General features: G+C 46.7%; 3 protein-coding genes, 1 non-coding gene and 2 pseudogenes across 7 annotated transcripts; 3 read left to right on the top strand and 3 right to left on the bottom strand.

The window, feature by feature from the left end:
- Positions 1-3573: 3573 nt before the first annotated feature.
- Ube2d1 (ubiquitin-conjugating enzyme E2D 1) lies at positions 3574-36542 on the bottom strand. Of its 2 annotated transcripts, none has more exons than NM_001108530.1 (7): positions 36422-36542; positions 11642-11705; positions 11523-11554; positions 9050-9127; positions 7812-7917; positions 5128-5221; positions 3574-4438 (listed from the first exon to the last, which is right to left on the bottom strand). In NM_001108530.1, the coding sequence occupies exons 1-7, from the start codon at positions 36443-36445 to the stop codon at positions 4393-4395; spliced, it is 444 nt and encodes a 147-aa protein (NP_001102000.1). In that variant the 5' UTR covers positions 36446-36542; the 3' UTR covers positions 3574-4392. The 2 variants fall into 2 exon arrangements, with proteins under 2 accessions (NP_001102000.1, XP_017457176.2); XM_017601687.3 differs by lacking the exon at positions 36422-36542 and adding an exon at positions 35015-35121 and having other exon boundaries at positions 3576-4438.
- Trnas-aga15 (transfer RNA serine (anticodon AGA) 15) lies at positions 12435-12515 on the top strand. Its single transcript has one exon. It is a non-coding gene; the product is annotated as a tRNA-Ser (tRNA).
- A 31249-nt stretch (positions 36543-67791) lies between the features above and the next one.
- Positions 67792-68022, top strand: Micos10-ps1 (mitochondrial contact site and cristae organizing system subunit 10, pseudogene 1; annotated as a pseudogene).
- A 9135-nt stretch (positions 68023-77157) lies between these two features.
- On the bottom strand, positions 77158-90539 carry Cisd1 (CDGSH iron sulfur domain 1). Its single transcript, NM_001106385.2, has 3 exons — positions 90423-90539; positions 82163-82368; positions 77158-77568 (listed from the first exon to the last, which is right to left on the bottom strand). The coding sequence occupies exons 1-3, from the start codon at positions 90451-90453 to the stop codon at positions 77479-77481; spliced, it is 327 nt and encodes a 108-aa protein (NP_001099855.1). The 5' UTR covers positions 90454-90539; the 3' UTR covers positions 77158-77478.
- Rpl39-ps14 (ribosomal protein L39, pseudogene 14) lies at positions 91608-91962 on the bottom strand (annotated as a pseudogene).
- Positions 94175-128850, top strand: Ipmk (inositol polyphosphate multikinase). 3 transcript variants are annotated; one of them, XM_006256345.5, is made up of 6 exons: positions 94175-94492; positions 109854-109939; positions 112747-112843; positions 116851-117026; positions 120176-120257; positions 124148-128850. In XM_006256345.5, exons 1-6 carry the CDS (start codon positions 94354-94356, stop codon positions 124759-124761), a joined length of 1194 nt encoding a protein of 397 aa, XP_006256407.1. In that variant the 5' UTR covers positions 94175-94353; the 3' UTR covers positions 124762-128850. The 3 variants fall into 3 exon arrangements, with proteins under 3 accessions (XP_006256407.1, NP_599244.1, XP_006256408.1); NM_134417.2 differs by having other exon boundaries at positions 94244-94492; positions 116854-117026; XM_006256346.5 differs by lacking the exon at positions 94175-94492 and adding an exon at positions 99519-108791.
- Positions 128851-140000: the final 11150 nt, after the last annotated feature.

Below are 140000 nucleotides of genomic sequence, written 5' to 3'. Positions count from 1 at the left end.
AGCTGCAGGCACCTTGGTGTGAAGGGACGAAGGGTTGGGGATTTAGCTCAGCGGTAGAGCGCTTGCCTAGCGAGCGCAAGGCCCTGGGTTCAGTCCCCAGCTCTGAAAAAAAGAAAAAAGAAAAAAAAAAAAAAGAAACGAGCAAGGTCTTGCGTGCCTCGGCAAAATGAGTGGTCATCTGCAGATAGCATTTTAATAAATAAAACCAGATGCATTTCTTCCAGCTGCCTCATGGGTAAAGTTCAGTTGAGGAACCAGAAAAGGACGATAAAGGACCCGGGTTGCTCAGCCACCGGCAACCTGCCAAGTACGCAAGAGGTCCTAGGCGCAATGCCCAGGGCTGGTCCTAAAAGTGTAGCAGAGGAACAGGACTGTGACCGTACAGGAGATCAAATTTTCAAGCATCATCAGCTGGACTAGAAAGCTGAACTCAGTCCAAACTGAAGATCAGTAAACAGACACATAAAACACTTCCCAGGCAAAGTCTCCTTTAATCTGAGAAGAAGATTAATCTTATCTTTCTATCTTAAAAACACAAGGGGTTGGGGATTTAGCTCAGTGGTAGAGCGCTTGCCTAGCAAGTGCAAGGCCCTGGGTTCGGTCCCCAGCTCCGAAAAAAAAGAAAAGAAAAGAAAAGAAAAGAAAATCACAACAAACAAAATCCCAAGCAAAGCAGAACTAGGGATCGGAGTATAGCCCCATATAAAGGCGTTTGTCCACCATGTTGAAATTCTGTATTGTGACGAAATAAATATAATAAATATAAATGCTCGGTTGGTAGGATGTTTGCCTGTATCCACAAAACCATGGGTTATACCACACACACCACATACACACCCGTGATCCAGGTACTTAGAAGGTAAGTAGAGGCAAGAGGACCCAAGTTCAAGACCATTCCTTGAACCAGAATGAGCTCTCGTGTTCTGTCTGTGCACTCAAGTCACTTTGGGTCTTTTGACGTTGATAAGCTTAGGTCCAGCCTAGTGGCAGGATTGCAAAGAGGTCACGAAGCAAACCAGCTTACCCAAGCATGTGAGTGAGGCTGGTCTTGCAGGAACCACAGGATGATGAGACAGCTGGGGACAGAGAGGAGGTAACACCACTTCCTGTATGGGGCACTTACAGGTCCTTTACAGGCCCCCAACCACTAGGAAGCATTATGGCTTCAAACACAGAGACCCTAGCCCTAAGATTCTATTGGATTCATAGTATGAAATCCACGTTTAACTTATGAAAAATTAAATAAATTAATTAAATTTATGAAGAAGTGGAATAAGGCTTTGTAATATTTCATATTTATTTATTTTGGGGTTTGGGGGAGTCCAGAGGACGACTTGTGGGAGTGGGCTCTTCCTTTCTCCCATGTGGGTTTGAGGGATGTAACTCAAATGACCAGGCTTCACGGAGAGCATCTTTATTCACTGGGCTATTACCCTGGCCCCTGAAAAAGCAGTTGGAAAATTGAACCCATGTTCTGTGTTAGTCTTGAGCAAGAATGACAGACCCCTGTGGTGAGTAAGCGTCCCTGAAAAGTAAGATTATTTTAGTTAGTAAAAACTTTGTGGGGCTGGAGAGATGGCTCAGCGGTTAAGAGCACCGACTGCTCTTCCAGAGGTCGTGAGTTCAATTCCCAGCAACCACATGGTGGCTCACAACCATCTGTAAAGAGATCTGATGCCCTCTTCTGGTGTGTCTCATACCTACAGTGTACTCACATACATAAAATAAATTTAAAAAAATATATTTTAAACAACAAACCTTTGTGCTCACCCCTGAGGAGTGTGGATGTAAGCGAGGACAAACAGGAGTTAAAGCAAGTTTCAAGCCTTAATAAGAAAAAGCAGAGATGCTCAGTGACTGAAATGCAGGCTGCTCTGACGGAGGATTAGAGTACAGGTCCCAGCACCCACATTGGGCAGCTCACAGCTATTTAGAATTCTAGTTCCGGATCTGATGCCCTCTTCTGGCTTCCTTGAGCACCAGTATGTACGTACACACACACACACACACACACACACACACACACACACACACACACTTAAAAAAACTTAAAAAAAAAACAACACAGGGACACTCCCCAAAATAAATACCATACAAATGAAAAAAAAAGTTTTTATTTGTTTTGGGGACATGATCTATTATTACACTAGAGCCCTGATTGGCCTAGAACTTACTAGGTAGACCAGGTTGGGCTTGAACTCGCAGAGATCCTCCTGTCTCTGCCTCCTGGGTACCAAGATTAAAGGTATATTCCACCATACTCAGCACAAGAGAAAAATTTCAAATAAAAGATAAGAAAGCAAATTTCTTTCTATCAAAATACACTAAATACTATCTAGATATGAGAAATCCCAACCTCAGGAAACATGTAGCTGACATTGAATGGATGGACGGTCAGGTGTGCTTTGTTCATGAGATGGCTACTTCGAGACGTTAATATCTCTATTTCTCTACAAAGCCTGTGTTCCCTTACACGTCCATTTCGCAATCCCCTTAATTGTTTTACAATCACTCTCGAGGATATATTTCCTAGGAGGAGAGCCTCTGCTTCAGTAATAACAAATCTTGACAAAATAACAATGGCGGCTGAATCTTTTGCTGTCCCAAGTGCGTCCATCGGATTCGTAGTCATTTACATAGCTAGTGCCCTAATCGAGACTCCTGCTGCTGACTGACACTCAATGTGCCGGTGAACCATTAACAAAATGTGTGTTCACAGAACTCAAACATTAGCACTTTCTTTCTTTAAAAACCTAGAAATATAACTTGCTTGTTTAAATTCTTTTTAAAAAAAAATGGTTGAAAACACATAGTAAAGACAGATGCTTTTCAAATTGTGATGGCATTAAAATCCTATCTTAGAGATTCTAGACTTCAAAACACCGAGCGATGTCACAGCAGCCATACGGAGAGTCACTCTCACAAGCCAAGCTGGCGGTTCTTCAGCTCCATCAAGACTGTTCTTTAGGGTAGGGAATATAAGCCCACGTTCCTTTCAGGGCATTTACAATAACCATCTTAGGTGCGGATAAACCCCAGCTTCTGAATTCTCATCCACAACGAGGGAACTGAGGTAAACCACCTCCCAGCACACAGTCTGATAAAGAGGGTGCTGACCTACTGCGATGAAGTTTGTATGAAAGACAACTAGTGCTTAGGAGAAAGGCCAAGGTCAGAGGTGAGGTGGTCAGGGGCTCAAGGTGCTTGCTGCCAAGGCTGACGTGACCTCAGAGAACCAGCTGGTGGAAGGAGCCTACTGGCTACTATGAGTTGTCCTCTGATCTTCACCCCCAAGTAAATAAATAAAAACATTTCTTTTAAATGAAAAAAAAAAAAAAAAACAGGAGTTGGGGATTTGGCTCTGTGGTAGAGCCCTGGGTTCGGTCCCCAGCTCCGAAAAAAAAAAAAATGCAAAAAAACCAAAACAACAACAACAACAACAAAAAAAAAAAACCAAAAAACAAAAACAAAAACCCCCACATCTTCCAGATAGCTTTCATGCAAAGTTATATAGGTTTCGATCCTTAAGGAGGGTTCAAGCAGTTTTGGTTTTTGCATTAAGTCGTCAAGACGAGTAGTAGAAAAAGCATTTTATTTATATGGAAAAGGCTACAGTCAGATCTGTAAAAGGTGTCAATATAATATTGCCTATACAGAAAAAAAAAAAAAAGGTCAACTGTGAAGAGCAACAACAAAAAAAAAAAGTCACACACCTTCTCTACCTAACAGTGCAATTAATTCACATTGCAATAAAGTTAAGTCAAGTACGATAAAACCCAAACAAGTGTTTCTCCACTCTACTCGCTATACTGCGAAATACAGTGTGCAGATCAGTTCCGGCTTCAAGAAATACGCATTCAACCCACAGAATATCCTAAGACGAGGGGGAGGGGGAACAGTTAATTCATCATCAGCTGTTGGGGGCTTCAATACTGTTCACGGGTGGGGGTGGGGGGAGTCAGGAGTTGACATAGAATATATTTAGTCTATACAGTAAAAAAATACAAATTATAAAGTGAGCTAACGAAGAATGGAATCTGAATTCAGATTTATAAAAGTGACGACATCTCGGACAGCTCGGACAGCGTCTCTCACGGGAAAACATCTCGTTTCGGAGAACGGGAAGCAGCTGGCTGCTTTTTAGTCACGTTGTCGCAGACCTTGCCGGAGACGCAGGGGTCCAAGTGTCTTGGAAACGGAAATAAATGTCCTCCTCGGTGAGCACAGAATGCTAAATGCTCTCAGCAGAGTTTCGAGGGTATTTTTTTTTTTTTGGAAGTTTGTTTTGTCTTGCTTCATAAACACACTTAAAATGAGTAAAAACCAAAGGGCTCATGGAACAAAGACATAGATTTTACAGTACTCTTGGCATAAGGGAAAGTGTTTTAACCTTTACATTGCGTATTTCTGCGTCCATTCTCTCGCGTGCCTGTTGTATCTGTAGGCATATAAAGAAAAGGGGGAGAGAGAGAGAGAGATTAAAGACACAGACATTTAATCTGCAGAAGCCTCTGCCTGTTCAGAATTGTGTCTGCTGCCTCCTCGTGGGGACCATCGTGTACACGCCGGTCATTTGGTTTGGGGGTGGGGGTGGGTAACACAAATGCATGCAAACATAAAAGCAAAAACAGGTGACTTGTAAATTCCTAGATTCTTGAGCAATCTACATAAAAATATATCTAAGTTATATAAAAAGACATTAAAAAAAACAATTTCAACTAGAATATATTTGAATTTGGAGGGTGGGGCATGTCCAAGAACTCATGCACCAGGAGGATGCAGTAGCTTGAAGGTAAGATCAGCATGGGTGGGCAGAGAAATGACTTCCTTTCCGAGAAGTAAAAACAATGGCCAGCGGTTTCCAGTGATAAATGCCTTCCACGTTTAATTTAGCAGCTAGAAATGACGAGATCCCAGCACAGACACCAAACACGCACTGTTAAACCTAAACACTAACCAAGAAACAGATTTGGTCAGTTGTTTTTTTAAGACAGAGTTTTAAAAAAGAAAAGGTCTACTGGGGGGAAAAACCCTACACAGAACTAAATACACTTCGAATATTACACACAGGTGGCAAACTCTATTGAAATGCACACACACAGGAAGTGCACAGCAGCAAATACTTACTTTTCTTTGTCTGATTTATAGATCTGTGCAATATCTGGTACTAAGGGATCATCTGGATTAGGGTCACAGAGCAGGGAGCATATTGATAACAAGACTGGAGAGAGAGAGAGAATATTCTATTAGGTGAGGCCTCTCCTGCACTGTAAATGAACACAGATTCACATGACTGCACTGGGTATAAAGACAAATGAAAGAGGAACACACTGAGGCAGGAGTGTGGCTCTGGGACAGGTGGCCTGACAAGCCCCAGGCCCTAGCAAATCAAACCAAACCTAACCAAACCAAACCAAATCAAACCAAAACAAAAAACAAAACAAAATAAAACAAAAACCCAAAAACCAAAAAACAGACAAACAAAAAAAACCAAAACAAACAAAATAAAAACAAAAACAACCAAAAAAAGCCAAACAGCATCGCAAAAATAAAAAACCCACCTGGGGGTTACATCCTATATTAACTTCAGTCGATAGCCATTTTTTTAAATTTATTTCTTTTTATTTCATGTGCATTGGTGTTTCACCTGTCAGATCATCCCGAGTGATCCTATTCTGAAGCCATTTGCATCCTCAGAGGAAAGTTTTCAGAAGCTAACAATACTCGTTCTTTTTTAAAATTAATCTCATTAATTTATTTTATGTACGCGAGTACACTGCTGCTGTCCTCAGACACACCGGAAGAGGGCATCAAATCCCACTATAGACGGTTGTGAGAGACCATGTAGTTGCTTGGAATTGAACTCAGGACCTCTGGAAGAGCGGTCAGTGCTCTTAACCGCTGAGCCATCTCTCCAGTCCCCTAATTATTTTTTATAGAAAGCCTCAGCATCGGCCACTAGGCACAGAGCACCGTGCAGTCGGCCATTTCTTTAAGTGATAAGGACAGGGTCGTTTTGTGACACCATTCCAAGAAAAACTGTAACAATCTGAATGACTATAGACAGAATCTTTCCTTTGCTCACTCTTGGGGGAGTTCATTGTTGGAGATTTTTCTGAAAGGATGCTCTGCCACCATTTTAGGTCAGAAAAATGTCCGGTTATAAGTGTTCTAACTGAAGGCTTCCGGCTTTACTTAAGACTTGAAACAGTTACGGCTGTGAACCTTGCTTCTGGTAAAAAAGTATCCCTTCTAAGAACAAGCTATAGAGCTGAGGTGAAGTGTAGCTCAGCTGATATAGAGAGCTCGCCTAGCATGCATGGGGCCCTGAGTTCTATTTCTAGTATCTAATAAAGCCAGGCACGGAGGCTCATGCCTGTAGTCTGGGCATAGAGACAGAGAACCAGGGTTCCCATGCTTCATGAAACCTGCAAGGTAAAAGCTCCCTCAAATGCTACAGAAAATGGAAGACGTGGTGGTTACCTCAGGGTCGATGTGTGTAACCCGAGCAGCTCCTCCCAGCTCCTCCCAGCTCCCAGGCTCTGTTCTATTAGAGGGAAAAGACTAAAAAAAATTGCTGACACGGTCTCCGATATTGGCTGGTGGGACAAATTGGTGTCTTAAGGATCTGTGAGCGCATCTGACAGTTCGGCAGGCAAAGAACGAGGTGAGGCCACCTCTGAAGGACAAGCACCAGCGTGGACCAGCATGAGTCAGGTGCCAATCACGGTGATGCTAATGGTTATTCAAGCCACAGATGTGCACTATCTGCATGGCATCGCTTTGCAGTACCAAATATACCTTTCCTTTTTGACTTTTTTTTTTAAATATTTTTTTACTTTTGGTTTTTTCTAGACAGGGTTTCTCTGTGTAGCCTTGACTGTCCTGGAACTCACTCTGTAGACCAGGTCGGCCTTGAACTCCCAGATCCACCTACCTCTGCCTCCTGAATGCTGGGATTTAAAGTCATGCATCACCCCAACTGGCTTAACTGTTTATTTCATTGGCCACTCCTAGAGTTGTACTTCTTTCTTTTCTTTCTTTTTTTAACATTTATTTATTTATTATGTATACATCATACAGCTTTCTGCCTGCATGTATGCACCTGCAGGCCAGAAGAGGGCACCAGACCTGATTATAGATGGTTGTGAGCTACCATGTGGTTGCTGGGATTTGAACTCAGGACCTCTGGAAGAGCAGTCGGTGCTCTTAACCACTGAGCCATCTCCCCAGCCCCAAGTTGTACCTTTTATTGCTAATAGACACTTTAATGAATGGGACAAGTCCCTAAATCTGTTTGCCCCACACCCCACCTTGAGACAGTCAAAATTTTTTCACTCTTGCTTTTCTTGTAAAGACAGAAACACAACTATCAACAGGCTTCCTAGAAAACTCCTTCCTCTAGCAATTTTTAAAGATTTGTTTTCCATTTTTAATTATGTGTAGTAGGCCAGAAGATTGGGTCTCCCGCTGCTGGAGTTACAGGTGGTTGCTACCCGACTCTGGTGCTGGGAACGCTAACTTGGGTCCTTTGAAAGAGCAGTGTACACCGTAGTCACCGATCCTTCTCGCCAGCCCTTAGTTCAGTATTTTAAATCTCTGGTTTCATTTAGATTTGCCCATCCACTCATTTCCCTCTGCCCCCGCCTGAAATCCAATGTTTACTAAAAACCAGGGTGACTGAAGAGTTACTAGAAAAAGCACAATCAAAACAGGAGAAAGGACGGCAGGTTGAGGTGTTTGTTTGTTTCAGCTCTGGTCCCTAGACAATCCACGCCATGCCTATTTTTAAATCTGAGAAACAAAATTACCTTTCGATACGGTCAAAGCAGGCGACCACTGGGACCTCAGGATGTCAAGACAAATACTCCCGTTACTGTTTATATTTGGGTGGTAGATTTTTGTTGTGAAAGCAATCTAAGGATAAAACGGAACAAAAGGTATGTTGGTTGCCACAAATAGAAACAAACAGAACCGATCCGCCCAAGGGTAAAATGCACTCGGCTTTACACAGCTTTGGAACCGACGAGTAGACAGACGTGCAGCTCTACCCCTGGGAATTTGAAGGGGACCAACTTAGTTTAACCTCCTTTTCTCCTCCAGGTGCTGGGAAGTGTCTGGGGTATAATGAGGAAGTCTGCACTGGCTGGGGTGACAGGCTGAGTGACGCCTGGACCAATTACTCTGGCTTTCATTGCACTTCAGAATACTCCTCTTAACCTGACTGCCAGTGATACCCAGAAGGCCACATGGATCTATAGACAGGACACGGAGTCTGTCAGGGCGGAAGTGGACTTATCGCTTGTCCTTCGTGACCCACAGGGAAGAGTCTCGGCAGGAGCTGCTGTCATGTGACGTCACCCGTATTATTTTAAGTTGGGTGTTTTTAAAGCGCTTTAATTATTATTCAATTGTTTCCCTGGCTCCTTTCCCATCCTTCACACCTCCATCACTCGACTCTTCTTTGGATTTTAGTCCTCAGAAGATGTGTTTTCACCCCTTCTGCCTTTCAGTGTCCCCACTGTAGTCCCCATTGTGAGACGATGAGATGGCGCTCAATATACGTTCACTGAAAGAAAGCCGGGTCTGCTTTAGAAAGGTAACACTGTGGATGGGAAAGCCTGCTTTTTTGACTGTAAAAATATCCCAAACACTAATACTTCGTAAGGAGGAAAAGCCCAGGAGCCTAGCAGGCATAGGAAAACAGTTGACTAAGAAAGAGTACTCTAGGGCCATGGTTAAGAGTATAGGCCAATCCTCCAGAGGACCCGGGTTCAATTCCCTGCACCCACAGAGCAGCTCATAACTGTTCTATAACTCCAGTTCCAGGGGATCTGACACCCTCGTACAGATATGTGAGCAAAACGCCAATGCACAGAAAATAAATTAGAAAGGAGGAGGAAGAGGAAGCAGAAGAGGCAGGGGAGGAGGACTTTAAACCTGGATGTCGCATAAACGGGCATACACTCGGTCTGTAGCATCCCAAGACCAGCTCTAGACACATAGTGAAAATCCCTGATCCGGGGCAGATGAGTTATGGGATAAATACCTTTGGTGGTTTAAAGGGATAGTCTGTCGGAAAGTGGACAGTGAGGAAGAAGACTCCACCTTGATAGGCGCTGTCGGGCTGAAATTACACAGAGAAAGCACATCAGAGTCTGGCTAAGGCACATACTCAACCCTCTGAACCATCCCCAGGGCGTTAACCGTGCCAAGGACCCTCAGAATTAGCGTGTATAAAAACAAAACAAAACAAAACAAAACAAAACAAAACAAAACAAAACAAAACAAAACAAAACGATCCTTGCAGCATGGGCTGAAGGAATTTACATGGAGAGCAGACTCCTTCCCAGGTATGAAGTTACCCAGGGTTCCCACCGAGTTTAAAGAGGCGCAGACGCGCATGCGCACAGCAGTGTGATTTAACCAGACAGATTTGTGGGTACCAGTGTACGCATGAGGACTTCTGGGAGGAAGGAGGACTCTCTTCAGCAGTCATCGCTGTTTTTAGAAGGTAACAACTAAACGTTTACCTTTTTTTAATTTCCAAATATTAGATTATAATGTCCACGCAGGTATAACCAAAAGGAAAAAAGTTTAGTAAGAGGGTTAACTGTACAATTTACCTCAATATTCATTTGCTAGGACTTTATATTGCAGAAGATATACAAACTCCAAAATCAAGCTGGATGAATTCAGTATTTGTGATATGTCAAATTAACAATCAACTTTAGCGGGGTTGGGGATTTAGCTCAGTGGTAGAGCGTTTGCCTAGCAACCCTGGGTTCGGTCCCCAGCTCCAAAAAAAAGAAAAGAAAAAAAAAAATCAACTTTAGCAAGGCCCAGTCAGCTGCTTAATGGTGTGTGTGTGTGTGTGTGTGTGTGTGTGTTATATGTGTGCATGTGTATATATGTGTAAATGTATATATGTGTACATGTGTGTGTGTTTGTGTGTATACATGTATGTGTATATATGTGTCTATGTTGTATGTACACGAAATATACATAAACGAAAGAGAAAGATTAAGGGTAAAAAACAAAAATAGTAGCAAAATATATTCCAAAACCTATTTTTTAAATTTATGTATATGAGTACATATATACATATATTTTATGTTATGACTATACACAACAGAAGAGGGCATCAGATCCCATTATGAATGGTTGTGAGCCACCATGTGGTTGCTGGGAATTGAACTCAGGACCTCTGGAAGAGCAGCCAGTGAGTGTTCTTAACCTCTGGGCTATCTCTCCAATCCCCCTCAAATTGTACTTTAATTCCTTCATATTTACTGGAATGCATCATGGGTAATAAAGACAGGTCTGTCGTTCTCTCAGTGCTTGAAGTTCTGCATGAAGATTACAGGGTTATATTGTCTAATTAGCCTTAGTACGTTGCTTAATTCTAGTTCATTAAACGCTAAAAAAAATGTAAACAGATCACAAAGACAAGCAAGGTCCCCACAGACAGTTGGGTGACTATAGAGGATGGTGGAGCGTGTCTAGGCTGTTGCAGTAAGAGGGACACACAAAACAACATTACAGCTGCTTGCTACACATGATTCGCCTGAGAAACACCGTGGAGGCCACAGCTCTGACTGGGAGGCGCACCTCTGGATGATGGGGCTTTGAAGGTTCATGTGGATAATGAATACAAAGCTGGAAGAACTATGTTCTTACTGACGACTGTTAGGTAAATACGCCGCTCTCTCTCTCCTCTTAACTTAATAGACTAATTTAGTCATTTAGGATAATTCCCCAGGGACGACTCTTTGAAATTCAGCATCTTTTTTTCCCTGGTTTGGATTACAGGGCAAATGATTTAAAAGCAATGGCTGAGTCATAAAGCATCCCAGAGGACGTTTGTAAGGCCATTCAGGAAGAACATTGCTAGCGTCTTCTCACCGAGCGCCTGCTCTTTCACTGTCGGTATTTTGTTCGTAGAAAGGGAAAGCCCGTTTCATTTGCCAGTGCTGCTTCTCGGGTGGGGAGAGAAATACAGATAACCAGTGATAAGACAGTCGTCTGCCGTTTAAGGCCAAGCAGCAAACTCAAGAGGTGACCGAGACACCACCCAGCAGGACTCCTCCACTTCAAGTCAAGAGTCGTAAGGAGACCTACTGCAAACTGATGCTTGCCAGATGTAGCAATTCCACTCCTGGGTCACACTTATTTCAAACCTCTGAAAACCGTGGGTGTGTGAGGAAGACCCCACCTCTTTTAAAAACAACTGATGCTGTGTTAAGAATTAATAAGGCCAACACACAGACTGCTTGCACAGAGAGCTATGGAAACCTTGCTATGGAACGAGGAGGTTTTAGCACAGGTAACCCAGGAGGCATTGGCCAGCCGTGCTTTAGAAAAATCACTTCAAACCCTCGATCATGTTTTGCTTCCTGGGTGATTTCAGAGGACGAGAATATTCATCCTGAGTCAGGGACATCTCCTTACGGGTCAAAAGCCAAGAGTGCAGAAGAGGCACGGGGGGGGGGGGTCAATCCACACGAGTGAGTTGTACTTACGGGCCCCATGATGGTTGCTTGCCAATGGAACACTGCAATACAGAGGAACAGGAGTCACTTACAGTTACTCAGAGCCATCCCTTCAACGGTAGCAAAACCGAGCAATCGAATAAACTTACAGTCATCTCCCACGGGTCCCGCGGAGCAGTGGGCAGGTGGATCACGCTGTAAATCACTTAATTCCTGAGGGAGAGCAGAAACACTTGCAGTTAATCCTTCCCTTTCTGGGGAAGCAGGCCCTAAGAACCCAGAAAGACACAGACTAGCAGCTTCTCTTTAAATTATTTTAGGCTGATTCTATTCATCATGGACCCTGCCATTATGGGGAGAAGAAGGAAGTTGTGTTAAACTCCTTGATGAGAGAGCCCCGGCCTTTGAAAGGACGAAGCAGAACAAGAGTGTTTTCCTTTAAGATCCCTACTACACCCTTATGCAAGTTCACATATGTCTTTGCTAGGCAGATGATACCAACAAGCAGGTCCCGGCTGGCACAGTAACGCATGCATGAACTCCCCAGGTTTCGTTTCCAGACCCAAACAAACAAGGCCCGTCTTCCAGGAAGCAACAGTCCAGTGAGGGAAAGTGAGAGCTTGGAAACATGGGTACTTAAGGAATGACTTGAAGGAGCCTAGGATCTGTGCAAAGAGAGGAGGTGGGTTGGGAGAGAGAGATGGCTCAGTCCGCAAAGTGCTTGCGGCACAACCAGGAGGACTCAAGTTCAATACCCAGCGCCCGTGTACAAATTTGCATGCAGCGAGGCAAGCCTGTACTCCCAGCACTGGTGAGAGAGAGGGACAGGAGGATCCTCAGGATTTAATGGCCAGCCAGCCTGGTTGAACTGGTTAAGTTCCAGGCTCAGTGACAGACCCTACCTCAAGAATAACATGGAAAGCAATTGAGAAATACACTGGATTCGGGGTTGGGGATTTAGCTCAGTGGTAGAGCGCTTGCCTAGAAAGCGCAAGGCCCTGGGTTCGGTCCCCAGCTCCGAAAAAAAAAGAAAAAAAAAAGAAAAAAAAAAAAGAAATACACTGGACACCAATCGACATCTGGTGCACACACACACACACACACACACACACACACACACACACACGTATTGGAATTCGCAAACACACGTGTACCTACACAACATATCAACACAGAGGAGGAAAGCAGTTAGGCCGTGTTCTGAAACCTACAGTATTGATTTATGGCTTTTTCTCTAACCTCAAGGCATTGAAGGAAAGGTCAACGGTAGATCCCTCTTCCAGGTTTCCCAGCATTGTCTGGGAAACCCCAAATATAGGTGGCTCCATAGCTTTGGGGAAGTCACTTAACCATCCTAGCCTTGGTTAAGAAAGAACTGATCTTTCTTAAATAAGAAAGAGAAGATTTCAGTATTAAGTAATGCGCACTGGAGAGAAGGCTCAGGAGCACAACTCCTGCAAAAGACCCAAGTTCAAGGAGCTGTAGAGATGACGGCTCAGTGGTTAAGAGCACTGACTGCTCTTCCAGAGGTCCTGAGTTCAAATCCCAGCAACCACATGGTGGCTCACAACCATCTGTAATGGGATCTGATGCCCTCCTCTGGTGTATATGAAAAACAGCTACAGTGTACTCATATACATAAAATAAATGAATCTTTAAAAAAAAAAAAAAAGACCCAAGTTCACTTAGCAGCACTCACACAACAGCTCAGGAACGCCTGTTAACTCTAGCTCCAGGAGTTCCAATGACCTCTTCTGGACTCCACAAGCAACCACACTCATGTGTGCAGGCCCACACGTACACACTCATGCACGTAATTAAAGGTGAACCTTAAAAAAAAAGTATCAAAGACCATATGTGGCCAGGGATGTAGCTCAGGGGGCAATTTGCCTAGTGTGTGAAAGCCCTGGGCTCCATCCTCACCGCCACACAAAGAAAAGATTACACCTGAAGAACCCGGTTTAGTTTGGAGGAACAAAAGTCATCTATCCCTGATGCAGACAGTACAGCCGAGCCATAGGAAATAAAGGGAAGTTAGCGCTGATGGGGAAGGGTGAGGGATGAGCCTGGGAAGGTAGATCAAAGCCAGACAGCAATGCCAGACAGGAAACAGAATACACACTCCACGGAGCACGGAGCACGGAGCACAGAGCACGGAACACAGAGCACAGAGCACAGAGCACAGAGCACAGAGCACAGAGCACAGAGCACAGAGCACAGAGCACAGAGCACGGAGCACAGAGCGTTATGCAGAGTGCACTGAAGTTGGGTGGGCAGGAAAAAGGAAGGATCTGGTCAGAGTTGGGGGATGGAGAGGAACCTGACAAAAGCATACTGAATGAGACTCTCAAAGAACAATCACTCTGATTTAAAGGGCCCTGCAAGGTCAAAGATGAGGCAGAAGGACACCACCAGAAAGACAAGTAGGGGTGTAAACTTGGAGTGGCACAGTTCTAAGACACGCGGATCTGACCCGGGACACTCTAGGGGCTTCCCTACCTCAGGAGCTATAAGAACAAAGTAAGGAGAGGCCAGCAAACATGAGGTGGCTGAAAGGCTTTGATGTCCGTCATCCTTAGAGGTGGGTGTCTGCACATCCTATGTGACCTGCAAACTCGGGCAACTTCTCACCTCCTAGTTTTACAGACGTGCAAAGATTTGTTTACTGAGGTAGGGGCCTCCGGAAGACAAAATGGCCGCATTGATCTGATCCCTGTGACGGTTGCAACAACAACACCACGTCTTGTGGAAAGAGACGCAAACAAACCGCACATTTCATCAACTCCAAAACGCCCCCAACTGTGAATCATTCGTCTTTGTGCATTCGATAATCAAAGAAAGACGATGCCGGTTAATTTACCAACCACGTGTCTAGACTTCGGGAGCACTAAAACCAGAAAGAGGGGGGGCTCAGAGCTGTGGTGAAAAACGGCCCTGCTCCCATCAATTTGGTGTTCTGAGAAAGGCAAGAATGTGACCTAAGGCATGGCCGCGAGCCTGGTACAAGCCCAGGATCTTCCTTCCAAGCCACGTCCCTTCAACACCTCTCGTGACTTTGATTTTGCTCCTTCCCTTCCCCACCCCCAACCCCGAATAAACGAGACTGGACTGACTCCGCTCCTGTGTTGCCTCATGTGCAGTTGAGCAACAGGAGACACCAGTCTTCCCAGTTGCCCCTGTGTCTAAAAGCAAGGCTTTGACATCCAAGCCTGGGCACCACCCCTCACCTGATGACTATGGGGATGACGTGTGCCCTCCAGGTCTCAATTTTCTTTTGGACAACGTGACATTACTATTCCATCTACAGTTTCCATGACAACCGCGGGACAGGATACAGGTCAAGTGTGCAGCAGGGTCTCCCCAGCCCACGGCAGCCGTCGCGATAAATGTTGAGACAAGATGGAAGCATTTCTTGCCAATTGTCTTGGAGCGGGAGACAACCGCTTCAACAGTGTGAAAGAGTGGGAGAGGAGCTGTTCTCGGTTACAGTCCAATCGCGGGGCTGCCTTCCACGGTTTCCTCTAATTTGGTATTTGGGAACCGCTTCTAAAACTACTTGTGGAGTTTTCTAAACATTAATGTATCCAAACTTTTTTTTTTAAAGACAAAATATCAGTATATAACCCTATAAGTCTAGCCCATTGCCTACTCTTTATGTAGACCAGACTGGCTTTGAACTCAGAGATCAGCCCACCAGGATTAAAAGGCATGAACCAACACGCCCAGCTCTAAACATTAAGGTAAACATTACTTAACTGGTCGATCAGAAAAGGGCAGGCTCTAACTGTGGCTTAAAAACTATTAATGATCTGCATTACACGCATTTGCCAAGAATAAATCAGGTGTACATGCAAATGCACGCTAATTACTCTTGTTTATTAACGAGACAAGCCAAAACCACACGTCAGCTGCAATAGCTTTGAACCACATTCAAATCTCAAATGTCAAGCCGTTCTTCAAATCTCCTCAGAGTATTACACTTACAAGAAATGTCTTCTTCTCGTTATCTTATTTTATTTTTTTTATTTTTCTGTAAAGTCCTGATTCCACTTCCTCTCTGGAAGCGGGAGGGTAATGGATGAGAACATAAATCAACAAACTTAAGAAGTAAACTCTGCAAAGGCCAGGTTCTTAAGGTATCTGCGGGAAGCTCGCCCACGGGAAGGGTGAACGAGCCGGTGGAACGTCAAACGGCCTGAACTACGTTCCTGCTAGGCTGTCAGGGAATCTGCAACCACAGCCACGGTGTACAGTTCAGGCAAAATGAGCAACAGACAAAAACCGGTGCAATTCACACGTTCCACCCGCGCCTGCAAAAATACAGAGCTTAAGTGCAAACAGAGAAACGAGGGGACTTAAGAACTTCTGAGACAACCTCACCAGGTGAAAAGATGTGCCTATGCGGCCTGTGAAAATTGCATCCAAGCACATTGGCATCCACGTTGGCCCTTACGTCAGCTCAGTAGTCGATGTGGTTTTAGGGGACATGAGGAGTCAAGGGTCACTCAGCGATATGCCCCTTCCAGACTTCCTTACAACCTGCGTGGCACTTGCTCGGCAGTAAATGACATCACTACACATCGACTTCTTTCGTATCGCATATCTGACGGCTAAAAGAAATAATTCAGTGAGATAACCTAAGTTTAATCACCTCGATGACTCAGCTACTCAATCGCTGTACACTAATCATTTAACAGGATCCAAAGCTTCTGTTATAATAATCTGGGTATCTTGCCCTAGTCCTTAGCCTCTTTTCCTCTCTCTTAAATGCAGCAAAGATATTCCTATGTGGTGTGTGTATTGACGGGGGATTTTCACCTAAGCTTCTCATCAGAGAACTACGTCAAACTCATTTCACTTGCGTTTATCAACTAGGGCACAGCTTTACATTAATATGAAAGTAGAATATCAACTTCTATACGTACAGGACGATGGTTTACACTTCCTTGTTTCTCATTATCGTACTTGAACAGCTTGCAGCCCTAGTCACCGAGTGATCAGGGTTAACTTAATTGTATCATTCGTATGTATCTGGTGTTCTTACTTTCATAACTATTTTAGTAGGTCAATGGAAAAATATCTAAATTTGACATACAAACTTCACTTCTGCTCTAAAAGGAATGGTCATGGATACCCCAAGAGTGTGATGGAAAATGTTATGTTTGGAGTGTTTAAAAAAAAAAAAAAAAAAACGAAGCAACTTAGTGACGGTGACAAGATGGCTCAGAAGGGGAAGGCTCTTGGATTGAAACCAAGCCTGATGCTCTAAGTTCGATCCCTGAGAACTCAGTGGCGGAAAGAGAACTGATTCACGCACGCTGTCCGAGGACCCCTGCCCCCATCACACACAGAATAATGACGGTGAGTTAAATAAGCTTTAAAACAACAACCATAACACGCTAAGGTCTCGCTGTCTCTCCACTTGTTCTAATCTTCCCTTCTCTAAGAGTTGACACTGAATGATACAATCTGCTCCAGAGCACACGGTCCTCACGTGAGCTGACGGCTCTGTAAATTCTACCTTGGATTGCAGACACACCACAGAAAGTCTGGTGTCTGGTGGACTGCTTGGGCTTTAGGCAGACCTCTTCCTAGCTGGGTTTAGCCAAAAGAGCTCGGGATACTCTCTTTGCAACTCATGATGGCATCCACACGTGTGCATGAAAGAAAAGCAGTGTCCTGGGAGGACAATAAAACACGCAATGGGTGGAACACCCGCCAGACCATGACCTGAACCGAGCCATTGTCAACGGATGAGAATACTGCCATTCACCGCTAACTGCACGAGGTTCAGTGTGGGAGGGAGGGATGTTGAAAGACAACTTTGGGGAGGGCAGTTTGGTATGACTATGACATTGGAAAATGCATTTGGTTCTTGGCCCAGTAACTTATCTCATAGAAATCACCGTGCAGATACACAGAGACATACACACACAGACACACACAGACACACACACACACAGATATACACACACACAGACACACACACAGATATACACACACAGACACACACACACAGATATACAGATACACACACAGATATACACACACACAGACACACAGACACAGACAGACAGACATACACACAGACACACACAGATATACACAGACACACACACATACGGACACACACACAGATATACAGAAACACAGACACACACAGATATACACACACACACACAGACACATACACACAGATATACAGACACACACACAGATATACAGACACACACACAGATATACAGAGACACACACAGATATACAGAGACACACACACATATACACAGACACACACACAGATATACAGAGACACACACACATATACACAGACACACACACAGAGACACATACAGACACACAGACACAGACACACACACAGACACACACACACACACACACACACACACACACACACACGATATCTGGCATAGCATCTTGTCTAAGTACAAAATACTGACGGGGGTTGGGGATTTAGCTCAGTGGTAGAGCGCTTGCCTAGGAAGCGCAAGGCCCTGGGTTCGGTCCCCAGCTCCGAAAAAAAAAGAACCCAAAAAAAAAAAAAAAAAAAAACTGACAGGAACCATCGATCCACCAATAAGGGGATGGCTTAAAACCAGACACCGTGAAATCCTGACAGTCATAGAAAAGAACAACACAGATCCCACAAGCTGAGGATGTTAAGCAAAGGTTACACAGCATTCAAGGACAGTGTGCTATTTACTAGAGTCTCTGCTATTACAGTGTTTACTACAGTCTCTGCTATTACAGCATTTACTACAGTCTCTGCTATTACAGTATTTACAGTCTCTGCTATTACAGCATTTACTACAGTCTCTGCTATTACAGTATTTACAGTCTCTGCTATTACAGTATTTACTACAGTCTCTGCTCCCACAGTCTCCAGATTTGTAACACACACACACACACACACACACACACACACACACACACACGGAACTCTGAACAGTGCATATCCCTAGCGTATTCTGCTACTTCTACTGTGACTTCCTCTTTGAGAGAGGGTGTCACTAAATGGCCCATGCTGGCCTGGAACCCATATAGCCCCAGTTGGCCATGAACTTAAATCCTCCTGCCTCAGCTTCTTGTACGAAAAGAGATGGAACGGAACTTCTTTTCTTTCCCTTTTCCTTTTTAAAAAAATCTCTATATTATACAAGTGTTTTCTCTTTTCATTAACATCTTCTGAGGTGACCAGGAAAAATGGAGTGACTGTCATGGACTATAGGGTAGAGACACAAAAGACCAGGTAAGCAAATTCAGGGTGAGAGCCCAGACAGCTCAATCCTAGGACAAAGAAAGGGCCAAGTGGGTGAGCAGAGGAAGCTGAGTGTCCTTCCTAAGCTATGTTCTTGTGAAAGTAAGGGCACTGTGGTTTACATAACGCTGTAGGCATCACGGGAAGAATGATGTGTACCAACTGCCTATCTTGTGTTGAAATCTTTCTGGAATAAAAGTATTTCAAATTAATTAATGGATATTGTGGGTAGTGAACCCAGATCTGTGTAACCTGGGCAACCACAGAGCTAAACAGTTGAAGGCCATTATTTTTAAAGGTTTATTTTATATGTGTGTGTGTATGTATGTATATGTGTGTATGTGTGTATGTATGTGTGTATGTGTGTGTATGTGTGTATGTATGTGTATGTATGTGTGTGTATGTATGTGTGTATGTATGTGTACGTATGTGTGTGTATATATGTGTGTATGTATGTATGTTATGTATGTGTATGTGTGTATGTGTGTGTATGTATGTATGTATGTATGTATGTATGTATGTATGTATGTGTATGTCTCTGTGTCTGTAAGAAGGAACTTGGGCACCTGAGTGCAGGTGTCCACAGAAAACAGTATGAGATCCTCCAGAAATGGAGTCCCAGAGCGTTGTAAGCTGCTCTATGCGTGCTAGGAACCAAGCTCGCCCTCTGCAAGAGCAGGAAGTCCTCTTAACCTCTGAGCCATCCCCGAAGCCTCAAAGACCATTTTAGAAGTCAAAGTTTCCGAGTCAAATCCGCTGACCTTTGCTAGTAGCTGTGAAACCCTAAGAAAGAAATATCCCTCTGAGTCCCAAGTGCACACACAGTCTGTAATGGGGAGACATCCCTGGGGACCTTGAACTCTACTGAGTTCAAGGAAAGCGACCGCTTAGGGTTAGGCACCTGTAATAGATTCTTAATAAAGCTGATTGCCCCTCCCTTTCCTCCTTTGTTTTTTCTTTTCACTTATACTACAAGAGAGGTCTCACTCGGTAAACAAATTGGCCTCAAATTCGCCACTCCCCTGCCTCCACCTCCACAGCGCCAGGATTATAAGTGTGTGTACCTTGTCCAGTTTGGAATGTTTTTATTTTCATCTTTTTAAAAAAGATTATGTGTGTGTGTATATATATATATATATATACATATACATATATATGTATATATACATACACACACACACACACACACACATATATATATATATTGTAGCTGTCTTCAGATCCCATTACAGATAGTTGTGAGCCACCATGTGGTTGCTGGGAATTGAACTCAGGACCTCTGGAAGAGCAGTCAGTGCTCTTAACCTCTGAGCCATCTCTCTAGCTCCCTTAGTCTCATTTTGAAATCAAGACCTTCACCCCCTCTTCCTGCGTTCCTCTACAACACCTAGCAGGGCGCTTCCCACACATAGATGTTTTTTTAAGTATTATTCGAGTCACGTTTCCTTCAAATCTCAGAAGAAATGGAGGATGAATAGATTTGGCAAACAAATAAAAATCTCTCACTTCCCTGACAGGTATGTGGGTTGCTTGAAGTAAGAGTGTAGCAGTTAGTTGAGAACCGTACAGGTCCCTTAACTTGGGAGTGTCCTTTGTTGTAGTGCGTCACTAAACATCATAGCATCTGAAAATGAATGCCAAGAGACTATCAACCGATGGCATGTCACCTGGCAAAGATTTCTAGTCCATGGTATGTAAGATGCATGCTAGAAAAGTCTCCAAGCTCAGCGAGAACAGCCGTCAGAACGCTCTCGGTTTTATTTCTAGTTTAGAAAGCCTCAAGACCCCATCCCCTCCTGCTTATTTGGAATGCTGTGGACCTGCTTTCAAGCCACTACCTCTGGTAACTCTTCCCAGTGGGGTAGGGGTCTGTGTTGAGCTAACCTCATCTCAGAGTAGATGGGGACCCTGATCACTGGCACTGTTCCGGGTCAGGGTCTGTGGTGTGGATGGAGATCTTACAAGAATGTAGTCCCTGCCGGGTTTCACCACCTCAGCTAATTATAAAAGCTCAAAGAGTCTTTACGCACACACTCTGTCCTAACGCACACAATTCGGATTTTGTCATTTTGTCTCAGAATCCAACTTAAAGACCAAATGGTGGTCAAACCCTCTCAGGTCACCAAGAAGGTTTGTTTGATGGTAATTACCCAAGGCACAGAGTTCAAAGTGCACGTCCACATTTGTAGGGAAAAAAAGGGTGTCTTCACAAGACGTGGTCTGGAAGGATAGGGAGGAGGTCCTGAATTCTTAAGATGTGTGAATAGCCAAGCTGTCGAGGAAACCTACTTAGAGCTAAACTAGTCTCAGGGTGACCTTAGGGGTGTGACCCTCAAAGTTCAGGGCATCTTTCTGGGACAGGAAAGGGGTAATATAACTTAATCGATGAAACCGCCTTTCTATTCAACGCTAACACTGAGGAGATGGCTCGGCCCTATAAAGCGCTGTACATCTGGCAGTCACATCAAAGCTGGGACAGCAGTACCCGCTGGCAATTCCAGTGCTGGGAAGGCAGAGAGACAAAAGACCCATGGGGCTCACTGGCCAGCCAGTCTAGCCGAAGCAGCAAGCTACAGATTCAGTGAGAGACCTCACGTCTCCAACAAGAAAGGAGTGCACCAGCACGGTGGTACGAGCTTTTAATCTCAGCACCGGGAGGCAGAGGCAGGTGGACCTCTGTGAGTTCGAGATGATCAACACTGTGAGTTCCAAAGACCTGTATCAAAGAAAGGAAGAATAGGCAGGCAGACAGACAGACAGACAGACAGACAGACAGACAGACAAGTAGAGAGACCAGGCTGTCAGCCTGTGGCCCCCAAGTGTGCTCATCTACATATAAACACACGCATGCACACACCCACAACACAGGCCAAGGTTCACCAAGGATATGCAAATTAGAATCAAATGCTACCCTGGCTTACTCACTGGGATAGCTGAGAAGACAAAGAAGCAAGGACCTACACTGGGAAACGTGAAGCAAGTGGGATCCTTAGTCTGTGTGCACAGAAAACTGATAGGAAAGCAACCTCTAAGCCCAGATATAGTTAGGGGGCCAGAAAGCAGCCTTACTGTGGAATACACACCTGGCACACATATGTTCATCTTAGGGACCTCATTGGCAATAGCCCCCAACCGAGGAGAACCAGAATGTCCACCAACATCTGTGGAGCTTGCTGGGTATTGAGGCAGTGTCAGTGAAGAAATCTGAGCTTCACGAAACAGTCCAGATAAAGGCCTTATACGGTACACAGGAGACACCAGGCGAAAGGGGACGCAGCATAGGTTTCCCTTTAAGGGCAGTGCCTGAGGGCAGGCAGAGCTAGGGAGAGATGCCTCTGGGACTCCTGTGATAGACTTCCTGGGAGTTAGGTTCACAACTGTCTCCGTTTTGTAAAAAATCCTTCACTGTTCTGTATGCTGAGCCCATGTATTTTGTAGTTCGCCTGAAGTTTACGCTGTTACGTTAAAAATTATTTGTGTGTGTGTGTGTGCATGTGTGCGTGTGTGCCTGCATGAGAGAGAGAGAGAGAGAGAGAGATATGGAGATGGAGATGGAGATGGAGGAAGGGAGGGGGTGGGGAGGGGAGGAGGAGGGGAGAGAGGGGGAGGGTTGGGGAGGGGGAAGAGGATGGAGAGGTTCCAGGTGATTATGAGTCCTGGGAACTCAACTTGGGTCCTCTGCAAGAACAGCAAGTGTTCTTAAACCCTCTACCATCTCGGCAGCCCAACACTGTGACTTTTCAAATGAGGCTTTCCTTAATGAATAACACAATATTAAAAATAAAGATGTGTAGAGTTCCCGTCAAGTGAAGGACGGGAAGGGCGGCTGTTAAATGACGACATCGGTTACCCAGCAAGGCAAGCTCACTGGGTGACCATTCAAGTGCCTTGTAGACACGCAGCTTGGTTTCACTGCAGAACTCCGCAGGTGGATTAAACTGTTGAGGAGATGGGTCTCCTCACATCTGAGTCAACACTTAAAAGAAGCTGACCCTCTATCTGAATACAGATCAAGCAATGAATAAACACCATCAACATGAAGGGGAACACTCCCGAGAGGAAAGGGGTCTCTGCTGAAGAAGCAATTTCCTGAGTTCGTGTGATGGACGTGCGGGGGGGCGGGGGGGGGGCGCATCTAAATTTCAGAGTGCACGCTACTGATAGGTTACAGGCCAATGTCCTTAAAGCTTAACCAGAACCAGAACCAAAACAACAACAACAACAAAAAAAAAAAAAAAAAAAAAAAACACAAGACAAAGCAAACAAAAAACACCAAACAACTAACCAACGACAACAACAAAAACCTTGCAAGGCTGAAAAGAAATGTGTACTTAAGGGATTTCTAGAGACTTCTGCGGCTAAGCATGTCTATTCCAGAGCCGACTTCTATAATCAGCGAGATACAAAGAGAAGCATCGGGAGGCCTCAACTGAATTTTAATGGGCACAGATGGCGTGTTTATAACACACCCCCACAATATGCTAAGTGTTCTCCACAAAAACCAACCAGGACGCAGCCAGCCCCTGCCTCTAGGGACTCAACGTCTAAAAGTAGACGGGACCCGCCTAATTCAAAGAAAGCAAACAAACACAGGGAAGGAAAGTGGGGACTGGAGAGAAGGAACCCTGTGTCCATCTCCTGGCTCCTGCATCGGCGTCAACAGATGAGAGGAAGAGCAAGCCAGAGCGGCCTTACTTACTCTAAGATTTAATAAGACGCAGGGCAGTAAATATTTGTGCGGAACTGATGCTTGGCACGCTGAAAAAACGCTGTTGTGGTTGTCTAGCTTAACAGGCAGAAGGTCCGACCCTGCCCAGGAGACAATATACACCGTGGTGACAGCATCCAGCACAGGGCTACACACAGGGACTGGTTTATGGCCTCAGGTTTAAATTATCCAGGGCCAAGTGCAGGAGAGCATTACTTCAAAACCCCTGGCTTCACCGGCAATGAATAGGGTGAAACACTTCTCAACAGAGACCACGTCAGTCCAAAGTGTCTCCCGACACAGGTCCTCTCTATGCACATCTTGATTTTACGCCTCATGGTTTCTTCCCAGGACGATTTCAAAATGCTGGCATTTGATTAGTTATGTTATAGGAGCCAAGCTCGCGTCAACAAGCTGGTCCTGGTTGATTCTCACATCAGGGCTGTCTGTCAGAGGTTGCTTTTAGCGGGGTGTTGGTGACTGTGGGCCAAGTATGTTTGGGACTCAGGTCCACGTGGAAGCCATAGGTTAACTTCAAGTCGTCCATCTTGTTTTTCAACTTTTAACCATCAGTGTACATGCCTATGCGTGTGCTGTATGCACATGCGTGTGTCACACTACTATGCACGCAGTGATATAAGAGGCCACTCGTCTTCCGAGTGTACACAATTACGTGTGTGGTGTCTCTCCTGGGTGAGCATATATATATATGAGTACACCAATATGCACACGTGGGTGTAAGAGGTCAACTCTTGGGGCCGATTCTCTTCCTCACCGAGGCAAGTCTCGACTGTGGTTTCTGCTTACACCATGTTGGCAAACCTGGGAGCCTGGGGGTGATTCTGCCAACTCTCTGATCTTGCCAGAGGAGTGTTAGGAGTACAGATGTGTGCTACCACATCTGGCTTGTCTCCATCCATCTAACCCAGGTCATCAGACTTGTATAGCAAGTGCTTTACCCACTAAGCCATCTCAGAGGTCCTGCTTGGTGTGTGTGTGTGTGTGTTGTGTGTGTGTGTGTGGTGTGCGTGCGTGTGTGTGTGTGTGTGTGTGTGTGTTTTAAGACAGCATCTCTCACAGGCCTAGAACCTGCAAAGTAGTTTAGGCAAGCTGGCCAGTGAGCCCACTGACTCCACCTGCCTCAGCACTGGGAATGCACACATACTCAGGCTCTTATATGGACACTCTGGTTCCCACTCTTATGTACGGCAGGTATCCCCCGACTAAGTCATTGCCGCAGCCCCCAAGGCTGCTTTCCAAAGGGATAATACAGACAAAATCCACAAGGGCAGAAGGAGAGTAAAGAAAGCCATGACCCGCAGGACCAGAGTCCTATTCGGAATAAAATTTGGAGGTAAGGATAGGGGAGTGTTTTCTACCCAATGTGTCATTTCAGAATCCACTTTTGTAGACCTTCCAGCGGTCGCAATGGCCGTGTTCCCCAACTGCTATTTTGTATCTAATTCCAAGCACTCCTGTTATTTTGTTTTAAGTCTTCACTGAGTGTGCCTGGATGTCTGTGCCTGAGCACATTCGTGTGTGTGTGTGTGTGTGTGTGTGTGTGTGTGTGTGTGTGTGTGTGTGTGTAGGCGTCTGTATACCCTGGAGAGCATGTTGTGCAGGTCGGAGAACAACCTCATGCCGGTCCTCACCTGCCACCTTGTTTGAAACAGGGTCTCTGTGGACACCAGGCTGGCTGACTTGCAAGCTCTCAGAGGTTCTCCTGTCCCCACCTCAGCACAGGAGTGCTAGGATTACAGGACTACACATGCACGCTACCACACCTGGCTTTATGTGGCTCTACCCACTGAACCATCTCCCAGCCTTCTAGAATCCTTTGAAATAGAAGGGCCTGAGTTACTTTCATGTACACATACAATTGCACATACAGTTCCAGCCGAGGAATTACATAAAATATACTTTAGACACATCCAAAGCATGTAAAATATACTTTAAACAAATCCAAGCTACATGCTAATCTGCTTTAGGAAGTCTTGAAGCTAAGTTGCATGTATTCATGACAGTGACCTAAACTCTAGCTTTGGTCATCTGACTCCTTCCTGACTACCTCAGTGTCCCATACCCTCTCACTAATAAGTACACCAAAGTGTTCTTCTGATTCTCCCTGGTCCTTATCCCTCCCCAGAAGGTTCTAGAAGGCAACTGCATGCAAGCCAGTGGAGGCCCACAGGGTCAAGGTTTCTGCTGCAGTCACAGCAGAGACCTATCAGCGTAAGGAGTTGGACAGATCTCACTAAAGCATCCAGGTGCACCCTGGACGTCAGGGAGAGGAGCCTGAAGAGACTTGCAGCCCGGCAATCTTGAAGACTTAACATGAAGGGCTAAGCAAGGGGCAGGGACGGTTGGGTCAAAGCAACTCCAGAGAACCCCTCATTATTCCCACCCTCTCACTTCCATGCCCCCCTGCCATGGACCCAGTTAAAAACACTTGAGTGTAAGAAGCTCTTTGGATTTTTCCACCTAACACGGTGCCGACAGCAACATGTCCACAAGGCCACCAACCACATCAGGCCTTTGCGATAGGTTGCAAAGTAAGGTTTACCGCTGGAGTGGTGGTATACACTGCTGGATGTTCTCAGAAGTTGGAACGCCAGGAATCATGAGTTTCAAGCTGGCCTGGGCTACGCAGTGACTTTAAGGCAAATTGAGAGTGCACAGTTAGGGCCAGATTAGAAAGAAAGAAAGAAAGAGAGAGAGAGAGAGAGAGAGAGAGAGAGAGAGAGAGAGGAGAGGGGGGAGGGGGAAGAGAGGGGGGAGGGGGAAGAGAGAGGGGAGGGAAGAGGAGGGGTGGGAGGGGAGGGGAGGGGAAAGAGAGAGGGAGGAAGGGAGGGAGGGAGGGAGGGAGGGAGGGAGGGAGGGAGGGAAGGGGATGGGAGGGGAGAAGAGGGAAGGGAGAAAGAAAGACATCTTTGTCCTACTCAAGGTGACTTTCAATTTTCCAAAATACTATTTTGCCTAAACTGTATTGTTCAACATGGCTTCCTCTTTCCTCTTTAATCACCTCTCCTCTCACCTTACACACACATTCATATTTTCTCTCTCTCTCTCTCTCTCTCTCTCTCTCTCTCTCTCTCCCCCCCCCCCCATTAATTTTACCAATCTCACCTTTTATCTTCAAGCCTTCCCTTAAACATTATTTAATCGGTTGGCAGTTTTCTCTCACCCTCAGTGGGTCCCTACTCTATTCCCAGGATCCCTCGCTTGCCTTTGTTCAAGACATTCATCAGAATAACACTGTGCGGAGAATGACATTGCATCCTGTCCAACCAGCTCCAGATTAGCATGGCTTCACCAGGCAGCCTCTGCTCTGTGAGTAGACAATTCTCTGCATGGCCTCCATTCACCGAGTCCCACACCCTACTCCACCTGTGCTTCCCAAAGGCACGGTTATCAGCTCCAAGTTAATCAAGTCTTGTGTCTTGAATTCTACAGCTTTCTATACAAATAGGGAGTCCCTATGTCTTTCACCCTCCTCCAGATCTACCTCTAAGTCCATCTTTTCCACTAAAGCACTACGGACAGCATAGACACATTATTCTTTCCTTGTGGTTGGTATTTCCTTACATCTGGTTACTTATAGTTACAGCTGTCATCCTACCTTTATTAGTAGTTGGACCCACTTTCCCATGAATCTCCTCACTCATTTAGTATCCCTTGAATCAGAAAGTATTCTATAAAATGTATCTCTTGGGATCCCTAAAAGTCTACCGATGAGGCAATTACATAAGGCAGCTCTCTCTAATTACCTGGCGGTGGGGGGGGGGGGGGACCCTTAAAGGGCCAAGACACCTGTCAAAGAGATAGAAGCTAAACGGAATTAGAAAATCGCATTACAGTACCAGCCCGCCATAGAAACACTTATTTGTATCACAAATAATTGATCTCTTATCAGAGGACCCACTAACGATCTATTACACATTACAATGCCAACACTGAAATTTTCTTATATCTCAAACACATCAGAATTTATCTCACATGGCTACAGAACACACAGCTCTTTTTTTTTTTTTAACCTTGTGACAAGTTCAGATATTTACCGAATAAAACAAAACAGAAATGACAGATCTCATTATGAAAGGGAGGCTCTGGATACCGATCACTGGTAGAGCCCTCTGCATAGCACATGGGTTCGATCCCCCCACCATAGTGGGGAAGAGAATTAAAGGTTGTTATTACACATGCACATGTACAAACACACCTATGTATAATGGACACAATGTACAAATATACAGAAGAGACCGTTGAGATGCTTGAATTCCCTTAGTAGCTTGACCTGGCCAAGGTCAAATGATAAACTTAGGACCAAGGTCTAGACTGTCTGATCTCTAGTACAGCACTCTTCTCACACGGATCCACTCACCCCAGGATCGTGACAGCTGGTGTGCTCTGCTCCCCTGTGCTAAAGCAAGCCAGGCTATGTGCTCAAGAGATCAGCACACAAGAATAAACAAATGAAAAGGAATTCTCATTCTCATTCTCTCTCTCTCTCTCTCTCTCTCTCTCTCTCTCTCTCTCTCTCTAGCTTGGGAGCTCATGAAAGGTTTGAAATGACACTACTTCATAAGCTTTGAGAAGTAATTGTGTTCAAAGACACTGTGAGAGCCAAGGAAAACATGACAGGGCATGACTGCACACTTCCTAAAACGCAGGGCAGACTCTAGACATAAGGAATAGGCTCCCACTTAGTCTTATTTGCTTGTTTTAAATGGTTGATGTCTTAAATGAGTTTAATTTTATCATTTTGTATGCAGGGGTGTTTTGCTTGACTGAATGGCAACGTGTCTGGAGCCTGTGGAGGCGGGAAGAGGGTGTCAGGTTCCCTGGAACTGGAGTCACAGACGGTTGTGAGGCAGTATGTGGGTATGGGAATCAAACCTGTACCTCGGGAAGAGCATCCAGTGCCTTAACCACTGAGCCATCTCTCCCTATACTGCCTTTTGAGCACTACATTATCAAAACTTACCATTTAGTTTATTTTAACCAAGAGACATGGTGTTTCAGGAAAAAAAAAATCGAAAAAGAGAGAAAATCTATTTTTAAAACATGCATAAAGCAGGAACTTGTTATTAAATATTACCTTTCACTGCTCTGTTCTTTTTTTTTTTTTTTTTTTTTTTTGGAGCTGGGGACCGAACCCAGGGCCTTGCGCTTCCTAGGTAAGCGCTCTACCACTGAGCTAAATCCCCAGCCGCTCTGTTCTTTTTTTAAAATCTTCATTTGATTTTTATCTCTCTGTGTATGTGCACATGTGTGTGGTTTCCTGCAGAGACCAGAAGAGGGCATTGGATCCCCTAGAGCTCCACAGGGTGTGGATGCTGGGAACCAAAGTTCTCTGGAATAATGGCAAACACACTCTGAGCCATCTCTCTCCAGCCCTCAGAGTCCCCCCACCCCTCCTCAAAAAATTATTTCATACTATTTTTTATACACATGAGTACTCTGTCACTGTCTTCAGACACACCAGAAGAGGGCATCAGATCCCATTACAGATGGTTGTGAGCCACCATGTGGTTGCTATGATTTGAACTCAGATCCTCTGGAAGAGCAGTCAGTGCTCTTAACCACTGAGCCATCTCTCCAGCCCCAGAGTTTCCTCCTGAATAACTGGCAAAGAGCAGGTCTTTAATAATGTTTATATTTGAAAAAATCCATCTTAAACTGGGCATAGTATTGCACACCAATGGATCCCAACAGTCAGGAAGCTAAGGTAGAAAGAACATGGGTCTGAGGCTGGCTATACAGAATTTGTCTCAAAGTAACAATCATTAAAATAATCAAGGTGCTATTCTTGAACACTATAGTGGGACCTCACTGACTGTATACTTTGTTGCTACTTGAGGCAGAAAACAATGAGTGTCTGAGTGTTGACACTTTGTATTAACTGGAAATGTGTCTAAGCCCAGAACATTTTATCTTTTATGTGTGGATGACAGGCGGGCCCTGTTTTATGAAGTAAGAGTTGGAATTTAAGTAGATTTTTAACAGAGATTTCAGCCTAGGTGGTAAGGGAGAGATAGTACATATACCCAAGGGCAGGGCTTCCTGGAAGAGTTGCCTCGTTTGGTCACATTAGTTAGTGATTTTCAAAACGTTTAGCTCTATGCATAAGAAAACAGAACAGTCTTTACATCATGACTTGGTCCTCACATATACATAATTCTCTGCAGTACCACCTAGCTAGCTATATATTCCCAAACTCTATGGTACCAGTGGAAAGTAGCCCCCTGAGCATGAATGTACACGAAGGCATGCACGCGCATGGGGGGTGAGGGTATCTGAACAAGTTTAAAGTTTAAGGATGGATGTGGATGTGGCCCTGTCCACTCCTTTGAAGAGGATACTTTAAACCTGAGAGCCTTCTTCCCATGAACCAATATGGCATCCCTTAAGATATGCAGCATACACAGGTCAGAAAGAGTGATTGGCAAAAATACCCAGGAAGAGGCAAGGCAGTGGGAACTGAGCTTCTAGACGGTAACTGCTTCCTTTCCACCCACAGGAGAAGTGCCTGTGGAAGGCCCTTGTGCTATCTGTGTGAAGCTAAACCAGGAAGTAAACTAAATGGGTATGACCTCAGCTTCTGGAGGGGGTGGGGGGTGGAGGTGGGGGGTCACATAGACAGTCTGCATTCCCACACCTATGTTCTCAGTTGGGTGGCCCTCAAATTCCAAATCCAGGCCTATTGGGCAACACAGTGCCACTCCGGGACTTTGATGGGTGAGAGAATGGTCGAGTCACTTAATGCCTGTTTTCAATAAAATACCATTTTTTCCCAATATTTAGAAGGGGGGTGGGGACCAACATATTGCTAAGCAACCATTAGCTTCCTTGTATCACTTTTGATTAACAACACTGGAGCTGAAGGGGCAGGGATGCTCCTGGGTTCCTGAGGGCGATCTACATCCATCCTTTGGTGTTTATATATCTGACTCCTGTGAACAGACATCAGCAGTCTCATCTAAGTCTATTTATCTCCTCAGAACACTTCCTCTAGGATAAGTTATCTCATCTTCCTGCACCTTTGTTATCATAAAGGGAAAAAAATGTACAGATGGGGGCAAAAGACTGAGTTTAATTTCAGGGGTTTATGGAAAGCAAAATCCGGGCGGGAGAGATGGCTCAGCGGTTAAGAGCACTGACTGCTCTTCCAGAGGTCCTGAGTCCAATTCCCGGCAACCACATGGTGGCTCCCAACCATCTGTAATGGGATCCCACGCCACTTCTGATGTGTCTAAAGACAGCTACTGTGTACTCATATATATAATTAATAAATAAATTTTTAAAAAAAAGGAAAGCAAAATCCTCATCATGGATTCTTTTTTTAAAAGATTTATTTATTTATGTTATGTATATGAGTACACCTTCACCATCTTCAGACACACCCAGAGAGGGCATCTGATCCCATTACAGATGGTTGTGAGCCACCATGTGGTTGCTGGAATTTGAACTCAGGACCTCTGGAAGAGAAGTCAGTGCTCTTAACACCACTGAGCCATCTCTCCAGCCCCTCATCATGGATTCTTCCTCGAGAAAGAATACTGCTTCCTCTCCTCTTGAGGCAAACTGATCATCTACAAACACTAAAGATCCTGGGCTCGGTGTGTTTTCTTTGGGGCTATCTCTCTCCTTCTGTACTCTTGCATTTCATCTTCTAACATGAATTACTACTGAAAGCCACCACGGCCACTTAAACGATAGGACCAATTCACAATTATGGCAAGTGAAAACTCCACAATAAAATGATACCATCAAGCTATCTAAAGAACTCCAAAGGGGGGGCTGGGGATTTGGCTCAGTGGTAGAGCGCTTACCTAGGAAGTGCAAGGCCCTGGGTTCGGTCCCCAGCTCCGAAAAAAAGAACCAAAAAAAAAAAAAAAAAAAGAACTCCAAAGGGGGCTGGAGAGATGGCTCTCAGTGGTTAAGGGCCCTGACTGCTCTTCCAGAGGTCCTGAGTTCAAATCCCAGCAACCACATAGTGGCTCACAACCATCTGTAATAAGACCTGATGCCCTTTTCTGGTGTGTCTGACAGCTACACTGCACTCATATATAATACATAAATAAATCTTTAAAAAAATAAAAAAAGAACTCCAAGCAGTTGTTTCTCTAAATCCCTCCGGAGGAGTCAACATTTCCAGGGGTATGGGGAGATGAATGAAGCTGTTATTCTCCAGTGTTTAGTGACGAGGGTCATCTCTGAGGGGCAGGGTTTGAGCATCACTCAGAGCTGAGCCGGGGTGGCGATTAAACAAGCAGAGTCCTTTTTTTTTTTTCTTTTTTTTTCTTTTTTTTTCTTTTTTTTCCGGAGCTGGGGACCGAACCCAGGGCCTTGCGCTTCCTAGGCAAGCGCTCTACCACTGAGCTAAATCCCCAACCCCCAAGCAGAGTCCTAATTACAGGGTTGACCATCATCTCACTGAGCGCTGTCTCCATAAATTCCTGACTTAAATCTTTCTTACGTGTTTGTCTTTGAGATAGGGTCTCACAGTCCAGGATGGCCTCCAGCTCAGTATGAAACTGAGGACGGGGATTGGGGATTTAGCTCAGTGGTAGAGCACTTGCCTAGCAAGCCGAAGGCCCTGGGTTCGGTCCTCTGCTCCGGAAAAGAAAAAAAAGAAAGAAAGAAAGAAACTGAGGCCAACCTTGAACTGATCCTTCCCAACCCTGTCTCTCCTGAGTGCTGGGATAGCAGGAGGGAGCCACCATGCCAGGGATGTGTGTGCCGTGTGAGCACTTTACCAATTGAGTTAAACTCCCAGCCCCTTGACTCCATGTCTTTCAGTTAAAAACGAAAACAAAACAAACAAAAAAAAACCTCAACAACGTGATGGTGGGAGAAGCCCGTGCTTACATCATCTCTGGGCAGACTGTCCCATTTGGAATCCTAACCATTTCCATACTCCACATATGTGAGCCTGGGAACCCCAGTTAACACCTCTGTGCCTTTGTTTTACCATCTGCAGAATGGGGATAAGATTGTTTCTAGCCCCACAGCCTCATGAAGGAGCAAACAACTTGCCAAGGGTAAGCTTTTGTCATGGTGTTAGGCAGATGGACCTCTGCACATGGTGGTGGCTGTCATCCTTTGGGATGTGTATGGGTAAGAAAACTGAAGTCTGTCACAGAGCCAGGAACAAAAGCTGGATCCTCTGTTGCCCTTGATGACACAAGCGCAGAGGGTCTGGCTACCTTAGATACCATGTTTACTAGGCCAGCACAGGCACTATGATTCAGAATCATAGAAATCAAAACCAGGGCAGCTCGAAGCAGTTACAGAAATTGCATTTTAATTTACGTTCGTGCACACGATTTAGATTTAATTATTTAAAAGCCAAATGTTCGATTCTTTGGAACCAAGAGGCAACTTATTTATTCTTGTGGTGCTGGCAGTTGAACCCAGAGCCTTGAAAGCAGTAGGTGTGTGTGTGTTTTAGTGCCGAGCCACACTCCCAGTCCCAAATGTTTCATTTGGGGACAGAACACTACACAGGGAAGGATAATTATCTGTGTCACGATATGTGTGAAAGAAAAGCCTTTTGTTTCACTCTTCAGAAGACAGACAAAAAGAGAAAAAAAAAAAGGCAAGTTCTAGCACATACCATGTAGCATGATTATTACCTAAAATTCCTTCTGGAAAATAAACACAAAGGGAGAGAGACCATGACGTTGACGACGTTGACGACGTTGACGATGGCTACACTAGGGTTCTTTCTCCCTTAGGTCTCAAAGTGTTCAGTAGTATATTGTAACATTTATCATTTAAAAAGTGGTATTTTTTTTTCTTCAAAGCAAAGTGTACCGAGGACTGAAAAAACGGTGTTCACAGAAGAAACACCTAGAAAACAACTAACAATAGACACCCAACCAAAAGCTGCTCTCTTTTGTTGAATCCGTCGCAGGCTTCTTCCTTCAGATTTTGCTCAAACTTTATCCCTTCAGTGATTTAGACGACTGTAATAACATCTTTCTCCTGCATCTAAAAATAGGCCACGGGTGTGTAAATTTATGAGCTGAAATGCAGAACTGGCACAGGATGTCTAAATTAGAGCATTAAATCCTTTAGTCTACTCCAGCATGGGGATATATTTGAAGCGCCTCTGTCCGCACGCTTTGTAGAAAAACACAGTTTCAATTCAACAGCTTTGTTCTTTTCATAGGTGGAGAAATGAGAAGCTGCGAACATTATTCTCAAACGTGCCAAATCCTGTCTCAAGAGATTAAGCCTGAGCAAAACTCGTCTCAACTCCAGCCCCTGCTTCTGTCTTTGGACGAAGAGAACACAGGAGAACATCAGGGCTTTTGACCTTTCCATGTTAACCCCACCTCAGCTTCCAGGTCCAGCATCTTTCCACTGGCAGCCCTGGGCTCTACAGTGACTTTGCTCCCTGCCCTGGGGACTGTCTCTCTCCCTGTATTCTTTGCTACCCCACCGCCAAGCTGGGATTCCATGAACGTCAAGGGCTGATACTTTTAGGTAAAGAAATGGTGAAGTTATCACGTCATTGCTTTAAAAGATATTGAAGAAGAAAAAGAAGAAGAAGAAGAAGAAGAAGAAGAAGAAGAAGAAGAAGAAGAAGAAGAAGAAGAAGAAGAAGAAGAAGAAAAAGAAAAAGAAGAGGAGGAGGAAGAGGAGGAGGAGGGCGGTTAGAGGCTTGGGAGATGGCTCAGCAGTGAAGAACTACTCCTTCAGATGACCCAAGTTCAATTCCCAGCACCCACGTCAGACAGCTCACAACCACCTATGGCTCTGGCATCAGAATACCTGATGCTGTCTCTTACCTCTTCTAGCCTCTGTGGCCACCCCCACACATGTGGCATGTACTCACACATACACACACTAAAAACAAAAATTTTTTTAAGGCCAAAGGTTCGCATTGAACTCCATTTGTTGGACTGAACAAGATTCAAATGAGAATGGGAACACAGGATACCAGAGGGCATTGATGCAGCTCATGGGTGGCCTATTTGACCTGGACTTAGTTCTAAGCAAGATGACAGGCGAGAATGGCAGAGGACGGTAGAATCCGTTGGGGGCGAACGCGGTGGCTGGCATGTATGACTGATGATTCGTGGCAGTCAATGCGGGGAACATAGAATCATGTGACCTCCCATGTCTTCTCCACAATACCAGTTTGTCACAGATTTGCCATCAGTTGTATTTAAGGTTATCGTCATACTAGACAATTCTGTTTAACACCCAAAATCTTAAAAAAAAAAAAGAAAGAAAAAAGAAAAAAGAAAAAAGAAAAAGAAAAAGAAAAAAAAGAAAGGAAAAAAGGAAAAAGAAAGAAGGTGTGGACGTTTTCCATACTAAGTCAAATACATAAGTCAAGCTTAGCATGACCAATAAGACATACCAAGACTACACATCCAGTAATACATTCTTTCTCTGAATGGATATATTCTATAGATAATACCTATGACATCTAAGAGCTATTGTGTGTGCGCATGAGAGAGAGAGAGAGAGAGAGAGAGAGAGAGAGAGAGAGAGAGAACAAAGCCACATAGAATGCCTCACCATCACGAAAAGAAGCAAAGTTTGAAAACTTCCAAAGGGGAAACCAACAGAACATCGGCGATCAGAAGTCAGCAAGGCAATGACGGCTGCGGCTTCAAATTTAGGCTTGTTTATACGGTTAAAAATAAAGTGCAGCCACGTTATCTTCCAACGAGAAAACGTCATTATTTAATAAACGCTGATCTTACATTTTATACCAAGTTGACCTTCAGCGGTACAAAGAACAGCGACGATCTACACAGCTGATGTTCGAACCAAAAAAAGAACCCCAAAATCTGGCTGCGTGTAAAAGTTGCTGTCCTCTGTACCGAAAGATGCCTGCCGACTACCACTCTAACTCTAACTCAGAACATTTGCAGTCAAGTGTAGCTGGAAAGGTTGATAAAAACGTTTGGGGAGCCATCCATTTCTTGTGAAATCAATTACCAAACACATTATCCACTGCTTCCATTTGCTTCCAAAGCGTTCCCAAACACCCGGTTCCCAGCAGCAAGGGCTGCCGGCTGTAAAATGTTAAAAGACACTTGAGTCAGGGGACAGGCCAACAAGAGAAATGGGTGCGGTAAAGAATACAAAGAGAGGGTTGGGACAGATGCTAGGTGTTGACCCTTCGATTGTCTTCCTCATTCTCTAGTCATGCATCAAAGCATCCAAACAGTTTAATTTGTGGTCCTTAGTGTTGTGTCTTCAACTCTACATCTAAGTTTATCATGAGGATGTTTTAAAAAAAAAAAAAAAAAAAGCAACAAACAAAACCAACAACCAGCTTGGCTTGCCTCGCCTTGAATCACAGCCAGGAGGTCATCTTGCTGTGTATCAGCAACTATGTACTCGGTGCAGCTATGTGACCTGAAGTGGCAGCTGCGTGCAGAACCACCAAAATAGCAGGGGCAAGAGCTTTCTGCTGGCTCCTCCGCCCCAATCCCGCTTCCCCAACCCTTTCCTCCCACTGAGCACCATCCGACTGCAAAGCCCAGAAAGACCCAGCCCCACTCTCTGAGAATAAAGGCCGTAGGCCCACCACACCTTCCCTGTCCTCCCGGGGAGCCCGGGGTGCGAACACAGGAAGGAGGGCTCCGGGGACCTGGTAAGGACGCACGGCGTGATAGGGCACGCAGGCCGCCCGCTGCAGAGCAAGCCCCTGCCCAGCGGGGATGCACACACCCCGGGGCAATCTGGCCACCGCACCGGCACCCGCACCCGGGGTTCTAGGCTCAGCCTGGAAAGGACACGACCGGATCGGGTTGCCCCGGGTTCCAAGCACCCGGACCCTGCGCATGCACGCCTCACCTGTGCGGGCCGATCCGCACCCCGGCCTCCCTAGTGCCCGCGCCCCTCCCACGCCGTGCACCCCGAGCTCCTGGGGACCTCTCGGGGACACCCAGGCCGGTCCTAGCAGCCACTCACTTTCTGGATCCGCTTCAGCGCCATGGGGCAGGCGGCGGGGGCTGCGGCAGGTCCGCGTGTCCCGGGCTGCCGCCTCGCGGGGCTGCTCCGTGTGCGCCCGGGCGCGGTGCGCGAGTGTGCGGGCGGCGGCGCCGGGCTCTTTTGTTTCCGCCTTCGCTTGCTGGGAAGGAGCCTGCGCCCTCCCCGCCGCGCCCCGCCCGCCTGGCACACTGGGAAGTGTAGTTCCAGGCTCGGCCTCTGCCGCCCGCGCGGACGTCGTCTGGTCACCCGTGGGTGACAGCTGCGACCAGGCTGCTGCTTACTCCCTGCAGCCGCTCTGCAGAATAAGGGCCAGAATCTGCAAAAACCGGGACAGCAGGTGAGCTGTCGGCTCTTAGGAGCTGCTGTGAATCACGGGTCGCTCCTCCTCGCACAGACCCTGCAGCAGATCTTAACTTCCTTTTTAGATATTTCTGTTTCTTCTCCGCTCGCCCCCGGGAGCGTGAGGAGTCTTCGTCAATTGCACCCCACCTTATTTTTTTGAGGCAGGGTTTTCCCTTTATGTCTTTTTGTCTTCATCTCCCAAAAATGGAATTGCAGACAGCTTCCCACACAACCGACCCTTACGAGGTCTCCGGCATCCGAACTCGGGTCCTCAGGCTTGTGCAGCAAGCATTTTGCCCACTGAGGCGTCCTTCAGTCCCTTCTCAATTCCTGTGATCTCAGATTTTGCTTGTCCTTTCAACCATGTCTTCTTGGCTTGGCACCTGCAGGATGAGTTTTCGCTTTGCTCAGTCTCAGATTTCCGACGGCTTTGGTCAGTCTTAGGTTTCTGATGACTAAAGTCAATCCATTCCTTATCCGAAATGGTTTTGAGTCCCGTTTTGCTTCTCAAAACACTCACTGCCCCGGCTTCTACAGTGTCCCTGCAGCTAAATCAGCCACATCTGGGAAGTTCTCTTCTCCTGCTTTGCAGTGGTCCACAGAAGAACGACGCCACGCCCTCTGCACAAACTAGAGATGAGTTGCAGCCCAGAAAGGTCTGAGGGACTGTGCTTTGCAGAGGTCCACTCAAGCAGTCCTGCTCTGTCTGCACATCGGTCCACTTTCCTGTTCCCAGGTCCCCATCAGCTGTGGCAGGGGCCCTTTGCAGTCTTGCCTCTACTTAGCAGCGTTCTTCCGGGCGCTGTTTTTCTTACTCAGAACCAAGCCACTACCCCCACCCCCTGTGTGTGTGTGTGTGTGTGTGTGTGTGTGTGTGTGTGTGTGTGTGTGTTTGTGAAATTATTTCCCAGGAGCTGTACACCTTGTTTTTTGAGACAGGGTCACGCACAGGGACCTGAGCCTCACCCATTGGGCTGGCCTGGCGAGGAATCTGCTGTCTTTACCTGCTCGGCGTTGATTTTACACACAAGCCTCATCATCCGTACATTTGTTCATGGGCACTGGGGATGGAACTAGGGTCCTCATGCTTGCTGATCAGCACTTTATAGGCCGTGTCTTCCCACCCATTGTTGTTGTCGTTATTGTTTTATCTCCCCTCAAAAGAAGAGTGGCGTTAACATGCAATTCATCTTTTTAGCCAGGGACCAAACCATAGATCGGCCCTTCTTGTAGCAGATCATGGAATGCCGGGTCTTATACACACTAGAATAAGAATACGGTGAACCTGGGGTTGGGGATTTAGCTCAGTGGTAGAGCGCTTGCCTAGCAAGCACAAGGCCCTGGGTTCGGTCCTCAGCTCCGGAAAAAAAAAAAACCACGGTGAACCATTTTTCATTGATCATACCCCTAGACCCAACTCAGGAGTGTTAGGAAACACTTCTGATCAAAGAGACTTCTGGAAAATACTAGCTAAGCCCTGCCTTCTACAAAGACCTATACAGAGACTAGCCGGACACTTGGGCACCCATCCTTGTGCTCCGGAACAGGAACACTACCTTTCTGCTCTTCCACATACTGTCTTTGTAAGTGGAGTCAGAGATGTGAGGTCTGGTCTCGGGCTCCTGTTGCTTTTGGTGTTGAGTTCCCAGGCTGATGGCTTTTGGATGTCATGTCGGAGGCGAGGCCATGATCACCTGCTACCGTCAAGGGAAAGCATCACTTCCCAGGAACTCATTGCCAGACAATTCTCCTTCCTGGGAGATGATTCGGTGGTTGGTACTAACCCACCCCAAAAAACACACCCTCCAGTATCTCTGTGGGTAGGAAACTTTTGTTTGAAAGTCACTGAGGGCTCAAGACATTGACATCAAGTTTTCTCTCTTCCTGGAGGTCCTATGGACTGCTCGAAGAGTCATGGATTAAGTCATCTTCTTCCCCAAAGATATGCAAAATGCCCATCACAGTTCATCACCGATTCCTTTCCAACCCTAGCTCATCTGCTGTCATTGTGCATTCTTTTTTTTTTTTTTTTTTTTTTGGTTCTTTTTTTCGGAGCTGGGGACCGAACTCAGGGCCTTGCGCTTCCTAGGTAAGCGCTCTACCACTGAGCTAAATCCCCAGCCCCGTGCATTCTTCATGGCATAGAAGGACGCCTAGTCATTTACCGGATGAACTCTACATATGCTTCTAGACAAAACTCAACAAAACACACCCCAGGAGAGTGTCCCTTATCTGTTCACCAAGGTGGGGAATAGAAAAGTAAAGAGAGAGAAAAGGAAGAGAAGAAAGGAGAGGGAAGGGTAAGGGTATTAGTCAGGCTTCCCTAAAGGAATAAATCTGGTAGAGTGGATGCACATTAAAAGGGCATTCTCTGGGCACGCCTTTAATCCCAGCACTCAGGAGGACGAGGCAGGTGGATTTCTGAGTTCAGGCCAGCCTGGTCCACAGAGTGAGTTCTAGAACAGTCAGGGTTACACAGAGAAACCCTGTATTGGAAAAAAAAAAGTGCAGGGGGAGGGCGTGAACTTGTTAGATTGGTGTATAGGATATGGTCCACGAAGTCCATTGATGGCTGTCCCACACTGGAGAGTCCAAGAGTCTGGTGGCTGCTTAGTCCACGAGGCTGGATGTCTCTGCAGTACCGAGCTGGTGCTGGAAGCCTGGAGGATTCCTAGAGAGCTGCTAATCATCAGTGTGTCTTGGAAGCCCAAAAGGAGTTGGTTGTAATCTTGGTGAAGGAACAGGATAGAGTGGTTGCCAGCAAGAATGAGGGCAAACATTGGGGTTGGGGATTTAGCTCAGTGGTAGAGCGCTTGCCTAGGAAGCGCAAGGCCCTGGGTTCGGTCCCCAGCTCCGGAAAAAAAAAGAACCAAAAAAAAAAAAAAAAAAAAAGAATGAGGGCAAACAGAGAAAAACCTTATCCTTTTGTCAACTACTATCTGGGCTGCCACCAGCAGGTGGAGTTTGCATTTAGGGTGGGTCTTCCTGTTTCAAAAATCTGGTAAGAAAATCGCTCACTCGAGTGCCCAGCAGCTCGTATTTAATTGACTGTCCAGTCAACTTAACAACCAAGATTAACAAGATAGAAGGAAGGGGAGAGCAGGACAGGGAAGAAGGAGAGGGGAGAGAAGAGCTGATTACAGGGAAGTGATTCACACCCAACACACTTTCTGTCCCTCTGTGGATACAGGGACAGGGTGTGTGACATCCTTCCACAGAAATCAGGACAGGTCATATGCTGAGGATGCTTAATAAACCAGGACTGAGTGAAGAGAAGACACATCACCATGCTTAGACCCGGGTCCTGCTGAGAATACCTGTGGTGTCACCTTAAGCTAGTAAGTTTTAAATCGTAGTGTGCAGATCTGAATGCGTCATAGAATAGCCAGAGAGCCTTTAGAAAGGGCCAACGTCCAGGGATCCGGGAAGACTCTCAGAAGCAGAAGTTCCTTCAAACCAGTGACCCTTGACCTTTAGCATGTTTGGTACTGTGGACCACAGTTTTTTACATCCTTGCTCTGTGTTTCTAACAAACTCCCGGTGATGTTGATGCTGCCGGGTCTGGGTCACATGCTGACACTCACTACAATCGATCTTTACATTTCCAAGCATGTTCTGTGGGACAAGCAGCCTCTGCATGGTTGTGGTAGTGTGTAAATCCACTCTAAAGTCTGCCGTGGGCGCGCTCGCGATTTGCTACCGCCCCAATGTGGATTCTGGAGTGAAAGACACTCTCTCTCTCTCTCTCTCTCTCTCTCTCTCTCTCTCTCTCTCTCTCTCTCTCTCACACACACACACACACACACACACACACACACACACACACACACACAGACTTATTTTTTTTTTTGGTTCTTTTTTTCGGAGCTGGGGACCGAACCCAGGGCCTTGTGCTTCCTAGGTAAGCGCTCTACCACTGAGCTAAATCCCCAGCCCCGACTTATTTTTAATATGCCCTAAGCAGCTCAACGGCCAGGCTACTCCAAAACTTCCACATTGCTAACGCCTCCCCTTTGATACTCCGGAATTATTACTTACTAAAATCTATATTCCATCTCTACTACCTCAGTCCCAGTCAGGGAGAGCCCCTTGGGGCTCTCTTCCCTGGCTCTTATATTGTCACTCTGTCTTCTGCAGCTCTCCTGTCTGATCCTCCTGCTTCTCTGGCATGGCAGTACTAAAGCCTTCTTCTCTGGGTTCCCTTGCCCAGGGAACTCTAAAGTCCCGCCTCTGTCTCCCTGCCCAGCCATTGGTTGGCAGCAACTTTTATTTACCAATCAGAGCCAACTGGGGGCGGGGACTCACAGTGTCTTTCATACAGACATGCAAATTCCCATATAGTTTAGCGACCCAATTAGCATAATATAAGCAATAAACCATCCGCAACACTGTGTCCCTAGAGGACTTCTTTGGAAGGGACAAGCGTCTTGAACATTACTGCAGACATGCGTCTGACCGCGCAGTTGAGTAGGATCCTAGTTACCTTTCTCATTGATAAATGCAGTGGTAAATGCATAAGGAAGGGAAGGCTGATTGTGGCTCACAGTTTGTGCAAGGTTATTTTGGATGGGTGTCATGGACGCAGGAGAGGGCGACTGGCTTAATTGCATCCACAGTCAAGAAGCAGAGAGAGCTTGGCTTCCTCCTTGTTATTCCGTCCAAGCCCCAGCCCATACGATGCACCTCCACACTCTGAATGGATCTTCCCTCCTTGGCTAAAGCTTTCAAGAAGCAACCTCATAGATACACCTCAGTGGTGTGCTCCCGTGATGATTCCATATATAGTTGACAATGATTCGGAAGTGATGGCTCGGTGGGTAGAGTCTTTGCCGTGTAAGCGCGAGGCCCTGGGTGCAATTCACAGCTCCAAATAAGCCAGGCATGGTTCAGCATAATTCCGGGGATGGCTCAGTGGGTTTAAGTCTACTGATTAGAGTCCGGTGCTGGGAAGTAGAGACAGCCATATCAGGAGTTCAAGGTCACCTCATCCTTGGATACATAGTGAACTCAAAGTTATAACTGTTTCCAAAACAACAACAACAAAACCCAACAACAACAAAGGCTTTAACTTAAGGACAGCATCCAAGGACATCTTACTGCTTGAGCCATGGCCTATGAAGAGTCATTATTTGAGAATTTGTCAGAAATGTAGGCTCTTAGGACCTAGATCTGACCTTCCAAGTCATGCTAAGCACACAGAGTCTGTCCAACACCAACTGCCCCCTCCCCCAATTACCCACACACACACATACACACAAACAGAAGGAGAGAGGAGAGAGAGAGAGAGAGAGAGAGAGAGAGAGAGAGAGAGAGAGAGAGAGAGAGACTAGTTTAATGAACTATCCTTTTTTGAAGGTATTGAGTATTGGCAAGGTAGAAGAGACTGTCTCACACACACACACACATACACACACACATATATCGATGATAAGAGTTTGAAATGGTGGAGTTCCTCTAAATGCTAAACACGGGAGTTACCAAAGATTAGTCAAGATGGCCAACCACATAAAGACTCGTCCATGAGTATTCAGTCTGACTTTTTTTTTATAACGAAAATGTATGAACAGGGTTGGAGAGATGGTTCAGCGGTTAAGTGCACTGTCTGCTCTTCCAGAGGTCCTGAGTTCAATTCCCAGCAACCACAGGGGGGCTCACAACCATCTGTAATAGGATCCGATGCACTCTTCTGGTGTATTTGAAGACAGCGACAGTGTACTCACATACATAAAATAAATAAATCTTAACTTAAAAAAAGAAAATGTATAAACAAAAAAAATCCATTCACTGCCAAATAGAAACAAGATCTTTGGCCGGCTGTCGTGGTGAATATTAGTCTGCTATAACATGGAATAAATGTCCCAATGTGCCAGTGAGGAGTCCAGTCGCAGAAAAATTACATGCTGTGTGATCCTGTTTATGTGAAGTGTCCAAATGGGCCGAAAAGTAGATTAGAGGTTGTCAAGGTTCTGGGGGAAGGGCTGGACGTGCTTAGAAGGGATTGGGGATGGGACTTGTCTGGAGATAATGAAATCATTCTAAAATTAGATTATGGCTATTGTTACAGCACTCTAAATATGCTTAAAATCGGGGAATTGCATGCTTGAGCTCCGGGATGCGTAATTACATCCTACCAGAACTGATACAAGGAAGGATGTTCTAGGCACCATGCTCAGACTTGAATCTTTACGTGTCATTATGGCCATTCTGTTTCCTAGACTCTTCCAGGGCCAGCCCTACCTCAAAGAATATGCTTTCGTATTTTCATCTAAGCAGGAAAAGAACTAAGAGTCCACAATCCCCTATTTCAACAAGCATCTGTAGAGCAAGACGATCCCTGACTGGGAACTCTGTAGTCATATTTGAACAACCCCAGTTGAACCTGAGAGTCTGAGGGACGGGGGAGGGGCACCGGCACTTGCAGGGCTGGAGGCCAGCCCAGGCATAGGGAGCCCCCAGCAGCTCAGCTAAGCATGGTCCAATGGCCTCGGTTCCCTGGGGCCTGACTTAGGCAGCCCCAGAACAGAGTGAATGCCGGGTCTTTATGTGAGTGCTTTTCTGTGTCTTTGCCCCCCTAGTGCCGGGGCCACCCCAGCTCCCACTCAGGTTCTAATGCTTGTTAGACTGAGCCATCTCTCCATCCCTGGATGCGGGATCTTGATGGAGAAATGTCATGGTTCAGAAACTGAATGGAGGAGATTAAACCATAGAGAGAAACCTTCGGGGAGGATTGCTGATTGTGTGGAAGAGATAACCAAAAAGGACCCTGAAACCAGGTAGGGGGTACCCGCCACCATATATCTACTTAATGGAGCCAGTGGCAGGTGGGCAATTTTCAAGGACCTTGAAGGAAATGGCGTGCTGACTGAATCAGACATCCTAGAGACTGTAGTGATCAGGAGGATGTCAGCCTGTAATCCAGACTGTACAGCCAGGGCTAGGGCAGGCAAGCGGAGAGAGGCTGAGCTGCCCAGACTGAAACCAACGTGACTCTCTCTCTGAAACAGAAGTCACCTGCTTTGTGGTTTTATATATATATATATATATATATATATAAAGTCTCTTCCTTTACAAATGCCTGAACGGCTTCGCGTGTCCTCCCAGAGGCTGTGCTACCCAACAGTTGCCGCCGCCTCCCCCCACCCCCACCCCCCACACCCCCGCCCCATGGGTTGTTGGGAGCTCTCAATTGTCCTGAGACAGCTCTTAGCTTCTAGGCCACCCAGGCCTTCTTATACAACACAGCCTTTTCCTGCTTGTGGTTTAGAGGTCCCACAGCAGTAAAACCAGAATCCCCAGGAGGCGGGGCTTTAGCCGGAGAGCTGGGAATGGCTGGCAACAGGTGTTTGGCTCCCACACATACAAGCGTCACTCACTCATCGTTCTTAGGCGCCCAGCAGCTGTCTGGGGTGTTGGCTCTCAATCCCACACTGTCAGCTGCAGGCCAGAAGACTTTGGGGTTACATCCTTGGGTAGGGGCCCTCTGCTGTCTATAGGCCCAGTGTTGACTGAGGCCCTGTTTGAACAGCAGAAAGCATCTACCGGAGCGAACTGGAACCTTCTCAGGGGCAACGAGCTTCCTCCTGACGTGCTTCTGCTCTGTGTTCCTTACAGTCTCTCAAGGCTGCTCCCGATTGTGGCCACTTCTTTCCTTTCTAATGTTAAGAAACAATAACAAACCAAACAAACACCCCTCGCAAATAAATAGTATTGAGCACTGAATAGCCAGCAAATGCATGCTTACATATTTTTGTCGTCTTTTGTTTCTTTTTTGTTTTTATATATTTATGGGTATTTTTTAAACTGATGAAGTCTAAAAGGGAACAATCTATCTGTTCTCTTAACTGTAATTCATTGTAAGAAAGTTGCCATGAGCCAGGTGTGGTGGTGCACACCTGTGAGCTGAACCTGACAGAGGCAAAGGCAAGAGAACCAGGAGTTCCAGGCTGCCCTCTACTGCATAGGAAGGGTAACCTCGGCTAGGTGAGTCCCTGTCTCAAAAATGAACAAAGAGAGGAAGGGAGGGGGAGGAGAAGGGAGAGGAGAAGGAAGAGGGAAAGGGGGATCCGTTCTAAGTAGCCCTTCTCAAACAGAGCCAGGGTCTCACCCATCTTAGGCACAGCATCCAGCAGACAGGCTCCTGGCCGTCCACTCTGAAGCAGGGAGTACGTTCAGACAGAGCTGTGGGGCTCTGGTGTCTGGGGCTCTTCACGGAGAGCTAAGTGCGTGGGTTCGGCCAAAGGGAGAGAGAACTCGGGTAGGGAGGGAGGACTGCTTCGGTTGCCTCCGCTGCTGGTCCTGCTCCACCTCCGTTTCTGACGCTACCGCTACCGGTTCAGTTGCTCAGGCTGAGCCAGCAGGAGACTGACTAAAGGGCGGGCGGGCGAGGGGTGCAGGGGAGCTTCTGGCGGCGATTTCAGGAGAGCAGATCTCTTCCCCAAGCGGCAGTGTTACAGGTCTTATGACAGAAACCCTCAGACAATGGAATGCTTCCTGCACACCTTTAATTCTGAACACGACTCAAATACAGTTTTTGGACGGGTCAGTGTCTGACAGCAGACACTTCCTATTAGTTTGGCCTGAGAGCTTGGGAAGACCTCATCTACATATTCGGGGGTCTGGTCCTGTTTCTATGACTGATCTGTCTTGAGCCTAAGTGTGGTCACCGTCCTCACATGTGGAGGAGGGGCTTGGGACATTGCTCCATGTGACTGGTCTGTCTCAAACCTCTCTACAGGGGTTTGTGGGGGGCTGCAGCTAGTGAGGCCTTGATCTAGGAGGCTAGGGATGCACCTGCCGTTCCTATTTGGGTTTCCGGGGATTCGACCTGTCTCAACCGGGAATCAGGGTACCTTTCACAGCTCACCACCCCACACAGAGCCAGGATGTGAAGACCTGAACTTCCAACTGGGTGGTAAAGATGGAGAAATCCTGAGGTACAGCTCTCTTGCTCTCAACTGCCATCAGAACCGTTGGAGGCACTGGGGTTAGCATTCCCTATTGTCTGGTAGTGAGAGGCAGTAACTTAGCTCACCCAGCAGTGTGGAGAGTCTGACACTTTTGCAAAAGACATTGTCAGGAAGCTTGGATTTGCAGCAGGAGGGGAGTTGGGGGTAGGGGAGAGTGGGGGTTTAGAGAGGATGGCTTCTGGGTTCTGCCAGTAAAGTCTTGCCTCACAAGCATGAGGTCCTGAGTTTAACCTGCAAAAGTCACCTAAAAAGGCTGGGTGTGGTGGTACATGCTTATAATCTCAGCACTGGGGAGCAGATCCCTGGGGCTTGCTGGCCAGTTAGCCTAACCTACTTAGAGTTCTAGGCCAGCAAAAGACTGTTGAGAAATAAGGTGTCTAGGGAGTGTAGGAGACCTGAGGTTTGACTTTTGGCTTCTATACACATGTAAACACACACAGACACACACACAGACACACACACAGACACACACACACACACACACAGAGAGAGAGAGAGAGAGAGAGAGAGAGAGAGAGAGAGAGAGAGAGAGAGGTGTGAAGCACTTCTAATACTTAAATTTGGAAACTGCTAACTTGGCCCACAGTTTTTGTCAGAAGGAATCTTTTTTTCAATTCTACTAATAATTTCTCCAGTACCTAAGAAGCCTTGTGACTGCCACAGGAGTTTTATTTCTTCTTTGGTGTGGATCTTCGTGTTGGGCTATGGTATAAATCCTCCCACCAGAGACTTTCAACCTGACTCTAACACTGGGTCACTCTGAGACCGTTTCCTCTGTAGGATCATCGCGCACAGCTGTCCAATAAATCGTCTTTTGTTGCTGTCGTTGATTAATCCGCTCTAATCGCCCAGATGCAGCAACACCAAATTCTTCTCTACCTGCCCCAATATTCTGATTTCCCAAATGAAAGACGAATGCGTGCACGTCAGCACGTGCGCGCGTGTGCACACGCGCACACAAATCCACCCACCCACACACATGAGTCTTATATTTAATACGCCTTAAACAGGTCAGTGGCCAGGCACTTCCAAACCTCCCCATGTCTAACACACTCTCCCCTGCGATATTCCTGAATTACTTACTAAAACCTATATTCCACCTTGGGCGCCCCTAACCCAGGCCTGCAGCCCTCCTGGGCCAAGATCCCCAACTCGTACATGTTAGATGTCTCTCTGTCCTGCCTTTCTCAGGCCTGATATTTCTGCTTTCCTGGCATGGCCGTTCTAAATCTTCCTTCTTCTTCCAGTCCCTTTGCCCACGAATCCTAAAGTCTCGCCTCTGTCTCCCTACCCAACCATTGGCCACCAGCAACTTTATTTACCAATCAGAACCAACTGGGGGCGGGTCCCTCAGCATCAATACAAGCGTTAAGCCAAAACCACAACACCTTTGGTGCCATGAATTATTTCACCTCGTTGATCATTCTTAGAGCTTAATACAGGACAGTATTTTGCAATGTACGGAGAGAGGGATATCGGTAATCTCAGCCCCACTATAAGCTGTAATAAACGTGTTCATTTTGTGAGAGTCGTTGAATAAGTCTACACCACACAACCCACTAACAAACAAACAAACCCACTTCCAAGAACCCTGAGACACAGCTGGCTGTATTTGCTGCAAAGCCGAGCAGGATCTAATTACAGGCAATAGACACAGAACTGACTTTGTCATCAACTTGAAGAGAGACTCTAGAAGCCACTGGCCTACCAGGACCTTCACAAACAGGCAGGGAGGCGGGGTGTGCTTCTCTGTGCCAAAGGGACACAGGTGGTTAGACCTAGCCAGGGAAAATATACTCCAAAATATAGACCCTGGTGTCATCCTTTAAAGTATTTAATGTGTTTATTTTGCGAGCACGAGTGTATGTGCACTTGTGTGCACATGACATGGTTCTATGATGCATGAGTGGATCTCAGAGGACAAGTTTTGGGAGTGGGTTCCCTCCCTCCATCATGTGGCTTCTGGGGACAACATTCCGGTCTTCAGGCATAGCAGGCGACACTTTTTGGAGAGGGCAACAGGTGGTTGTGGTTGCTGGGAATTGCACTCAGGACCTCTGGAGGAGCAGTCAGTGCTCTTAACCTCTGAGCCATCTCTCCAGCCCCAGGAGATGTATTTACCTAACTGTTGTGCTTCCCGGTATCATCTTGCTGACCCTCAGGGAGCTTACTTTGTTTCTGCTGTCTGGATCTTTACTCCCAATATCCTTGTTCTTCCCTTCTCTCTCCCTGCGCATCCTCTACAACCAAGCTTTCAGTCACCTCCCCTCAACCCTCCGGACAACAGAGGCATCATCTTTCAGAGGCTCCCGAGCCCCTGGATCCTCGCGGTTTTGGATCTGGGTGGCTGTAACGCAGGCGCAAGAGGCTCGATTCCCCGGGTTTAGAGCTTTAAGTAGAACTCAGCTACAACCGGGATCACACGCTGTGGAATGGGACTGCAGATGGGCCACGGTGGGCAAGTGCCTGCCAACTCGGGACCGCTCACTGCAGAGAGCTGAAGGGTAACAGACAGTACTAAAAGAAAAAAAAATGGCCGACACTCTAATCTTTCAAAATATGTCAGAAATTAAAAACACTCCACAGTGTCCTCTGTGACTCTCTGTGGGTTTTATATCTTTATGTGGGTATAGTATATATGTAAAATCCACCCAAAAGTAAGAGAGATATATACTCAGTGTTTATACTTAAGTGTTTTTTTTAACCTTCCACGTTTAATTTTTAAAAAAAATGCACTCACTGCTTTTATTCATTTGTTTGTTGGTAGTGGAGTTGTTTTTTTTTTTTTGTTGTTGTTGTTTTTGTTTCTCTAGCATTAATATATAGAGAGGTGTAAACCTGGAATGCTTTCACCGACTGGATTTTAATGATACATGTAGAAGTTTTTTTTTTTAATTAAAAAAATGTATTAGAAGAACCTAAGGGAACTGCTTTTTCTTTTTAAAGATTTATTTATTCATTTATTATATATAAGTACACTGTAGCTGTCTTCAGATACACCAGAAGAGGGCATCGGATCTCTTTACAGATGGTTGTGAGCCACCATGTGGTTGCTGGGAATTGAACTCAGGACCTCTGGAAGAGCAGTCGGGTGCTCTTAACCACTGAGCCATCTCTCCAGCCGAGGGAGCTGCTTTAAGGTACTGAAACAACTGATTTTTTTTTTTTTTTGGTTCTTTTTTTCGGAGCTGGGGACCGAACCCAGGGCCTTGCGCTTCCTAGGTAAGTGCTCTACCACTGAGCTAAATCCCCAGCCCACAACTGATTTTTTTTTTTTGTTGTTGTTCTCTTAATCTGTTTTTTTTGAGATTTTTTAATTTACATTTCAAATGTTATCCCCTTTCCTGTTTTAGGTCCATAAACTCCCTATCCCATCCCCTCTCCCACTTCTTCTATGAGGGTGGTCCCCCATCCATCCACCCACCCCTTCCTGCCTTCCTGCCCTGACATTCCCCTGCACTGGGGGGTCCAGCCTTGGGAGGACTAAGGGATTCTCCTCCCATTGGTGCCCAACAAGGGCATCCTCTGCTACATATGCAGCTGGAGCCATGGGTCTGTCCATGTGTACACTTTGGATGTTGGTTTTGTCCCTGGGAGCTGTGGTTGTTGGTATTGTTGTTCTTTTTTTTTTTTTTAAAGATTTATTAATTTATTATATATAAGTACACTGTAGCTGTCTTCAGATACACCAGAAGAGGGCATCAGATCTCTTTACAGATGGTTGTGAGCCACCATGTGGTTGCTGGGAATTGAACTCAGGACCTCTGGAAGAGCAGTCGGGTGCTCTTAACCGCTGAGCCATCTCTCCAGCCCGGTATTGTTGTTCTTATGGGGTTACAAACCCCCTCAGCTCCTTCAGTCCTTTCTTTAACTCCTCCAATGGATTCCTGTTCTCGGTTCAATGGTTGGCTGTGAGCATCAGCCTTTGTATTGAGACAACTGATTTTTAATCCTTTGCAAAGCTTGCTAGATGTTTTCCATTGACCATTTTTTAATTTCACTTGAGTCATTATTAAAATTGTGTCCTGATAAGACATAAAAGGCATACAATTGCATAGAGAAGTTGTGTCTGTTATAGAAGAGTGGAAATCTGAAACTAAATCATTCTTAGAATTTCTTTTTCAGGTTTAGAAATGTTTGGGGCTGGAGATTTAGCTCAGTGGTAGAGCGCTTACCTAGGAAGCACAAGGCCCTGGGTTTGGTCCCCAGCTCCGAAAAAAAGAACCAAAAAAAAAAAAAAAAAAAAAGAAAAAGAAAAAGAAAAAAAAGAAATGTTTAAAGTCGGGGCTGGGGATTTAGCTCAGTGGTAGAGCACTTACCTAGGAAGCGCAAGGCCCTGGGTTTGGTCCCCAGCTCCGAAAAAAAGAACCAAAAAAAAAAAAAAAAAAAAAAAAAGAAATGTTTAAAGTCGGGTTGGGGATTTAGCTCAGCGGTAGAGCGCTTGCCTAGCAGGCGTAAGGCCCTGGGTTCGATCCCCAGCTCCGAAAAAAAGAAAAAAGAAAAAAAAAAAAAGAAATGTTTAAAGTCTTTGGAATAATAGGTTGACAGGAAGTTTTTTGTGATTTATTAAGGGAAAGCTCCTTTTGAATAGAGCTCTATGGCTTATGGTAGAAAAATGGAACGGTATACTAATATGAAAAGTAAGAGAGCTACGTATGGTTATACTTAATGATTTTTAACCTTCCAAGTTTTTATCAATGTATATTTCATGTTTCTGAGAGTGTGTGGGAGCTCAGTTAGGTTAAGAAGATACATTTTACCAATTCTGGTGACGTAGGCTTAAATCCAGAGCCCGGGATGCCAGGGCAAGGAAGTCAAACCCTCAAGCATAACCTGGTATTCCCTAAGACCTCGTCTCTAAAGGTGAAAATAAAATATAAAAAACACAGGAAGGAAACCCAGAGAGTAGGAAGCTTCTAATTAGCACATTTTCCTGCTAATCTTCGACCAGCTTTGTGCTGGATTTTACCCCGGAGGCTTTCCAGTTGTGTGGACGGCAAGACGCAATGTTTTTTGTTTTTTCTTTTTAAAGATTTATTTATTTATTATATGTAAGTACACTGTAGCTGTTTTCAGACACACCAGAAGAAGGCACCAGACCGCATTATAGATGGTTGTGAGCCACCATGTGGTTGCTGGGATTTGAACTCAGGACCTCTGGAAGAACAGCCAGTGCTTTTAGCCGCTGAGCCCTCTCTCCAGCCCAAGACACAATGGTTTTGACGGTTGAGAGCAGGATGCTGTGAGCTGAGTCTCTGACTGTTCTGCACTTTGCTCTGTAGTCCAGGCTGGCCTTGAACTCACAAAGATCTGCTCGCCTCTGTCTCCCAAGGGCTGGAATAAAAGGCATGAGTCGCCATGGTCCAGCACGAATAAATTCTTGGGACAGATTCTCGGATGTGGAATTTCTAGGCCAAAAGGTTTACAAATTTTAGAGTTTTAGAGGTAGTGTCGTGAAATCCTTCATAAAGATTGCTGCATCTCCTTTTTGAAATCTCAACTGAAATGTCGTTATTTTCTTGTAAAAATGAGAGGTGGATCTGTTAGAGCTTTGAACTGCCCCTGCAGACTCTCCCAAGGCAACCTTCCATGGCTCTCAGTTCTGAGAGCATATACCAAGGAAGCAAATGGGTACTGGAGTGGGGGTGGGGTAGAGGTGGGTGTCCTGTTTCTTCCTTTGGTTCCTCTGAAAGCTGGGAGTTTTGACGTTTTGTTGTTATTTTTAAGATTTATGTCTTCAGACCACACCAGAAGAGGGCATCAGATCCCATTACAGATGGTCATGAGCCACCATGTGGATGCCGGGCTTGAACTCAGGACCTCTGGAAGAACAGACTATTCTCTTAACCGCTGAGCCATCTCTCCAGCCTCCGGGGATACGGTCTTGCCTATGCTTTTCTTTTCTTTTCTTTTTTTTTTTTTTTTTTGGTTCTTTTTTTCGGAGCTGGGGACCGAACCCAGGGCCTTGCGCTTCCTAGGTAAGCGCTCTACCACTGAGCTAAATCCCCAGCCCCTTGCCTATGCTTTTCTTAAACTGGGCTGGGAACCCAGCAGCAGTGGTCTAACTTCTAGTAAACATTTGAGACGGTGGCTGCACTGTTTGTAGGAGGGAACAGAACTCTGGTGGAGCAGAAAGGGTGTGGGGTTTGGACATCATGGTGGAACGGGAGGAAGCTTACAGTGAGAGGGGTGGCTTAGAGGAATCCCACCATTGAAGAAGCTCATCACCACCACTTTCCTGTCATTCTCTCTCAGCGGGTTCATCGCACCAGGACTGACGCTGTCTCCACATCCTTCGCTCACTGGAAAGCTTCAGCTTACACTTCTCCATGTGGCGCAGGCCAAGGCATCTGCGTTCTCGCCGGTCCTCTTCATACCCTTTGACCCATTTTCCGTTAGCGGGAGACACAGAAGGTGGCGCACCTCTTGGATGCGGGAGATTTGCTTTGCTGAAATGAAGCACTCAGATCTTTCTATTATATCATGTCTTCTGAGCTTAAAAAGAAAAAAAGAAATCTCCTAAAACAGTCAGGAGAAATGCCTGACAAAGGCAGAAGCCTAGAAGCTTCCTGAAGCCATTGATCAAAAGTAGGAAAGTATGTCACAGATCACATGGTCTCAGACTGAAACTGACGAGAGACTGCCTAGACGCTAGTGCAGGGAAGACTATCTGAAGGGAGAAGGGCAAGATTCTTACCCTCCTCCTTCTCAGAATGAGCCTGCTTGCTACTCTTGTAGCATTGCCCTCTAGTCTGTGATTATTATTAAGGGTTGTATAAGATAAATATAACTTTCCCCTTATTTACTGGCTTTTAAAAAAAAGAATTATTTATTTACTTCATGTATATCTGCACTGTCTCTGTCTTCAGACACACCAGAAGAGGGGACCAGATCCTATCACAGATGGTTGGGAGCCACCATGTGGCTGCTGGGAACTGAACTCAGGACCTCTGGAAGAGCAGTCAGTGCTCTTAACCACTGAGCCATCTCTCTAGCATTATATTCTTGAAGGATCTTGTTGGTGAGGTCCATGTTATAAGGAGCCAAGGAAGACCTTGAGCTACACAACCAACCAGGAAGTGTGAACAACAAGCCACAGGCCAGGCCCTGGGGTGTGAAGCGAATTCTCCCATAAACAGTCTTGATGGGAAACCACGATCAGACCGACATCTTGATTCCTGAGGTACCCTAGGACGATGCCGTGCTAGATGCTTGGCTGATGAAAATGATGTCCTCACGAGTAAGAATATTCAATGCTGCTATAATTTGGGCAATACCGATGTACAACAATAAGTTGCTGGTATGGCGGTCCAAGCCTGTCACCCCAGAGCTCAGGGGGTGTAGACAGGAGGGTGCTGTAGACTCAACTACTCAGTGAATTCAAGAACATCCTAAAAACTGTGTCAGAAAAACAAAAGCTTGGTTGCAACTCACTGGCAAGATGTTTTCCCAGAATGCCCGGGGTGGGGGTGGGGTGGGGTAGGGTGGGGTGGGGGTGGGAGTGGGGGTGGGGTGGGGGGCGGGATTCAAATCCCCACCACCAGTCAACGCTAAAGGAACTCCTCCATTGGCAATGTCTGCGGTACAAACAAGAGAACCTGAGCTCAGATCCCTGGGTGTGGTAGTGGGTGGCTGAACCCCTTAGCACAGAGGAGGCAGACACGGGTTGCATCCATGGAGCTCGCTAGCCAGTCAGATGAGCCAGCTGGTGAGCTCTGGGTATGCTGCCTCTAATCAAACAAAACTAAGGTAGGTGGACTGGTGCTGGAGGGATGGCTCAATGGTTAAGACCCGGCTCTTCCAGAGAACCCAGTTAGAACTCCCTGCACCCTCATGGCGGCTCACAACTATCTGTAATTCCAGTTAGTCCCGGGAGATTGGACACTCTGCTGTGGCTTCATCAGCTACCGGGCACACACATGGTTCACAGGCATACATGCCAGCAAGTACCCATACACATATAAATAATAACTTTAAAAACCACATATCAATAAAAATAACTAAGTAGAGACAATAAAGGAAGACACCTGTTGTCAGTCTTCGATTTCACAGGAATGCTTGTGCACCTGCACACATACATGTGCCTATATATATACACGAGAACTTAAAAACAGAACCTAAAGCAAACAGTCCCCTTCCAACTCTCTGTTTTCCATCCCCCTCGATGGTGTTGATGTCTTTTTTTTTTTTTGTTGTTTTGTTTTTTTGTGTTTTTGTTTTTTTTTAAGATAAAGAGAGGGGAGGAATATGTTTTGGTGGAGGTGTGGGGAAGGGGGTGCATCTGCGGGCCCATGCTGAGGCATCCCTTCCCCTGAGGGACCAGCCACAAAAGAGGAGAGGGGGAGGAGAGGAGAGGGGAGGGGAGAGGAGAGGAGAGGGGAGGAGAGGAGAGGAGGAGTAGAGGACCTCCATCAGCACATGTTGAGAGAAGAGGGAAGGGAATGGGGAGAAAGGGGGAAGGGGCGAGAGGACAGAGCAGGAACAGGAGCAGGCAGGGAAGAGCTAGAGAGCAGAGGGGGCAAGCAGCCTCTTATAGTGAGTCAGGCACACCTGAGCGTTGCCAGGTAACTGTGGGGCGGAGCTTAGACAAAATGCTAACAGCAGGTTTCTTCCCTTTGCTGTGTTTGCTCTTAGCTCCCATCTCACTAGTTCGCCTCACCCTCAGCGGAAGATGCTTTCTTTCCTCCGGCATTCGTCTTTGTCTAGCAATGAGTGAAAAAAGAAACTCTAAGAAGTTCAATTTTTGGGGTTGGGGATTTAGCTCAGTGGTAGAGCGCTTGCCTAGGAAGCGCAAGGCCCTGGGTTCGGTCCCCAGCTCTGAAAAAAAGAACCAAAAAAAAAAAAAAAGTTCAATTTTTGGAGTCAGAGAGAATTGAATTCAGCTCCCAATCAGCTCCGAAGCAGCTGGGGAAACTAGATGCGTTACTTAACTTCTCCGAAGTTCACTTGTTTGGTGGGTATAGAAGGACTGCGTCCTGGATTGAGCTGGGTCAGAGCTAACAGCAATGCCAGCACTGCAAACTCCTGTGGAAGTAACCTCAAAGAAAGCTAACCTTTCACTGTGAAATTTAGCTTCCGGACTGCACAGCTCCACCTACAGGATAATGCCTGCCTGTCTTCTTGTTCACAGCTCCTCCGATTTCACAGCCTTAGGGATCAAAGAAAAGTCACAAGGAAAGATGTGTCCTACCATGTCTTGTCTTCTAGAACTCAACTGTGCAGTTCACAGTTGCAGGATTTCCTTCTCTTAGCCGCCAGATCTCCACAGCAAACTTTGGGCATTAGCTCACGGTGAGGGTGGAGGCTTGGCTCAGCGAGAATCTGAGTGGAGGCATCATGTGTCATAATCTTATATATAGAAACACCAAAGATGCCACTTAAAAGCCATTAGAACTGACAGCTGAGTATAGAAAGTAGCCAGGTATAAAATCACACCCCACTACAGCAGTGGTTTTGCCAGTATTCCCGTGTAATAGTGAATTATCTGAAAAAAGAATCAAGAATGCAAACCTCTTACCGTAGGCACAAGGAAAACAAGTGCCTGGGAATATATTTAACCAAAGAAGTGAGACGTTTCATGCAGACATACACAGATGTATACACCTACAAACATTCACACTTACATACACGTATATATATATACAAATATGTATATACATATACACATACTTGCACACACATACATACATACAGAGACATGCACACTCACATATACATACATATATATGCAAATATCTATATACATATACACATATATACATACATGCACATACATACACACAGAGACATACACACCCATATATACATATACTATATGTATATATAAGCAAATATGCAAATACATACATGCACATACATACACACAGAGACATACCCACATATACATATACTATATGTATATATAAGCAAATATGTATATATACACATACATAACACATATATGCACACACATATACACACACACATAGACCTATACAAACATACACACACACATCCATACACATACACACCAATTGAAAGACATTTTGTTTTGTAGAATTAATCATATTAAAATGTTCCCTGAGCTGCAGATTTGGCGAGATAAATTCTCCACAGAAGTAGGAATAACAGTTGTAATCTTTATGGGGATAAAAGCCAGTCACATGACTCATGACAGAGTGGACGGCGTTAGAATCCCGTCCTGAGAACATGTTACAAAGTCATAGCAATCATAACAGAGTAGTATCACAATAAAAAAAGACCCAGATTAGTGGGGCAGAAGAGAAGACAAGGACATGTTCTCTTCTACAACGGAGAGCATTTCCTTTTTTCTTTTTTTGAGACAGGCTCTCACGTAACTCAGAGTGAGTTTGAACTCACTCTGTAGCCGAGGCTAGCCTTGAACACCTGCTCCTCCTGCCTCTGCCTCCCAAGTGTTGTGGGTGTCACCGTACCTGAGTGTCAGCTGATTTTTGGTGAAGGTGCTAAGGGACTCACGCTGGGGAAAGGACAGCTTTCTTCGTTTAGGTTTAGGAATGTGTATGTTCTCTGGGTTTATAATTCAGTTCCCTACTGTGTTGCTTCAATGGTTCTGTTTTCCTCTGATAAAGGATGGTTCGCATCGCTCCTTCCTGTTTTGAAAGTATTCATTTTACAACAAAGACTTTATTGTGTAAGTATGTGTAAATGTTTTGCTAACATTTAATAATTATTCACAATAATGGGTTTCATTATGGTGATATATGGCAAATATATATAGGACAAATATATATGCAAATACATATGCAAATACATATATGGCATATATGCACAAATACACACACACATATATATATATATATATATATACATATTCCCGACTCTGGTCTCCTTCCTCCTGCCAGCCTTCTTTCTGTCCCTAACTAGTCCCCCCTCTACTCTCATCTCATCCTTTCTTCACCTTCTCACCACTCAGTGAGTTGCACTGTTTCCAGGACTTGGGTCAGGAACATCGCCCTCTCCCAGCAACACTGACTGCCCCCAGAGCCTCCGGGAGGGTGAGCCTTGGGAATCCCTTGCCAATACTAGGTTTTACTATAGTATCACTCTTTTTTTTTTTTTTTTTGGTTCTTTTTTTCGGAGCTGGGGACCGAACCCAGGGCCTTGCGCTTCCTAGGCAAGCACTCTAACCACTGAGCTAAATCCCCAGCCCCTATAGTATCACTCTTACTGGTCAGCCACACTGTCTTCCTCTGTACCTCTCTCCTGTGGCTGGATGGACCCTTTTCTCCCCACAAATAGCCCCTCCTCTGTTTTGTCATAGAGGTATGTAGACGTAAATCTAGATATAAAAATGATGAACTTTCCTTTTTTTAAAAAAATTTTTTATTCCCCTCCCCCTCCTTTCTCTTTTTTAAAAGACTTATTTATTTATATGAGTACACTGTCACTGTCTTCAGACACACCAGAAGAGGGCATCGGATCCCACTACAGATGGTTGTGAACCACCATGTGGTTGCTGGGAGTTGAACTCAGGACCTCTGGAAGAGCAGTCAGTGCTCTTAACCGCTAAGCCATATCACCAGCCCCTGGATTTTGTCTTTTTTATACTCCCATTACCCTCTCTAGTACCCCTACCCTTTCCTTTAGACTTCTTCCTCCACCTCGTAAAAACCCCCTCTACTTGCACAGTGTGTGTGTGTGTGTGTGTGTGTGTGTGCGCGCGCGCGCGAGTGCTTGAATCTAGATTCTGCACATGAGAGAAAATACTCTTTACTGTACTTAACATGACGTTATCCAGCCCCATTACTTTCTTGTAACTGGCAGGATTTCATTCTTCTTTACTTCCCTGGTGGGTGGGCGTCACAGTTTCTTCCATTCACCCAATGGAGCTCTACTTTAGCATGTGTTCAATAACTAGTAACACACACACACACACGCACGCACACACGGACACACGCATACACATGCACACATGCATACACACAGAAAGGAGGAAGAGGAGGAGGACGACGACGACGACGACGAAGACGAGGGTAAGAAAATGGATTCTTGATCATCGTTGGTGAAAATGTAAATTAGTACAGACATGGTACATAACAGAAGTGTGTTCCTCAAAAGATTAAGAACGAAAATATTGTACGGACCAGTAATCCCTTCGGCACATCCAAGTACAGAAGAACATTCGGATGTGATATCAAAAACAGTTCTCCTAGGAACTGGAGGCAGAAGGCGAGCTTAGACCAGGAGCTAAGCAGAAGGGCAGGTCTTCAGATTCCTCTTTACAACGATGCATTCCCGTAACCCAGCACTAGGGGGCAGGACAATCCCGAGTCCACAGCCAGTCTGAGCCACTTGGGAAGACCGTTCCTTTTTATCTGTCTGTCAGCCTGCCTATTTATTTACATACTCACTTTACATCCCACATCCCGATAGCAGCCCCCTCCCTCCCTCCTGTCCTCCCACTCCCAGACTCAGATCCCTCTTCCCATGACCCTCTCCCCCCACCTTGGAGAAGGGGAAGGCCCCCTTGGGTACCACCCCGCCCTGGGACGCAAGTCGCAACAGGACTAAGCACATCCTGGAAACCCTACCTTAACCAAAACTAAAACAACAAACAAAATCCCAGAGTAAAGACAGGAGGGAGACATCCTCCTGTGCTGTCTGAGGGACAGTGACTTTGAGTGGAAGCTATATGCTGAGGACGTCAAAAAGCCAGAACAAAGAAGTATGTTTTTTTTTTTAACCATGAGAAATAACTGATGGAGAGGATGTTTAACCTGATTAAAAATTTACATAAAACCACATATACCCAAGCAGCACTTGCCACACTGTTAACGTGTACCTTATTTCGTATCTGTTACAGTTCATTTAAAAAAGGAAACACTGGTGGGGGGCGGGGGAGGGGAGGTTGCAAAAAAAAAAAAAGTAAAAAAAAAAGGAAACAGTGTGTTTGTATTAAAATGTTTTCAGTGATGCATGAGATTAAAGTTACCTACTTCTCTCTCTCCTTAAATTATGACATATTTAGACATTTGGAAAGTGAAGAAATTGTGTGCCCCAATTGTATTCACACCACCTATACTTAATATTTATATATGTTATAATATATTATATACCTTATATATTATGTATTTTATATGAGTGTGGTATTTAATGTGCAGATAAAGCTCTACTCGCTATACTTTTTTCTAAAGAGATTGTCCCTATGCCACGGTGTTGTATTAATTATTAACGCTACTCAAACCGCCCCCGCCCGGGGCTGCATGCATTCCTCGCCACCCGCCAAAATGCTCTGAATTATCGAAAGAAAGAAGCACACATGGTGCTTTATTTTTAATATGCCCTAAGCAGCGCAATGGTTAGGCCACTCCCAAACTCCCGTGTCGCTAACACCTCCCCTCCGATACTCCCGAATTATTACTTACTAAAGTCTATATTCCATCTCTGCTACCCCAGACCCAGTCGCGGGAGGGGTCGCTCTTTCCAGGCCCTTTCATCGCTTCTCCAGCTCTTAACCTGATCTTTCTGCTTCCTCAGCATGGAGATTCTCAATCTTTCTTCTTCCCTGGGTTCCCTTGCCTGGGTAATCTAAAGTCCTGCCTCTGTCTCCCTGCCCAGCAACTTGCTGCCAGCTACTTTTATTCACCAATCAAAGCCAACTGGGGGCAGGGACCCTCAGCGTCTTACAGGCAGAGGTGACCTTTGGGAACCCAAAACATCATACAAGCGATAAACCATTTCCACAACACCACGGTATTGTGTGACCCCCCCCCTTTTAAAAATATTTATTACTTATAATTGATTATTTAGTTCTTCTGCGACTTGATGTCCCAGGAGGGGGTGGTACCCAAGGGAGGTGTCCCCTTCTCCAAGGGGAGGGGATAAGGGGAAGAGGGATTTGTGAGGGTGGGACTGGGAGGAGAGAAGGGGGGGGGCTGCGATCAAGATGTAAAGTGAATAAATAATAAATTGTATTTATTTATTATAACTTTATGTATTTATTATCTGTTTGTATCACACACATAAATGTGCAGGGGTTAGGGTATGTAAGTGCAGGTGCCCTTGAAGGCCAGAAGATGATGTCAGGCTCTGGAGCTGGAGTTGGAGTTACAGGGTGTTGCGTGTCATGGAGCAGGGATTCTGGGGAGCTGAACTCTGGTCCTTTGGGTTTTTTTTGGGTTTTGTTTGTTTGTTTTTAGACTTTATTTATTTATTATATATAAGTATACTGTAGCCGTCTTCAGACACCCCCCGCCCCCAAAGAAGAGAGCATCAGATCTCATTACAGATGGTTGTGAGCCATGGTTGCTGGGATTTGAACTCAGGACCTCTGGAAGAGCAGTCAGTGCTCTTAAACCACCGAGCCATCTCTCCAGCCCGCTCTGGTCCTTTGTAAAAGCAGCCCGCAATCTTATCTGTGGTGTGGTTTGAATGAAAATGGTCCCCACAGACTCACAGGGACACTTAGTAGGAAGTCCAGTCTTGGAGTGAGTGTGACCTTGTGAGAGTGGGCGTGGCCTTGATAGAGTGGGTGTGGCTTTGTTGGAGTGGATGTGGCCTTGATGGTGGAACTTTATCACTGGGGATGGGCTTTGAGGTTTCAAATGCTCAAGCCACACCCAGTGTCACTCTCTCCTCCTGCTGCTGGAGTGAGGATGCAGATGTAGAACCCTCAGCTCCTTTTCCAGCACCACGTCTGCCTGCTGGCTACCATGCTTCCTGCTATAACAATAACAGAATAAACCTCTGGGCTGTAAGCCAGCCCCAGTTAAATGCTTTCCTTTTATAAGAGTTCCTGTGGTCATTCACAGCAATGAAACCCCAACTAAGACACTATCTCCCCAGCCTTGTGTTTATGCTATTTATTTATTTATTTATTTATTTATTTATTAAATACCTGATTTTGCTATGTAGCCCAGGCTACTCCCAAAGTTGCAACCCTCCTGCCTCAACCTCCACGGACCTTACACCACCAGACCGGGCTCTGTGTATATTTTTTACAATTTTGTAGCATGAACATGAATATGTAGCTGTGTAACTATTATCATTGACTATAACATTACTGAGCCTTAATGTGTACTTTAAAATACCACACTTACCAACTTGCCAGTTTCTTCCCTTGCACGACGAATGCATACGAGCCCATTAAATGTTTTAAAACGCTTGACGCTTTTATGTGGACAACGCACAATTTATGCACTAGCACAGTGGTTTTCAATCTTCTTTTTTTTTTTTTTTTCGGAGCTGGGGACCGAACCCAGGACCTTGCGCTTGCTAGGCAAGTGCTCTACCACTGAGCTAAATCCCCAACCCGGTTTTCAATCTTCTTACCTCATGTTGTGATGGCCTCAACCACCAGATAGTTTCATTGCTACGTCATCGTTGTACTTTTGCTGCTGTTATGAATCATAATGCAAATATTTGACATGCAGAATATCTGGTATGGGACCCCCAAAGGAGTGGTGACCCACATGTTGAGAACCGCTGAACTACCTCAGGTCAGTGGGGATTTTGATTGTCCGGGCTTTTGCTACAAAGTATCATTAATGACTTTCGCTTTCTGGATCTTACAACTGAGCGCCTCTTCTTCCCAGGACAACCTTGTGAAGTTGGTTCTCCCCTTCCACTTTTACGTGGGTTGTGGAGATCAATCAGGTCATCCGGGTTTTGCAATGAGCGCAATGAGCACTTTTACCCTCTGAGCCATTTTGCTGCCCCAAGCAAAGGGGTTTGTGGACAAAACTCTGGATGTAAAGTGTCTGGATTTTACAGTCCACCTGTCTTCACCTTCTCCCGATGCTGCTAAATGGCTCAAGCCATGGCTCCAATACATGTTCAAAATTTACTATGATTGTCTCATACTGCTCTGTTTGGGAACGGTTTACCTTTCTGGTCTTTTGATTGGAACTTACAGTTTCCAATTTTATGCTGAAAAGCTCTCAGGGAGAACTTTCCCTCAGGATGGAGACCCTCCAACTCCAAAGACCAGACCGAGACACCACAGGATGCAATCAGCAAGAGGATTTGGTTTATTGTCGGGATACACAGGCACAGGCACCTGCGGGCGCTTCAGTCACTCGGGGGACTGGCGCGCCCCACGGAACTAAGGATGGGCTTTTTATAGGATTTTGGGGAGCAGAAGCAAGCATACAGAAGCAGATGCATGGTTACAGGGATATAATTGGTGGATTCTAATATGGCAAGGGTTTAGCCCGGGGGCAAGTTTCCTAGCTACCTTCCGGAAACATAACGGCTGACTCGGCCCCCCAAGGGTTCAGCCCGGGGGCAAGTTTCTTAGCTACCTTCCTGAAACATAAGGACTGACTCGGCCCCCCACCAGGGTGTGGGACCTCTCCCGGGGCTTTTTTTTCCATTGTCAGGTGCTCAACCGAAGTCGTCCTGTTGCCAGGCCTTCAACCAAACACATCCTGCTTGGCAGCCGCTGTGTACTCAGTGTTCTAACCTTTCCCTGAACCAGTCATCTTAAGTACAGCCTTGCAAAATGGCGTTACTGCTGCTAAGCCGGGGTCTTTCAATGCATTTATGGTTTGTTATGGTTCATGGGTGTGTGAATTCTTCATGAGTTTTCTTTGTTTGTTTTATTTTATTCTGATTTGTTTTGTTTTTAATTTTTTATTAATTTTTATCTATGAGTACACTGTAGGTGTCTTCAGACACACCAGAAGAGGGCATACAGATCCCATTACAGATGGTTGTGAGCCACCATGCGGTTACTGGGATTTGAACTCAGGATCTCTGGAGAGCAGTCAGTGCTCTTAACATCTCTCCAGTCTTTATTTGATTTTTTTTTTAATGTGTCTGTTTTCTAAAGAGAGAGAAAAGGAAGTTTGATAGGGGAGGGGGAGTCTGGTAGATAAGGGAGAGGAAGTTGTGATCAGAATATATTGTATAAATTTTTTATTTATAAAAACACAAGACTTTTTTTTTTGAGAGACAGGGTTTCTCTGTAAATCCTAGGCTAATCTGGGATAAAACCAGGCTGGCCTCAAACTCACAGAAATCCACCTGCTTCTGCCTCCTAAGTGCTGGGATTAAAGGTGTGCCACGCCCCCTCCTGGCTAGAAAACAATTTAAGAAAACAAAACTCAATGTGATTAGATTGTTCTGATAACCAGACACATTCACTGTCATTTTTAAATCAGTCATTTCCTGGTCCCTCAGGAAGGGAAGCAACATCCACCTGCTCAGGTGTTCCTGCATGCATAATTCCTTTGTGCATTTTTTGTTGTTTAAAATGCCTCATTCCTGGGGCTCCACCACTTGGGTCTGGGGGATTAAACTCAGGTTGTCAGGCTTGGCGGCAAGCCCCTTCACCCTCTGAGCCATCTCACCAGCCCTTCTGTTTTTTAAGCCTTATTCTTCTTTATACATTATGCATATTAGATGAAAGTTTTAAATATTCATGTAATCAGGTCCCCAAGGGATCTACGCAATCAGCTCTCTCCCTTTTGAGTTTGTGGTTTTTTCCAGAGTCTTATGTAAGAATTCTCTCTTTAAGGTCACTGAAGTAGTCTGGGCTTTTGTTTGTTTGTTTGCTGGTTTTGTTTTTTGGGTTTTTTTTTTTCCTCTAAAACCTTGTCTTTGGTGAGCCTAGATCTCTGTCTGTCCCTGACTTCAAGCTCTGCATGCCACGTACAGTGCATATTCCCTGGGGTGGGCAGTATGTCCTGTCACTGTTTAAGCTCTGTAAATCCTTATTGTGCCTCTGGCTTTATTATTACCACATTGGTTCATGCCATTTCAATCGCTTTGGCTTCATAACGAGTTGTGTTTGGCTTATTCTTTATTTCTTCGAGACAGGGTCTCACAGTGTAGTCTAGGCTAGCTCAGAACTCACTAGGTAGCCCAGGTTAGCCTCAAACCCTGTCTTCCATCTCAACTGTCGGGGGCTGAGATTTCATCTGTGAACAACCAGAATGAAAGTATTCCTTATTGTTTTCTATGAATTTTAAGATCAGCCTGTCAGAGTCCAGAGAGAAACCATGGGGATTTGGTTGTAATTGTGTTAAGTGGGGAGATTGCTCTGGGGGGGAACTGACATCGTTAACACAGCAATCCTGACTGGGTTTATATGCTGGATGCTCCATTTATACATGTCTTGTACATGTTTGCTTGCTTGGATTTTTAAATCCCCCACCATGTGTGTGTGTGTGTGTGTGTGTGTGTGTGTGTGTGTGTGTGTGTGTGTGGTGTGTGTGGTATGTGGGTGTGTTATATGTCTGGTATATATGTGGTGTGTGTGTGTTATATGTGTGTGTATGTGTGTGGTGTGTGTATTATGTATGTGTGTATGTGCGTGTATGTGTGTATATGTATGTGTATGTGTGTGGTGTGTGTATTATGTATGTGTGTATGTGCGTGTATGTGTGTATATGTGTGTGTATGTGTGTGGTGTGTGTATTATGTATGTGTGTATGTGCGTGTATGTGTGTATATGTGTGTGTATGTGTGTATGTGTGTATGTGTGTACGTGTGTGTGTGTGTGTGTGGTGTGTGTGGTATGTGGGTGTGCTTTATGTTTGGTATGTATGTGGTGTGTGTGTGTGTTATATGTGTGGTGTGTGTGTATTATGTATGTGTGTATGTGTGTGTATGTGTGTGTGTGTGTGTGAGAGAGAGAGAGAGCGAGAGAGAGCGAGAGAGAGAGAGAGAGAGAGAGAGAGAATTTCCAGGACAGCCAGGGCTACACAGAGAAACTCTATCTCAAAAGTGAATGAATGAATTAATGAGTGAATAAGTAAATAAAAAAAATAAAAATGTTATTCATAGGGCCAGGCAGAAGTCCTTGGTCTGTGCGCCTGCCAAGGACTATGGTGGTGTTTATGGTTCGTGCTGTGACAGAGGGCTGTGTTGATGTCCGTGGTCTGTACCAGCACTGGAGACCATGCCGAGGTCTGTCATGCGCTGGTGCTGGAGACCATGTGGAAGTCGGTGATCATGTTCCCCGCTGACTCTGAAGGGCAAGGGAGCTACCTTTGCCGTGGTTCAGATGACTGTGGACTCAGCTGAGGAAGGGGGACGTAGAAAGTTCCGTGACAATCCCTACCCTACTCCTTCCTTAAAAAAAGTAACAGTCTAGACAGAAAGCCATCAGAGTGAACTCGCAGAAAGTGTGATAAGGACTCTGAAACTCTCCACGATGGATGGCTTCTGTTGGGGTTGCGGATCAGGAAGGACCAGTTTTCTTTAAGGGACTGGCAGCCAGGGAGTTTGACCATGTACCAGAGAGTATATGGGGAGTATGAATTGGACTTACTTTTTCTTCTCTGGGGGGGGTGATGTCACAAGGGTTGGGGGACAGACCTGGGAGGACTGGGAATGATCATGATCAAGGTACATGATGTGAAATATCTAAACAGTTGGTGAAAATATTGTGTTGGAAAAAAAGAAGAACGTTTTGACAGGAATATGGGTGCGATTGGAAGTAATGATAAACAAATTAACAAATCATCTTCCAGAAAGACAAAAATGTTAATGTAGAAATATTGTTAGAAAACAATTTATCTAAAAATATCGTCCTACCTTCCAAAACTATAGAGTCTCTTGGGAGGGGGATGAATCTGGAACTTGCTTTAAAATTCTTCATTACTGAACTGTCTTTGGGTTAATTGTTATATTTAATCTTCGGTGTTGTATAAGAGAGGGTCTAAGATTTTTCCCCGGCTGGTTACCCAGTCACTTCAGCAACGTCCTTTGAATGATTTCTCTTTTGTAGACTTAGAGTTTTCAAAACCTACTTTAATAAGGGTTCATAAACCCTTCAAACCCCTTTGTAGCCCCACTGTCCAAAGGTAGGGGAGAAAAGATAGTAGATAGGACAAGGGGATGTGGGCCTGTTTAGAAGTAGTTCTTTGGGACGATTCCAATCTCCATTGTCAGAATACCAGCAGTCCAGTTCAGTAGTGTCAGGATACCAACAGTCCAGTTCAAAAATGTCACCAAACTTGAATCAGTATTAGAGGCACGATCCAGCAGAAACAGCCAGGCTTCCATCAAATAGGCACGGGTCAGCAGGAAAGACCAGAACCAGCCAGGGTTGCCAGGAGTTCTCTGCTGTGCCTCTTAATGAAGTGAAGAGGACAGAACAAACAAACAAAAAAAAAAAAAATAAAGAAAAGAAAAGAAAAAGAAGGGGCTGGGGATTTAGCTCAGTGGTAGAGCGCTTACCTAGGAAGCACAAGGCCCTGGGTTCGGTCCCCAGCTCCGAAAAAAAGAACCAAAAAAAAAAAAAGAAAAGAAAAGAAAAGAAAAAGAAAAAAAAGGAAGTATTCCAAGGCTAATTATGCAAGGGCCCCATCACTGTGTGTTGAGTCCTATTTATACTTTCTCCAAACATCACATATCCTCTCGGGGTCTTGCCTCAGCAAAACATTACGTGAATCTGGATCACAGAACCAGAAATTTCCACTTCAGTCTTTCTTTCCTTTGACAGCTTGAAATGACTTTTATGCTAAATTCTCTTTGAATTAAGGTCCTTTCTATTTTTTTTTAATTCTCCACTCTGCTTCTCACGTCTTGTTTGTCACTGAAGTTTAATCATAGGTGTGAGTCTCCGCTTTGCTGGTTTGAGGTTAACAACAGCTCTGCTTTTTCTGTGGCAGAGTATGGCATGGTGGCATTCAGTGACAGTGACTCACCAAACACTTAACAGGTGCTTGGCAAAAGTGATGAGATGTCGTTGTTCAGACAAGCTCCTGCTGCAGGTTCCAAGTGTCCAAGGTCAGAATGGAGATTAAATGCCTCCTAACCGAATGGCTCCAGATGGGCCAGCTCTTCTGAAAACCCAGTGTCCAGGCTGAGTGAGCTGAACTAGGAACTGAGCTGGTTTTTGCTTTGACCGTTACAGAAAAGAAACACAAGGCTCGGGTGTGGTGTAGTGGTACACTGCTTGCCTAGTACATTTGAAGTGGTGTCCCCAGAGCTGTAAGGGTCTGCTTTATTTTAATGTCCGTAGTCTTGTACTGTTCATCCAGGGATACTTTGATTTACTCCTGCCCAGTGGGAGCCCTTGTCCTATTTCATAAAATGGAGGCTGCTTCATTTTCATGTATCTCTGTCTAACAAAGGCCATTAGAACTGTAACCAACCCCGTAGTAAGTTTTCCTTTTGACAAAACCTGTGATTTACTGTCACCACCGCCCTTATGAGTCTGTCTTATTACTCCTGCCTCATAAGGGTTCGGGAGGGCTAATGGGTGCTCCCATTCCAGTCTTAGGATAAATTAACACATGGCCCCTGCTTCCTTTGAAATTACACCTGGCATAGCTTAATTTACAAGAGACGCTTGTACTCTTGTGTTTACTGAAGCATTGGCCAGACACCGGATCAACTGCAGTGTCTGTCACCGATGATCAAAGCTGATGTACCTGCAGGCTGCGCAGAGTATCCCGTCCCTTGGCACAGCGTAGATGGAGCTCGACAATGCGTTAAGCGAAATAAGGCACGTGAAGAAAAAACCCGGCATACACTCATGGAGGGCTTCTGAAAAGGCTTTGTTCACGGTTACTGGAGGCTGGGGTGGGGGGTTGGGGGTAAGGGGCGGAGGGATGGGTACTACTCAGTTATAGCCTGAAGAGCAAGAAGTTGTGTGTGGTATTTCCCAGGAGGGTGTCGAGGGGAGCAGTGTGTATCTAAACAAACACACACACAAAAATGAACGAACAAAAAAGGTTTTGAATGTTTTCGCCACAGAAAAATGACAAGTGTTTGAAGGTTTTGATGTCCGCACTGGTTTTGATTTAAACACTAGACGATGAACAAATGTACCCCAATTCCACGTGGTAGTCTGTTGAACCCAGGGCTGTCCGAATGCAAGACAAGCGCTCTCCCACTGGGCCACACCCCCATCGATGCAGACTGGGTTTACTGTTGTTATATAATCTTTTTTTTTTTTTTTCCGGAGCTGGGGACCGAACCCAGGGCCTTGTGCTTCCTAGGTAAGCGCTCTACCACTGAGCTAAATCCCCAGCCCCTTGTTATATAATCTTATATCAGTTAAAAGTTTCATTTAGTAGTCGGAGCACGGGGGGCCGGCCGTGAGGAGCACTGGAGGTGGGGAACATGTTGGAGTCCGAGCTGGGCAGAAAGTGGGACGGGTGCATGGCGGATGCGGTACTGAAGCTAGGTTCTGGTTTTGGATTAGGAATTTTCTCCCTCACCTTCTTTAAGAGAAGAATGTGGCCATTAGCCTTTGGTTCTGGCGTGGGATTGGGGATGACCTACTCCAACTGTCAGCATGACTTTTAGGCTCCATATTTTTTTCTACATGGAAAATATGTCAGAGAGCAGTGACTTATGCTGAGAACATCCCAGTGGGAGGAAAGAGAAACCGTGTTTATTTCTCAGGAATACTGAAGTGTCCTGGAGTGCGCTGACGTCATGTGACAGTGCCATCAACTCCAGCCACTGTTTATGTGTTTGAAACCAAGTCTGTTGCTTTTGTTTCATCTCTTTGGAAATTGTAAGGAGGTCTTAAATAAATGAAAAACAGGAAAAAAAATCATTTAGTGAATTGAAAAAAAGCCAACACTGTATAGAGGTCAGGAGACAGCTGGCGTGAGTGCCTTATTCTGTAATGATAACATCTAAGCGGCAGCCATGCATCTTCTGTGTTCTCCAGTGAGGTCCTGGCAGGTTAATGTCTGCGTGTTCTGGCCTTTTCTGCTTGGAAGATCAAATTGTGGTTCACAAGGCAGGGAAACTCTCCTTTAAAGCACAACCTAGTCTGTTCCCAAATTTGTGATCTTGCTTCACCTTCTTCTAAAGTTTGTATGTATGTATGTATGTATGTATGTACACTGTAGCTGTTTCAGACACACCAGAAGAGGTCATCAGATCCCATTACAGATGGTTGTGAGCCACCACGTGGTTGCTGGGATTTGAACTCAGGACCTCTGGAAGGACAGTCAGTGCTCTTAACCACTGAGCCATCTCTCCAGCCTTGCTTCATCTTCTTGATTCCAGTGTTCACCCATGGCAACTAGGAGAGGGGCCCATGTTCACCCAGGCTGAGGAGTGAACTCAGGGCCAGGGGAACTGGACCATTGGTACTCCAGTCTTCATGATCCTTTGTGGTGCTTTGCTGACAGAAACCTGCCTTATCTATCGATGTATTCTCAAGTCATTCTAAGACACAGGAAAACACCACCGATTACCGACTGGCCAGTCATGGGGTATTCCATGTTATATCCAGCTGACATACTAACCATTAAAGAGAATGATCTCGAATCTCAGCCTGAGGTGCAGGTCTGCAATCTCTACACAGATCCATGCTGTCCCAGGGAGGTGGCTAGCGGGCTTTGCAGATGAATGCCAGCCATCTCAAGCTTGCTCTGAGGAGTTTCCAGTTTTGTTTTGGTTTTTTTTGTTTTTTGTTTTTTGCTTACAGTTAATAAAGTATATAACTGTCCTTCCTTCTGTCTAACTCTGGGCCAACCACTTTGCTCAGACTTGTGAGGGACACAGAGGTAACCATACATACAGGATGAAAGGGAGACAGAGCACTTTAGGGCTTGCCATGGGAGGTGAAGATACTTGTCCACATGTCCAAGAGGACGAGGAAGGCCAAACAGACAAAAAGCCCTAGCTTCCAAAGGGACAAAGCCCAGACTGGTGTAGAAGGTGCGTGACTTCAAAGGGTTCCTAGGATCCAAATCTCGGATCTATCTCGGGTCCAGAGCCTTGCACCCCAATTAGGGCAGCAGCTGCTGGTGTCCTGTTACTTGAGACAGCTTTGGAAGCTGTGATTAGGGTTAAGAGACGTCAGTAGATTGGGAGACCATGGCTGTTAAGGCTGGCTATTACCTCATAGCAGGAGTGGTTGTCTGAGCACCACTGTAGATAGTAGTCAGTGAGCTCAGCCACTGAGAGGCTCTCCTAGAGAGTGGGGAGGGGATTGCCTGGAGAAACGGCTCAGCCATTATCTGAGCACTTGGTGCTCTTACGGAGGGCCCCACACCAGACAGCTCACGACTGCCGACTCCAACTTCAGGGGCATCTGACGCCTTCTTCTGACTTCTCTGGCTGGGCACCTGTGCTCGAGTATTACACAGACAGACAAGTAGGCAAGCACAAATATACGTAAAAATAAAAATGTCATTGTGCATATGTATAGGTTGATGTCTTTATGCAGGAAGGTAGGTACGGGATAGACTGAGGCCTGTCATTGGACGAGAAGGAAGGATGGGCAGGAGAAAAGTTTTAGGAGGAAGAATGAGGAGAAGGATTCTTCTCTGTGTATAGATATAGGTTATTATGAACATTTTAAAGGGACGGGTGTGTACGGGATTTTGTGCTGTCTAGATGGGCAAATTATATCTTATCAATTGGATCAGAGGTTATTGTGTGGTATGCTCTTTCCTGTGGTGACTTCATTGAGTTCAAGAGAAGGTGTTTTGGGGGCTGGAGAGATGGCTCAGTGGTTAAGAGCACTGACTGCTCTTCCAGAGGTCCTGAGTTCAATTCCCAGCAACCACATGGTGGCTCACAACCATCTGTTTTTTTTTTTTTTTCTTTTTTTTTTTTTTTTTTTTTCGGAGCTGGGGACCGAACCCAGGGCCTTGCGCTTCCTAGGCAAGCGCTCTACCACTGAGCTAAATCCCCAACCCCGAAATGTAACCTTTTTTTTTTTTTTTTTTTTTTTTTTGGTTCTTTTTTTTTTTGGAGCTGGGGACCGAACCCAGGGCCTTGCGCTTCCTAGGCAAGCGCTCTACCACTGAGCTAAATCTCCAACCCGACTCACAACCATCTGTAATGAGATCTGATGCCCTCTTCTGGTGTTTCTGAACACAGCTACAGTGTGCTCATATGAATAAATAAAGCCTTAAAAAAAAAATTGAAAGAGAAGGTGTTTTGGCGAGACGCACCAAGCACGCCACGGAATTGGAATGTGTGTGTCTGGCGTGGAAACGACCCTCCAAGGGAACCGTGAATGAAAGCAAGGCAGCACGCTGGAACGGCTCACAGACGACCCGGGTTAGAGGGAGCCCAGGAGAGAAAGCTTGGAGCAGAACCGGTCGTGCTGTTTTTTATTTTTACCGCAACACGTACACATTTGTGTCTGTGGTGGGTACATGAACATGTGCGCATGTGTCAAATCCCCTGGAGCTGGAGTTCAGCTGGTTGTGAGCTGTGAACCCAAAGTGGGTCCTCTGCCAGAGCACTAACTAATACTGAAGTGGAAACTTTAGGGGTTCTTTGGACAGTCAGTCGAGTTGGATGGGGTTTTGCTGGGACAAACACACACGGAATGTTTTCCTGAAGTGGACACGTCAAAGACTAAGGCAGACTTGTGAAGAAACGTTTCACTGAAGCAGACACAGGAGAGTGGATGTTCTGCTAAAGCAAACACGTGAAAGGACACGTGATGGATTCCTTGCTAACGACACACATGTATTGGTCCGCCTTACATTGCGCAGTTGAGCTGCATTTGTTAGGACACGGAGGACTTGGGCTGACTGGATGCACATGCTAGGGCAAGACCAGTGCTGAGGCAAAGCGGGTGGAGGACAGGTGATGTTTGGAGGGTATAACTAGGACTTGACGGAGTGATGGAGAGAGCACTGGCTTGCTGGTACAGCTAGCTGTGTAACCCTTGTGGGTCTCGAGTCTTTGCTGATGATCTTCCGCTTCGCTGAGGGAGACACAGCCTGAGAACTTTCCCTGGTGTCCCTCCACACCCCCATGCTGACTTGAGCCAAGGCTGAGGCCTGGTTGTCTCTGCCAGGTAATGCCACCGCTGCTGATTCAAGTTTGCTATCCCAACTCTACCCAACTGGACTACTGCTGTATTTGTGGAGTATTTGTGAGTGGACCTGAAAGGTAGAAGTTTTAAGGTTGCCCCCCTAGACAAAAGTTTAGGGCAGAAGAAAGAAACTGGTCGGGCCCTGGAACTGCAATTACACCAGTCTTCGGCAACTCTCTCCCAGGAACTAACTGACCATAAAGTTAGATTAAAATCTTAAAGAACAATCTTGAGAAACAGGAAGCTTCTCCCAGGAGCTGATGGACCATAAAGTTAAACAATCTTGGGAAACAGGAAGCTTCTCCTTGTGATTTTTCACTGGTATTCTTGACATTTTCCAATAACGCCCTCCCTACCCCCTTGGGTTGTGGTTTCTTCCTTTAAATTCCCCTTCTCTTAGCTACTGTTCGTCGAATTCCTCTGCCCCTGCGTGGGATACAAGTCTCAACCCCAGTGCACTGGTTCCTATCAATAAACCTCGTATTTTTACAGCAAGGACAGTCTTATGTGAGTTCTTGGGGGGGTTGCGTCATCCCGAGATTTGAGTGAGGGTCTCCCTGCTCAGACCGAGCTGCAACTGCTGACCCGTGAACTGAACTGACGATTTCCAGACAACACAGACAGGAGTTGCTCCAAAGAACCTTTCTAAGCAGGTCCACTGCTCCCCCTGCCCACCAATCCTTTCAACTACCTCTGGTAGGTGGTAGGCTAAAAGGGAGGTTAAAGAGTTTAAGAACCGGGCTGGAGAGATGGCTCAGTGGTTAAGAGCACCGACTGCTCTTCCCAAGGTCCTGAGTTCAAATCCCAGCAACCACATGGTGGCTCACAACCATCTGAAACGAGTCTGATGCCCTCTTCTGGTGTGTCTGAAGATAGCGACAGTGTAATCATAATATATAATAAATAAATAAAATATTTAAAAAAAAAGAGTTTAAGAACCACCATTAAAAATAAGGGTTTGAGGGCTGGAGAGATGGCTCAGCTGTTAAGAGCACTGACTGCTCTTCCAGAGGCTCTGAGTTCAATTCCTAGCAACCACATGGTGGCTCACAAACATCTGTAATGGGATCCAATGCTCCCTTCTGGTTGTCTGAAGACTGGACCAGCAACAGCATACCAACATATATAAAATAAATAAATCTTTAAAAAAAAATAAGGTTTGAAAAACTTAAAGTTACAATATACTCTTCATTTCTAAGTCACCTCTTCAGCCCCAAAATGAGGGGGGTGGGGACGAAGGAAGCAGGTGACCTTGTGTCCGGGTGCTGGGCTGGATGAGGAACGCTGCTGCGTCACAGGGCACCCACCACACCTCTCCCTGCTGCACCCTGAGCATGCTGGCTCAGAACTGCCCGGACAGAGCAGGTGTACGGCTTTGGCTTTTGCAGTACCAGGGTCAGCCACACTAGGTGAGCATTCTGCCGCCCAGCTGCCCCCTCAGCAGGGCCAACTGCATAGGAATGCTGGCTCATGGGTTGTTTGTTTCTGCAGCTGAGCCACACCTTTAGTACTGACTGGCTACATTACAGTCACACTGTCAGGGCAGGTTATTCCGAACGTCTTCAAAGTTGGGGACAAAAAACAAAACCAAACCAACCCCCCACTCCCCCAAACCAAGTTTAGCAGAACAGATGTAGGGAAACAGAATAGAGAAAACAAGTAAAAAATCAATAAAACAAATACGCATGCAAAATGGATTTTGAGGTTTGGAAAGGAGCGGGCAGGGATGCTGGCTTCCTTCCGGGCAATTATCTTTGTAGCGGCTAAGGCTGTATTTCATACTTGAAACAGTATCCACTGACCGCAGCGGCTGCTGCTGCTCCTCTAGGCACTATGACATTAATGACCAAAAAATTCAAACTCTTCCCTCAGGGATTGAGAATCCTACAGGCGATTTCCCAAACCAGATGTCCAAAGCACACAGGGAAGTCACAAATGTCAGCTGCTTTTGAAAGTGACCCCCTCCCCCCGCTCTGTTGAGGGGGCGGGGGTGGGGGAAAACACAAGCTCAGTGACGTCAGGACCCAACCAGATGAGCAGCGGTTAAGTTAGGGTTTGCTGTTGTCAGTAGCAGAGTCTGTACACTAGGTGGCGCTCAGAGGCAAGCCCGAAGCCAAGAGGGGATCGTGAAATCATCTGACTTGCAGGGTACTGAAGGATAAAAAGGAACATTCTCGGAAGAGTTCACAGTGGGGCTGTGTTGGAGACACGACGGCGGAGAAATTTAAAGTCACAATAATGAGCTGAACGTGTAGCCAGATTGTGTCAGAAAAGACGGAAGAACAAGGATACTGGGATGGGGGTGGGGGTGGTTGTGTGGAGGTGGCGTGCACGAAAAATTGAGGCAAAAGGATTGGGAGTTCAAGGCCAGGGCTACATAGGGAGATCCTGGCTCAAATAACAAACACAAAAGAAAACAGACAAACAAAATAGCAAGAAAGAAAACAAACCTAAATGAAGCCAAGAAAAAAGGATTGCATGAAGAGACAGATGGCACAAGAGATTGTATTTTTAGTAGATGAGCCTCTGCCCAGCCCAATAGTGACAATTCGGGCTTGTGATGGTTGTGATAAGCTGATTAACAATTTATCCCCAAGTCATAAGCAGGCAGGTGATGATAAAAGTCATTCTCGATGAAAAAACTGGGAGCCAGTGAGATGGCAGGGCAGGTAACGTGCTGACCTTGTGTTAGATCGCCAGACCCATGCCAAGGTTCCGACCTCCACGTGACACACACACACCTTTCACACACGGGATTCATGATAATTTGGGAAATCTACACAACCCTGTAGATTCATCCGTGGTCTGGGTAAAGAAGTTCTGGTTGTCCTGCTGTCGGGATGGGTCGGAAGCATGAGGACTGTTCTGTCGCCACAGACACAGAGGTACCCACAAGGGAGGAGTATCTTCCTGGCATTCTCTCAGCATGTCTGATGTGGAATGGCTTTGGTCGTGCAGGGATATGGTGGCTAATAATGACGTCAACATGACAGGATCGAGAACTGCCTAAGGGACACCTCTCGATCTGTCCGTGAGGGGGGTTCTAGACCCGGCTGAGATGGCAAGAGCTAAGCACCTACATCCAATCCATTTGCCGCTTCCCGACTATGGATGTGATGTGACCCGCTGCTTCCTAATTTCTCTCATGATGGACTGTACCCCTAAACTCTCAGGCAACAAACCCTTAAGTTATTTTTGTTGGCTATTTTTGTCATGGTAAGAGAAAGGCAACTACCTCAAGACACAGGAGGTCACAGTACAAGCAGCACCTCTCGTCGGCAGTCCTACTGACTGCTGGGACGTCTTCGCCATGTTTGCTCTCTACCGCAACCCTGGCCATCTCGGCTAATCTATTCAGGCGCGCATGCGCAATTCCTCTCTAGAACTTCGAGACAAACCGTGGTACTCGTGATTGAACCCTGGTCCTTGCACATGCCAGGCCCCTGAGCTGAGTCCCAGCCCAGACTCCTTAAGCCTCTTTGCTCAGGAAAGGTGGATGTTTAGCGGAAATTCATCCTTTGGGACTCTTTCTTCAAAAGCAGAATGGTTGTCACCTGAAGTCATTCGGTACTGCCCTTGGTTTGGACCCATGGTGGTAATTTTAGCAGAGGTCTACAGCATTCAAAGTTATCATTAATTTCCCATGAGCCCGAAGTGCTGAGTTCACTATCAGATTTGGAAGTTCAGTCAAGCATCCAAGGGCAACGACATATTAGTAACAAACACATTCTAGAACTTTCTTGGCTTGGTGCATCTTAAGATTTTATGACTTCATAGAGCAGTTAAATATACTAGGGACCAATAGATGGCTGCCACCTTATTCTGTCAAAAAAATACTTAAAGGAATTGATATTTCTACCAACACTTCACCGAAGGTTACTTCAGTACCGTAGATGTTGGTATAGTCTTATAATAAAAAGTAAATTCATGCTGGTAACCTTTCATTATTTATAATTCCTGGATAGCTAAAAATTGTCCTTGGTCATAATCTGGGGCCAATGTCTCCAGCATGAGAGGCTGAGGCAGAGTGAGCTGCCAGTCTGAGCTACACAGTCAGACTATCTTAAATGAATACATCTTGACAACTAACCAATATAAGAGAGCCCCAAGCCACTTATGCAACTAACTGGGAACCTTAGTCAGTGTTTATCTTAAAGCCAAGTGCCACCATAATGGGTACAAAGAAATGAAAAAACTTCTACCTATTTGGTAACAGCTACCATTTATGAAATAGCCCTTATCGTACAGCGCCACGACCTATGTTGTAAGCTGTATCACCAACTGTGATATTCAGTTACAGGGTGTAGACACAGCCACCTGTCAGACAGATGTCACTGTATCTCTAAACGCAGCTCCTCACGCTGGACACTCTAACTCAAGATCTCGATGCAGAAAGTTAAGCCCAAGTTGCCCGCCATTTTCTCTTCCTGGGCAGCCACCAGATTTATGTTGGTCTGAACTTTGGGGACAAACCCTGGAAGAGCCAGTTAGATATCAATTTGTTCACTTAAAGGCTGAAAGACAGGCTGGGGACCTGGCTTAGTGGGCTAAGTGCCTGCTGTGTTTGCATGAGGACTGGAGTTTGGGCCCTCCGAGCCTCCATGAGAGCGAGGTGCATCTGGAATTACAGCATCTAGAACTTGGCCACAGATCGATGAGAGACTCTGCATCTACATGTGAGCACACACTCTACACACACACACACACACACACGTCAAATAGAAAGGCTGAGGGGGCACATGGCTTTGCTTGAGGTCAGTGGATGGAAATGAGAAGGCAGCTAGGCAGGAGCTCGGGTGGTCAAAGGTGGAAGGTACGTGGAGCCCTGGGCGCTGAGGCAGAAGAGCAGCCGTTGTATATTAATCAACATATGCCTTCAAGCCTTTGTAAGAAAAAAAGATGGGGTCTGTTGTTTTATCTTCGAAGACAGTTTCTTTACTAGCTTAAGCCATGAGCTCAGTTATCCCGAGTGGGATAAAAGTTCCCTATGATTTTGATGGGAAGTCGCTCTCAGTGAGGCGGTGTGCCTCTGAGATCAGTACACTTGACCGTGAGTGTCTAACCCTCATCGATGGCATCAGTCTGATGTCCTGCTCTTGGGCTGGTGCTAATGCTGTGCATGTGTGTAGTCATATGAATGACTACAGGTGCACCATGCATGTGTGCGCTCAAATGGAGGCCTGAGGTTGATAACAGTCTTCCTGTATTGAGGCGGGGTCTCTTGTTGGACAGATTACATTAATTATGGCTGGTGTGGGCAGCTTGTTCTGGTGACCCTAACCTTTGCCTCCCTAGTACTTGGATCACAGGTGAGCCATCACGCCTGCCTGGCTTTTACGTGGGCACTCTATCCAGAGCCATCCCCCCAGCACTCTTTGTGACTACTTAAGCCACATCACTGTGGCCTCGGTGTCTGCTAGCTTAGCAGTGTGCAGTGGATCAGTTACATGCTGACCCAGGCGAGTTTAAGGAAAATAACATTCGGTTACTCTGACTGGAAACATTAAAGCACACACACTGAATCCATGCCATCACCTTACTAGGAGGAGTCAGGGTGAGGGCAGGGTTCTCTTACAGGATAAGAAAGAAACGCAACTTCAGCACACCCTACTACTTTCCAAGTTAACGAACTAGTAAGAAAGAAAGCGTCTCCCTTAAACTTACGAGTACAATGTACATGTACATGATTTTGGAATAATTTAATATATAACCTCAAGACATAACTCTATTCTAAGACCATTATTTTAAAGGAACGGATCCTTACGAGACCAAGATAACCCACAGAGCATGAGGTTGGTTCAGCCTTTCCTTTTCTTCTTCTTTCAACAAATGTGCACCACGATGTTTCAATGGCAAGGCCGATGCCGTGAACATGAAAGCTGCGATTTGCAAGTACCAACCACACCAGAACCTGGGAGGCCAACCAGACAGTGGGTTGGGTGCCATTCTAATTAAATGATCAGGTGACATCACAACACGCTGGGGTGTAGCCTCGCAACTGTCCATTAAGTTTCTTTTTTCTTGATGATCAGAGGTCCCACGTTGTCTCCAGTCTCCTCATTGTGCTTTATGTGAGCCCCATCGCAGAACGGGAACTAGGGAGAGAGAAAGACCGTGAGATGCCCAACCCACATCAGCCTGTGCCTGGCAGAGGAGTGACACCTGATTCCCACACACCAGATCTTGGCTTTCCCTTGGCTAACACATGCACTGTACTGAGCAGGAGGAGGAAACAGACAGGAGGAAAATACCCACTGCTCTTCGAACTTTCCTCCGACATTAGGTGATGCAGGCTAAGGCTTTGGCTTGACCACTTAATGGCTACCGTTCTCAGGGCCCATTGTCTTGCAAGGACAATAGAGGCATTTCTTTTCTTTCTTTCTTTTTTTCTGGAGCTGAGGACCCAACCCAGGGCCTTAAACAAGCGCTCTACCACTGAGCTAAATCCCTAACTCCACTGGCTACCGTTCTAGTGTTCTATGCCTACTGCCTAACACCACCACCACCACCACCACCACCAAGAGGGATGCTGGGGGTTTCGTGCACACTAGGCAAGCATTCTACCCACAATTATGCTGATGGCTCTGTTTGCAAGAGTTCAAGCTTACTGTATTAAAATCACTCTGTAGTCAGGTGTGGTGGTGCACAGCTGAATGCCAACACTTGCAGATTTAGAGTTAAAGGACACAGCTTTTGGGACAGCCCCCGTTCCAGATGTTCAGGACCCACATGAAGGTCAAGTTGCACATCTGTTACGTATGAGGATGTAAAGTGAGTGAGTGAAAGGCCAGCCTGGGCTGCATGAAGTCCTGTTGTAAAAAGTAAGACAAAGACAAATCAATTTGCTTACTTCTGCCCTCGGTATTTTTCCCTTTAATGTGGTTCACGGAGACATTTTCTTCTGGAAATATAATTTCCAATGTTCATTCATTTTTAAAAATTCAACACCATAAGCACAAGTGACATTTTTGTGTCTTTGGTGGGAGAAAGGGACAAGCTAATTTATGCCAGTGTTTTTCAGAGCAACTTCTGCAGAACACAGGCTTGCTTTTGCTGTAGTAATAAAATGGCTCAGAAGCCCCCTGTGTTATGGCAGGCTTGTTTTTAAAAAATTAGTTTTATTTTATGTGTGTGTCTACTTTGTCTCCATGCATGTCAGTGTACAATGTATGTGCAGTGTCCACGAAGGCCAGAAGAGGGCGTCAGATTCCTAGTGGAGCTACAGTTGTGAGCTGCCCTGCCGTATCGGAAATGGTAGGGCATTCTTGGCCTTAACTGTGAAGTGGAGGGGTCCTCCTGGGGGCGGGTGGGCTGTTGGACTACTCACAGCACAGTATAAAGGGCGCTTAGAGCACTATCTTGTGCCTGTTCTCGATTCCCTGAGCCACTGACATCAACTCTAACAGAGTCCATACTTACTTATGGGACAAGTCAACGCAAGGCCGTTTCCTCCCTCTCTTCTCTGCCACCCTTTTCCCTGTCTCCTCTCAGGGAGAGAAGCTCAGATTTGTGGCATTTGTTTTTCGGCATTCACAGACTTGGATGCAGAGTTTTAATTACCCTGCTGAAATGGCAGCAAAAGGTCAGCTGCTAATGACTTAATCCAAGAGTGGCTCCATCATACCACCTACTCACCTGGCTGTGCGGCTCGGCCGCTCAGCTCCAAAGCCCGGTCCAGTCCCTCTTCTGCCCACTTCCGCTCTCTTTACTTCTCCCCCAGGCCTGCCCACCTCCTGACTCTACATTGTCCAAGTGCAAACATTCTTTGAGATTTCATCTTTGATTCTTATCGGGTCCACCTTGACTCACCGGTTCTGCTGGCTTCTGCTGCCACCGTGTCCCTCCGTGAGAGCCACTGCTGCTGCACATCCCCACTCAACTGTCACCTCACACCCACGCCACTCAACTCCTTGGCAATGTTGCTTGTTTGCGTTGAAGGGCTGGCTCCCTTTAACCCACACGCTAGATCCTGAAGCTTCTGCCCCGGTCTCCCTGATCAGTCACTGCCAGGGCTGGGGAGACGTCAGCCTTAAGTGTGTGCTGCTCTCCCAGACGACCTGAGTTTGGTTCCCAGTATCCACGTCAGACGGCCACAACTGTCTATCACTCTCATGCCAGGGGCCCCTAAATCCACATACATACATGTAATTAAAACTAATAAAAAGAAGTCTTTAAAGAGGTCACTGTTTCCCACTGGTCCTGTCCATTTCTCTCCATGTCCACAGCCAGCATTCTACTGTGTCACGATGGACGTCTGAAAGACCTACAGCCCAACCACAGGGCAAAGTTCTCCTCGTGGACTCATCCCTGGAGGGCCTGAGTGCTCACCACCCCTTTCCTCACGACTGCACATTTTGAGAAATCGTTCCTAGTACCCGCATACACTTATACATGTGTCTCCCATTTTCCCAGAAGCAGTCTCTCAGAAGACCATAAGCACTTCCATTTCTCGAACCCCAGACCACACAGACTGGGCTCCCCGAGACACTGATGTTGCATGTGCGCATGTGAGTGCTTACCCAGTGAGCAGCTATGGAACTGACATCTAACATCACTGTCAGCAGAGCCCCTGTGACCAGGGGCAACTGCGTTTTTACTTCCCAGGCTTTAGCGAGCAGCGAGAATGGAGCCTACTGTAGGCTCACCTTTTACAGCAAGCCTAGTCTACAGAACGCTGAGATCATGTCCTAGCAGCTCAGGAACCTACGGTTCACATTCCATACCTGGGACAATGCCATCTCCTAAGCTGTTTTACCGGACCAAGCTACTAGGCGTGCCTCCTGAAATACACCTCCTAGGGACTCCGGCAGGGGCGGGAGGGAGGGAGACGGGGGGCAGGAGAGGGTGCTAGGACCCACTGACATGAGAGTGCAAAGAACAATTCTTAGGGCTTAGAAACAGGACCGGGACCAGGACGGGGTGACGGAGGACAGTGCAGGGTGGCAAAGAACAGACTGTGATGACACGGACTCATGACATGGCCCAGAAGCCCATTTCTCAGCACACTAACTAAGAGCTAAAACGTGGACCCTCCCTCCCCACAGAGCGGGCTTAGAAGGCAAGAGTGTGTTGTGTGCATTGCTCTGGAGAGGACCTCAGCTGGAATCCCAGCCCCCAGCACTCACGCTGGGCACCTTATAAAACTCAAGCCCCAGGGAATGTGAGGCCTCTGGCCTCTGCAGGCACTTGTGCTCAGGTGAATATAACACACACACACACACACACACACACACACACACACACACACACACACACACACACATTATTAAAAATTTTTAAATTAAAAGATAGTTCAACGCGCCCTTAAACTTTCTACTAGGTATGAGATAGCCTCCCCACCACATTTATGGCCCCCAACATTCCACTGTGGTAAGTCTCCATCACACTGCAATTTCAGAAAATGGGATTTAATGAAAATCTATCTTTCTCTCTTTAGACCCAGAGACCAGACTCATAGCTTCTGGTAAGCTCGCCGCCACTGCCTGTACTCCCAGCTCACAAGCCTTGGAAATCTGCTTTCCATGAATGTGAACGGCAACACATCTGGTGTTAGCACTGGGTCTCTCTGGACACCTGAAACTCTGAAGTCACCCCACGTCGCCCTGTAAAGATGTTTAGGAAGAGGATCCCAGTGTCCGTGTCCAGAGCCTGCAGGTGTCTCAGATGACTCAACTGCAGGTCTGTAGCTGCAGGAACCGCAGTCAGAGGCATGCCTAGGATGCTGAGCAGTACAAGTCTGAGCCAGGTGAGGTGCTGCACACCTATAAGCCACTCAGGAGCCGAAGCAGGAAGGCTGGCACCAGTGCAAGGCCAGCCTAGCTACAGTGACCCTCTGCAGGCTCCCGGGCTGCACAGGGAGATCCTGTCTCTCACGCACCCTTTGCTCGGTCTGTTTCTTATTGTGCCTAGGCTACAGACTTTCCTCCTGAGATCTCCTTGGGGAAGAAGTCCCAAGAGTCAAAGAATAAGATGGTTACTCTGGGGCTGGGGATTTAGCTCAGTGGTAGAGCGCTTACCTAGGAAGCGCAAGGCCCTGGGTTCGGTCCCCAGATCCGAAAAAAAAAAAAAAAAAAAAAAAAAAAAAAAAAAAAAAAAAGAAGAAGATGGTTACTCCAACCAAAGAGCACACATGGAGGGACCCATGGCTCAGCTGCATATGTAGCCAAGGGTGGCCTCGTCGGGCACCAATGGGAAGAGAGGCCCTTAGTCCTGGGAAGGCTTGATGCCCTAGCATATAGGAATGCCAGGGGGTGAAGGCAGGAGTGGGTGGGTAGGTGGGGGAGCACCCTCATAGAAGCAGGGAGGAGGGGATGGGATGGGGGATTACCAGAGGAGAAACTGGGAAAGGAAATAACATTTGAAATGTAAATAAACAAAATATTCAATAAAAAAATTCACTTAAAAATAAAAGATGGTTACTCAGTTTAATTCATGAGGGAATGATGTGATTTCATCCCGGCAGCTGTACATTTTAGAAAACATAATGCAGAGTATGGAAAGCTGTGTGTGCTGGTGTGAGCCGGCAGCCCCAGCACAGGCAGCAGGACGGTGAGTGCGAGGCCAGCCTGAGCTACCTGGCGAGGCCGTGTCTCAGACAAGCAGAAAGCAGGATGTGAGGCCCAGGGAGGAACGGACTCCAGAGGGACGTGTTTCCTACCAGTCTCTGTGTCACACTGGCGCGGCTCTTACCTTTTTAGACCTCCAGCACCGGCAATACACGGCCTTATCCCCCAGATCCTCCATGTCGAAGGCGTGCACAACCTTCGGGTTGTCTTTCTGGATCTGAAGGTTCACCATAGCTTTGGTGCGACTCTCTTTAGCGTAGAACTTCTTGTAAGCCAGGTAACCGAGAGCGGCTGTGCCAGCAGCAAAGGTCACGGCGGCGATCCACTCAACTGCAAAGGCAAGGGGACAGGACTGCCTGTGAGACCCGACACACACGATGCCTAACGCTCGCACGGCTTACTTAGTGCTCACAGCACACACGCTGAGGTCAGAAGACAACTTCCGGGAGTTGCTTCCTCCCATACCACACAGGTCCTGGAAATCTAACGCAGGTTTTCAATCTTGGTGGCAAGCACCTTTGCCTGCTAAGCCATCCTGCCAGTCTGACTAAGATTCTCAGTGTTAATAAATGAACCCAGCACCGTGGTGTAGCTATTTTTTTCCTAAGGCTCTCCCGAGCTCTTATCAATGCAGATGGTTTTTGCTACTGAGTGGACAGTTAAGTTAATATAAAAGAGGGGAAAGCCAAAGATCACTTTCCCTTCCCTAAGACAGAAAAGGGACAGCAAGGCTTGGTAATCTTTGATGAATCTCACATGTTCATTGACCTTTTCAGCAACATGTGCACCTGCAAGGACCAATTGCTTAAAGGAGAAAACCAAATCTGAGAAAGAAGACGGAGGTTACAAAGAAAACAGAGAGAGGTGATGCCACAAGCAAAATCCCTCAGTGGCTTTGAGATGCTTTAACTTAGCAACCCAGTGCCACTCTCCATCAACACAGAGAGAACCAGATCGGGACAAGACAAAGGAAGATCTGTAACCTCCCCATCACGGAGCACCCCCAGGATCTGCCTGGCAGGGCTGGCCCTAGCTCTGAAGTCATTCAAAGGGCATGGCAGATTTGCAAACTGCCTTCTCTCTAAAATACAAGCTGACAACAATGGTCTCACACGAAACATTTAATACATTCCACATTTCTAATTTCTTTCTAGGATTCCTAAAACTTCATTTTAAGCAAAACATTATTCTATTGTCTAATGAGAATAAGAAATTGTTGGACTAACAGCAATGCATTTACTCCTTCTGTATCCGATGACTCCTTAGAAACCCAGGTGCTTAGCGACCATCTTGGCTCCTGGCAGAAGCCAAGGTCTGTGTAATCTGGTTGGCCTCGGCCTTGCTGGAGAGTTTTCTGGTCCCAGCATGGAGGGGCTGCAGGAAGATGTGATAGAGGGTCTGGATAAACAACTGGACTGCTTCCTAGCACTTCTTCAGTCACCTCTCAGTGTCTGAAATAAGTTCCCAGACTATCCACTAAAGCCCTGGAGAAATTTAACTGTTTGCCATCCCAGGCCATTTCCATGTCTTCATGCTGTGACACCTACACTAACTACTGTGTTGTTGGTCTCAGGTTCCGTATGACCAGGGGTCACTTGATAGCTTCAGACCTTTCACCTCAACTGTATTTCTCTTCTTACAGCCCTTGGAACCGACCCAGGCTTCGTTCGAATGTTAGGTAAATGTTCTGCCTCTATACAGTGTCCCCATCAGGATGCTTTGCACCCATGCATGTTTGTGTAAATTAATCCTGAAGTCAGTTCACACTCAGCTGTAATCACTGTCGTCTGCCTGACCCCCAGACTTCCTTTTCGACGAAGAATTCAGGAAGCAGCGAGATCCAGTGGGAAGTCACTGGCAATTTAGATGGAGGAGTTCGACACCAACTTTAGACACTGGAGCCCAAAAGATGAAAACCTCAATTTCACAGCATCTGCTGACAAACTCAAAAACCAGCTGAGACTCCTCGCTTAAGATAACACAGTTCCTTGAATGTTGTGATCTTAGGTGAGTTTTTTTTGTTTTTGTTTTTATTTTTTATTTATTTTTTTTTCAGGAACTTATTTTGTAGGTAGATCATTAATTACCCCACCCCCAATGCCTATTTGCTGGAATAGAGCCCAGCCTCCGCCTCCTGAAAAAGCTGTTTTTATTTATTTTAACGCTCTCTACAAACTTCAAATGCCCCAAGATTCGTAGAACAGGAGGCTGGCATTAATTTGCTTTAAGGTATTAAATCCATTCTCTTTCCTCATATTACTGTATTTAATATATAGGATGACATTAAACTTTTACGTTCAGATTTTTTGACCAGAGAAGAAATGACAGACAAGCAACCATACCACGGGAGACACAGCAGACGCACACCCTGGATATGTAAGGGATACATGGGGTCAACACACAGGCTGTATAACCAAACGTCTGGCAAGGACACTGTCAGTGTGCTAGAGAAACAGAACTGGATTAGTTCCAAGTGAGTGCTTTAGCCTCACAGAGCTACAGGTCGTGTGTGTGTGTGTGTGTGTGTGTGTGTGTGTTCTATTCTTCCTTCTTCCCAAATTCTAATTTTCTAATCTCATCAGGGACAATTTGCTAGTTTCCAAAGGGAAGAAAAATGTCTCAATTTTATCACTCCATTGCTGTGGCCTCAATCAATTTTTTTTTTTTCAAACAAAAAGTAGCAAACACCCCTGGCTATTCTAGGGCAAACACAAAAAAGGGAAAAGGAAATAGATTAAAAATGATTCAAAAGCCAGTCTGTACGAGAGAGAATCACAGAACAGCCAGCCAGTGCTTGGTGATCTACCCTCTGCAGGCTGGGAGCATTCAGTGTGGCAGAGGTTTGTCTCTTAGGATTAGGAACACCCACTGTTAGCCTGGAGTCCTGCATCTACCATCAGAAGCTCCCTTGGGTGCAGCCTCTTCAGGTGGGGAACACTCAAGAGCAGGGTTAGTCTTAATTCACAGCGGTCCGAGGCAACACAGGGCTCTTTTGAGGCCCAGTTATTAACTTCTCTATTGGTACCTTTCAGGCTGTGGGTCAGAATGGGGACTCCCCAACTGAGAGCACTGTCCTGCCTCCTCCGGGGCGATCCTCTTTCCTTTGCTATACACAGTTCTCAGGGGCAGGTTTTTCTTGTAGGTCCATCAAACCTGTTTTCTTCTACATAAACACCATTAAAGGAAGATTACAGGGCAGCGACAGGGCAGCCATATTCTCTGCTTCCTTCCTCATGCTGCCTCGGGCCGGCTTTATAGCCTCTGCTTTCTCTTGGCCGTGCTCCTAAGCCCACAGCTCTGTGATAACTGATTCCTCAGGTCTGCTTTATTGTGAGGGTTACTTTGCTTTGACTTAGAAACCTCACCCTTTACTAGTTTCTGCCCCAGGGACCTTCACCTACCCATTACTACCAACTGCCACAGAACCGGAATGTGCTTGGGTCAGGGGAGGGGGAGGGGCACTATGTTTTCTTCCTCAAGGTTTGGCACAAGTGGCAGTCAGTCAGTGCTGAGGGAACAATATGTAGTAATAGGTGACCAATTCGCCTACCTTTTCACCTGTCCCTTTTATGGTCCTGATGCTCCTACAACAATCAGCCCTTCTAGACTTACTGTAAGTTTTACTTTCTCAGACTCAGAAAACAAACAGCATGGGGCACCCCAGGCACCCAGAGAGGTGCACCCGGTACTCTTCCCCCGCCACAGACAGCAGCTTATCCCAGCTACATCTCCAACTCCCCGCCCCCTTACCTGCTTACCAGTTTCTTGGCGGGACCTGTACATTTTTTCTCAGAAAAAAAAAATCCATTAAATAACTTTCCAAGGCTCAAAAATTACTGAATTAATATACTGTGATACAAAGAACTGGAAAAGTATGAAGGAGTCTGGAGAAAACAAGGATACATTGGTGATGTGTCTGTGACAACCAGGGTTGGGACAGACAAGAAAGTACACGCAAACCCATAAATCCTCCTTACAACCAAGCCTGGACAAGGCCAGGGAAGAAAATGCTACAAGAGTAGGCAGGGCAAGGTGGCCACTGAGACACAGGCTCGGGGCTGGAGAAATGATCAGCAGACACCAGGTGCCTGCTGCCAAGTTTGCTTAACTGAGTTTGATCCCTGACCCACACGGTGGGAGGAGAGACTAACGCCCACAAGTTGTCCTCTGACCTCCACCTAGGTGCTGTGACCTACATCCCCTAAACTCACAAGAATTTCTATCCAAGAGGCTGGTGGGACAGCTCAGTGAGTAGGGAAAGCCAGAGACCTGAATTCTTCACAACTGAGGAGCAGACTACAGAAAGCCGTCCCAGACCTCTGCTTGGCAGCATGCTTGAGTGTCCCTCCATACCATGAGCATATGCATGAATGTTCATACACACAATAAAAAAATCTGGGGGGAGACGGGCAGTGAAGCCATGGGGGCTGGATTCCCAGAACCCGCAAAGGCTGGGTAGGGATGTTGGCTGCCTGTAACTCCAGCACTTGGAAAGGAGACAGGAATCCCGAGGGCAAGCTGGTTAGCTAGACCAGTCAGAACCAAGGGGCTCAGGATGAAGACCCTGTCGTAATAAAGGGGACAGTCATAAAGGAAGGCGTGTGCACCACACACGCGAGAATGTGAACGTAAACATGCACACACAAAAGACCTGGTTTAGAGGGTTAAGAAAGTATTCCTGTAGGTAAAGGGTAAAGTGCTTGCCAAGGAAACATGAGGAACCAAGTTCAGTAGCCAGCACCCATGGAAAACACTAAGTGTGGTAATATGCACTTGTGTGTGTGTGTGTGTGTGTGTGTGTGTGTGTGTGTGTGTGTGATGACAGATGGATCTTTTGGGCTTGGGTAGGCCAGGCAGTCTGACCTCAACAATGAGCCCTAGGCTGGTGGCTCAAAAAAAGATGAATGGTATCTGAGGAAAGACATGAGGTTGACCTCTGTTGGAGACACACACATACACACGTACTAGCGTGTCCACGCACAGGGGAGGGATATTTGCTTTAGCTGACTTCTTGGTTTTAGAGGTAAGGGTGAATTAAGATTAGTTCTGGCTGCACAGATTGAAGTGTGTTTTCTAACAAGTAGTCAGACCTGGCAGCTCACGTGTTTAGCCCAGCACTGGGAGGCCGAGTCAAGCAGATCTCTGTGAGTTTGAGGCCAGCCTACTCCACACGGAAAGTTCCAGCCCAGCCAGGGGTTATCTCAAAGAAATAAATGAACAAAACCAATAAAAAGCCCAAGCATTGGCAAGAGCTCCAGGAAGTACAAGACAGTGCTGTCCAGGGGAGAAGGCTTTAGTCAGCCTTGAGGAGATGGGCAAGAGATGACTCTGGGAGGTGCAGAGGTGGCAAGAGTGAGTTCAGAAAGGCCATCTATTGGGCAAGAATCATGAGACCGCATATGTGGGCAGCGAAGGCCTCTTCCCAGAAACCACCAGGCGCTCACTGGACTGTGCCCAAACCAGCCGTGCAGATGACCGTGGGGAAGGACTCTTCTGCACTGCCTCTCTCACACTCCAGTCCTGGTCTGACGCTCACCTGTTAGCCACCTTCCCTCCACAACCCAGGCTCTCCCTCCCCAATATACAGAATCTTCAAACACATTCTTTTTCCCCTTAGTTTTTCTTCCTTGAGACGGTCATGTTATATAACCTAAGCTGGCCTCCAACTGTTGATTCCCCAGCCTCAGCCTCCAGAGGGCTGGGATAGCAGGTGTTGGTTTGCAACCACACCTGGCTGTAAGTCAATACTTTATTTTTCAACTAAATACTGGGAGGAATGCAACTCTGGGGGTCCTGGGTGTGGCTCGACTGGCACACTGTTTGCTTTGTTGGCACAAAGCTCTGAGTTCAATCCCCAGCCCTGATAAAAATGGGTATGATTTTGCATGCCCATAATCCCAGCACCCAAGAGTCAGGGGCAGGAGGATGGGGAGTTCAAATCGACCATCTGCTATATATACAGCAAGTGAAAATTAGCCTGGGCTGTATGAGGTTCTATGTAAGAAAGATAAATGAGGGGTTGGGGATTTAGCTCAGTGGTAGAGCACTTGCCTAGCAAGTCCAAGGCCCTGGGTTCAGTCCCCAGCTCTGAAAAAAAGAAAAAGGAAAAAAAAAAAAGAAAGATAAATGAACGAAACCACAAGTGTTTTACAAGACACAGAGGCAAACGGTAAAACGTACATTGCAGGGGCTGGGGAGACGGCTCAGCACTTAAAGGAGCATGGGGTGCTTTCCCAGAGGACCAGGGTTCTTCCATGCTCAGCATCCAAATGTCTAACACCAGTTCCAGGGTTACTGGCTGACACCCTTCTGGCCTTTGTGGGCACTTCATGCATAGGACACACCAACATACAAGCAGGCAGAACACCCATCACACGAAGGTTGAGTGAATCTTTAAAAAAAAAAGGGGGGGGGGAGTATTTGCAAGGCAAATACCTTTGAGGTAGAAGAGCCTAGTTAGAAGTGACTTGTGAAGCCTTTGGGACTCTCCCTACAGTCTTCATAATGATCTCTGTTTTTCATATTAAAAAGGAAAGTTGGCCCAACACAACGAAGGTGAGTACTTCAAGGTGAAGCCAATCGGGAGCTTCACCAACAAGTTTCCTATTCCTTAGATAATAAAAGACTAACAGGGGCTGAAGAGATGGCTCAGCGGTTAAGAGCACTGACTGCTCTTCCAGAGGTCTTGAGTTCAAATCCCAGCACCCACATGGTGGCTCACAACCATCTGTAATGGGATCTGATGCCCTCTTGTGGTGTGTCTGAAGACAGCTACAGTACTCACATACATAAAGTAAATAATTCTTTAAAAAAAAATTAACAGATTAATGAATAGTCACTTTTGACCTTCCTTGTACCCATGAAGTAAAGGCAAACTAAACCCTTACCTTCTGGCTACAGGAAAGACTAGCCTGCAAATTGTGACTAGTTTTTGGGGTTCGCCTCCTTCACCTTCAACAGCTACTATCTAAATCGGGATCTAGTGTCTGCTCCCAAAATATGATCTCAGATTTCAAACAAAAACACGTTTTGCAATCTTTTGCCCAACCTCACCCACATATAACAGTGTTCCTACAAAACTAAGACAACCGCACCGCAAGTCACGTGAGCATTTGATTTTATGCCACAGTCTTACTGCCAAGAACAGTGTTTTTCCAGGTGCGGTGTCAGGATGAGCACTGCAGGGGTTGATATGAGAGGATTTCAAGGCTAGCTTGGGCTATAAAGACCATGTCTCAAAAAGACAAAACAGATTTTAAAAACCACAAAGAAAATTCAAACTCACCAATGTGCATGTATTTAATGCAGTCTCTAAAGTTTAAAGTAAAGTTTGCAGAAAAAAATTTTTTTTGGTCTTTAGTACTTTAAAACTATTTGCATGGGCTTTAGCACGATGGCTCAGAGGGGAAAGGTAACTGTTGCCACTCCTGGTGACCCGGGTTTGATCCCAGGGTCTCAGGAACTCACGCTGTGAAAGACAATCAGCTCCTACAAGATATTCGTTCACTTCCACACAAGCCATGACACCAGGGACAGACACACTCACACAAACAAATGTTAAAAAATAAAAAAAGCTGTTCTCCCTATCTGGCCAATCGGTTTTGCCGAGCTTTCCAGTATATAGAACCAACCTAACTACGAAATTAAGGTCCCTCTTTCCCAGTCAGTCACTCTGTGGGCAACCAGACTAGAGGGGAACAGTTCACCCCAAAACAACCCTGTCTTTCCTGCCACGCTGACATCGAGGACTGGTCATGTTAGGGATCGTTACAGAACGGAGCAGTACAGATGATCCCTAGTTGCTGAATCTGTGGGGCTCATTGTAATTAAATCTTTACTTTTACTCAACTAAAGGTTAGAAGTAACCAAACCCTGAGGTGTGGCGTTTTATATCTGGGCAGCCTGTCACGTATATCACACAGGTTGTGGACAATTTTAACAGTTGATCACCAGGGACTGTACACTAGCCAAAGTTTCACAAATCCTCTCAAGTCTAGTCAGATTTCTACAAACTTCTGTTTCCAACACTAGGGGGAAAGTGGTTTCTCAGACCACTGTCACCAGAGGCCGGATGCAAAGTACGTAAGAAACCTGGAAACTGAAGACCTCAGATTGGGTTTCTTTACCTAGAATTACAGAGCCAGCAAAACGACGTGACCAGTCCCCGATGTCAGGGTCTCAGGATGGGCAGGGGTATTTTGGGGTGGACCGCGTCCCCGCTAGTCTGGTTGCTCACAGCGTGGCTGGCGGGGGAAGTAGTCCAGGGCCCGGATGCCGGCCCGCACCAGCATCCTGCCAGCGCCCCGCAGGCCTGCGCCTGCCCTTGTGATAGTCAAGGTGACAGTCCGGATAAGGGTGACGGGGACCGGCCGCGGGCGGCTCACCTCGCACAGGGGAGTCGGAGCTGAGGCCCATGGCGCGGGCAGCAGGAAGGCCGTGGCAGGACCGCGCGGGCGAGCGCTGGGGACCGCGGAGACCTGGGGGAAAGACGCGACCTCGGGGCCCACTCACTGCCACTGCGCAGGCGCCGCGGCAATCTGGGAGCGCGTGTGCGGGCGCGCCGGTAGAGTCGCGCATGCGCAGCTGGCCCAACCCCCGCAGACCGGTGAGGATTTGACAACCGCGGGCACCAAGGTGGTGACTGCGTCTGCGCCGCCCTGGCGAGCCTATCCAGGCCGGGTTTTACTGGTGGTCCAGTTGAGAGCGTTTCAGGTGACTCAGGACAACTACCTGCAAGACTGTCGCCCGATGGCTTGCGGATCCTTTAACTTTTGGTAACAATTAACGCAACGTGTGGCCAGCTCAGCTGTGGGTCCTGCAAATCTGGCCAACTCTACTGTGGGTCCTGCAAAGACAGACTTTACTCTAGGATGCCAGTGCAGGCACACGGGCATCGATGGAGCTGAGTTTAGAGCCTTCGCTAGCCACATTGGGCCTCCATCCGTTCTGCCTCTGACCCTGCCACTCATCTACCCAAGAGTGTCCCAGAAAGACGAAAACAAAGACAACTTGCTCGCTCCGGCTGGCGGCTGGCGAGGCAGCTCAGCGGTTCTCTGCTTGCTGTACAGTGTTTGCCCAACATGCACAACACTCTACCTTCAATTCCCAGAATTGCCATGAATAAATAAACATAAGTAGATTGTCCACTTAGAAAAACGATTTAGAAGGCTACAGAGAGGGGTTCTGAAAGAAGGGAGTGTCTGGGAGAGGCGAAAACAAACGACTTGAAGTCGAATCATGGGTTCAAGCTGGAGGCGTTGGTTCTGCTTTCCAGATTGCCCTGTCTGTCTCTGTCTCTGTCTCTGTCTCTGACTCTCTCTCTCTCTCTCTCTCTCTCTCTCTCTCTCTCTCTCTCTCTCTCTCTCTCTCGTGTGTGTGTGTGTGTGTGTGTGTGTGTGTGTGTGTGTGTGTGTTCTGCTCTGACCTAGACAGATTTTTTTACTATTTTAAAAACTCTGAGATAGGTTCCTCTGCTAGTAAAAATTCTAACAGCTATCAGAAAAGCTGCTATAAAAATTATTGGATCTTCCAACCAAGTCAGAAACCCTCTCAAGAAAATATTCTTTTTTTTTTAAAGGTTCTAAATTTTATTACTGGACAAATTAGTTCAGACACAAGTAAATCTCTAGGTTAAAAATGTTGAAATCCATCTGGTCGGACTGATCGATGACGGCGATTCAGTAGAAATCCTCAGTCTGGCCATAGTGTGACTCCTTACAGACCCAGCTTCGTTCTCCTCCAGTGTCTTCTCTTAGAGTTGTACCTGATTTTGTTACCAGTTTTCATCCGAATCCATTGAGGAATAGGACGATTTTGCTTTTGTTTCTTTGCCAGGAATCGCTTGATTCTGAAAGTCTTGTGAGAAGACATGGCGAGGATCTGAATCAGGCGCAGAGCGCACGATGGCGGAGGAAAGGAGAAGAGCTCAAGAAAATATTCTTGAAGAGCCGTTTTTGATCTCCAGAGATCTCCAGGTAGCTCAGGTCTCACTTGAGGAAATTCTTTTCTTTCTTTCTTTCTTTCTTTCTTTCTTTCTTTCTTTCTTTCTTTCTTCCTTCCTTCCTTCCTTCCTTCCTTTCTTTCTTCCTTTCTTTCTTTCTGACTTATTTATTTTGCACACAGCATTCTGCCTGCGTGTACACCTATAAACTAGAAGAGGGCACCAGATCTGATTCTAGATGGTTGTGAGCCACCATGTGGTTGCTGGGATTTGAACTCAGGACCTCTGGAAGAGCAGACAATGCTCTTAACTGTCACAGCCTCCCGGGTCCCCCTTGTCAGACCCTTCTGGGTGTCTTGCAGGGTTTGATCCCTGCTGAGCCCTGCAGATGCATGTGGAAGCCTTTTGTTCCTAGCAAAGGAACAGCCTGGCCCGGTAGCAATTCGTTCCTGTCTTTTGTCTTCCCAGACTTTTGTTTTTGGGATTTAGGCTGGTCTTCCTGGATTTCTCCCCACTAAATTTGGGGCATGTATCGGTCTTTTGTTACTGACGTCTTGAGCCAGGGTTTCCCACTGTGCTTCCCAGGTTTTTCCACCTGGTCAACTTGGGGTATATATTCGGTGAATAAAGCTACAGAAGGGCATTCTTTCTTAACACGAATAACCCGTGTATGTGTGTGTGTGTTTTAATCCTGCAGGCTTACGCCCAGTTCTCGGTGCCGTGTAGGTGTGGGCATTGACACTTAACCTCTAAGCCATCTCTCCAGCCTCACACATTTTCTTTTAACATTGCAAAAGAATTCAGAGACCTGCCTGACTCTGTTACACACAGATGCTAAGCTTAGCTGGGTGGGCCCCTGTCCTGAAAAGACCATTTTTACCTGGTCCTGGATTCTCTGGGTCCCAGGCTGAACTTGAACTCAGGAATCTGCATGCCTTTGTATCTTTCTGACAAGCTGGCTCATTAGTGCAGCTCCCTTTGTCCCTTTAGATTCCTGAAGCCTCTCATAATTCATATTGCATCCTTATAGTTGAGGAATTAATTTTTTTTTTTTTGAGCTGGGGACCGAACCCAGGGCCTTGCGCTTCCTAGGTCTACCACTGAGCTAAATCCCCAACCCCTGGAATTAAATATTTTTGAACTCATGTATTTAGAGTTCTTTTCCACAGCCTTAAGGGCTGTCCTGAAGATCCCAGGTTTACCATTTTACTGAGACATTAGCCACGCCTTTGCCTCCTGGACTCAGGCTGCCTCAGATTATCATGGAGTCATTAACATTCAGAGAGGGGGCATTCCCTGAAGGGATGTGAAAAGATATACATTATTACTCAAGCAAGCCTTACACCCACAGACGACAGACACTGGATACTTGCCACACTGGGCTGAGCAACTCCGGGAGGCTCACACCAGGGCCCTGTCCCAGGGGCAGGAATCATGCTACTCCATTCCCACCAGAGCTTGGCACTTAGAGATAGATTATAAGCACATATATCTTTAGAATAGGACCCAAGCTTGATTCCCAGTGCCCATGTCGGTGTGCCCACAACTCCTGTCACTGCAGTTCTAAGAAACCCCACTCTTCTGGCTTCCCTGAGCACAATTAACAATCTTAGAAAAAAATAAAAGAATTAAGATGACTGTCAATGTCTAACACATAAACTTGTCATGAGTACTTTGAGGTAGTGGTCTGGCTGGGTGCCAACTGCACGGTTTGGAAAGGGAAATCTTAACTCAGGATGCTCCTGCCTCTGATCTGGGAGGGCAGGACGTGGTGGGAGGTCTGCCCATAACCAGTCACCTCTCTGGGTTGTCCTGCTGCGGGTCTCCTAGGCCTAATGTGCTTTTCACATCGGGAACCCCTCCCCCCCCCCCCGACGCCAGTTTGCCCCCTGGAAGCTGATGATGATGCAAGCAGTGGGCATTGGGACAAATTACCATCCTGCGGCCTCTGAGCATGCTCAGTGTGGGTTGGCGGAGGGCTCAGGCTCAAGACCTGCTTAGTTTGGCGTTGGTCTACCTCCTGGACCTGCTCATTGGAAGGGGTGAACAGGTCTGGTAGGGTGGCTCCTGCGCATGATCAGTGTGGAGCTGGCCGGGATCCAATGGGGTAGCCTCTGGGCATGCTCAGCACGGAGGGGCCGGATCCCGGCGAGTAGCTGTTGCGCATGCTCAGAGTGGTGCTCGCCGGGCCGGAGCGCGCAGGGGGCGGGCAGAGGCGGGGCCGTGGCGCCCTTATCCCGGGCGCGGGCGGCCGGGGTTCAGAGTGCGGGCCGCGGAGCGGGCAGCGCGGTCTCGGCATGGGTCCGCGCGCTGGGCCTGCGCGGGCGATGCCGCCCGGTCCTCCCTGACGCCTGACGCTGAGTGTCGCCGCCCCGATGGCCGCCGAGCCCCCAGCGCTGCGCCTGCGGCCGCCTGGAAGCACCGGAGACAGCCCGCCGGTGCCGCGCCTGCTCGGAGGCTGCGTGCCGCTGTCGCATCAGGTGGCTGGCCACATGTACGGCAAGGACAAAGTGGGTGAGTGCGGCCTCGGGTTCCCTTCCCCGGTCCTCGCTTTGCTCTGTCCCGGCAGTCCCCGGCCTCCGCTGTGCCCTGCTCCGGCAGTCCCCGGCCTCCGCTGTTCTCAGCCTCGGTGGTGCTGTGGGCTTAGCCGTCACCACCTCTACAGTCACTGGTCTCCACTCTCCCCACCCTGGCAGTCTCAGGCCTCACTGTCTCAGCTGTCCCCAGCTCTTCTGTCCCCACCCTGGCAGTCCCTGGCCTCCCATCCCGGTCACAGCTGTCTAAGGCTCTTATGTTCCCTACCCCGCAGTTCCCGGCCCCAGGTGTCCCCCCCAGTCTGGAGTCACCGTCTCCCGCTGTCCCGAGTCTCCCCTGTCCCCAGGGTAGGAAGCCCGGAGCCCCCAGGAGCAGCCACAGGCTCCTAGTGGCGCGGAGAGGCGTGCCCCTTCGCCCGAGGGAAGGCGAGTGTTGATTGGAGAAGGCGTTGTTAGTAAAAATAAGGAACTTGGTTTTCTTTTCTGGACCGGGAAGTAAATTCTCCCTGGAGCTCAAGATCTGCTTATTACCAGGAATAGTAATTGCAAGAGGTACCCGAACACTTAAGATGCTAACCCATCGCTGGAGGGGAAGAAACAACAAACTGCTATGTGTTTTTAAACTTGCCTTGGCTCATCCAGGATCACTCCCTGTCCCTTGAGGAGGATTCTCCGGTGTCTTTGATTGCGCTGGGAGGCGTGGTTCGGCGGTGCAGAACCTTGCCTCCTGGGTAGGCTACACACCCGGCTGTTAACATAGAACAGTGCACATATAAAATATGCATTCTTTCCTTATTCATTTTTATAGACTGTTCCCTGACGTATGTCATGTGCTTTGTGAATTCAAGATTTGTAGAGCAGCACAGGGTCTACTCCAGGGCAGAGACTAATTCAACCTGCTACTCACAGCGTTTGGGCGCGGTGGACATGTGAAACTTAGAGTGAACTTGGGACTCTTGTGGATATCTGGCCCGGAACAGCCTCCGTTAGAGACGGTTTGTGTTTTGCTGATGAAGTGATTCAGGTTTAGGCTGGTAAGATAATACATTCATTTCTTTCCTTTCTTCCGGTGGCTTAGAGGATTGATTCTAAGACCTTAGACAGTCTTGGTAAGAGCATTACCACTGACCTACATTCCCCAGGGCTTCCTCTTTTTCTTTGAAGACAGGGCACCCTCAGTACCACTTGGAACTCACTATTGCTTAGACGGGCCTTGAACTTTGGATCCTCCTGAGTGGTGTAGGCATGAGCCTGCTAAAGTAACGCGTTTTAAGACAAGCCTGGTTGAGCATCACGCTGAAACACTGTCCCAGAACCAAACCAACACCCACCGTTTATTGTGCTTGTGGGAAACGCACAGACTGGAGCCCAGCTGCGATCAGGAAATGTTGAAAGACTACGTCAGAGTTAGGAAACTGCACACTTGAGATTCTTGGCTAAGATATTTCCTCCTGTGCATCATATCTGGAGTCCGCTTGCCTCTAACGATGGCATCTAAAGGCTTAAGAAAGTGGTTGTTTCCCTGGAGGCCCTGGAGACTGCAAAGAACAGTGAAAATCATCCATGATTGGCACCCGGGACTAGCTTACCACGCTAGCGACCTGTTTAGAGTCACTGACGACTGCTCACAGAGTGCCCCGATTGTGCCTTTCAACTGTATCACAAACAAACAGCCCAGAGGGAGCTAATTTCTCACCCCAACTGCCTAATTGAAAGATTGAGATTTCAGAGAAACTGGTCCCCAATTTTACTATTGCCTGCCCCCCCCCCCCAAGTTTCACTAGATTCTTTTGACTGAGAGACTGAATTCTCCATGCTGTGCCAGCAGCCAGATGTTTGTTCCCAGAATTCTCAGATATTTACAGTGTGGATATGGCCGACCATCTTCCCTGCTCATAAATTGATAGTAAGGTAGTCAGCAGTTCAAAGTCCAACTGTTTATTGTCCCTCCACGGTCACGGATGGGGTCAGGTTGCACGTCATGGTGACCCCCCCCCCCCAACCGTAAGACTGCATTCATTGGTCCTTCATAACTAGCCGTAATTTTGCTACCATTTTGAATCGTAATGTAAGTACCCACATTTTCCTACGGTCTTAGGTGACCCCCCCCTCCCCCCGTGAAAGGGTCTTTCTTACCCCGAAAGGGTCACAACCTACAAGTCGAGAACCACTGTGTAGAGTCTGCTGGGCACTGCCAACGCTCCACCGCCTTATTTCTCACTAAGCTGTGGGCCAACATCATGAAGGTTGTATTGTCATTTTAACTGCAGCTACTCGCCGCCTCGTCACAGGAGTTTTCATTTTAGGATTGATCTTGTCTCAAGGACAGGACAGGAAAAGCGTGGCACCCCTCACTGTGCTCGTCCTAAGGTTAATAGCTGCCAGCTGCCTGCTGAGTGCCCTTGGGCCATTGTTTGGGGGGGCGCTTAACTATTCACGCCGACCGAATTCTGAACCTTCACTCACATCACCATGGTGCATGCTGGTCTTTGGGTCTGTGCTGCATCTTGCAGTTAAACCGTGTTCACTTATGGACTAGCTGTTCCTTGACCTGTGATAGGACAGTCACCCTCATCAAACACGCTGCTGCCTGGTGGCCTGGTGGTTCTCTGGGAGCTTCTCTTGGGCCCTGTTCAGTCTTTGGAACAGTTGTCTTGGATGGAAGGCACATATCAGAATTTGCTCACCTGTTCCTCTTTGGCTAGATGTGCTTTTGTTTGTGATAGCAGAAGGTGCATTAGGACATTCCTGGACACCAGAGCTCCTCTCGCACATCATGTCACCAAAATGCAATAGCCGTATCAATTTAAATCTCACATTTGTGTTCAATCTCTTTCTTCTTTTACAATCTCCTTTTCTGTTCTAGTATTTTATCACATACCACTAGCTTCACTCAAAAGCCCTTACAATCTCAAACAAGTGACTCAAAGCAGGAATTTGTGCCTCGGCCATATTGGCCATATTTGGTATGCAGACGTGTGGTGGTCTGTGGGGGGATTTGAGCTGACGCCGGTGGTAGGAAACCTCACACTATTTCGGATCACTGGTCTGCTCGTCCTGTAGTAGAGAGAGCAGGGAGGAGATAGAGGAACAGCGGAGGGAAGGATGGAGCCATGCTGCCCAGTCTCTGTGCTCAGCTGCTCACACAGGACTTTTCTTCTTCCCTGAGCCTTCTGGAAGTTGCATATGTCCTGCCATTTATATAGTGACACTTCTGTGTGGATTTCCTAAGAAAATCCACACTCTCTCCCGAAGCCAGAGTGTATTTCTGCCTTGTGAGGATGTAAGTGTTGCAGCTCTGTAGTGATAATCTCAGCCTGGTTTCGTCTTATTTGAATAATGTGTTTTTTCCCACCCCTGTTCCTCACGACAGCCCTCCGTCCTTACCACAGCATTCAGTTCTCTGCTTTAGCCTAGTAACAAAGCCTCAGCCTTTCTCTCTCCAGTGGTGGTGACACTGAAGAATACACGTTACACACTTAGTGAAATGCTCTCCAGTCTGAGTTCACGAGGGTTCCATAGGATGAAACTCAGGGTGTACATTTCTGACCGGAACGTCGTACTCTTCCAGAGACCCACAGTAGCTGTCTGACCTATATCAGTGGTTAATTTTGGTCATCTGGTTCAAGTAGGGTCTGACTTTTCACCGTGCAGTTGGTATCTCTCCCCGACAGAATGAGGAAGCGATCTGTAGGAGACACTGAAGGTCCTGTGACTATCTGGACCATCGTTGGACCTTAACACTAGATTTTGACTTACACTGAAGCAGATGGTTGAGAAATTATGATTCTCTCCTTAATTCTGCCACTGCCTTTAACAATCGGGTTTCTAAGAAATCACCCTCTCTTTACCCCCGCGTGTGTGCATCCTTACTTATGAACCATTTGGGACTCGCGTCCAACCCAACCACAGAAATGGTTTTTCCTTTGTCAGTGGGACTTCCTTTCTCTTCCAAGTTACTGCAGAATAATGGTGTTGCCCCTCCCCAGCTGGAGAATTGGCCTTTTGTGCGAGGAACCCTGGCTCCCTTTAGCGGCAAACGCTGTCTTTTCTTCAGTTCCTTGATTGAACTTAGGGCCACAAAGCCACATCCCTGACCCAGGAAGTAACCCCTGGAATCTAAGACGAGGGTGTTAGGGGTGTTGGTATTTGGATGTCCTTGTTGGTGGGCCCTTTGTAGATGTGCCACGGGGTGTAGAGGTTTTAGAAGTCACAGATGCATAGCTACAGTTTGGTCCCAACCTGAGACCTTCATTCTGGACTTCCCCAGTGAGAATCCTGGCCGCCAGTGCTCTCATTCCGTTTATTCTGTGACGTCATCCTGTGATTTTTTTTTTTTTTTTTAGAATTTCTATACCAAATTTCACCAGAAAACAAACCTACAGTACAGAGCTCAGGGTCAAGTCTTCTTTGATTTTACGATTCATTTATCATATTTACATGTATGTGTGTACGCACGTCCCTATGAGTTTAGATCCGCCACTTTTGTGTGATGCCTGTGGAAGCCAGAGGACATCGGTCCCTTGCAATTGGAGTTACAGGCAATTGTGAACCACCTGATGTAGGCGCTGGGAACCAAACCTGGGTACTCTGCAAAGCAGTAAATGCTTTAACCTTTACGTCCTCTCTCCAGACCCGAGGTCAGGCTTCCTATACAGACATTATGAGATTAGAAACTGGTCAGAAGTTTTCTTTTTTCTTTTCTTTTTTTTCGGAGTTGGGGACTGAACCCAGGGCCTTGCACTTTGCTAGGCAAGCGCTCTACCACTGAGCTAAATCCCCAACCCCTGGTCAGAAGGTTTTTGGATTGCTTTTTTGTTATTTCTTTCCCCTCCCCTTTATAGTAGCATTTATTTAAACCTAGTTGGTTTTGTTTGTTTCTGCTTACACTTACTTTCCCCTTTCCCATTTCGTTCCCAAGGTCAAGATCGCAGAAAGGGTCGGTTGCGGTGATGCAAGCCTTTAAATCCCAGAGGTGGAAGCAGGCAGATCTCTGTGAGTTGGAGGCCATCCTGGTCTACATAGCAAGTTCCAGACCTAACCATTCTACCCCATTTCTCAGCAGTCTTTGTAGGTGACACGATTCAGCATTTTCTTATGCTCCTTTCTGAGCTTCTGTAGTAACAAACCTTTCCCTCCTCTGCCCGGCAGAAAGGGTGGTTAACACCATACACACCTTTTCACAGCCGGCTTTAAAGCTCACACCATCACTTAAAAAAAATCAGTATCTTGTCTATCAGCGCACACAGTTTTTCTTCCTGGCTTCTGTGCCCAGGGTGTATGTGGACCACTGCTTATTCTGCAAGTGTCTCGGATCTGCTGTCTCACTGCTCAGGGCCGGGTAGCTGGCATCAGGATCATTGAATAGCCGTCCTTTCTCTTTGAGGCTAGTCTGGGTGGTTTCTGACCATTTGTGACCAGGCACCGATTTCCAGTCGCTCCTCACGTTCTGTAAGAGACTCTGGAGGAAGAGCTTTGTATTCCTCAGCTGCACTTCCTCTCCTTTCCTAGTTTCTGCCAGCGAGGGCCAGTGGTCATAAGGGAGCCGTCATGCACAGAATCCACTAGGCTTCCCAAACTAGTTAATGCTACTCTAAATTGTTCTAGCCTTTAGACAGATTTTTTTTTGGTGGTGGTGGGGGGAAACTTTGAAATATATAAAACATAGCCAGAATGTCAGTGAACCAGCTATGTCCAGTCGCTAAGCTGACCCCGGGTGTTAGATGGTGGTTTGCGGAACTGTTTCAGAGTAAGTTCTGTCGTGACCTTTTGTTCTGATGATTGTGCGTCTCCTAAAAATATGACCCCTTTTTTGCCTACTTAGGATAAAACATTGAAACTCAGAATACAGTGTTTGGCAGTTGCCGTCTTTGTAATGAGACCTGACGTTGAATATGGTTTAAATGTGGGACTGACGTAAGCTGTGTTGTGAGACCTTCGTCTCTGTTCCTTCTTCGAGTAGCCCATTCGGTTATCACGGGCGTCGGTATTCTGTCCTTTGGCGCAAGGTTTGTTTGTTTAATCTTAAAAGTTTTAAGTAGTACTTGGAATTGAACCTAGAATCTTGTGAACTAGGCATATACTCTGCCGTGGCGTTCCATGCCCAAATCTCTTGATGTTTTTAGCCACGAATTTATTGTAGTTACTTATTATGTGCATGCGTGTGTGAGAGACAGAGGTAGTGTGCACATGTTCACGTGCTTGTGCGCGAGGCACGCTCAGGCCGAGGTTTCTACTGTACCTTTGTCCATATCGCATGCATTCATCTAGTTTCCTCCCCTATGGGAATAGGTAGAGTTATTTAAAGGGCGCGTTGGAGGGCGCATCGTGCCTATTTAGCAAAGCAGCCTCCTCAGTCTGAGCTAACAGCGCCAGAAGTTGAATCCCTTGTAGGAGAGGGCCTTCAATCCACTAAGAAAGTGGTCGGTTATCCCAGTCTTGGCACATCTTGCCTGCCCAGTCAGTGTCATCCATGTGGAGCCCACGGCTGAGTTAGAGTGCTGGAGACAATTCTCCTCGGCAGCCTGCACACAGCCTTCTGCACCATTGAGGGCTGGCCAGCAGAGAGGATGTTTCTAACCCTTTTCTACCTTGATTTCTGTTTTCTTCAGCCACAAGATCTTACAGCCGAGTTCTCTCCACCTTATTTTGGAGGCCAGGTCTCTCACTGAGCAAGGAACAAGGTCTCTAGACTAGTTCACGGGCAAACACTAAGGATCTTTCTTGTTTTAGCCTCCCCGGGGTGGGGATTGTAGATATCCTAGCCAGGGTTTTATGTGGGCCCTGGGGCAAAAGCCTCATGATTGCCCTGCAAGCATCTTACTGAGTCATCTTCTCGACCTGCTTTCTCTTATTTGTGTGTATGGGCATTTGCGCGTTTGCATGTTCATGTTTGTGTGTGCACACATGTGTGTACCTGTGTGTGTGTGTGAACGTGTGTGTGTGTGTGTGTGTGTGAGCGTGCGTGTGTGTGCATGCGTGTGTGTGCATGCATCTGTGTGGTGCCCAGAGTTGATATCAATTGTCCTCTATTGCTCCCCACTGTATTTATCAATGAGGGTCTCGTGGTGGACCCAAGCTCACGGACTCTCCCTGGGCTAGCCACTTCTAATAGGCGTCTGTTGGCTCTGCCTCCCAGTAGGCAGCCATCATGCCTTCTTGTCTATATATGGACATCTAAACGTGGGGCATCACATGCATGATAAGTGCTCCGTCCACCGAGCCATCTCCTCTTTATTTTATTTTTTTTAAATTATTTATTAATTTATTGAAGCAGAGTCTTATGCAGGCCAGCCTGGCCCTGATAGCTACCCAGCCTGACCTGTATCTCACTGCTTGGCTGAGGTTGAATCGATTCACCTGCCTTCGATTCCCAAGTTCAGGATTGTAGGTGCACACTATACATGAGACATGAGATCGTCACACACGTTTGTTTACACTGTTTGTCTGATTGTTTCTCTACAGTTGGGTTCAGAGTCAGATTGTACAGTGTTGTCGAGAGAGATCATGCCTTCTCGGACTGCAGGGCACAGGTTATCAGTGGCGCTGCTGTTGACAGACCTTTGCTTACAAAGCTGAGTGACAGCTCTCAGTATTCCTACCGTGGAGTGACTATTTTCTTTTTTTTGCCACTGTAATTAAGTAGCGTGGGAGGAATATTTGAGTGTTATTTACCCCTCTCCTCCCTTAAAACGCCATAAGTAGCCACGGAGACTTGCCAAGCTCACGTATCTGAGCTACGCTGCTGAAGGCTACACCGGGAAGTGCTCCCGCCTTTCTCCAGCAGTTGGCATTGCACACACACCGAGCGCTCTCTTCCAGGATGGACCAGGATGCCTCAGCCTCTGTCGGCGGATATTACCCATATCGGGGCTGCTACTTTGAATCATCCCCCAAATGCCATTCTCCTAAATTTGGACAGCGGCGGCTCCTGGACTCTCTTGTGTCTTTTTGACATTTCCTGTTTTTCCCTTTGAAGTGTCTTCTCCATTTCTGGCATAAGACGACGATGCAGGGTTGTTTTGTGTCTTCCTTGTTCCAGGCCTGGAACTGGAAGGAACTGTTTGTGTCCCTTAGCGAGGAGTGGCATTTCAAATCTGCATTCCAGGTGTATGGTTCTGCTTGTCCTTTGAGCAAACACCCTTCACGCATGAGGTTACGTGTGTTTACCGGCGTGCGTGTGTGAGCATGAATGCACGCCCTGGAGACTTCAGGCAGGACGCCACATATGCACAAGCTTGAGCAGCCCGGGCCTGTTATTTCGAGCTCAGCATCCGAAGGCTTCGTCTCCCATCTCAGTGAGGGCTCCATCTTCTCAAAGAAATGATTGTGTTTACTCATTTTGAAATCATAAATAAACTTTCCTTCCTGGCGAAGTGAGTATATATGTACTGCTGTGTTAATCTTACTTTTCTTATTTGTTGTTTGAAACAGGGTCTCACCCTGTTGCTTAGATTGGCTTGGACTTCCAGTGTCGTCCAGGCTTTCCTAGAGCTCCTGTAGACACAGAGCACTGCTCTTGGCTTTTCTGTCTTTTTCTTTTTCTTTTTCTTTTTTTTTTTTCCGGGGCTGGGGACCGAACCCAGGACCTTGCGCTTCCTAGGTAAGTGCTCTACCACTGAGCCAAATCCCCAACCCCTGTCTTTTTCTGTGCACAACTTGCATGCTCTTTGGTGCTCATGGAGAGGAGAAGAAGGCTTCCGATCCGTGGAACTGGAGTTTCAGACTGGACTATTGCCAGTCATGTCGTAGGTGCTAGGAATTGAACCTGGGTCCTTTGGAAGAGAAGCAAGTGCTCTTAACCACTGATCCATCTCTCTAGTCCCTTTACCGTGTGTGTGTGTGTGTGTGTGTGTGTGTGTGTGTGTGTGTGTGTGTGTGTTTATATAGTTGTAATTATGTTTATTATTATTTTTTTTTTAAAGATTTTATTTTATTGTATATGAGTACACTGTAGCTGCCTTCAGACACACCAGAAGAGGGCATCAGATCTCATTACAGATGGTTATGAGCCACCATGTGGTTGCTGGGATTTGAACTCAGGACCTCAGGAAGAGCAGTCGGTGCTCTTAACCACTGAGCCATCTCTCCAGCCCATGTTTATTATTTTTTAAAGATGAGAATGTCTTATAACCCAGGCTAGCCTGGAAGTCATTCTGTAGTCAGGTGACCTTGAACTCTGAACTCTGATACTCCCGACCTCCTGATCTGGGATTAAAGGTATGCGCCATCATGCCTAACTTTTGTAAAGCTGGGGATTGAACTTGGCCTCTGGCAACTGGACGGTCACTATACCCATAGAACTATTACCAACCCTTGCGGTGGTGTTTACTTGAGATTTATGGTCTATACTTCTTTTTTTTTTTTTTTCTTCCAGCTGGGGACCGAACCCAGGGCCTTGTGCTTTCTAGGCAAGCGCTCTACCACTGAGCTAAATCCCCAACCATGGTCTGTACTTCTTTGTTTGTTTGTTTGTTTTCTTTTTTGTTTGTTTGTTTGTTTGTTTGTTTTCTTTTTTCGGAGCTAGGGACCGAACCCAGGGCCTTGCGCTTGCTAGGCAAGTGCTCTACCACTGAGCTAAATCCCCAACCCCCATGGTCTGTACTTCTTAAAGCCATCTTTGATGGGTTTTTAGAAATCACAGTTACACTGTCTTATATAGAGCATTGGTTCTCACCCTTCCTAATGCTGCAACTCTTTATGTTGTGGTGACCCCAATCATAAAACTTTCATTGCTACCTCAAAACTAATTTTGCTGCTGTTATGACTTTGTAATGTAAATATTCAACATGTAGGATATCTGTTTCGTGACCCCGGGGTCACGACATAGATTGAGACCCATGCATACAGAGCCTTGACTATAGAGAACAGCTCTTGGGAGGGTGATGTGGGACGATCAAGGCCCGCTGGGCTGCAGAGTAAGTTCCAAGTCATTCCAGGGTAAAGAGCCTCTCACCATAACCCTCTGAGACCGCCTTCAAAACAAATAAAAAGGAATTGAGAAAGATACTATCTTGTTTCCTGAGAAATTTGATGAGATTACTGTTACTATTTTTGTTTGTTTGATATGGTTGTGTTGGGAACAGTCACTAGGAGGCCATTTTGGCTGTGTTTGCATTGCCTTCTCCTCCCTGCCCCCACCCGCTCTCTTTTCAATGCTGAAGATTAAATCCAGGGTTGCATGCTTGCAAGGGGGTGGGGGGACAACATGACATGACACAACACGACTCTTTGTCAGCATCCCCTGCCCCCCTAGGTTTGTTCTTCCTGTGTCAGTTTTAGTCTTGAGTGTTTTAGAGAATTTGTTTCATGGCTGTTGTGGCATTCGCTGAGGGGAACCTCATGTCTCTTCTCTGCCTCCAAATGTTCACTTATTCCTAATAATGATCTTTTATCTTCTTTTTCCTTGATCTGTTTAGTAAGATGCTTGCCCATTTTCTAGGTCAGTCCCTTTTGATTTGATTAATTATTGTCTGTCCATCTTTGACAGATTATCTATTGAGACATGCTCTCACTGTGTCCTTCAGGCTGGCCTTTAACTCTTGACCCTGCCCCCTCACCTCTGCAGTTCAGAGATTACCATGCCCAGCATCCAGTTTTTATTGAACTGGCTTCTTGTTCATATGCGCGTGTTTAAAGTTAATATGTCTTTCTCAGACATAAGTGTGGTTCCTTTTCCTGAATGATAGAAATACTTAGTGTCTTCTTCTTACATTATTTATTTGATGATGGGAGGGGATAGATAGGCAGGGTGCCCTTGTGGAAGGCAACAGATGGTTTACAGGGATTGAACTCAGGTCCCTAGGTTTAGCAGAAGTCATCCCTTACCCACTGAGCGGCCGCCATTAGACATATTGAAAGCCACACATTCCACGGTGAGCTGCACTGTGCAAACTGTTTTCGTTTAGCACGTGGAGCGCTTTCTCGTTTCTCCTGTGGTTTTGATCCACATGTAATTACAGTGGCATCGGTTGCTCTCCTATTATTCAGTATTCCCCCACGTCCTTGCTGCTACTCCTGTGGTTTTGGGGCATCCTCTGCAGGATCCCAGTCCTCGTAGGTTTGGGGCTTCGTGAACAGTGTTTATTCTTGAAGGGCTTGTGTGTTCTGCTGGACGGTTTTCCCTGATGGTCCTGAAGTGTGCAGGGCTCTCTCCCTCAGCTGAGACTGGAGTGACAAGGGACAGGCTGGACACAGGGTCTCTGCGCTGTATGTAAACTGGCCGATTCTCTACTGTTAGGCTTTGGTGTGTCATGGCAGTGCCTTCTCCACCAATACCAGAAAATCTCTGTGAGCTTGTCTGTAGTTCTACTCCATTTTTGCTCCTTGTATCTTGAAGCTATGTTATTATAAGCTCTGTTACACGTCTGTAATTGTGTATCCTAATCATCTAACCTCGTCATTATGAAGTGTCTTTCTTAAATACTAAAGTTTCCTTCCTTGGGGCTGGAGAGTTTGCTCCGTGGTTAGGATGGCTCCCTCAGCATCCACGTCAGTTGGCTCACAGCCACTGTAACTCCAGCTCCAAAGGATCTGATGCCCTTTTCCGGTCTTTTCAGGGACTCCCCCTTCCCCGACCTACACACACTGAAGAAGATCGAAATCAAGATCCTTCTCTTCGTCACGCAAGGTGGCAGATGCCTCTAACCCCAGCACTCAGAGAAGCAGAGGCAGGCAGATCTGTGGGAGTTCAAGCCCAACGTGGTCTATGCAGCAAGTTCCAGGACAGCCAGGGCTACACAGAGAAACCTTAAAACACACACACACACACACACACACACACACACACACACACACACACAAACTCCTCGTCCCGGAGCTTGCCATGGGATGTGCTGTAGTCTCTTCCTTACGCTGGAGTGTGCGGGTACTGTCTCCCCCCATCCCTCCCTTCCTACAGAAAGGCTGAACCCAGGGCCTCAACAGTGCAGAACAGGGCGGGCAAGCATGTGCCCATGTCTCCAACCCGTGTCTTTATGTTTGAAGTGTCTGGGGGTATGCACTTTCCCATGTATTAAAATTCCAGTTGTCTTTGGCTGTGGATTAAAAAAATTCTTAAATATATTTTAGAATATCTTAGTCTCATTTTTAAACACTTCCGTTATTTTTAAATATATTTATAATGAGAATCCTTAGTAGAATGTACAGTTCTTTTGGTATATGTTTGTTTTTTGTGACATGGTTTTATTTCTAATAATAAAAGGAGTAGTGTTAGCCTGTACATGGCGACCCATCAGAGAAAGATGTAAAAGCCATGGAGGAGCTGAGAGTGGTGGTGCACGACTTTAATCCCGTGACTTAGGGGGCAGAGGCAGGTAGGTAGGTCTGTTGCATTCTGGGCCAGCCAGGAGACCCTGTCTCAAAAAGCAAACAAAACCAAAACCCCTAGTACTATGTTCATAATAACTAGAAGGAAAAGCATGAAAAAAGAATTTCCAAATTATATAGAATACTCTTTACATCAATTTGGTGGGGTCTTTTTCTTGTTTTCCTTTTGAGACTGGAAGGGTCTTACTCTGCAGCTTTCTGGCCTGGAGCTTGCCCTGCCAGGCTGGCCTTGAACTTGAAAGTGTGCCTGCCTCTGTCTGAGACGAGTAGGATCAAAGGCGAGCAACACCACACCTGGCTGCCTCTCACAGACGTTTTAACAGGTTGTAGCAGTGATCTTCTGAGCGCCTGCTGGCACGTCGGTCTTCTACCAGTGATTATTGTGGTAAAAGTCTGAGCGTCAGACATAACAGTCTGAACATGCAGTCCCATCAGCTGCATGCTGTGAAGGGCACTCCGTGTTAGTGGACTGTTTTTGTGTGTGTGTGTCCACGAGTCTGCATGAGTTTCTTTACACCGCCGGTGCAGATGGCTGTGGAAGGCAGAAGAGGGTGTCAGGTCACCTAGAGCTGGAGTTGCAGTGCTGAGAGCTGAACAGGACAGCAGGCTCTCCATGCTTGAGCTCCTGCCCAAGTCTGAGATCCTGGGATGTCTTCATCTCTGAGAACTCCATATCCTCTGAGTACTTCCCTGTCCTTGTCTCTAGCCTCTGCCAGCCGCCATTCTGCCTTCTAAGAGCTGGGTCACTTCAGACGCCGAATCAGGAAGTGCTGGCTTGTTCCCGGTGTGGTCGGAGGCTTTCAGTACATCAGCTTCAGCTCCCTAATGGCTTTGAAACAGGCCTTGGGTGCTACTTAGTTTCGGTGGGGCTGACTTGCCAGAGGATTGTTCACAGTTGTTTTACTTTGCCTTGAATGCCCCTGCCTCAGAGCCGGACACTCACTGCCCCTTCTGTAGGTCTACTGGATTATAACTGGTCTGGAACTCAGAGCTGGGGTTAAAGGCTTTTGCCAGCATGCCTGGCCCTATCCCTTGTGATGGTGGTGGTGGAGGTGATTGATGGTGGTGATGATGGTGGTGGTGGTGATGATGATGGTATTTAGAAACCCCTTTGTAGCCCTGGCTGTCCTGGAACTCACTCTGTAGACCAGGCTGGCCTAGAACTCAGAGATCCGACTGCTCCCTCCTCCAGAGCGCTGGGATTAAAGGCATGTGCTGCCCTATCCTAGCTTTCCTTTTGTTCTGAGACAGGGTCTTGCTGTTGCTCTGGCTGGCCTTGAACCAGTGATGGTCCTTCCTCAGCCTTCCTTGGTACCACAGCCCTTGCTGTTGGCATCTCTTAAGGTCCATTTGCTGTTTTCTTCTGTGATAACTTTGTCAACTTGTCTCCCAAGTCATCTCCATCCTACATGCTTTGGTTTTGGGGTTTTGTTTTCTGTTTGTTGTTTTTGTTTTCTTTTTGGTTCTGGAATGTTCTTGGGTTCTCTCAGCCTCTGCACTTTCCTCTGATTTCTGAGGCATACATGGGATTTTTGTTGAACATGCTTGCTTCCTAATTATGACCACGTGACCGTCTTACGTCAGCCTCTGTTGATTCTGCACTCTTCCTGTTCTCTGGTATGCTCGTAGCTCGCTGCTGAACACAGGACATCCTGCTTACAGCAGGCTGGAGAGCAGAGTGGATGGCTTTGCTCCCCCTCTGAAGGACCTGTCTCCTTCACTGCCCGTGCCTTATTCAAGAGCTGTGTGTGGAGCTCCCTGCTTGGGATTCGGCTTTGGTCTTAGATGCTCTAATTCAGCTGGATCTTGGCTTCATTCACTCGGGTTCAGTTTTCTCAGAAAACTTAGTTATTTCGTAGGACCCAGGGGTCTGTTCCTGTGGGCTTGTGGTCTCTCTGATTCAGTCAGCAGCTTCTCCACACAGTTGGCCGGCAGTTGCATGATCCCTGCCTGTAAGTAGTCTGGGAAGCTGAGAAACCCTGGAGTCTGCCGTGGGGGAAAAGGGGATGGGTGAGCTTCTTTCCTGACTGTTGATGCCTCAGTTTCCCCCTCTGGGATTCAGCCCTGGCGTCCATGCGCTGTTGTTCTTCCTGGCTGCAGGAGGAGAGGGCATTCTCACCCTAAAGTCCATCTTCAGAAACAGGTTTCTCTGCAATCCTTTGTAGTCAGCCTAATCCTGGCATCCCCCAAATCTTCTGACCAACCAAGCTATCCCTTCTTCTAACTTACTCACTTCCTTCTGTCCTGCTGATGTCTAGATCACACTCGTCTGAGACGTCTGCTGTGACTCTTTAAATTATTCATTTCTCCCATTGTTAGAAAGTTCACGTCACTTGCCAAAAAGAAGTATAGATAGATACAAGTATATAATATGTAAACTGTATTTTGTCTCAATTGTCACGATTCTGTGAAATCTAGCAGGTAAAGATTAAAATATTTAATTAGCAACGAGTGGTCGTTCCTACTTACGTGGATCAGGCTGGGGTCGGTGTGCATATGGTGACTTGGAAAAAGAGTTTGGCATTGCATGGACACATTACAGATAGGCATCCCTGACCTCTGACCCTCCATCCTGGGACCCAGCACAGCTGCACACAGGGTGTCCACGTTGGGAAGATGCGGTCTATAGAACGTGGCCAACTGTGAGACTCATGGATGGCTACTAGAAACACATTTTTTCCCCTTGTCTATAAAAATGAGCTGGGCTTTATTTCTACGTCGTTGTGTTGTTTTTTCCCCCATAACCTATCACAGAAAGTTTATTACCAAAGAGTTTTAGAAAATCTAGGGGCCATAAGAGAATCTCCCCGAGGGAGGAGGAGTGGAGACGAGAAAGCTGGACGGCTTGGGTGTGCCCTCTCCTAGTAACATGGATTGAGAACATGGGTTGACGGTTTACAACTTGTGACACTTTCCATCCGTGAAAGTGGTTGACCTGCTGTCTCAGGAGCAGACGTGGCCTGGGAAACCATACCTTAACCAAAACATTGACGGCCCTCATCTCCGTTGTGCAGGCATACTCCAGCACCCAGATGGTACAGTTCTGAAACAGCTGCAGCCACCGCCTCGGGGCCCAAGAGAGCTGGAATTTTATACCATGGTAAGTGATGTGAGGTGCCGTGTTGGTCTACGCGCTCCTCAGTTTTCTGCTGTGACTCAGACTGAGAAACGTGTTTGACAGCATGTCCTGGGTCCCCTCGTGACAGATAAGCCTCACGCAAGCAAGGCTTCTCTTGCAGTGTTCTGACTGCAACCTAGTATTTTCCGTTCTGCTTCTTCACGTCTTGAAGAGTCTCATTCTGAGTCACTAAATTGATTTCAATCAACTGGTCATGACCCACAATTTGAAAAACACTTAACAGAGAGAGTTTGTCACTCTCAGAAATGCTAAGTTAGTGTTTTTATCACAGCTTCTGAGAGTCTTGTTTGCTTGTTAGGCAGGGTCTCTGTACATTGCAGACTGGCAGAGGACTCCGGTGCCCCTGCCTCAGCCTCCCTGGTGCTGTGTGCCATAGTGTCCTGGGTCTTGTTCAGCGTTTCCTAGCACTGTTGGAGAAGGGCTCATTCCTGATACCTAATTCATCCTATGATTCAGGATACTTTTTAGCGTGTTCACAGTGTTCCGTGACCACCAATTATTTCTTAACTGCAAAACATTTTAACTATGAGGCTCTGCCTTCCCTGCCCACCAGCCACAGACCGGCTTTCTTTCCATGAGCGTGCTGGCTTTGTGTGTCTTCTCCAGGATGATGTTTGTTCAGACACCCCCCCACACACACACACATATACAAACACACACACACTCATACACACACACACACACACACACACACACACACACACACACACGTGTTGCAGTTAAGAGTGTATATGAAGTGTGGCTACATCCTTACAGAACTACACTGTGGGTATGAGCCCCCAAGCAGACCCCACTCGAGGGTGCTGCCTGCCCTTCTACAGTTGGCTTTTCACTGTTCCGCTGGCGTCCTTTTAGACACAAGGGTGTGGACTTTGACGAGGCTCAGCTTGTATCTGTTCTTTCCTATTGCTGACTTGAGAAAGGGTCTTAGTCTCGAGCCTGGAAATCCTGCTGTGAAGCCCTGGGTGGCCTGGAGCGCACAGCAGTCATCCTCGGTCTCCTGAGTTCTGGGAGTCCATGTGTGCACCACCACGCCCAACCCTTTGGTTTTGCTTAGGCCTGTGTTGATTTTCCTTGCCCTGATTAAGAGCATGAAGGTGCCTCTACTCCACTGGGAGATCCTGTTTCCTTTATCGGTACCCACATTTCTGTCCTGTGCTGTCTCTGGCCCTCTGCTAGAACCCTTTCCTCCTGTAGTGATCCCTAATAGAAGAAGCACTCGGAGAAGCCGTGTGCTCACTGGCTAGAGCTGCCATGACAAAGTAACACCAGTGGTTTGGCTTGAAATACAGAAATCAAGTTTTTCCCACTTAGCTTTCTAGTCTGGCTGTAGTCAGGGGTTTCTTTTGATGGCCTCCACACTCCTGCTCAGGGGCTGTCTCCTCAGATTTTCTTGTGTGGGTTTATAGCCTAATGCACTTTCTGAGACTACCCTACCATGGCGAGCCCTTGTTCTCCTGTGATGACCTCCTTGCAAGCCGTCTCCAGAGGGGCTTACATTCCAGGCCCTGGGCTTGGGTCGTGCAGCATTTGTCTGGCTCACAGTTCATCCTATGACAATGATTTTGAGAATTGAAGATTTGTTTTCTTTCTTCCTGAGAGAAATGGCAAAGTCCTAGGCTTGAAGACCGCAGTTAGACCGTTGAGCAGTTTATCGTGTGCCTGACTGTCCACCATGCCCTGATGGGGCGTCACCCTGCACTGTGAAGCAAGGTTTGCTCGCTCACATAGTAGTCAGCGTTTCTTGGAAGACTTCCGGTAGAAAACAATAACTTATTTTCTTTCCCTTCCGCTTAGATGTGAGGTTCAGCTTCTGGTAAATGAAATTCTATCCTATACTTTTCACTCTTGTAGTGTGCTTACTCATAAAATTGTATGTCGTATATATTAAAGCTGTCCCTCAAATGTTACAATAAATGAAACTATTCTCACAGATATAAAATAAATATGTAAAATAATTATTTAGTGAGAAATCCAGGTAAGTGTTAAAAATGGTTCAAGGGGGCCAGCAAGATGGCTCAGCCAGTAGGGGAGCTTGCTGCTAAGGCTGATAACTGAAGTTTGCTTAGGATCTGTATGGTGGAAGGAAAGAATCAATGTCCTTAAGTTGCACGCGCGCGCGCACACACACACACACACACACACACACACACACACACACACACACACATTCATTCTCTCTCTCTCTCTCTCTCTCTCTCTGTCTCTCTTTCTCTCTCTCTAAGTGAATGAATGTAAAATACAAATAAATGTGGCCCAAGAGTTAGCTACGGTACATGCCCCAACCCTTGCCCTCCAGCCAGAATTTCTTGCCTGTGTCCAGAGAATTATTTTGAATTTGGTGTCAGTTGTGCACAACTCACTTAGTAGACAAATAGTTGGATAATGTTGACAGGGGGAGCTGGAGAAATGGCTTAAGAGCACTGGCTGCTCTTCCAGAGGTCCTGAGTTCAATTCTCAGCAACCACATGGTGGCTCACAACCATCTGTAATGGGATTCGATGCCCTCTTCTGGTGTGTCTGAAGACAGCTACAGTGTACTCACATACATAAAATAAATAAATTGATCTTTAAAAAAAAAAAAGTTGAGAGGAGGATGTATCAGCAGGATAGTACTCCCCATGGAGCACGGTGTGCTGCGGTAAGTGGCTGCTTGTCCTCATGTGGGACTCACTGCCCCGCGCCTCACGGCAGGTGAGTGTAGCAGACCTAGCCTTGGTCTTCTTGAGGCTTTCTGCGTAGCTGACCAGCCCTGCACCTCTGTTCAGGTTTACGCTGCTGACTGTGCCGATGCTGTTCTCCTGGAGCTGCGGAAACACCTGCCCAAGTACTATGGCGTCTGGTCCCCTCCCAGCGCACCCAACGGTAATCCATTTTCAGTACATCCCGTGCGTGCATGTGTGGCTCAGTTCGCAAGCTTGGCTTCCAAAGGGTCTGTGGGAAGGCCGCAAAACAGGAACGCTGGCGCGGTTCCTACCCTCACTAAATGAAACTCACTTTACCTTCGCTGTTTGTTGCCAGTTCCTTAAAGGACATATTCTGCATTAACTGATTACTGTTACAGTTGTGTGAGTACATCTTGGTACTACGTTCATTTACAAATGTCCGTTCCTTGTGTGAAGAATAAGCCATTAAGAACCCAAGCAGAGGGTTGGGGATTTAGCTCAGTGGTAGAGCACTTGCCTAGCAAGCACAAGGCCCTGGGTTCGGTCCCCATCTCCAAAAAAAAAAAAGTTGCAAAAAATAGAACCCAAGCAGAAGTACCTCCCGTGCGTAGCTTGTCTCCTGCCTTCTTCCCGTCCCACAAGCTTTAGTTCCCAGTAGGAACCCTGGGAAGAACTGTAGTGGAGAATGAGAGCATGTGGGTCTGTCTTGGAGTCTGGCGATGAGGTCACTTAATCAAGGCTGCAGGCTTCGCTGATGTGGGTTTTGAACCGCAGTGTAGCACGGTCTGACTTTCGTCCCTCAGTGTGTCAGGTGCTACTACTGTGGCATCTTGGCTCTTCTCTGGGGATTCTTAGATGAGTAGTGGCCGGTCTAGGGCTGCTGGGGTAGGAGCCACCTGCATTCACTAATTCAGAAAAAGCAAGTGACTGAGGCTCTGTGGACGTCAGGGGAAGGCCGCACGCCTGAAGAGCTCAGGACCAGACAGTCGTGTTTCCAGTCTGGGAATATTCACATATGCAGAGGTGTCATGGCGATAGGCCCCAGATCCAGACTACTGACTCACTTTCGTGGAAACTGAAGGGAGCTTTTTGGTATTCGTGGTAATCTGACCTGTGCCTCCTCCAGGGTGACGGGACGTCTTCCCCTGGGGTGTCACGTTGATGCTCGTCATCTCTCAGATTGTGACCTGGAGTGGTAAATCCCCAACCCTAATGGGCCCGTGTGAGAAAAGCACAACTCAGTTACTATGAATCCAAGCTGTGCACCTAGGTCAGGCAGAGCTACCGCTGTGCTACTCTATCCCCAGCAAGGAGATCCCCTATAACCTGCGGTTTCTCCAGGCCACGGGCTTCTGCTCCATCTTCCTTCCACCTCTTCAGTCTTCCTCTCTCTCCTTCCCCTCTCCTTCCTTTTCTCCCCAAAACTTTTTAGCTCCACCCTTCTTCCGCTGCCCAATCACCAGCTCTAGCCTTTATTTCACGAGTTAAAATGGGGAGAAGTCCACCTGAAGTCCGTGATTCACTCCTCGCCACTGGCGACAGTGAGAACAGGAGTGGCCGTGTGGGAAGAGGGGAGACTGGGAAAATACAGTCGAGCCCATGCAAGGCTCGCTTGGGCCCCGCAATCAGATTGCATTTCGCTGCCTTAGCTCTTTTCAGCCTGAGATAAAAATCAGTGTGTAATAAACATATGTTCTTGTTAATGTTTAACTGGGCCAAGGCACAGGGCGATCCACAGGGTAGAAAGTCTCTTACCGAGTGCCTGTGTGGGCTGCGGTAGCCCTTTAATTTTGTGGTTGTTAGATGCATTCGTCTTACTGGAGGGGGCAGGGCTCGCTCCAGGGACTCAGGCTGCATTTGTCTTTCTTCTGGATGCTGTGTTCGGCTTGCACGTGTTGACCTAGCATGGGTTTAATACCTGTCCGTCATGGTCATGTTTAATATATTCATCCAGGCCAATCCCAGTGCTCAGCGAGCACCACAGGACACCAGGCTCTGTGCTGAATGAAGTGTCATCTGTTCCTCATGAGCAGCTCTGGCAGGCGCGGCTTTTGTGCTGTTGCCTGTGTGCCTCAGAGCAGCCTTGTCCTGTGAGGTGCTCTCAAAGCGCTACTGACACATCCCGGTCACTGCGGACCACGATGCCTCTGTCTCGTGGGACCCCTGATCCAGCATTCTCAACCTGTGGGTCGCCATCCCTTTGGGGGGTTGAATGACCCTTTCTCAGGGGTCAATTAAGACCGTCCAAAAACACAGATATTTACATTATGAGCAAAATAATAGCTATGAAGTAGTATTGAAAATGATTTTATGGTTGGGGGTCACCACAACATGAGGAACTATATTAAAGGGTTGTAGCATTAGGAAGGCTGAGAACCAGTGCTCCAATCTGTATTTGCCACTGAGGTGTAGGGCATGCTGGGATGGCATAGGCTAACATGTGGTAGACCTGACATTTGAACTTAATTTTCTGTACTCGGAAAAATTGCTTTCCGTGCTATCATGAAGATTTTGTGAGTATAAGTTGTACAAACAAACACATTTAATTAAACAAGAAGGACATTGTATTATAAGGGTATGGGGATGTCTTAAAGAAGTCAGGGCTGAGCCATGCTGGGACCAGAACTGGCAACCAGGATGGAGCTCAGGAATGTTTCTGCGCATGCCCCGCCCACCGCAAGGGTCACTCACTTTTCTCGTGTTGTACCACGTGTGGACAATCCTGACAGAATAGTCACATGCAGCTTGTCAGTCAGACATTTGCCCACTTCAATGGCTGTGACTGGGAGTGGGTTCCTGTGCGACAGGGACACTTCTGAGGTTTGCGGGTAGCACTGGAGAGATTACACCATGACCCACCTCAGGCTGTCTCCGCTGGAGCCCGGCCCACATCAGTACTTCCCATATACCAAGTCTCTGCCTCCTTCCCTTCGGTCCACAGTGCACGGATGTTTGCATCTGACGTGTGGAAAAACACTGCTCCACTCTGGACCCAGAGGGGCCTGGCTGAGAAGACATCTTTTGTTTCTGGTCTGGAGTTACCTTAGGAGACCGTGCTGTAGCAAAATGCCTTTGATCTTTACATAGCTGAGTCTCAAGACTGACCTACTTTAACTTGAGCTCTAGTCTACTGAAATCCCTGAAAGTCTGCTAGCCAGTCTGCAAAGTGAATCAGTGTTGAGGCAGACAGACATGACAGCTGTCAGTCTAACCGCTCTGCCGCACAGGCTGTGTCCTGCTTTCTCATTTCTCTCTTCCTAAAGCTTCCTTAGGTTAAGCCCTCCACACCCAGCCCGGTTCTCTCTGAGTACACATGTACTCCTTTTACTGTGTGTGTGTTGGGGAGAGCTCTCGCTGTGTACTCCAGGCTGGCCTGATTACTGTGCTGCCCAGATTGGTCGTTAGTCTGAAGTCCTCCTGCCTCAGCCTCCTGGGGGCTGAGATAACAGACGGTGCTCAGAGACCTGGAACTCTACATTCCTAAAGCCAGTTTTATATTCAGGGTTTGCAGCTTAGCAGGGAAGATACAAGGAGAATCCGGTTTCTGTGGGAGGCTTGGATAGCACTTCACTGTATTTGTCCGGCTTTATGGGGTTTCGGATGCTAACTCCTCCTGTGCTTGTCCATACTGTGCCCACGCATCCCCTCCTCCAGCCTTAAGAGCTAAAACATGCATCATAATTTCATTGAGAATTTGGACAGGATCGTTTTCCTTAGGAACAGGGAGAACTATTTTCTTTTCTCCGCACTTAAATCCATGCTTTCAAGGTAAAGTGTGAGAAGGGGCTTTTGTGGCGGATGGCAAGTTTTCTGTGAGCGAATGCGTACAGGCGCTGAGATGTGCTGGTGACAGAGTGATGGTGTGTGTGTGAGAGTAGCAAGAGAGAGTTGGTGGGGTCATTTGGATTCAGTCCTCAGTTTACTGATGTCAAACAAACTTACAAAATCCTTAACTGCTAAGAAATCTTGATCTGAGCCAGATAGTATTGTATTCATGGCTGCGCCTGCAGCTCTATAACGCTGAACACCCCCTTCGCCCCAGAGACGTCTGGTCGCACGTAGCAGAATCTGTCTGATGCTGATGCTTGTTACTGTGTCCGTTGGCTCTAAGTTTTCTGTCCTCCAGCATCTCCTCTTTTTGTTTTTCTCTGGGGGTTGTTTGAATGGTAGGGTTGCCTGTCATTAATTAAGGTTTTTCTCTAATAGCAGATGTGTACCTAAAACTGGAAGATGTGACTCATAAGTTTAACAAGCCCTGTATAATGGACGTGAAGATTGGGCGGAAGAGCTACGACCCCTTTGCCTCGGCAGAGAAGATTCAGCAGCAGGTCAGCAAGTACCCTCTGATGGAGGAGATCGGGTTCCTGGTGCTCGGCATGAGGGTAAGAGCGCTTCTGTGAGGTGTGCGGGTTTTCTTACACAGCACTCATGGGACTGAACTGCTGCTAGACCAGAGCTAACGTGCTGTGTGACGCCACGACGTAGCATGGGCTACAAGGACAGGCGTCTTATCCGCTGCTCTCTGGTCTGTAGGCAGCAACCCTGGTCCTGTGCTCTTTGTAGTTTTCCTATAAGAAAAGAGCTATTTATAGCTTTTGGTGTTTTGAGATAGGATCTCACTGTGTGGCCCTGATTGTTCTGGAAATTGCTTTATAGTCCAGGCTGGCCTTGAACTCAGAGGGAAATGAACTGTTTCATAAGTAGGAAAAACATCTACTTTATTTCATATTTTTATTTAAACCAGTTTTATTTGCACATAGTTCTGTGAACTCGCATTTGAACCTTTTTTATTTTAACTGATGCATAAGAAGCTTGTATTTCTGCTTTGATGTGCACACTTACCGCACCTCAGTATGGTCAGGGCTGGCGTCATCTGGTGGTGGGGCTGCTTGAGTGTCTGTACCCTGGGACCACTTCTGAGGGGACAGGGCAGGCGCTACAGAAGCAGAGGTGACTCGCTATCATCTTGGAGGGCTGGCACAGGGTTGCTCCCCACCTCTGATGTCAACACAAATACCAGAGCTAATACGATGGGAAGGAAGAATTATTGTCACTATTCCGCAGACATCACCACGGCTGGGAAGTAACGTGGCATGGGATCCTCTAGACCAGATGTGCCGGGTGATTACCGTGAGCAGGCATGGTCACATGACAGGCGATCTTCCTTTTGAGTCTTGAGCAGGAAGTTTTGTGGGAGGTTGCTAATATGCCGGTGATATCAGCAGAGTAGATCTGATGTTGGACGTAATTTCTTGATCAATAAAGTAGGAGGATCGTTCGAGCAGATTTTTATCTTAGGGAACTAATAAATGTGAGCATATAAGGAAAGACGAAGGCGGCAGCAGGATGGCTCACTGGGGAAGGGGTCTTGCTGTGAAAACTGGACAAGTTGTTTGTTCCCAGGACTCACTTAAAGGCAGAAAGAGGGAACCGGCTTTGTGGGAACACGAACTTGTTTGTAGTAGAACTAATCGTGTTCAGTGTATATCTGAGAGAAAAGAGCCTTTTGAATTGGACAAAGGGGGAAATATAGCTGTCTGTATTACAAGTGCTAATTATGTCACCTTAGAATAAAACTGCATGAACCTTCTGGAAACCTGCCCCCAGGCGGTTCTGATTGGTAAATAAAGACGCCAATAGCCAATATCCGGGGAGGACAGACAGAGGTGGGATTTAAGGTTTCTGGGGCTTGGGGTCAGGAGGAGAGAGGAATGGGAGATCTGACAGCCAGGAGAATGTGGAGGAGGGGAGAGATGCCATGTCTGAGAGAGTGCAGGACAGAGAGGCAAGGCCGCCATGTGAAGGAGCCGGGAGAGCGCGGCCCAGAGGGTCCTGAGCGGCCAAGGTAGAACGTAGAATTAGTAAGTAATAATCGGGGGTTAACCTCACGGAGGTCAGGCAGTGGCCCAGCTGTTGTGCTGAATAAGGCAGAGTAAAGTATAAAGGCTGCGTGTCTGGGGCTGGGGATTTAGCTCAGTGGTAGAGTGCTTACCTAGGAAGCACAAGGCCCTGGGTTCGGTCCCCAGCTCCGAAAAAAAAAAAAAAAAAAAAAAAAAGAAAAAAAAAAAAAAGAAAAGGCTGCGTGTCTCATTCGGGAACATAAATTATTGGGGCGGTAGCATAACAGGATAATTGATAATACTAGCTCTACACGTGTTCACAGCTTCTCTGTTCATACTGGATTTCCTCAGGACAGAAGCTGTATGGCACTTCATTGGTCAGGTCCTAAGGATTCTAATGTGACCTTTGAATATATATCGTGTGTGTGGGCGTGTGTGTGTGTGTGTGTGTGTGTGTGTGTGTGTGTGTGTGTGAGAGAGAGAGAGAGAGAGAGAGAGAGACATGAGTGCAAGAGCCTGGCCCTGGATCCTGGAGGTAAAGTTACAGGTGGGTGTGAACCACACAACCTGGGTGCTGGGAATTGAGCACGGTCCTCTGCAAGAGCAGTGTCGGCTCCCCTCCTTCCCTCAGACGGTGTCTTCGTACATAGCCCTGACTGGAGCTCATTATCAGGCTGGCTGTGAACGCACAGAGCTCTTCCTGCCTCTGCCTCCTGAGTGCTGGGGTCAAAGGTGTGAGCCATCCGACCTGGGCTTCAGTATAAGCTCAGAAGGCTGAATCGTGTCTACAGCTCATCGTTTCTTTTCTCATCTGTTTCCATTTGTTACTCTTGTCTGTCTGTCCGCCCGTCAATCCATCCATCCATCCATCCATCCATCCATCCATCTATCCATCCATCATTTTGGTTTTTCAAGATAGTGTTTCTTTGTGTAGCCCTGACTATCCTGAAACTTACTCTAGACCAGGCTGGCCTTGAAATAACGCAGAGATCTACCTGCCTCTGCCTCTCAGGGGGACTATAGAATAATTTTTAGATGGCAATAAAAACAAAGGACATTGTAGCAAAAACACTCTTTGTGGAAGCTTTTGCTTTTGCTGTTTGGAGACAGCATTTCATGCAGCCCAGCCGGTGTCCTCGCTTTGTAGGTGAGCTCACCTTGAACTTGTGATCCGCAGGCCTCTGACTCAGACCTGGTGCTGGTATTGCAGGTGTGTGCAGCCACACCTGCTTTTATTGGTGCCGAGGGCGGGTGCATGCCGGGAAAGTATCGCTGTGCCATTTTCCCCCACCCCCGATCCTCTCCCCTCTAACTTCCCTTTCTGTGGCAGACTTTTGTATAATCTGTTGCTTTGAACTTGCCATGTAGCCAAGGATGGCCTTGAACTCCTGATCCGCTTCTATCCCCCAGGTGTTGAGTGAGGCATGTGTCTTCTCTAGGCTGTGTAAATTTAGGGTTAATCTTGAGGGACTGAGATAGACAGTTCTATCATACTAAAAACCTTTGTGACTCCTAATAGCTTTTCAGACGTGCTCATCTGAACGTTAGGTGCTTTTTCAGCCCAAGTTCCCGTGCCTGATCCTCCTCACATCTGTCTGTGGATCTTGTAATTAGCGGTGAAACCACACTGCGTGGCTGGGCACCCTATATTACTGCTTGGATGTTCATTCGCCATTCTTTTATTTTGACAGGTTTATCATCTTCACTCTGACAGCTACGAGACACAAAACCAGCACTATGGAAGAGGCCTGACGAAAGAGACTCTGAAGGAGGGTGAGCACCGGAGTGGGGCTGGCTGCTGCCGTCAGCAAGATGGCGCTCACCATCTTTAGTTCTCCTGTGGAATAAGGAGGCAATGCATAACCTTTTAAATTAGAGATGTAGAGAGAGAGAGGAGTGTTTACCATTAACCCCGGACCCTGACATACCCAAGTGCCCACACCGTCTACACCCTCACTAGTGTTTTATAATATGGCTGCTGGCCCGCTTGCTTCCTACTGCCGTGATAAAATCTAAGACAGCCCACCATGAAGCAGCCTTTATTTTGGTTCAGTCTCTGTGTGTATCTGGCAGCTCCTTTGCTTTGGGCACAACAAGGGAGCAGACATGGGGAGCAAATCTCTTCTGTTCCTGGGTGACCAGGAAGCAGGGAGGCCCAGGCCCTTCAGGCCTCCTGCCTTTCTACATCCTCCAACTGCCTCATCCCTGAATTCAACATGGGGTTGCAGGGAGCTACCTCAGGGTTATCCTGGAGCAGTGTGCACTTTTTCAAGTACAAAAAGCTAGACACCATTGCCCAGCTCGGTGCCAAAGCTTTAACCTCACACTCTGCTGGCCTGGTGGCACACGCCTGAAACCCCAGCACAGGTGGGATTAATAAGTTAATAAAGTGTATTAAGTGTAAATTTTATTTAAATTGCTCATTACACAAGAGGCTTGAAGGTGGTGTTTTGTGTGGATTGCCTTTTTAAAGCTGCCTCTGTGTGGTTGGGTGATCTCCAGGCGTCTGAAGTTACTGATGAACAGGCAGGCAGTAATTTGCTTAATCCCATTAACAGGTGTGGTTTGGTAAAACTCTGGTGACCCAGACATTACAACAGGGCATTCTGTCTTTTCAGAATAATCTTGGGGTTGGGGATTTAGCTCAGTGGTAGAGCAAGGCCCTGGGTTCAGTCCCCAGCTCCGAAAAAAAAAAAAAAAGAAGAATCTCACAGGAGGTTATGTTCAGTTCTGTGAAATGTCGGCCTGTCGAGTCCTCAGGACGGCATTGGTGTTCCACACAGAAAACACATCTTGTAGCTCCTAGCCTAGTTCCTGTCTTGACACACTTGATCAAAGCAAGCTACTACTTAGTTTGACCATTAAAAAGCAGAGATTTCTTTTCCTGGGCTGTAATTTCCTGGGCTGATTTAACTTCTTTATTCTCCTTTCTTCTTTTTTTTTTTTTTAAATTGAAAATAGATTAAAAAAATACAATATATTCTGATTATACATACCTCTTCCCCCAATTCCGATCTGATCCCACCCACCCAAATCCACACCTTTTCTTTCCTTCTCTCATTGGGATACAAATATCATCTATTCAGACACACACACACACACACACACACACACACACACACACACACACCCACACCCACCCACGTATGTGAGAGAGTGTGTGTGTGAAAGTGTGTGAGTGTGAGTGTGTGAGTGTGTGTGTGTGTAATCCCCAGCAGGCGCATTTCAGTGAGTTCAAGGCCAGCCTGGTCTACAGAAGGAGTTCCAGGACAGCCAAGGCTGCACAGGGAAACCCTGTCTCAAAATACAAATAACCGGGGCTGGAGAGATGGCTCAGTGGTTAAGAGCACCAACTGCTCTTCCAGAGGTCCTGAGTTCAACTCCCAGCACCCACATGGTGGCTCACAACCATCTGTAATGGGATCTGTCGCCCTCTTCTGGTGTTTTTAGTGACAGTGACAGTGTGCCCATATAAATTTTTTTTAACAATCTTAAAAAGAAAAGACAGAAACCAGAATGGGACAAAACAACCAACCACTGCATTTACTTCCACAGAAGTCCCATAGAAACACAAAAGCAGAAGCCATGATGTATGCAAAGGACCAGTAAGCAGGTACCGGCATTGCGAGAACAGAGCCTCCAGAAGTGCCACTGAGTCTGTTTTGTGTTGGCCATCCTGCTGGGCAACAGAGTCCTTTGCACCCATGCCTGAGTAGGGCACCGTGTCATTACGTATCATTCCACCACTCCAATCAGTAGTAGTTGGTTTCCCCTAGGTCCTGGCCCATCTGGTTTCTGGTTCTTGGCCACCTGAGTGTATTGAGGATGGGTTCCATCTCAGGGTGAGCCTCAGCTCAAATCAGATAGTGGTTGGTTAGTCCCACCGTTGAGGGTTCACAGCTGGGTCTGTGTTACCTTTCTCCTTTGGTAGTGTGCAGAGAGCCTTCCAGTCCCATAAGCATTAGTCATTAAGGGTGACGGCTTAGGACCAGCTTGACCTCATGGTCAACAAGTCGTGTGGGTGTTTCAGCAACACGGCCTTACGTCCGCTGTGCACAGCAGCTCACAGGCTTGGTGACAGCCTGAATGGCTTCGGAGTTCCCGTGGCCAACAACTCAATTAGATGCGGCCTGTTTCTTCAACTGGAGGCCTGCCTCATTTGGTGATGAGAGATGTCCAGTTGAGGCTCTGTCTCCCAGTCGTTTGGCAATTTCATTTAGATCACCTTCATAATAACTATATATTTTAGAATGCTTCTACTGTCTGTCCCCAGACGACCTCTCAAATGGCCTCTCCCTGTCTCAGTCAGTGATCTATTGCTGTGAAGAGGTGCCATGACCACGGTCACTCTTCTAAAGGAGAGTGCTTTCTTGGGGCTTGCTAACCTTGTCGGAGGTTTAAGTCCATTAACCTCATGGTGGGGAGCATGGCCGTATACAGGCAGGCATGGTAGCTGAGAGTTCTACCTGGTCTGAGGGCAGCGTGACGAGAGAGCCACTGTGCTCCTGAAACCCCCAGTGGCACCCTTTCTCTAACAAGGCCATACCTAGTCCAGCAAGGTCACACCCCTCATCCTTTTAATTAGTGCCACTCCCTGGTCACCAAGCATTCAGATCTGTGAGCCTATGCAGGCCACTCTCATCACCCCCGCCTCCCCAATAACAGTCATGTTTCTCCTCCCTGGGGTGATCAACCCTTCCCTCTGGTCCCTCCTGGTGGCCTTGACCCCTGTGGTTATATGAGCTGCAGCCTGACACTCACATGTAAATGAATGCACCCCATAGGCAGCTGAGTAATACTCCATTTTGTAAGTGTGCCCTACTTCCTTATTCATCCATCTGCTGACACATCTTAGGTTGTTCCCTACCTATTATGAGCAGAGCAGAGAACGTGGCTGAGCCAGCGTCTCTGTAATAGGCCGAAGCGTCCTTTGGGTAGACGCCCATAAGTGGTCTAGCTGGCTCTTAAGGTAGATCTCTTCCCCACCTCACTGATGTCTACAGTGGCTGTGCAAGCTTGCACTCCCACCAGCCATGGAGGAGAGCTGCCCTCACTCCTCATCCTCTCCAGCATGGGCTGTCCCTTGTTTCATTGATCTCGGCCATCCTGAGCGGTGTAACAGGAAATCTCAAAGCGGTTTTGACTTCCATTTCCTGTTGATTGACTATTTCTTGTGTCTCTTGTAGTGGGAACAAGTTACAAAAGGCAAGTTGCCTAAGCTGTACATCCCAGGTGTGATTAGATATTAAGGTGTAGTTGTTGGTCACATTATATTATTATTATTATTATTATTATTATTATTATTATTATTATTATTATTATTATTATTATTATTATTGTCGTCGTGGTGGTGGTGGTGGTGGTTTGGTTTTTTGAGGCAGGGTTTCTGAATGTAGCCCTGACTGTCCTGGAACTCACTGTAGACCAGGCTGATCTCACACTCAGATCCACCTGCCTCTGCCTCCCGAAAGCTGGGATTAACGGCATGAACCACCATCACCCGGCCCACGGGAAGAATTTTACGCGCTGGAGCTCACTCTACAAGTGCCAGGGTTGCACAGTTTAACCCTGACTCTGATGTATTTCGTTCCAGGTGCTGGAGCTCACTCTACAAGTGCCAGGGTTGCACAGTTTAACCCTGACTCTGATGTATTTCGTTCCAGGTGTCTCCAAGTTTTTCCACAACGGCTTCTGTTTAAGGAAAGACGCGGTGGCAGCCAGTATTCAGAAGGTCGAGAAGATTCTCCAGTGGTTTGAAAATCAGAAGCAGCTTAACTTTTATGCAAGCTCTTTACTGTTTGTTTATGAAGGTTCATCTCAGCCAGCTACCACAAAATCAAACGATAGAACTTTGGCGGGGAGGTTTCTCTCCAAAGGAGCCCTGTCGGACGCGGATGTACTAGAGTGCAATAACAACTTCCACCTGTTCAGCTCCCCGGCCAACGGCACGTCAGTGGGCAAAAGCTTATCTAAGGCGTACTCGAGGCACAGAAAGCTGTATGCAAAAAAGCACCAGAGTCAGACTTCCCTCAAAGTTGAAACTCTGGAGCAAGACAACGGGTGGAAAAGCATGTCCCAGGAACACTTAAACGGAAACGTGCTTTCCCAACTGGAAAAGGTGTTCTACCACCTTCCGGCGGGCCGGCAGGAGATCGCGGAAGCGGAAGTGCGGATGATAGACTTTGCTCACGTGTTCCCTAGCAACACAGTAGATGAGGGGTATGTTTACGGTCTGAAGCATCTAATTGCCGTGCTTCGGAGTATCTTGGACAGTTGAGTCTTGCTGCAGTCTGTGAAGGAGCGGGCCAATCACCACGGAGAGCTAGCTGCAGGCGTTAGCCGTGCACCTTGTACTGCTCTGTAAAAATTTGTATTGTGAGTCAGTGTTTTATTTGTCTTTATACTTTTGGTAGATGGTTAACTTTTTTATATTCTTACTCAGGAATACTAATTTGTTCATTAGAAAACTATGAAGAATAAAGAAACAGGAATGTCGTGCAGGGAATGTGTGGGACACGGAGCAAACAGCTGTAACACTTGCAAATCATTACGCAGTCATCTAGAGGTCATGTAGCTTTCTGTAGCCAGTCACCATGAAATCTCTGTCCTCCCAACCTTGCCGGTGAGCTGACTCTAAACTATGACCTTATCGGGCCGTCCTAAGATCTAGAAAGCGTCCCTAAAACTGGAGACCATTTTACACAGAAAGGCTCTGTGGGTTCTATATTAAAGGCAGAGCGCGCAGTGTATGAAAGAAAGGTGCTTAAGTGGGTGCGCTCCACCAGCAGGGCTCCCCCAGCCCCTTCAGTGCTCAGTGCCGAGCATCATGGGAAGGGGAGTGGGTCAGATGGCCGGCAACAGTCTTGGAATTAACAGCACAAATTTTCCTCCCTAGGGTCAAGAGAAGAGAGATTATTTGTAAAAAAAAAACACATTACCTTTTCTTTCTTTTGTTTTAAAGAATTTCATTTATGGAAAATTCTCCATTTACTGTGTTGTAAAAGCTGTCATGAAGCATAATACTTATCACCAGTCTGAGGCATCGGAGGTGGATGGTGGAGACTTTATTTTTTCTTTAATTTTTGAGAGTCTTTTCCATTTAAAAAAAATCCTTTCTTTTTTTTTCTTTCTTTCTTTCTTTTTTTTTTTTTAACTTTGTAAGCATTAGCATAAACATTTCTCAGAATTTGGTTAAGCATCAACGGAACGCTGTGCCCAGTGCACCAGAGGAATCCTGCTTAGGGTTCAGTTCCGTGGAGTCTAACAGAGAGATCCTAGTTAATTTCTCTCCGAGCAACGGAGCGCAACTTTTCCTTGAAAAAAAAAATAGATTTCTAAGTGTCATGTTTATTTTACCACTACTGCCTTTTTCAAAGTGACTGTTTCTGGTTAAAGTATTTTCCGACCTGAAATTAAATTTGCAAATGCTCGCTCTTGCTGTCGAGCTGCGCTTGGTTGCACTTGACCCGCCGATGTGATAAGTAAAACTGAACGGCCTGTTCTTTCTGGACTATAGCTTTGGGTTATGGCCTGACCTTTTTTCTCCCTTTAACCTCTTTTTTTCTTGATAATTACAAGTCAAACTGCTCAATCCAAGGGCCATTTTCTGTAACGTGGAAGGACTTTTTCAGGCCAAACGCCTGAAAGTTTGCAAACGCCCACGCTCAAACGGGAGCCCAAAAGGAATGGGTCTTTAACCGGAGTAGGTCTGGGTAAGGTGCCTTCTGGGGGGTTTTCTCCAGGAGGCTGCAGGCGTTCTCGGCAAGAACTTCACATTCTCTGCCTAGGTGTGAACTGACTATAGCTCATTTCTTCTCTCTCCCATTTTGTGGGAGTGAGTTTCAAGTGATAATTACTAGAAACCTTTCAGTTTTACCTTTTTTTCTTACAATATTGACTTGTTACCTGGGTGTGATTCAGGAACTCTCAGGCTCATCTGGTGAACACTATTTTGAATCTTAAGAGGCAGTTTGAGATGGTATCAACTTATATACAAGGAATTCGGAAACTCGAGCTCTGGGCACACCAGCTCAGGAAAGTCTTTGCTCTACCGCTGTTTTAAACATTTCAGAAGCCAGCATCCTGCCCCTCCGACCACTAGGTTTTGTCTGAATAAAACAGGAAGTGATTCTTATCCCTGGTTCTCAGGGAAGGGATTAGCATTCAGTTCTTCTTGTTTACATTTTACTAACTGCTGCCCTCTTTGTGTTACTTTGTGCTCTTTGTTGACATGATCAACTCGTTTGTGATGTAAGCAACCTGTGGCAGGCGTTCAGGTCTGCCCTGTCTTTAAATGATACTGAGATTTGCCACTTGGGTGAAGAGGCATGTGTCACTAGCCAAGCAGATGTGAACACACAGATATTTAAGAAATAAGCAAATGAGGCGGTTTGAAGTGGTAATGCTAGCCGCCACTCCTCCCCCCAACATGATTTTAGTGTGTTCCTTATGGGATGCAGTCATGGAAAGAACTTTTAAAGAAATTGTGGGTGTGAATACGTTTCTCAAATAAAAGTTTAAATTGTAAAATAGTTTTATAATAAAGTATTTACATTAATTATTTTAATATGGATGGAAGTTGCATAAATTATAATTGTGAAATATTTAAATAGTCTTTCAAGAGAGTTTTGAAAAATGTATGTAAGTGGCTTTGATGGCCGTGGTGTTAAATTAGTATGGGGTGCTTTGTTTTGCGTGTTTGGAGGGGGCCTGGGCACTCTGCCTGTCCACACTACATACAGATGGCTACTGTGGTCCTGCGGGCTGCTTGGCTGAGTGAGAACGGATTCCTAAATGCCGACATCCTGCAATCCAGTTGTCTGATCTCCACAGCGATACCCCTGCTGTCAGGCCTATGAACTATCGAATTTATAACATTTGGGGGAAAATGAATTTCTATAATTTCCGTTGCAATCTTTTTGTTGACCTTAGAATGTGGAATGTGTAGGCTGGAGGAAGGGCTGAACTGTGAACTGACCGCCTCTGACTGTTAACACCGCTCCTCCCCCTTGAGGTCTGATGCTTCGTTGAAACAGCCCTTTACACAGCTGTCCTTCTCGCCCAGACCCTTCCCCGTGGTTTTTGTGTATTCGTAGCTTCCGTTGCCCTTTGTCCTGCCCCCTAAAATGGTTCAATACCCAGAAACATCAAGCCTGTTTTAAGAATGGTCTGTTTGGCTATGCTCAGGGTGGCGTCTAGGGGCCTGGCCCCTCAGTTCTCTCAGACTCGAGCCTGCATCTCATCAAACATTTCCAGCCACTCTACCCGACCTGGGCAGTTGTGAACCAATCAGGACTGACCATTTCCAGCATCCTGTCTAGGTGGAGAGGTCCTTAGGGCCATCTTTAAAACACACACACACACACACACACACACACACACACACACACACACACACACACACACACACACGAACACCTGTATTTGAAGCTGTTAAAGCTAGTGTTCGGGTGGGGATTAAACGCTAAGGGTTGAGCTATGGCCAAGGCAGGTAATTTGGGGGCTGAGATCAAGAGAACGTGAGCTGAGGTTAGAGGCTTAGAACCGTTGCCTCCAGTAGACTCTCGAACTGGGTGGCAGTTACAGACAGCATGAAATGGCCTTAAAAAGAACGCTCTTAAGACATGCTCCTAAAGGTACGTTCGTTCAGCCTTCATTTTCAGAATAATAAGCAGCACAAGGTGACTGGCTGCTCCTCCCTGGGGCAGACATTTATAGACCTCAAGTTTTCAAACCACTGGGCTTTTGGGTCTGTCAGCGGACGAGAAGGTATTTCTTGACTTCAGAACAATTCTATTATCGCATCCAGAACCGATACCTTGAGGAGGACTCAAGTATCTTTGCTGTCAATATTGTTGTGTCTTCCCACTTGTTTTGATAGCTTCTATTAAAAGCCACCATGACTCGTGCCAATAAATCAAGAGAGTCAAGTTAAAAACAAACAAAAAAAAAAAACCCAAAAATGTGTGGTTAAACTTTGGCCTGGTGTCCACTTAAAAGCTTAAAAGTTTAGGGTGAAGTTTCCAGGCCCCTGTGGATAGGGAGAAGGCGTTCACAGACACTTTGCTCTGGGCTCTGGTGGAAGATGGGAAATTGCACCCAAGTTGTGTTCGAGGTGACATCCAGGTGGCAGTGCCAGCCCCCCTTACTTGATGAATGAATGTAATGCTGTCCTTCGGTGTAAATGTCTCTAGCTTTCTTTTCTCAGTGTTTGTAATTTGTACTATTGATGGGATATTCTTGGAGTGCAAGGTTCATCACTGTGTTTCTAGAATCATCTAATGTGATATACCGATTTTTATAAGCGATATTTAGATAATTCTAATAACTGTACATTCAACAACTTATTAAAATGTTTTGCATTGGAGTTTCTTCCGTTGATTACCACATCTAAACAAATTGGGGATGATGTGAAAGACACTCACCCAGGCTAGAGAGATGGCTCAGTAATTAAGAGCACCAGCTCCTCTTCCAGACGACCCAAGTTCTCTTCCCAGCACCTCCATGGCCGCTCGCATAGGCTTTGCCTTAGAAGACAATTCCCCCTACTCCTCCCTTGTAACTTCTGCTCCCAAGAGATCGAACCCCTTACATACACATACATGCAGGCAGAACACCAGGGCACATAAAATAAAAAATAAATCATAAACAGCAATAAAAGAGACTCAACAACTGTGCTGTGGCATAAACACGGTGTGATCAGGAGGGATTCAAAGATGTTGGAGTAGGGGGGAGCTCGGACACTGTATGAGAGGCAGAAGAAGCAGTTTGTATCCAGGTATTTTTTTCCATCATAGAAACTAAAATTGTGAAGGAGTTGGTGCTGTTGTGAAAATGTTGTGGACTTTGTTTTGATGGATGGACTCATTATGTAGACCAGGCTAGCCTCAAGTTCATAGTGATCTCCCTGCCTCTGCCTTTCAGAGTCCTGGGATTAAGGATATAGCCACCAAGTCCAGCTTTAAAATGCTGTGATTTTTAAAGTTGACTTGGAAGGACTTAGGCAATTTTAGATTTTTCGGATTGGTCTCCTGCTGGGTGGCCAAGTAAGAGGGATTAGAGATATTTATCTGCTTGAGTTTTTAATTGAGAAGAATGATGCATGTGGCTGTGTGCACAGGAGTGTAAGTGCCCTTGGAGGCCAGAGGCATCTCAGAGACCACTGGAGCTGGAGTTACAGGCAGTGGTGAGTGGATGCATCCTGTGCTGGGAACTAAACTGGGGACCTCTGCAGTCCATACTGACAGGTTATTTCTCTGACGGTGCAATAAGCCAATTCAAGCCAGGCTAGGATCTTTCAGAGGCAGGTTCATTGGGAAGCTGCTCTCGGGAGAGTTCCTTGGCTCCAAGACCAGGGGAGTCACCATGGGGAGGAGTTAGGGAGAGAAAAAGAGAGAGCGAAATGTCTGGATTATGTAGGGAGGAGCCTCTGTGGAAGGGCAGCCCAGCCCCTGGGCTGGAAAGTTCAGGGTTGGGGGCAGGGTATGCCAGGTAGGACTGAGGGATGCTGGGAGAACCTGCAGGCTAGGTTTGCTTTGGTGTGTAAAATAGGCACCTGGGTCCCTTGTCTTGGGGTCTGAAGCCAAACAATGCATGCGAACTGCATACTATGATATACTTGGACATCGGAGGACAACTTTGGAGAGTCAATTTCTTCAATGATGAGATCTGGGAGGCTTTTGCGGTGAGCACTGTTGCCCATCAAGCTATTTTGCCTACCCCCACCTGGCTTTTAAATGAGGCTAGCCTTGAACTTTTCTATATAGATAAGGCTGGTCTCAAATTCCTGATCTTCCTGTCTTCACTTCCACAGGGCTGGGTTTCCAAGTGTGTGCCCAAACCACCTGGTTGTGAGATTTTAAAAACAGTTCAGTAAGTCTTTCTCAAGACTCTCTGGGGCGCTCTGGGGCTGAGGAAAAGCACGGGGTTCTACCAAGCTGCTCCACAGGGACTATAAGGGGAAACAGTGCTGACAGCTTGTAGAGGCATAGCCCCTCCTCGTCAGAACCAAGTCAGTGCTCACACCTGTCACAGCAATACTCTGAGATCCTGTTTTAGCTGGTTAAAATAGGCTGCCTAGGTCCCTAAGATAGCAGAGTGTCATTGCTGCAGTCCGTGTGTCATAGCTAAGTATGGAGACTGAATGAAGACGTGAGCGGAGAATGCAAGTAATGAGGTAGAGGAAATCCTGAGGCTGATCTTCGTGGGCATCTGCGGTACCGCCGGCTGTGGGATTGCGCTTGGAGGCAACAAAACTTGAGAAAAGCCGTTGGCTGTGGAGATTGTAGTACGAGGTAGGCTACCTAGCTGGAGCTGGAAAGGGAAACTAGGAAGAGAAATAGGCAGGAGCGACTGCCTCAAGTTTGAGCCTAGCCAGGGCTCCAGGGTAACAACACCTGCCCCCACCGGAAAAAAAAATCACAAGCGATGTGAGGGGAGACAGCTCTCTCGTGACTCAAGAGCAGCTCTTCTCAGTTGGAAAGGAAGGACTGTTAGGTACATCCAGACCTGGGCTCTACTTCCTGCTCTAATGTTTGGCGTCCTGTGAGGATGGACTCATTTTCTGTTATTTGTTTATTGGCCTATGCGCTCTATGATGACAGCTTTGCCAGTTCAGGAGCATGCTCTGTATAAAACGGAGCGCCTTGACATTTAAACATGGCGCAGATGTTTTCGCTGTAAATTACCACGGTATTAGGAATTTGGTTCTGACACTCTGCACATTTGATGCCGAAAGTGTAATAATGTTGTTGTTGGTTGTGTGTGTGCGTGTGTGTGTTTTAACCAGGTGTGTATATGGTACTATGGATCAAAACAAGACTTAGGCAAGTGTCTCTTGTCTAAGAGATCATGTCTCTTGTCACCATGCCTACTTGAAAACAATGAACTTCCAGGTCAGTGAGAGATCCCGGGTCAAGGCAATACGTCAGAGAGCTATAGAAACATCCAGCTCTCCACTCTAGCCCTGAAAGGGCAAACATACCTGCATACGAGCATACCATGCCTGAGCCCCCCCCCCCACACACACACAAACAGTTAGTACACGCTAACAAAACTGACAAAGTCCCTTAGAGGTTTTTTTTTTTCTTCTTCTGCAGTTTTGAGAGTTGAACTGAGTTTATTTACACTGCTTTGACTCCCAGTGTGTTGAGCTTGGATTCTACCTACCCACCCAGGATCTATCTCGATTCGCAAATGGAACACACACACACACATACACGCCAGTTAATTTTAAAATGCCTTGGCTGCCTCAAAGGTTGGCCACTCCTAAACCTCCCCCTGCTACCCCAATCAAGGAAGAGGCCAGCGGCCAATCACCCAAATTCTCACATGGCTGGTTGGCTTCCTCTCCTGCAGCTCCTACGTCCCATCCTTCTCCCCCAAGTCATGGCATTCTCTAGCTCCTTTTTCCTAGTTCCTAGTTCTTGCAAATCTGAAGGTCTTGCCCCATCTCCATTTGCCCAACCACTGGCTGTTGGCATCTTTATTGATTGATCAAAAACCAATTGGGGTCAAGGACCATCAGTGTTTTGACATGCAGATTCCCAATTAAGTCAAAGCATTAGAACCAATCCCCAACAACTCCCATCGTCCCTGGAATGTCAACAAAAAATGAAAACAATAATTTGTTTTGGGAAGAAACAGTTGTAGTTCGTGTGCAGGGCAATGTAGACCAGGGTTGCCATGGAGACACATAAACACAGACATGCACATGCACACGTATACACAGCTTAAATAGGAATTTGAGCCAGAGCAGCTGAGTTGAATCAGCCAGCCAGAGTTCAGAAAGAACTAGAAAGGGTGAACTTATTCAGCAGTAAGCCTCAGAAACGACAATCCCATCTTGTGAATAATATTTACATTTACAGACCCTGGCCGAGGCCAGACGTGCCTTCTTCCCATGGTTGTCGCTATCAGGAATTGCTCTCATAACTGCTTCCGGGTGAAGGTGGGAACTAAGCTAAAGGAATGCTGGGAATGTTTGGCCGTTGCCATGGCAACAGTGACCAGGCGGTGTCGCTGCTAGAGGTGGAAGCAATTCCTGATACCAACACAGGTCCTAGGTTTCTCTTGAGCAGCTGTTATTATAAACCTGGACACTTGCCTTAAATATCTTTAAAATCTCCTTTCTTTTGTCTTCTACCCAGATTTCTACTCATTTCCCATAGTCCTCGGTTTTAAGCTTAGCAGTTTGTAATCGTAGGCATCTTGTTCCTGAGTCCCTCAGTGATGACAAGTTCCGGCCGATTCTGTTTTCCCCGTGAGGAGAAACTGTTGAGAGTCTCTCAAAGTGGCCGTTGAACTTCTTTTCTGACCCACCAGGCTCAGTTTAGGTGTCAGAGCCGCTTGGCTCTAATGTAGTATTTGAGCTCCAACAGGCTTCTTGTTATTTCCCATGATTCCCTTCCTCTAACTCAGAGTTTCGTGTTAATTCCTTGTCACGTTCTCTCTGCTTCTGCTATCTATATGAGGGATGGCATCTTAGTTTGGGATTTATTGTTATGAAGAGAAACCATGGCCAAGGCAACTGTTATAATGGGGAACATTTAATTGGGGTTGGTTTAAAGTTTCAGAGGTTCAGACCATTATCATCGTGGCAGGAAGCACGGCAGTGGTACAGGCAGACAGGAAGCTAGAGGATCAGAGAATTCTACACCTTGTTCCAAAGCCAGCCAGGAAGACTCTCTTCCTCGCTGGGCGGAGCTCGAGTACCAGGAGACCTCAAAGCTTGCCTACACAGTGACACCCTCCTCCAACAAGGTCACACCTATTCCAACAAGGCCACACCTCCTCATAGTGCCACCTGCCGTGGGTCAAGCATATTCAAACCACCACAGAAGGTAAAATTATAAGCATTGGGAAGAATATCCAACAGTTTTTTTTTCCTACCCCGTGCGTTTCTCGTGCATTTCTCCCAGAGGAGATGTCTATTTTTAAGCAAGCATTATTGTTTTGTGTTGCAAGCGCTAACATCTTGTCTAAGAACTGTATAAACTTTTCATTAGGCTTTCCATTCAGAGGCAGATAAGGTGATTGCTTATCCTTAGGGAGAGGTGTTCTGCCTGCTTCAGGGCATGGGGCCTGGCCTTGTGGTTGATGATAGGTTATTTCCCCACCAGTGATATAAGCCAATTCAACTCGTTTTAGAATATACTAAAGGTTTATTGGGAAGCTGCTTTTGGGTGAGTTCACTGTCTCAAGGATTAAGTCCAGAAGAGTCGCCATGGGGAGAGATATGGAGGGGGACAGAAAGAGAGAAAGAGCACATGCACAGAGAGAGAAGAGAGAAGACGGAGATCAAAATGTCTGGATTATATAGGGGAGAGCTTCTGGGGGGAAGAACAACCCAGCCCTGGGCTAGAAAGGTGGGGACTGAGGAATGCTGGGAGAACTTGGAGGTCAGGTCTGCTTCCCATTGCTGTGAAGAGACACCATGACCAAGGCAACTCTTTTTTTTTTTTTAAATATTTATTTATTTATTACGTATACATCATACAGCTTTCGGTCTGCATGTGTGCCTGCAGGCCAGAAGATGACCCCAGATCTCATTATAGATGGTTGTGAGCCACCATGTGGTTGCTGGGAATTGAACTCGGGACCTCCGGAAGAGCAGTCAGTGCTCTTAACCACTGAGCCATCTCTCCAGCCCCGAAGGCAACTCTTATAAGGACAACATTTCACTGGGGCTGGGTTACAGGTTCAGAGGTTCAGTCCGTTATCATCAAGGCAGGAGCATGGCAGAGTCCAGGCAGGCATGGTGCAGGAGGAGCTGAGAGCTCTACATCTTCATCTGAAAGCTGCTAGCAGAAGACTGACTTCCAGGCAACTAGGATGAGGGTTTTAAAGCCCACACCTGCAGAGACACACCTACTCCAACGAGGCCACGCCCACCCCAACAAAAGCCACGCCCACCCCAACAAGGCTTCACTTCCTAATAGTGCAACTTCCTGGCCCAAGCGTTGCGAACCATCACATAAAGGAAGGCTCTTCCACTGTTACGGTATTTGTGGGTTTGCTTCAAAAGGATGATACTGGGGGCTGGGGATTTAGCTCAGTGGTAGAGCGCTTGCCTAGGAAGCGCAAGGCCCTGGGTTCGGTCCCCAGCTCCAAAAAAAAAAAAAAAAAAAAAGGATGATACTGAATTACAAAGAAGCAAATACCCACAGCCCTTTCGTAGAAGAAAGGTCTCTATAAAAACAATGACGTAGAATTTATCCCAGAGACGCCACATGATTCATCTGCAGTTCCTGAGCTCCCTCCTGTCCACTGCCCCTCCTCAGATAAGGCAGTCTATGAAAGGGCTACAATCTAGACATCAACGTGAAGCCCCGTGACTGGATGAGGTAAGCCCTGAGTGTTGCACATTGTCTGAATGGAAAAAGAAAGAAAAGGAAAAGGAAAGGCCATGACTACTCTTAGGTTGGGTGGAGGAGAAAGTTTGTTACAGGTATGTGGGAGAGCACAGCCAGAGGCAGGGACCGGTAGGAGAGCCAGAGTGGTCAGGACACTGAGTCATGTGGGGGGAGGGGAATAAAGAAGGGAGAGGGGAAGCAGCTGCAGTACCCAGGATGCCAAAGGTAAAAAAGGGGCCGGTAAATAAAATGCCTGGTTTATATAAGGAGGAGCCTCTGGGGAAGGGCAGTTTAGCCAGTTTTACCCATGGACTGGAGAGTTCTGGGTAAAAGGGAGGGTATGTCAGCCATACCCTGTAGCTGGTAGGGACTGAGGGATGCTGGGAGAACCTGATGGCCAATCCGCTTTGATATGTTAAACAGGCACTCAGTCACTTGTCCTGGGTTTAAAACTTAACGTTGTCGTTGTCACGTGTCCTCGTAGTTTGCCTTCTACTGTGATAAACACCAACACCAAAGGTTTGTAAACGCTTGGTGGCACCGTTAGGAGCTGTGGCCTTGTTGGAGGAAGTGTACCATTGTGGAGGCCCCAATTAAATGCCATCCTTATTAGAGTTGCCTTTGTCATGGTGGTGTCTGTTCACAGCAGTTAAAACCCAAACTCAGACACTCTATATTGTCTTTACAAAGCAAAGTATATATTTCAAGCGTTAGCGTGTCCTTCAGTTGTTTAAAGGAGTCCTTCTGAAAGACGTCGCTGAGGATACGCTACGGGTAAATGGTGGCTGCTCGATCCATACGTGAATCGCTCAAACAGCTTAGGGTCACTGGACTCCTTGGTTCCTATCTTTCACAGAACAAGGTGTCTGTGGAGGTGGGTCATCCCTGCCGTTGTGACGTACTTACCCCCACCCCCAACACAGGCACGTACACGCACGCGCACGCAGCGCACGCACGCGCACACACTGTGCCCACTCTGGTACCTGGGGCACTTCCCTGTCTTGGTGCTCCTGGTGTGCTGCATGCACGCAAGTGTCTTTTCACCACCCCAAAACCACGCAGTCTCTCACGCATTCAATCCCCAACCACTGTGCTTTTGTGCCCACTTCAGCCTCTCATCTGGATGGGGAGACCCCTCAGGCTACAGGGCTACTGACTACCTTACTCTATGGGCTATGCTCTCGGCTCCATCTTCCTTACAGGGGATTTCCACCCACAGACAAGAACAGAAAGGTCAAAAGCAGGGCATGGTGGAACTACTTTACCTCAAGGCACAGCTGGCTGGACCTCAGCAGCCACATAGCCTCTGGCTATTAATCATTCCCACCCCCACACAGCCAAGCTGTTCTTTGTTCTCTCCTTTCTATTCCCTATGGAAAATCTCTTTTGATTGTTGCTATTTTCTTTGGGGTGGGGGATTAAGAGAGGACTACGATGGGACCTGGTGATACTGTTCTGTGGAGGAACAGTGGCTCCTATGGGCTCCTTCACAGTACTCAGATAACCCCGATGTTTGAAGCCGTGAATGTCAAGTGCTGTTCTTGGCGCAACTGTGTTTGCTGTGTTCCCTCCAAACATGTTCAGCTGTAAGACATGGGAAGCTGGAGATAAAAAAGGTTCGGCTTTCTAAAGATATTGATCATTCTTCTTGGGAATGGAAGGTTAGGCCAAGATTCAGTGACCAGAAATGTAACTGGCCCCAAGTGCAAGGGTGTGTATGTATGTGTGTGTGTGTGTGCGTGTGTGTGCTCGTGCACACTCTCAGAAAACATCTCCATAAACACCAAACCATTAGGATCGGATCACTGTGACTGAAGGCGGCCTGTCAGAGCTCCTCCTAGCCAATGCCCCAATCAGACTTCAGGACCAATTGATACTGCCCTTCCCAGTGTGGGACTTGCATGCTGGGAGATCACCAGCACAGTGATTCACCTTAAGAGGAGTGCTCCATGCCGGGAGAGTTATCTGTTTGTAAGATATACGTCCTGTTTCCAAGGAAATAAACTGGTCTGTCCTAGGTTCACAGGACAGACCGGAGTGGCTGGGAAGGGAAGTGTTTTCTTCTCTATGAAGGTTAAAGATCCTTCCTCAGCCTTCGTTCCTGCAGCTCACTGCGTCTATCAGCAAAGGAAAGTTTCTTTGGAGCTAGTCACACGCTTGAACACTCTCCCTTTACCTAGACAGACACAGGTCATTAAACCGTTCAACCATAAGGTAGCTTGCTGGTTAAGATAAGGGCTATCCTTATTTTTAGTTTGCTGGTTCTTCTAGAAAGCAATTCACTTCGCTTAGAAGTTAAAACTGTGAAATTAGCAGTGGCTAAGTATTAGCCGATTGTTACCAAATCTGTACTCAGTTCCAACACCGGAGAAGCTTCAAGCCACTGTCCATTAGCAGGGGAAGTACTTTAGATGAGCATACTCACAGCTCATGAAAGTACCAAGCGCTTCTTAAAGAAAAACAAACAAACAAACAAACAAACAAAGAAACCCTGGTTGGGGGTGGTGGTGCCTGGGATTAAAAAAAAACAAACCCAACAACAAAAAAACCACCCCCACCCCCCAAAATAAAAATAAAAATAAAATAAAAGAAAACGCAAGTGCTTAAAAAATACTCAGAAAAAAAATATACTCAACTCAATCATGTCAACATCCTTTCCCATCTGGTTTTGCATATAATTTGAAGGCCACTTCTTACTTCTGTTTTTCTTTTTTCATGCACCACCCCAAATCAATTCCACTAGCAGATCTGGGTGAGTTAGACCTTCCCCACACATCCAGCTTCTGCCTTCCCCTCAGTGTATCCGGGGCTCTCACCCGAGCTCGCCCCCTCAGCTCTACCCCAGGCTGCTCAGCAGAGTCTGGATGACTCCAGAGTTCTCTATTGTCCTAGCTTCACCCCCATAGCAGCAAGAAGTCACTAAAATGCAAATCCAGTGGTTCTGCTCTCACACTCAGAATCCTACAGTTCTTCTCTCGCTTGGGTGGGATCTGAAAAGGTCACTATCTCTTCCAGAGTCACCCATCTCCTGATCTGTGACTAGTTAGTCCTCTTATCTCATTTCCTACCACTCCTGTCAGATATGATACTTTTCTGACACAGCACCTGCAATTCTGTTAGTATAGCCTGTCATTTGCACTCAGCCTTGAGGAGTGGGGGACACAACAGGACATGGATGACGCCTGACTGTCACACAACCTCTGAACTCTGCAAGCTCCCACTATGTCACCGCCAGGGAGGTTTTTCCCTGGGCAAAATCCAGCCGGTGCCTCTTTACACAGGGAATCTACCGTCTGATTCTGACTTATGACCTCAGGAACTTGATGTGATTGTTAGCGTTAAGGGTCAATGTCATCTAACTTAGAATCCTCTGGGAAGAGACTCTCAATGAGGAATTGTTTGGAATGGGTTGGCCTGTGGAAATATCTGTGGGGCATGGTCTTTGTTGCTGTAACTGATATGGAGAAATTCAGCCTGAAATTGTGTGGCACCGTTTGGCTCCCAGGACTGTGCATGAGAGAGCTCTAGCAAAATGTTAAACATGCATGCATTCCTGCTCTCTCTGCTCTTGGCTGTGGATGTGATGTGACGAACTGCCTTGAACTCTCGCTGTCTCAGTTTCCCCTGCAGTAATGGACAGGAGCTGAGAGCTAAACAAACCTGTTCTCCCCCACAAGTTGCTTTCTGTTGGGTGTAAATCAGGATGCCGCCATTTTGCTGTTCATGGCTGCTTTGCACCTCTACCAGGGCTCCGAAAATGATATCTCAAAGTTTGGGTCTCTGTCATGCTAAGTTCTGAAGACTCGAAGGGCCCAGGGACAAGCCATCTTTTGCCCTCCTGCCCTTCTTAGCCCTGCTTCTCTTTCCTTTAAGGAACAACTGAAACTTCTCCAAAGGCAGTCATAGAACTGAAAGTGGTATAATGGCCATCCCCTGGCCATCGAGAAACTCTGTGTACACCCCACTCCCATGGTAATGGACAAAGAGACACCTCGTTGGTTATGGTGTTCTAACAGTCAAGGGCAAAGCAGATGACATTCCTCCGTTTCTTGGTGCCTGGTTTGGTGGCCAACTTAAAAAAAAAAGAAAGAAAGGAAGAAAGAAAGGAAGGAAAGAAGGAAGGAAGGAAGGAAAGAAAGAAGGAAGGAAAGAAAGAAGGAAGGAAGGAAGAAAATTCTATGACAAGCCAGGCGGTGAAGGCACATGCCTTTAATTCCTTTAATTCTGTGATCTGTTCTACAGAGTGTGTCCCAGTGAATTTAGCTAAATCACTTTGTGCTTCTTGCACTCCCAGTCACCCGCCAGAGCCCTCTGAACTCCCAAATGTAACAGATGCTCCCTTCCGGTACTCCTGACACTCCTAAACCTTTCCCTGTGACATTCTTTACACGGCTGGTTGGTGTTCTCTCCTGCAGCTCTTACGTCCCATCATGACATTCTCTCTTCCTTTTTCCCAGTCCTTGCCCTCGGAAATCTAAAGATCCTGCCTCAGCCTACCAGCCCATCCATTAGTCATTGGCTCTTTATTGATGGATCAAAAACCAATGGGGGGGGGGCGCGCAAGGATCTTCTGTGTATGTATATACACACCAGGATGTCAGTTATCTACACACTTGTCTCTTTCTGCCAAGTAGGATGTCAGTTCCCAGGAGGTCTTGGGAACTTAAACTTTACTCACCCCCTCCCCCACTCAAAATGGAAGTCTTATTCCGAACAGTTTCATTTATTGGTGCAGATGTCTCTCATATGTGCAGATGTCTCTCATATGTTGGGATCCATCCCAGGAGCAGCCTATAAAAGCAAATACCATAAAAAGCTCATATATGGGTGTAGGAAGTGCTGCTGGGTGGTTACTTCAGGCCCAGGCTTATTGATGGTAATCATACAAAGCACTTCTACTGACTTCTATCGTGATTGGTTTCCAAGGGCACAGAACATAACAGAACATGAACTGAACTTTGACACGGGAAAGTTTCCTAGTAACAGCAGAAGCTACATATGAGGAAGTGTCCTTATAATAGTAACAGCCAAAATGGCAGGCTAGCCAGCTAACAGTTACTTAGGCCTTAACATTCCACTAGGCCTTAACATTCTACCTAGGCCTTAACATGGATAACTGACCTCCTTGACAAGGGAGCGCTGCTGCTGTCAGCCTCAAGGGAGC

Source organism: Rattus norvegicus, chromosome 20 (genome assembly GCF_036323735.1).
Source record: "Rattus norvegicus strain BN/NHsdMcwi chromosome 20, GRCr8, whole genome shotgun sequence".
Lineage (NCBI taxonomy): Eukaryota > Metazoa > Chordata > Mammalia > Rodentia > Muridae > Rattus > Rattus norvegicus.
The sequence above is the reverse complement of the archived record's forward strand: the minus strand, read 5'-3'. Positions and strand labels throughout refer to the sequence as shown.

Excerpts from the sequence above, each read along its gene's own strand:
- Ipmk (XM_006256345.5), top strand. The coding sequence starts at position 94,354 with ATGGCCGCCGAGCCCCCAGCGCTGCGCCTGCGGCCGCCTGGAAGCACC. Across the intron at positions 117,027-120,175 it reads TCCTGGTGCTCGGCATGAGG|GTTTATCATCTTCACTCTGA; the intron begins GTAAGAGCGCTT and ends TTATTTTGACAG. Across the intron at positions 120,258-124,147 it reads GAAAGAGACTCTGAAGGAGG|GTGTCTCCAAGTTTTTCCAC; the intron begins GTGAGCACCGGA and ends ATTTCGTTCCAG.
- Cisd1 (NM_001106385.2), bottom strand. The coding sequence starts at position 90,453 with ATGGGCCTCAGCTCCGACTCCCCTGTGCGAG. Across the intron at positions 82,369-90,422 it reads CTCCGACTCCCCTGTGCGAG|TTGAGTGGATCGCCGCCGTG; the intron begins GTGAGCCGCCCG and ends TTGCCTTTGCAG. Across the intron at positions 77,569-82,162 it reads GGTGCTGGAGGTCTAAAAAG|TTCCCGTTCTGCGATGGGGC; the intron begins GTAAGAGCCGCG and ends CTCTCTCCCTAG.
- Ube2d1 (NM_001108530.1), bottom strand. The coding sequence starts at position 36,445 with ATGGCGCTGAAGCGGATCCAGAAA. Across the intron at positions 11,706-36,421 it reads CGCTGAAGCGGATCCAGAAA|GAATTAAGTGATTTACAGCG; the intron begins GTGAGTGGCTGC and ends GCTCTCCCTCAG. Across the intron at positions 4,439-5,127 it reads TATAAATCAGACAAAGAAAA|ATACAACAGGCACGCGAGAG; the intron begins GTAAGTATTTGC and ends ATATGCCTACAG.